The 144,179-nt window shown below is 37.8% G+C and overlaps 1 protein-coding gene across 2 annotated transcripts; it reads right to left on the reverse strand.

Annotated features, from left to right (window-relative positions):
* Positions 1-5,510: 5,510 nt before the first annotated feature.
* TMC1 (transmembrane channel like 1) lies at positions 5,511-102,092 on the reverse strand. Of its 2 annotated transcripts, XM_036893493.2 has the most exons (18): positions 101,882-102,092; positions 96,595-96,723; positions 77,221-77,311; positions 75,395-75,476; positions 61,856-61,962; positions 59,043-59,141; positions 45,722-45,864; positions 40,160-40,304; positions 39,364-39,558; positions 36,770-36,949; positions 36,482-36,643; positions 33,805-33,933; positions 23,288-23,355; positions 18,247-18,486; positions 13,408-13,533; positions 9,917-9,995; positions 9,762-9,813; positions 5,511-7,103 (listed from the first exon to the last, which is right to left on the reverse strand). In XM_036893493.2, the coding sequence occupies exons 1-18, from the start codon at positions 102,004-102,006 to the stop codon at positions 7,081-7,083; spliced, it is 2,175 nt and encodes a 724-aa protein (XP_036749388.2). In that variant the 5' UTR covers positions 102,007-102,092; the 3' UTR covers positions 5,511-7,080. The 2 variants fall into 2 exon arrangements, with proteins under 2 accessions (XP_036749388.2, XP_057354565.1); XM_057498582.1 differs by lacking the exons at positions 39,364-39,558; positions 96,595-96,723; positions 101,882-102,092 and adding an exon at positions 80,637-80,925.
* Positions 102,093-144,179: the final 42,087 nt, after the last annotated feature.

The raw sequence follows: 144,179 nt of genomic DNA on the forward strand, positions 1-144,179 counted from the left end.
TGTAACCTGCTGCTTTTGGGTGTAGAGTTCTGCAGATGTCTGTTAGGTCCATCTATTCTAATGTGTTGTTCAGTGACTCTGTCTCCTTACTCATTTTCTGTCTGGTTGATCTGTCCTTTGGAGTGAGTGTAGTATTGATGTCTCCTAGAATGAATGCATTGCATTCTATTTCCCCTTTTAAATTTATTAGTGTTTGTTTCACATATGTAGGTGCTCCTGTGTTGGAAGTATAGATATTTATAATGGTTATATCTTCTTGTTGGATTGACCCCATTATCATTATGTAATGTCCTTCTTTGTCTCTTGACTTTCTTTATTTTGAAGTCTATTTTCTCTCATACAAGTACTGCAACTCCTGCTTTTTTCTCTCTTTTAGTTGCATGAAATATCATTTTCCATTCCTTCACTTTTAGTGTGTGTATGCCTTTGGGTTTAAAGTGAGACTCTTGTAGGCAGCATAAAGATGGCTCTTGTTTTTTTATCCATTCAGTGACTCTAAGTCTTTTGATTGGTGCATTCAGTCCATTCACATTTAGGGTGATTATCGATAGGTATGTACTTATTGCTATTGCAGACTTTAGATTCCTGGTTACCAAAGGTTCAAGGTTAACTTCTTTACTATCTAAGAGTCTTAACTTAACTCACTTAATATGCTATTACAAACACAATCTAAAGGTTGTTTTCTTTTTCTCCTCCTTTTTCTTTTCTTTATATTTTCTTTTCTTTATATTTTCTGTTAGGTCCATCTGTTCAAATGTGTTGTTCAGTGACTCTGTCTCCTTACTCAAAATATATTTCTATATATTTCTTTTCTTTATATCCTCTTCCATTCCTTATCTTTAGGTATCATATCCTGTACTCTGTCAGTGTACCTTGATTGACTTTGGGGATAGTTATTTTAATTTTCTATTTGCTTAGTAATTAGCTGTTATACTTTCTTTGCTGTGGTTTTCTTACCTCTGGTGACAGCTATTAAATCTTAGGAACACTTGCATCCATAGTAGTCCCTCCAAAATACACTGTAGAGATGGTTTGTGGGAGGTAAATTTTCTCAGCTTTTGCTTATCTAGAAATTGTTTAATCTCTCCTTCACATTTAAATGATAATCTTGCCAGATAAAGTAATCTTGGTTTGAGGCCCTTCTGCTTCATTGCATTAAATACATCATGCTACTCCCTTCTGGCCTGTAAGGTTTCTGCTGAGAAGTCTGATGATAGCCTGATGGGCTTTCCTTTGTATGTGATCTCATATCTGTCTCTGGCTGCTTTTAGTAGTCTGTCCTTATCCTTGATCTTTGCCATTTTAATGTGCAATTTTAACTATATGTCTTGATGTTGTCTTCCTTGTGTCCCTTCTGTTGGGAGACTGTGGATCTCCATGGCCTGAGAGACTATCTCCTTCCCCAGATCAGGGAAGTTTTCAGCAATTACATTCTCAAAGATACTTTCTATCCCTTTTTCCCTCTCTTCTTCTTCTGGTATCCCTATAATGTGAATATTGTTCCGTTTGGATTGGTCACACAGTTCCCTCAATATTCTTTCATTCTTAGAGATCCTTTTTTCTCTCTGTGCCTCAGCTTTTTTAATTCCTCTTCTCTAGTTGCTATTTCATTTATCATCTCCTCCACCCTATCTAATCTGCTTTTAATACCCTCCATTGTGCTCATCAATGATTGGATCTTTGACCAGAATTCATTCTTGAGTTCTTAAATATCTTTTCATACCTCCATGAGCATGTTAGTGATTTTTATTTTGAACTCCCTTTCAGGAAGAGTCATGAGGTCCATGTCATCTTTTTCAGGAGTTACATTAATTTTACTTTGAACCATGTTCCTTCAGTGTTTCATATTTGTATATGGCGCCCTCCAGTGTCCAGAAGCTCTACTCTCTGGAGCTGCTCAGACCCTGAAGCAATGTTGGGGGTGATAGGGGAGTAGTATTCGTGCCTGAGGTGGGGAAAGAGCTGTTTCCTGCTTCCCGGCCTCTATGCCTGTCTCCACTGCCTGAACCAGTGGGCCGGGCATGTATAAGCCTCTATGCTTTGTGTCTGTAGTTGCTGTAGACAGGTCTTCCCTCTGGCTGGTCTCTCAGACTACCCACCTTTCTTCTGTCCCAGAGCAGCTATACATGGATCCCTGTTTTCCACAAGTGGCTGGAATCTCAGTCTTTCCAGGTATTCTACCTGTCTTAATCAACCCCATAATCACAAGAGTATCATGAAAGCACCATGAAATGTAGGTTTGTTCTCCCAGAGCAGATCTCCGGAGTTAGGTGTTCAGCAGTCCCAGGCCTCCACTCCCTCCCTGCTCCATTTCTCTTCCTCCCACCAGTGAGCTGGGGTGGGGGAAGGACTTGGGCCCAGCCAGGCCATGGCTTTGGTACGTTATCCTGTTTCATGAGGTTTAGTCTTTTCTCCAGGTATTTGCAGTTTGGTGCAGCCCTCTTCTCTATTGCTCTTTCAGGATTAGTTGTATTAATTATAATTTCATATTATATGCTGTTTTAGGAGGAAGCCTCTGTCTCACCTCTTACACTGCCATCTTTCCAAAATAAATTATTTTAAATATTTTTCTTAACCGTAAAAGTCCCTAAAAAGAATATTTCCTAAAAAGAGCTTGTATTTAACTACAAGTAAAACAATATCAAGAAAGAAATTTAGCAACATTTAAAGCTAATAGGAAGTACATTTTTATGTATAGAATTATAATTCTATCAGTAAGTTGACCAAAACTGTCTTCAAATATGTATCTGTATGTATACATACATATATATGTAAGTCTATCTAACAAATTAATGCGTTTGCACAAAAATGTGTTTTAATGGGACCCAAATTTAAAGTTAATATTCAACCTTTAAATATTCTAAATGCACATTAGTAAGATAGCTAAACTAGCAATGTTTTATTAATATGAGATAATATTTTATAGTCATTAAAAAATTTCCTGAGTTTTATGACAGGCAAAGTGTTAAATAAGAAAGTAGGGTAAAAATTAAATATATCATATGATCCAAGATATTTTATTAAGTCTATGTGTATGTTCATGAATCTGCAAGAAAAAAAGATGCATCAGAATGTTAACAGAAGTTATTCTGGGAGTGGAGTTACGGGGTTCTTTTATTTTTTTACCCTTTTTAAAAATTTCTAAATTTGCTGCAATGAAAAAGTGCCATTATTATATTTTTTTAAATAACCATAGGATTTATATGAAATCTTCTCAGTGTGTACAAAGATGTTTTATGTAATAGCTAAGTTCCCAGAAGAGATCAAGTATTTCATGCATAAATTTTCCATTACTCATAACTCGTTAGTCATCAAGACATCCTGAGAAAGGCAGCTAGACTCTCCAAGGCCGAGTATCAAGACAATCCATTACAAGGGAACTTCGAGAAAAAGAAATCTCGGATACGGGTTTGAGAACTCTTACCACCATCACAGGATGGCATTTCTTTCTTGCAGGAAGTTGATGCAAAAAAGTAGTCTATGACTATAATTTGTTAAAAAAAAAATACTTAGGTCTCAATGTCTCTTCCAAAAATATTTCCAAAAAAAATCTCAAGACTGAGAACACCTGCCAATCCCATTCTTAAGTCTCCTGTTTTGAGGCCCATTTCTGTATGCTTTGGTATATATTTCTTTACAAATAAACTGTGGAGACCATTTTTACCTTTGTAAACCAAATAAGGCAAAAGAAAGTTATAACCAGATGTTATCCAGGTTCATATTTTTAACTCAAGGAAGCTAAACAAGTCATCAGACTCCCAGTTCATCCTCATCTCATCAGTTTCTCTCTGCTGAAACACTTCCTCGGTTTTCCCCAAAAGAGCTTGATTCTCCATCGCAGACCAAACTCCTTTGTTTACATTCTATTCAGTAAGCATGTGATGCCCATTCTGAGGTCCAGGGTTATTTGTCCATCAAAAAATACTAACTTTGGAGGAGGGCCAGAAAAGGTGAGGATAATGTCTCAATTTTGCTTGACATTGTACTTGGTAGAGAACAAGAGAACAAATCTTTTTTCTAGTTTCTATCTGATAGTGCACTGTAATGTCTGAGCCATTGTGAAGAAAGGGACAGTCTTGCCCTGAGTAAGGAGGTACCATTTGTTCAGTCCTAAAACAGCTTTCAAGTTCTAGTATCATTCTGGAAGATGCTGGAAACCAAGATCAATATGATAGGTGATGTAAAACAGTGGGAGAAAATCTAAAGAGCAAATGCTTGGGATACATAATGTTTGATAAATGTTTGACACATAGTGTTTCATAAATGTTTATCAAATGAATAAAGGTGTACTGGTCTCAGAGTGGCTCCTGGTGCTTATGTACTCAGTATGGTCCCAGTGTTTATTACAAGCCCACCGCCCCGATCTACACATACTCTTTTGGGAAGGAGCTGGTAAAGCAAAGGGAAATACTGCAAGTTCCAGTCAAGTCAACTTGTGGAAGGCAGAGCTCCAGAACACAAGGGACCCTGGAGTACCAGGCATGGAATGTGATGCAATGCATCTACTTATCTCCTTATCCCCTGAAGCGTGAAGGCTGACCGCCCGCTGCAGCTAGGGGCACTGTACCTCAGCACACAGTAATACCTGGGTCACCAGCACATTTCCAGACATGGCCAGGATAGGCTCTGGCGCTGGTACTTGTAGAGATGAATCAGTATAAGAAAACATAGTTCAGATCATATGTTTGTTAATATGAATCTCTTGATACGGTTTCAGCTATGTGCTCCTCTAAGAAGCCAAAGAAGGTAATTCAAAAAAACTATGTTGAAATGCATTTCTTTTTCAGTTTTCAAATAAATAATAAAACTCTTTAGATAGGTTAACTTAGTTATTTTATGTATTTGGCATGTATTCCTCTTAGAATAAAAGATGTAGTCTAGTTTCTAAATTTTTCCTATGGCTTTGATCATTATATGTAGAAATAGAGATATAGAAATAAATCATAGCAATCAGAACCCTTCCAGTGAAAGGCTATTCTCTGAATAGTCGTCAAACTGCTCTGGAAATTATATTCACTGTTTCAGATGGTTGTTCATATAGAAGTGTAGAACTATTTTCAGTAGCTTTCTGGAAACTGAAAGGTTTAAAGTTTCTAAAAAATGCTTAGCTCAAATCAGGTGGGTATTCAGGTGCTATAAAAATCCAAGTTATTTTTTAATTTATAGAAAGACTGAAACATAGTAAATCATGTCTGAATTCTTATACCATGAGCATTTGTTCGAAGAGCACATTGCTTTAAGAGGTACAAACTTCCAATTATAAAATAAATAAGTCATGGGATATAATGTACAGCATAGGGAATATAGTCAATAATACTGTAATAGCTTTGTGTGCTGACAGATGGTAACTAGCAGATAAAGTCCTTGGGGGACAGTTTGTCATTGCTCATCGTCTTCCTTATGGAGGAGATCAAGAGCAAGAGAGTGTCATCCACACCGTAAATTTGGCGACACACATATAAACCAATTCTCTAATCTTATTACTACACAGTACCAAAATGATCCAAGTAGAAGTAAGCACTAGCTTTATTTAGTCATCTGTGTTGTAATCTCATTAGATAATAAACTAAGCATATCAGCAGATAATTCAATTTCTTACATCACAGTAACATTTTTCATACAGATAACAGAAGTTTTTGTTTCATAATGCAACTGCTGTAAGTTAAATTGATTCAATTTAATTAACAAGCATTTATTCAGTGCCTACCTGTGCACAGCACTATACTAGGCATACAAAAGACTTAAAAGATGTGGTCCCTGCTCATAGGGAGCTGACACTCTGGGTAGAAAAGATGATCCATGCATATAAGAAACAATAAAGAGCCATTACACATCACAGGAAAATCTATATAAATAATAGATTCTGAATTAAAGACATTAAGAATCCAAGGAAACCTACTCTAGAGAGTGATACAGTTGGGAGTGGAGGCTAATCTAGAAAACTTGACCAAAGGAAGTAAGTCTGGAATCTGTATGATGGACATGATGAGCCCATGGACCGGCAGAAGATTAGTGAAATCATTCTGTGGCCAAAATAAGGAAAAACTCAAAGACAAGGTAACAAAAATCAGCAAATCAACTGCAGGGAATGGCAGGCAAAATGGCTTAGCTCTGGAAAAAGACACTGATTTAGGAGACGTGACTATAGTTACACAACAAGGCTGGCTGAGGGCATTGACTGTTTACTATTCAAAGTCAATTTAAACTTTAAATAAATAATAATACTTAAACAGATCTATAAACTAAAGCCCCTGTAAAAGTGTGTATTTTCCTAACATTAACAAAAAAAGCAGAGAAAAATTGTAAAATATTAGAATCTAAACTCAGGAGATATCATCCTTAGAGGTCCTGATCAGACTGTGATGGAATAGCAACCACTTATGGTCTTTTTTTTTTTCTTTTAACTGCTAAAGAGTTGGTTGTCTAAGAAACATGTACTTTCACAAGGTGAAAGACCTTCAGCCCCAGGGCTTATCAAACCCCTGATTCACTAAGGATTTGTGTCTTATAAAAAGCCCACTCCCTTTCATACTGAATCTAGCAGCAAATAAAAAGGTCTTGGGTATATAGTTGTGGGGACTATGGATGGGGAGAAAGGAAACAAGACACTTGTTTCAAAAAAGTGAGTTAATGAATGATTATAATACTTTATGGAGATATTTCCGAATTCAAAGGAAAAAAGAAGGTGAAATATTCCTGTTCTCAGGCCAAGAAAACTAAGGCAGAAGAAATGTATAGAAAGAAAGCCTATGTGAGCAAAAAGTTTTTAAATTAACCCGAAGAGTAAACCAGTAACTTTGCTGGTTTGTTACTTAATCACTTCTAAACTCAGTCTGTTAAGGGAAATGTCAGGCAATGATCAGCAGAGAAAGTGACAGTGCAGAAACAAATCCTTAATTTGGAATAAAGTGGAAATCCTTCTTGCCAAACTAGAACTGAAGATGCCTTGATTGAACAGCATGATGCTGATAATCCATCGGGGTTAGAACACGGAACAGCAGCTCCACAGTGTTTGTTCTCTTGGCCTTCACATAAGTCATTGCTTTTAAACAGCAAGGGCCCTTAGCAGTTTTATGAAAGCTACTGGCCACCAGCAGCTGCAGCTATTAAAAAAAAAAAAAAATAGAAGACAAAGAAGAAGGAAATTAAAATTTTTAGTTTTCAGTGTGCTTAATGGTTCTTAACAAGGTGGTCTGAAATCTGTATCTTCCAAATGTGCTCCATGTTGCTATAATATTTAGGATTTTTATATTGAAAATAGTTCTAAGTTTATTATTTTACAAAATCCTCACAAATTCAAAGATGGAAGAATGAAACTCCTGCTCTTTTTATAACATTTATTCATTACTGCTTATGTAGTTAATATAGAAATTTCTTCCTTTCAAATTTTTGTAATAAAAGAATTCCTCACTGTCCAGTAGATACTCAGTAGATATTTACTGAATGACTGCTATGTATAAAATTCTCTATTCAGTCCTGAGAAAACAGCTACAAATAAGAACCAGTCTTTGCCTTCACAAAGTTATATACATTTTTAAGTATAAATTATGGGAAAATATCAGGAAAAGAGCATGCTACAGCATTATACCATTATTTGAAACAATAAAGATAACAAGTCTTCACTAGAATTCAGATCTTAGAAGTTGGAAGTTTTCACTCATCATTCTAAATATTAATTTGATAATGGTAAGTTATTACAGTCACAATCTAGAGCAAAAACAAAAATACTGCCGATATACAAGACATACATGATTCCAACTGCATTATAGCTACAAGAGGCTCACTTCAGCTTTAAGGACACATGGAGACTGAAAGTAGAGGAATGGAAAAAGATATCCCATGTAAATGGAAACCAAAAGCAGGGGTAGCCATATTGATATCAGACAAAACATATTGTAAGCCAAAAACTGTAACAAGAGACAAAGAAGGTCATTATGCAATGACTGAAGAAGACATAAATGGTAAGATACTCCATGTTAATGGATTGGAAGAATTACTATCGTGAAAAGGTTACCCAAAGCCATCTGTAGATTCAATGCAATCCCTATCAAAATTTCAATGGCACTTTTCACAGAAATAGAAAAAAAATCTAAAATTCTATGGAACTGCAAAAGACCTCAAATAGCCAAAGCAATCTTAAGAAAGAACAAAGCTGGAGGCATCACACTACCTGATTTCAAACTAAATTACAAAGCTGTAACAATCAAAACAGTATATAGTATTGGCACAAAAACAAACAAAATGACCAATAGAGAGCCAGAACAGAGAGCCCAGAAATAAACCCACACACATACAGTCAATTAATTTTTGTCAAGTCACCATGAATATACTACACACACACACACACACACACACACACAGAAATATTATTTAGTTTTATAAAGAAGGAAACCTTTGGCAACAGTATAAACCTGGTGGGCATTATACTAAACGAAATAAGCTAGACAGAGAAAGATAAACACTGCGTGGTATTTATGTATGGAATCAAAGGAAAAGAAGAAGTTGAACTCACAGAAAAAAGAGTGTAGAATGAGGGCTGAGGGAAATATGGAGAGCTTGGTAAAAGGTACAAACTTTTAGCTGTAAGATGAATAAGTCCAAGGCCATAATGGATAACATGGTGACTACAGTGGGTAGCACTGTATTGTATAACTGAAATTTGCCAAGAGAGTAGAACTTGAGTGTTCTCACTGAAAAAAAAAAAAAGGGAACTCTGTGAGGAGATGGATGTGTTAATTAACCCAGTGGTGGGAACCCTTTCATAATGCATATGCAGATCAAATCATCCCATGTATGCCTTAAATATAATTTTGTCAATTATATCCCAATAAAACTGAAAAAATTTTTTATATGCAATTAAGAAGGAAATAGTCTAATGACGAAAAAAATCTAAGGCAGATGTACTCTGAGAACATGGCGTCAGAAGTTGCTGCATCCATTCCTGCTGCCATTGAGGAGAGCCAACGTGCAAGGTGGGTCATTTAGAAAGAACCACAGAGAAGGGAGGCTGAGCCCTGATCGCTCCTAAACTTAGGGTAAAATGTGTCCTGAATCCATGCATTCCACTCTCCTACTCATTTGTGTGGACAAATAAATGTCTTTTCTTTCCACCTAAACCAATTTGGATTTATTTATTTTTATTACTTATGGTGGGTGGAGGGAAGCCCCACTAACAGAATGAGTTTTTAAGTTAAAAATGAGGAAAAGTTGGAAAAGATTTTCACTGAAATTCTTAGGCATCACTTTTTCACGTGGAATGTAAAACCAATAAGAGTATGTCTTATTCTAATATTTTAAAAATTAAGGAGGTTGAAAAGAAAGACAGGTTAATGAATTAGAAAAGGCTTTGGGAAATCAATGGTGGTGAGCTCAGAGGATCCCCTTGGTGTCTTCCCAATGTGTTCTATGTACAAAAAAGAACAAAATGGGCAGGCAAGATTCTGTATTTGTATCTGCTATTTGTATATGACAATATGGATGTATTCTTCATCTTCTGTTGATTTGCAAAGTTGCCTTTCTATCATTAGGGCTAAGTTTACATTTCTGAATTTTTCTCTGTTGTTTTCTCCCCCTGGAAAACAACCAAGCTCCCTAGATATGATGCCTGAGAGTGTGTAACAAGGTGGACAGAAACACCTGTGGACTGACTTGCTTACAGTGATAATGCCACTCTGCAACAAATGTCCCATTTGGAGAGAAAAAAAGAGTGAGCATAATCTGTTTGAAGGGGAAAAAATTGCAAACAAAAGTATGTCTCCAACCTGCTCGTGCAGCTGCCATTTTCTTGTTTCGCATTTTGTTCTCCAAAGCTTGCTACACAATTAAGAAAAGGACAGAAGAACATGAGATTTCCTGGTGTTTTCTACTACTCGACATTAGTAAAGACAATACTGTTATGAGATAAATTGTATCCTACCTGTTTCATCTTCTTTATTAGATCCAGATTTGCTGCCTTCTGGCCCTTTGCAGTAGCATTGAGATAATAGATGGCCAAACTACATTTAAAAAATATAATTTATGGTATTTTTCAGGTTCTCAAGATTCTTTTAAAACTTACATTACCTAAATCAGAGGATAAGATAGTTTCTACTTTAAACCTATAATTTTGTAGATAAAAGACAGAGGTACAGAGTGGTGACAAAGCACACTCAGAATTAGCCAGGCCTTGGATATTGGGCTCCACGTTTCCTCCCCCACAGCCCGGAGCTCTGTGATACCTGGCTGCCTCATTTTAGCTTCTTCTTGGAAATGTATTACCATCAGTTTAAAGTATAATGAAAAGTAACATTTTAACCTGATGCCAATGGCATCCAACAGAATAAAAAATCTAGTGACCCCCCCCTCCGGAGGGTGTCAAATAAAAAGGAAACTACTTTTCTGCCTTAAATTCCCTCCTTTTGCTTTTACAACTAAGAATATAATCCTTATAGTCAGAGTTAATAAACATGGATTTTTTTTTTCCATAGGCTGTACTGACTGCATTTTCCCTTTCCTTCAAAAATAACATGTTTTATAAAGGAATGTTCTTGGCTTTTAAGTGACATTTACATTTCTAGAAAAAGCAAGTTCCAGCCAAACATTTGTACAAAAATAAGTATGTTCATCTTCATTTAAAGCACAACAAACAAAGAAAAGTGCAGTAAAAAAAAAGGTAACGGGCATTGCTCTTTGTTGCAAATAACTGGATACTGAACACATTTCCTCTACTCACTACCATGCCAGATTATATCCTTTATGAACCATCTGGTGCTAGCAACACAATTATTGATATAGTTTAGCTGGATTTGTCTATCTCTTATATGAGAGATGGGAGTTTGAATGAAATTACATATATGAAAGCATCTGGTGTAATATCTGTCCTGAAGTACGAGCTCAAATCTGTGTGTGTGTGTGTGTGTGTGTGTGTGTGTGTGTGTGTGTGTGTGTGTGTTATAAGGATGTTCTTAGAAAAATGCCTGGATTTGGAGGATGAACTCAAACACCTCACGAGTCATTTTCAGTTCTGAATTCTCTATTCATTATTTTCTTCTGCCTGAGGGTGCAACTTAAATAAGTCTTCTTCACAAATCATTTTCTAGTCTCCAAAGGAAAGAAACTGCCTGCAGAGAACTGAGCTGAATTTTACCCAGTTACCCAAAAGCCATTCGTGCTGATTTAATATGATCCATTGGGGAAATTTGAAATGCTTGTAGCATGTAACATTCTCTCATTAAAGGCAAAAAAGAGCCAAGCCAATTGTATGGGGCTCATAAAGTGGGGGATGAGAACTCAGGATCTGAAAAATCAAATCAGTAATAAACTGAAATTTGGGTTTTAAATCAGAACCTCAGAACTAAAATCAACCTTATACACCATCTATTTGACCTTACGTCCTGCCAGCTTACCTCTAGATGGTCTATATCAGGGGTTGGCAAACTGTGGTCTCCAGGGCAAGTCTGACTCCCAGCCTGTTTCATATGACTCATGAACTAACAATGGTTTTTGCATTTTTAAACCGTTATGTAAGTATTTGCATAATATCCTCGATTTTGCCTCTTGACCGACAAAGCCTAAAATATCTGCTATATGGCCCTTTAAAGAAAAGTGTGCCTCCTCTGGTGCAGACCATTCCTAACACATGGCTTCTGCCTTCCTGAACATTCCCCTTCATCCTGAACTCAGTGTTTGGTGCCACAAATGAGTGGGGGGAAGAAGAGGTAGAAAATAGGAGACCCAGGTGTGAGTTTACTTATTAAGCCATTTGATTTGGGGCAGATCTTCCAGGTCGTATCAGTAATATGATTAGTGAGGCCAACTTCTTAAAGTTACTGTGGAAATCAAATGAGTTAATATATGGAACAAAGGCAGTGGTGTCTCTTCTTCCACACTCCTGAGACAATTTATTAATCTTTCATTAGTGGCATTAGAACAATGTTGCTCTTTTGCTTAAAAATAAATCTGTCTCTTAACAAGTTAAGGCTATAGTTATAAAATCTGACATTAAGTTTTGTATTTTTATTTTATTTTTTTCAAAACAACATCTCATTTATCCCACTAAGGGCCTTGACTCTGAAAAGCCATAGGATACTTACACTCTCAGAAACAGCTGTATCATGAAAACATGGAGAAGGAAAATCACTTCACGGGCCATCTGGTGAAACCCGCTGTACTCAGCAGGTCATTTTCTAACATATCTGCCCCAGAGATTTACTATCAGATTCTAAGTGCCATTCCAGATCAAGGTTCTGTAATATATAATAGTAATCTGTTTTACTGTTTTATTATCCCTACAGGCTATTAGCTCTCCCTCAAAGATGGTGTCATGGTGTAAAAGAGTAGATACTGGATTTACTGTCGAAGTCCTACTATTTCCATTTTGCTACATTCTCACCAAGGGAAAATCATTTCAGGCCACAAAGTCAGTTTAATTAATAAAATTTAAGAAGATGACACCTGCTTCCCTGATGTGGCTCATGACCATGACCATGGAAAAGATGATGATAAAATTGGCTCACAACCCATCTCATTTACTTAAACCACTGGGCATTCTCTCCCTGAGATTTCCCAGTTTAACCTTTGTTTAAACAAATCAGTTTTATTTCTAAAGTGTCTCTAGGGTGGGTTCATACTTGTCCTCCGTGACTGAGAGCAGTGGTGGTTCTAGAATTTTTATTTAGGAGAGTCTAGGGGGATGAAGGAAGGGTGAGGCTGCTTTCTTAACTCCTCCAAAGCAGGCACATATCTTTCCTTACAATGTAAGTTTTATCTGTGGCGGCTGAGTCAGAAGCCAATGAAAGTGACATGGAACAAAAACTCCCCCCGCCCCAAGTTCCCCGTTGGCTATCACCTCTGGCTTTGAAGAGATAGATCAACTGACCTTTCCAAGACCCTTCTGGTCCTCTGTTTCTGTTATCACAGACACACAGTTATTGATGACCTTCTAGGAACAAGGACAGGGTGATTTTTAAGACCTCTTAAGCCCTCTGCCCTAAAATATAGCCTAGAGGGCCCCCAGGGGGAATATTAACTTCCAGGCTCATCATTTCTGTGTGTTCGCAGCCATCTGCTTTATGGAACAAGAGGTGGGGGCCAGAGAATGGGGAGAGCTCAACGTGCTGATTAGATTTAGCATTTAGCATTTATGTTTCCCTAGTCTTAGATGTTTACTAATAATTATTTTGGTTACTTGGGAACCAATCTTATAATCCTAGGCAGGCAAAGACAGACGCAGATGGCTGCAAATTACAACCAATGGTACCAGAACACGGCTCATGAATTTCAGCCTCTCACTACCATGTAATCAGTGCTGAGTTTGGTTAGGTTACAGCACAACCCCCGGAGAGTGCGAGACAGCTGAAAAGCTGAAACTTAAAAGAAGCCAGGAAGAACATTACAAAGGCTGCTTCTATGAGGAGGAAAAGCACATACACCATCACCAAAATGACAGCGATGACCAGTCCGGGGTTCGAAAGCTGTCTCAAGATCTTTGCCATCCAGCTTGGGAAATCATGCTCCAGGGTTTCTCCAATGACTTCGAACATCCTATTTTTACCACTGCCAAAAAAAAAAAAAAAAACGGGAGAGAAATTTATTTAAAACATATGTAAAAACCACAATTACAGCAGGAAAACTAGAAATCTTTCTCAAACACTGCCTAAGTACTCTTTCAGATCAGGAATCTGATGTTTAGTGACAACTGCTAATACTTTGACCTCATATTGTCAACATATGGATAAGATATGAGAAATGTCATCCTAACATAAACACACAGTTAAAGCAGTTATGAAATTAACCATGGCATTAGGAGATTTTTAAAGCTCTATTTCCAAGATTTTGATTGAAATATATTTTGAAATAGCTCACCAGTCTACCTCTCAGCTAGTTGTCCTTGTAGGAGAACACTCTCTTTGGGCAGAATAAGTAGCGTACTCAATTTTTTAATTAGCCTTGGAAATGAGCATCAAGAATGGTTTAAAATCCACAAATAATCCAATATCTCTTCCCATGCAATAACTTCTATCACATTTCCACTGAATGCTGAGTCCTCTCTCTCTCAGTATGTCTTCTAAAAAGACCCTAATGGAACCAGCTCAGTTCCACTGCTAAGAACAGAAACTGGGAAGATGAGGAAAATATGCCCAAAAAACAAAGGTCCTTAATGAATTTGTCCTCAACCCATTAAGTAAGAATCAACCTCTATAAGGTAGAAAAAGGAGAACAGGAGTGGTCTGAACTTGGTTTATAATATTTAGAATTATAAATATCCATCACATGAAGTTATTTTTTCTGTATATACATATTGATTCCCTATGAACAGATGTAATTTTCAGAAAAGATATTAGGTTGTTTATAACCAAACAGTATGTATCCCCAGAATAAAGGTTGGCATAACACTTAATAAAGTATTTTGGCTTCACTTTTGTTTCTGATCTCTATACATTCTCAAGTACTAAATGAATGTGACCTATATGTTCCAGATTAGGTTTTTTTCCTCCTGGTCTAACTAATAAAATATTTCAGTAGACCTACAGTTTCTCCAAGTATCTTGTCAGGAGTTTCTGGACTACAGAGGTGTAAGTTTTGCTTCACAAATTACAGATCGACACACTAATTAGCAAGACCTATGCTACACGAGGGAGAATGCTTGCAGACTTAAGATTATATCAGGTTATTCCAGTAAGGTTTCTTCTTCCTCACCCATTCTAACTGACTGTGTGTTCCCCCTGCCATATGGAATACAGCTAGAGTGACAAGGTGGGCAAGGGGAACAAGAGAAGATAGGGCAATCCACTTTCCTTTCTCCAGCATCTTGGGCTGTGGCTGATAAATGTGGTTAGAATGGGGCACTGGAATTTTACAAAGTAATCCCTACCCATGGAAGACTTCTACGCAGCCAGTGTGTCCCAAATGCAATCACTGGCATCTCTGGGGATTCTCAGGTGCCTTTCCCAGGTCAGGTCTCATACCAGGAGTCTAGGTTTCTTAATTAAACACAAACGATAGGAGCATCTACAAATCCCTGGCAATCCCTTCTTCTGACATGTTAGCCAAAGCATACTACTTCACAGTATTCCCAGAAGTCCCCTCCAATCTGCTGTGACTATACAGTCAAGTGAAATGGTGCTGCTCTTCTGTGGGAGTAACTCTATCTATCTATCTCCTAGATTAGAGCAGTCTCTGAGCAGGCCTGTCTTCCCAGTGAACTGAAACCAGATCCTATGCCCAATTTAACTCCTCTATCTTCTCTAGTGTTCAGGGCACATATTCATTAATCCAAATTACTGGCCAACACTCTACGGTGTCTGGACTCACAGAGATGAAAATACTCTGCCCACAACCTCTCAAAGTCAGCTACACTATTAAGAATAGCAGACAGATAAAGTATAATTTCAAATGAGTAATATAAGGGCAGTATCACTATATAATACAAAAATGTACATACTGTAGAGTCTCAGTTACTTAGAAAATCTGCATAAAAAGAAAAATAGAATTAAAAATGCCAAAATGTTGAAACTTGTTATTTCAGATCTTTGGAGTTATGGGTATTGTTTATTTTCATGTGAAAATATTTTTTACAATTTCCAGATTTTCTAGGACAAATCCATCTTACCTTTGTAGTAAGATGAAAATACATAAAAATATAATTACAAAAATGTTAGCAGGGAGGTGTGTGAGGACACAGAGAACTATGAATTGTTAAGCATTATTAGTGAGGGGATGGGGAAGAATAATCAACCATCAGGAAATGTGGGGGAAGAAATTACAACAATTTTCTGCATCTGGACATTACAAAAATAGTTATTAAATTGTCCAACTGTTTAAGGTAAATCCACTTAATAGCCTTTTGGAATAATTTTCTGGAAAATTCACCCTCCCTAGCCAGGTCTTAAGAAAACAAAACAAGCTAGAATATCTAATCAAATTGCTTTGTAGAATGGGTCTTCTATGGTATTGTAGCTACTTTATCTGAAAAAATTACCTGCCCATGGGAATGATTGGCCATCGCTATGGTATCTCTGTTAACCTGCCTCAAATGCAATTTGCCAATTTGCTGCTCACTCGAGTGCCAAGTCGAGTCAGACACCTTTCACCATGCAACCTGAGCAAATGACCTCAAGCTCAGGGTCCCTGAGAAGGGCCAGCCCTCAGGCTCCTACTAAAACATGCTCTTTCCTTTCATTTCTAGGGCAGACAACTCTTCTAAACTATTAAGTCCCAACAGATAATAAAGCATACGTGCTTTTGCTTCAAAATGAGGAAACTGACAGGAAAAATAGGATATCTCAATAGGAAAGAGATCTCCCTTTTGTGAAACTCTACTGAAAATATTTAAGTTTCTTGGACCTCAAAATAGTAATATATATTCAGTAATTTTGCCTAAGTTTGCTAATTAGGAAACACTTGGTCACAATCAGATATTATGCCTTAGATACAGACTAATTTTTTTCATTAAAATCATAGTAACTCAGTGTGATATAAGACAGGGGAGTTAGGGCTCAAAAAGTTAAACTTGTGCTGTCAGTGTACACGTCCAGCTCATCGGCATTTTTAATAAGCATGCCCCTGCTTAGCCACCACCTAGCTGCATGCTGACATTGTGGGGTTTCCCTTGTACGAAGCTAAGTTCCTTTGATAGGTTTTTCTGAGAAGGATCAACTTCCAGTTAAAAAGTTAAAAAATCATCTAGAACATGTTCTGGATATTTAGTTGTGCGGGGCGGATTTGCAATTAACTAAAGTCTTCGAAAGGCTCATCTGTTGACCTTTGTGCCCTGAGACACATATTAAGGATTTATTGAGACCAATCTCTCCCTCAAGACTGCAATTTCTTATTTAGTCTCCAGAGGTCACTGTCTGCATTATTTATTTCAGCCCGTGGGAGCAGGAGGAGGGGTGGGTGTGCGTGCTGGAATGGAACTTGTCCACAACAGCTTCCTGAATATGACTGAACTCCAGCTGTTTCTGCCGTTATCAGCTGGCTTGATATTTTCTTTCTTTCTTTCTTTTTCTTTCTTCCTTCCTTTCTTTTCTTTCTTTCTTCCTTTCTTTTTTTCCTTCTTTCTTTCTTCCTTTCTTTCTTTCCTTCTTTCTTTCTTCCTTTCTCTCTCTCTCTCTCTCTCTCTCTCTCTCTCTCTCTCTCTCTCTCTCTCTCTCTCTCTCTCTCCCTCCCTCCCTCCCTCCCTCCCTCCTTCCTTCCTTCCTTCCTTCCTTTCTTTCTTCCCTGGTAAAGCCATAATAATTCATACTATTATTAGAGGGAAAATGTCTCTTTTTTATGTTAGTCTGTGGGCAATGAATCTTTTGACTTTAATAACTTGGGTCCAACAGCATGATGGGGAAATTATATGTGGCCCTGCCTTGTGCTTGTCATTCACATGGCTTTTCACATTCCCATTTCCTTCACTGAAAGGAGAAATAACTCAAATGCATGCTGACCAGTGATTCAACATGTAGAGATGCTGGGAGGATTTGTTTCTACGGCACTTTAGGGGATGCAACCTCAATCCTCCAGGTCCCGAGGACTTTGATTTCCTGGTAATATCATTGAGAGAACTCTGCCACAGAGAGTCATAGAAAAGTATACTTTAACTTGGATCAAAGGACTTCTTAACTCTTTATTACTGACATGAGCGATTTGTCATTGTTATTTGGGGAGAGTATATAAGAGGAACATCATTAATGGTTTTACTAGCATGTAGCATTTTGGATTATAAATTGTGTGACCCTCTTTATATTCATAATTGTCTAATAATGATACCATTTCCTAGGTAGTCTGTGGAATGATCTTTTCCCCGCTCCCTCCTTTCCCTCCTTCCTCCTTCCTTCCTTCCTTCTCAGTGTGGTGGTCCATGTGAGATGAAGCAACAGCTCGCAATGTCTGAATGTGAAGGCCTAGCCTCAGGAAAACTTTCACACCCTGGCTAATGTCACCAAGCCTTGCTCTTGCTATCTCCTTACAGGAAATAGCTCGGACTCATCATCCACATTTTACCCAGGTTATCTGTTTACTTTCTCACTTCAGCTTGTCCTGGCAGAGCCTGGAGTACTTTGCTGTTTTCCCCTTTGCTGATTCCCAAATGAGAAAATAGATGGAACTTGCATAAGACCCTCCACATCACATAATGAGCCTGAACACCCAAAGGATCTCATTTCCACAAACCGAAATGCCACTCTTTGCGGGGTGGGGGAAGCTCCTACAATGAGTGGTCATTCCTATCTCCACACCTGAAGGAACAGTATGTCCAAATGAAATGTCAAAAGCAAGAACCTGAAGGGGCCACAATCAAAAGAAGGTGGGAGGGATACGATCATGTACAGGACGGGCATGGTGGACAGGAAGAGGATGAGCAATAGCATGCCGAGGTAGAAATTATTCGATCTGGAAGCTTTGAAGACCCTGGCCTCGGGAACGTTGCAACACATCACGGCCCAGCACTGGAAGTACATGGAGGTGTGGAGTCGCAGGATGTTGATGCCTGGGAGGCTGGGAGCGAAGAAGGAGCCCATCCTAGAAACAAAAACACCGCTCTCGCTCAATTCGAGTCTTCTTGAAAGTCAGCAGCACCTTTTCATTTCACATCATGCTTATAGACCAAAGACAGAAAATGGATTGCCACTTGCCACCACACAAACCCTTTTTACAGATGTGACTAATCAATTTCCATTTTCTATACACATTTTACCATCTCCCCCATCAGTGCAGGTAATTCTATACCTGATTCTTTCACAGCAATTATGCTTCTCACTAATGTAACTGCTATCATTAGTAAATTTAAACACCAGAGTAAACAATATATTGCTTATTTACATCTCTCTTCTACTTCTAAAATAAACTAAATCATATTAATTTAATCTATCTAAAAATTTAACTTTTTAAAAATAAATGACCCTTAAAACCACTCATTCTATTAAAATAAACCACACAGTTGGACTAATTACTTTCATCATGGCTAATTTATTTTTGCTTAATGAAAGAGAAAAAATTAAAATAAGGTGTTTTTTTTTGATGCTCTTTTCTATTTGTGACTGCTATGGCATTTTAGAGCTCATGGAAATGACATATTGATGCCTAATAATATAATGTGTTTTGTTGATAATCTACAGCAAGCTTTGTATGTTTGAGATGAAAGATCAACACAGACATTTAATTTAGCTCATCTATTTACTTTTTTACTTTGGGTTGTCCTGGAAATCCACTGCTTTGTACATCTGATTTTTTAAAGTATTTTTAAAAGCCACTTTTAAACAGGAAGCACTTAGGTGAGGTCACTTTTACTTTATAGCTCCACTGGTTATCACAACAAAATTAATTTCAATTTTCTCTGATGAGAAAATCCATTAGTACCATACAGCCACATTAATAGCAATTTATTAGTCCAAAACAAAAAGAGGATACATGGACATTTATTTTAGAAGAATAAGCAGTGTCCTATTTTTTAAACTGTCCCAACTATAATAAAGCCCTTAGCATTTCTAGTTGGGGTTAGCATTTTATATTTCCTACATATGTAGAGTAGCTGTTTTAACCAATCCAATATAAACTGGTATATTATGTGGCAGGAAGAGTTGATTTAGATGAAGAAATCAGTTTCTGCTGTAACCGAACTTGTGCAACCCAACATTAAACCATTTCCTTGAAAAGCAGAACTTGGATTGTCTCGATAGGTTCCACATAGCAGACCTGAATCATATTTTAACATTCTGAATAGACCAGAGATTCAGTAGGAAGTTAAACTTTTTTTTCAATGGTATGGACTTCGAGTGATAATAATGTATCCATGCAGGGTTATCTATTGTAACAATATAGCATGTGGTGTGGGATATCGACAGTAAGGAAGGCTGTGCATGTCTAGGGGTAGGGGGTGTGTGAGAGCCCTCTGTACTTGCCACTCAATATTGCTGGGAACCTAAAACTGCTCTAAAATATAAAATTTATTAGTTAAAATTAATAAGAGGACAGACTTGGGAACAACAGTGTATTTTTGTTCCAGGATAGCAAAGAGAGGATCTGGAACCTTAAAAATGTAAGCAAGTGAGTAACAGTTCCAGCTGAGGGTCCAGAATTACAAAGCACTACCTTGTATTCTCAAAGGCCAATATTAGTAATACAATATGCTTGTGGATGATCACACTTGTCCCCTTTTAAAACTCAGGCTTGGGCCATGTGATTTGTTTTGACCAATAAAATAGAAATAAAAATGAGGTGTTTGACTACAGAGTGGGAACTTTAAGAGCCTTGTGTGGGTTTGGTTCTCTTTCACTCTGTGAATCTGACTGGTGATGTTCCAGATGGATTCTATTCTGTCAGTCTAGGATTCCACAGAGAGCGTAACTTACAAGAGCAGACCCTTCTACCAACTTATATTGGACATGCAAACAAGAAATCCTTTTGTAGCCACTAAGATTGGGGGCAGTGTTTCAATCCTGCACAACCTAGTTTACCCTAAGACACAATTTTGTAACTAATTCAAGACCTAGATTTGCCTAAAGCCATATATACCCATGCATATATGTACATCATTTGTCTCTGTGTGTGTGTGTGTGTGTGTGTGTGTGTATATATATGTATGCACACATATATTATAAATGCATGCATCTATCAATAAATAAACTTCAAATCTACACAATATTTATCACACAAGCATTATGAAGAAGTGACTCAAGAATCATAACCTAGAAAAACAGGTCTTGGCAGGTGATATCTGAACCTTAATGTTCACCTTATCTTTGCACCTGACTTACTAATCAGCTTAGCTCACTAAGTCCCTTACCCAGACTTGATTTCATCATCTGTCAGTTTAAGATCATCATAACACCACAGCCTTCTAAAATAGTTTTCTTCCAGGAAGATCAAAGCAAGTGAAATCTTCTTTTCTTTAGCTCTCCTTATTACTCCAGTGACATGGTACATGTCAGGCAAATTATTCACATTTGATCAACTGAGAAAATGAGGCAGCAGGAGGTGGCAAGACCAGAGGGAAGGTGTATGAGACAGTGTTGGAGCAGTGTCCAAACCCCTCTCTCTCTCCCTGGATGTTCTTTTCTGCCTCTGTATCCTGTTATCATGGAGTAGGGCTATGATGTGTGCTCACCATTTAAAATTATGATTACAAAACCTCTGCTGCCTATTTTTAAATTAAGTATGTAATATAAAAGTTTACTGATCATTTCAGCCAATTCATAACAAAATGGATATTATCTATGAATGTTGGCTTTAATAACATCGGCATAAATAATAACCTCCACTATTTAGAAACTCCTAAAGCAGGAATTGAATTTCTCTAGTCACAAACCAATAGAACTGAATACAAAATCCCTGTACTCTTTTGATTGTTTCTGTAGAAAATAGCCAATCAGATCCTCATGCCCCAAAAGATCGTGGATTAACACATGTGAACGCTCTGAACAGGGGAACCCCCTAGACTGCACCTTTCACTCCTCCCCCAGCACACCACAGCCCCACTCCTCCACCGATCTCCTGGGAGTCCAGAAAGACCATTCCCACAAAGCATTGACCTGACGGTGAATAATAGTTCTTTTGCTTCTTAAACTCTGTTAAGTGCATGAATATCTTTGTACACTCAAAAATCACACTTTCTGAAGTCCTCTTCAGATTAACTGGAAGCAAGACTTGACCAATAACTGAAGAATGTAGTAGTCCAATAATAGTGGAGAGATTTTGATACTGGGTCTGCCCTTGAGAGAACTGAGGAGGAATTTCAATATGAACAATAGTGGACTGAATCATTGCAAAATTAAAAGTGAAGACAAACAAAAGGACAGCAATTACAACAGCCTTTCTGATAATGAAAACGAATTTCGAGGCCAATCTGTTGTCTTAACTCTGAAAGAACAAGAAATAGACACACAGCATATGTCTGCCCAAATGGCAGCCCAGGCCCGAGGGATTTATGGCATTCAGTGGAAGAGCCAGGGAGCTTTTAAATTGGTATAGGCAGTGGTTTCTCATTCCTTCAGAGCAATGTTAGCTATTTCCTGACATGAGAGGTGGATCCCCTCTAGGACATGAGACGTACAGAACCCAGAGAAGGGGCTCTCTTTCCTATCTCTGTCAGGAGTGCCATGTTGGGCCATTTTGACTTTCCTCCCTGCTTCAAGAATAAAGAAGGGATGCACTCCACTTCTTAAAAACTCAATGGACACATATACCATAACTTGCAGAATTTAGAGCACAAGACTTACATTTTAAACATACCTGACAATGGAGAATATAATTGTTCTGTAGTCTTTTCTCCAGCCTGATTAGCCTAGTGAGACATAGGAATTTGACAGGCTCCATGGCGGGATGATGGGGCCCTTGACTATGGTCTTTATATTACTGAAGCAAGATAATTTTAGCAGTTGCAGACAGGTCCAGTCTCACAAGGGTTTAATAATTCAGACCAACTATGGTTGAAGGCTTTGAGTAATACGTGCAGCTTGTACAGAAACTGACCCTAGTTACTGGCACTTGTAGGAAGGACAATGCTATGGCCAGTAGCACAGTGTTACATCAGATGTGTCAATAGGATAAAGAAACTTAGTTGTAACTGCTTGTGGGTTGGGAGCTCTTAGTTAAGAGTGGCAGATTTCCAAGACACATGGTCCCCAGATGAATCGCACACTGTGATTCAATTTTTAAACTCAAAAACAGTTTCTACTGTATCAACCCATCTTAATCTGTCAAGGTTTACAATGAGAATGCTTTCATTTAATAATAGATATGACAAGCCTTTGTACATCAAAAGAAATAATCCTGATATGCAAATGGCCCTGTGAAACAAGGTAGAAATTAAAGACCATATTTTTAACTTGACCTTTCTGAAACATGTGGTTCATCTCAATGAACTATTGGATTTGGTAAGATACTATTTTTAAAAGTAGCTGTAAGTTATATATTAAATATATTCAGGAGAGATAACAAAATAAAATCAGTTTCTCAGAAAGGACTTACATTAATTTATTTCATACTTCGCATGTGATAATGAGACCATTAATGGTTCACAGCTAGAACCCAGTGTCATAGGATATAAAAATATAAAAAGTCTTCAAATAATTTATGAACCAGAATATAGACTCCCTGTGTTTGATGAAAGAGTGCTCTGCAACCCAAGGCAGATGTCTTTGAGGACCAAGATTTAAGATATGAAAAAAATATCTGTATAAGCTCTTCATAGCCATACACTTTGCAAAGGCAAACGTTGACTTAGACACAGATCGTGGTCTCCTTTGACACCAGGTTGCAGTATTTTATGCAGTAATGATTGCAGGCTTCTCTACATGTGATAACTGTCCAACGGCAGGCTTACCAGATCATGCCTTGGTTGAAGATCAGAGCGAGGACATTGCCGCTGATGTCAAATTCAGTGTATGAAGGCTGGAGACACAGACAGTCACTGGATTAGCATCTCAAGTGATGCAAACTGAAAGGCAAGGGCCTCATGCTTCTGCACAGGTATGGCTGGGCTCTCACGACTTTCTTAGAGCAGTAATAGCAGAATAATTGATATAATAAATAATTAGCAGTGAGTAAAATAATAAAGCACCGTTTTTGACACAGTAAGACTTGTTTTAAAATCCTGCTATTCCATGCTGTGCTGGTGTGACAAAATAGGCTGTCCTACGCTGCTGGTGAATGTAAAAATCGGAGCAACTTTGTAGAAAAGCATTCAAAAATACATATTAAAAGCATAAAAACCTCATTCTATTTCTAGGAATCTGTCGTGGCAAAGTAATCTTAAATGCTGACAAATTTTAACACAGAGACAAAGCCATCATTCAGCAAGTAAATAGAGTATATCTATACTATAATATACATTGTAGCTAATTACAATCACTTTTGAAAGAATATCTACATCTGCAATAGAAAATTAGGCTCTTAATTTTAAACAAAAATATGTAAAATCATATATTCATTATTTTTATCAACTCAACGTGAAACTATGTGTAAAGAAAAGACTTGAAAATAGTCAGAGAAATTTGTAGTTGTTATATGTGGGTGATGGAATATGGCTTTTAATTTCTTCTTTAAGTCCAGCATATTTTAAAATACTTTACAACAAGAAAAAGTGAATTTCATTTACAGTAAAATGGAAATACAACAAACATTTAAGAAGTTATTCAACTCAATGTCCATTGTTTATCTCCTAGAAAATACCACCCTATCTGGGACAGCACCACCAGGCTATAGATGTAACCCGAAAAGGACCTGAGCAGGGCATCTGCCCTAGGGCAGCCTATCCAAAGGTACCTGGTGGCACATTAGGTGTCCTAAAAGGAAAGCTTCTATTAATGGGAGGAGCTAATTAGCAAAGGCAGGAAAACTGAGCTCCTATTTAAGTTGAGATAGAGAATAAGCAATCAGGATTGATAACAAAAGAAGAAGAGGACAGCAAAAAGTAGGAAGTGAGAGGACAGAGAAAACCATAAAAGACAGACCAACGGTGCGGCAGGTCCCTATCTCTGCCCCGGATGCTCAAGTGAACAGGTGTGACTCGGCCCCCATGTTATCCTCCATAACTCCCTCCCACATGCACGGGCATGCACTGTGCACGCACAGCAAGATGACCTGAGGGTGTCTCTTTGCTTCTCAAGCCCAAGAACCCCAAAACATATTTGTAGGAAAGGTGTCACCAGTCTGTGATTTGGAAGCCCCACAAAACTATCCCAGTTTTCTAATGTTCTGCCTCAAGAATTCTTGAACCCTGGCCTCAACTTCATCACTTTCCCAAAAGGCAGCAGGACTCTCCTCGTCAGTGGGAAGGTATGGGCCATGTGCCTTGTAACAGATTCAGTCAGTAAACAGCAAGAATGGTGTAACAGGGATGGTCCAGTAAGATGAAACATAATGACATAATATATGGCCCTGTTTCATCAGGCAGGACAAAGATGACCTGAGGTCAACATACATTCACTCAAGATGCTGCTAAAGGATACCCAAAATGTCTTATTGGTTTGCGAATTATCTAGAAGCATAACATTCACAAGATGCAAAGAGGTTTGGGTGATAATTTTCATTCTGAAGTCAACAATGAAAAAAAATGTGTTCTTCATAGAGAACAGTGAACTGCTTCTAATCTCAAGAAATGTTAATGTTGAGTCTCTCCCCTCCCATGGGAGCACTGTGCTCTAGTCATCTATTCCTTTTTCCTGGAGCCTCATGAGGTCACAGAACACATCTGACAAATGCTCAGGTGGGAGGCCTGAGCCATCTGTGGTCTGGACCAGCAGTGCTCTGTGTCAATTCAAGCATCAAATCTTCAACTTTGGCCTCTTCAGAAGAGTGTCATGAGTTAGCCCACTAAACTATGGGGAAAAAAAATTCACCCTTTTAGAAATATATTTCCTTTCCTCTCACAAGCACGGAAACCTCTTAAAGGCCATTTGAGATGAGATATTTTTATAACCAGGTAACTTGTAAAGCACAAAGGACACCTTGGGAATCCCTGACCTCATACTGTGTTTACAGCATAAGCAGCTGTAAGGAGGAACAAAACCTTTGAGGCATAAATTGTCCTGATGCAGAGAAAGGGTGCAGGCAGCCCTGTTGTACCAAGTGGTCTTGTGGTTCAGACACTTGCCTGGGTCGCTGACCTGAGTATCTGACTTGGCCCTGCACTTCCCAGCTGGGTGAGCTGCGCTAGTCACTTCTCTCTTTGGGCCTCAGTTTCCTCACAGATAAACTAATGAAATGAGTGAAGTCAGGGGTTGACACACTGTGGCCCATGAGCCAAATCCAGACCACCACCCATTTATGCAAATAAAATTTTATTAGACCACAGCTACATTCCTTTCCATTGTCTATGGCCGTTCGGGACTGGCAAAGGAGAGCTTAGCAGTTGCAACAGAGACCATATGACCTGCTGAAAGGAAAACCCCTTGTTTTCCTCTCCACTCTACTCAAAATTCGTCTGACACAAATGTGTGGGTTTTTCACCCATACCAAGCAATTTCCCAATTTTCTGTGGACATACACTAGATGTCCTACAATTGAACTCAATTCTGACACTAACTGTCTAGAATTAGTGCAGCCCCCACAGGTTAAGGGCTCAGTCCCACAGACTGCCCCACTTCAGATGCCATGGCAAGTTCAGGCTGTCGCTTAAGCTGACTGACTAGCTATTAATCAGTCATTCTCATGACTCCCTTCTCAGGTTTGATAATTTGCTAGGACAGCTCACAGAACTCAGGGAAACAGTTTATTTACTAGGTTACTAGTTTATTATGAAAGGATACAGATCAGGCACAGAAGGAAAAGACAAATGGAAAAGATGCATATGGCACAGGGTGGGGGAGGAGCACGGAGCTTCCATGGCCTCACCTGGTATGTATGCCACCCACCCAGAACCTCAGTGTTCAGCAACCCAGCAGCTCTCCAAATTCCATAGCCCACAGTCTTCATGGAGACTTTATCAGTAGGCATCATCATTAGGAACTCAGTCTTCAGCTCTACTCCCTTCTCCGGAGGATGGAGGGTAGCATTGACAGTTTCAAGTTTCTAATCATGGCTTGGTCTTTTCTGGTGACCAGCCCCCATCCTGAAGCTATCCACAAGTCTACCAGGATTTGCCTCTTTAAGACAAAAAATATTCCTATACCTCAAGAAATTCCAAAAAATTTAGGAGCTCTATTTCAGGAACCAGGGTCAAAGACTAAATATTAGAACAAAATATGTTCTTCCACTGTTTATTTTTTAGGGAATTACAAAGGTTTTAGGAGCTCTGTCCAGGAGCCAGGAATAAAGACCAAAATACACATTTCTTATTATTATCACCATCTCACTTGCAGAAGTGAAAACACTTACTGTCCAGCTCTTCACAGAGAAAGTTTGATGACTTCTGAACTAGAAAATTTCTAAAATCCCTTTCTAATCTAAAATCTGCAATAGGTTGAAAATTAGACCCTGTTACTAAAGAATTACTTCTCTGTAAACACCTTAGAAATGCAATTTAATCCTGTATGCATTAAACTCAGAAATTCCTGCTCTAAAAATGAAACAAATATAAGAAAGCTAATACACACATACATATAAACAGTATAAAATTCAAAGCTCATTCTTTTAGCTGTGGATTAAAAAAGTATATATTAAATTTAAAAAGTTTTTAAAGCAATATTTTAGTAAGTGTAAGCCAATTTATAATATGTTTGTTTAATTGCCACTAAAATAGTAAGATTAAAGGTAAGTGATACTTGGGAAAAACAGCTTTTCTTGCAACCTGAAATAATAAAATTATTCAGATGGGCTAAGTATAATAAAGTCACTAAGGACCACTCATCCTTAATGATATTTTTAGGGTCTGGCAACAGAGAAGCCCATTTGGAGTGAATTGGGTTCATAATAGTCAAGGGATTAGAAATGATTTTTATTTTGGGACCTTTGCTTTTGGTGAGTGAGAGTCAGTCATCTACCAGTCATCTACCCAGAAGCAAGACAGATGGTGCTCTTTGGACTAAAGAGCCTGGGAAAACCCATCTCTGCATGTTTAGTTATTTGGGGCAGATCATTCATCTGTGGATATCGTAAAATGCAATTCAGGGTCTCAGAGACACTTCTGTCATTGCAATGACCGGTCTGACTTTCTTCACACAAATCTCATTTCCCACAGCTGAAATCACTCTGCTCAGAGTTGCAGCCTGGCCTGGCCTGTGGCTCTAGGGCCACGATTCCCAAGTGTGGTCCCCAGAGCAGTAGCACCAGAGACCCTGTTAGCAAAATAAACTCTCAGGATCTGCCCCAGATCCACTGACTCAGAACTGCTGGTTCTCACATGCCTCCAGGAGACTGTGATGTAAGCTCGGACTTGAGAAGCTCATCTGGGACAAATCATAGCCTCACCTACCAGGATGACTCAGCACCTCGGGGCTTCTTACTTCAACCCTAGTTGCCTGCAGACAGATTCAGACCAACATCCAAGCGGAATACCAAACCCAGGCGGTACTACTCCTTTTCCCACGTTCTACCCCTTCGTGACTTCTCATCGACTCTTTATCACGCTGCCTTTCTGAACTGCTGGATAATACCTTATTCCAGCTAAGAATACCAGTTCATCTTCTAATGCTACTTTCCAGACCCTCCTGCTAACTCCATCCCACTGCAAGTGACATCTCTAAACCTGGGTTACAAACATCTTATATCAGGGCATGAATTAGTCGTGATTTGGCAAAATCCTTGAAATCTCTAGAGTTAAGCATTTAACATGATGGAAATCTGGTTGATGGTTTTGAGGTCCAATCGACATGAATTTGAGTCCTATCTCCACCACTCACTAAGCTATGTGTTTTTGAGCAAATTATTAAACATCCTCTAAGCCTCAGTTTACTGTTAAGTAGGAAAAGTAATATCTACCTCACAGCGTTACTGGTATGACCACATGGAATAAAATGTGTAATGTATTTTGTAGACACTGACATATGATAACCACTATCTAAAAACATAATACAATAGAATGTAATCAGGAATCTTCTCTGATGGTCTGACAATTATATGCCATTTCTTTATGAATAATCTTGAGTCCCTTCATTAGATCTCAGGGAAATCTCAAAGATTTTCCATTTATATAAATTTAACAAGGTCCACCTTAAGAATGTAACTTTAAACAAGACACTGAGATTTTAATTTGTTTGAACATGTTCTAATTCCATGTCATGTATTCAGTTCTATTTTTTCTTAGATACGTGTTAACTATTTTATTGATAAATAGCAAAGGTAGTGTCAAAGCAAATTAAACTGAAAGGCACTGCATATTGAACTCTTGCAGGAAACCCACAGTTTACAAGATGCCTCAGGGGAGTGGTGCTAAATCCAGGGGTTAAAATCCCTCCTGGGAGCAAGCCGTTCCACTCCTGAAGAGTCAGTGAACTCTTTAGAAGCACTAAGAACTGCCAGCTATGCTTGGAGAAGTCTTAGGAAAGATGACTATTACTTTACATCACATGGTCTAACAGTATACTCCTAGCCAGTGATTTTCCCAGGTCAGTTCATCTTCATCACTTATACATTTATAACTAGAAAAATAAACAGCATCATTTTTAACCCAGTTTACTCAGATAAAACCAGTATATAATTCAATATATTTAGCATAATGGCTTTTTCCAGAAGGATACTTCATTACCTTTATTTATTCCCTAACAACATAAATTTAGGCTTTTCACTTTAATTCAGACTCTCAATTTTTCATATGCAAAATAAAGGCATTAGGATAGATTATGTCAGTATTCTACCTGACATTAATATTCTTTGGATCTCTGAATCTCATACTAGAGTCTGCAGAGTTTAGCTTTCACAAAGTTTGTTGTAATAAAAGTGAATGGGATTTTAGAGGTACCTTCTCTATGACTTAGCAATTTTACTTCGAGATATTTCTCATAAGGAAATAATTTGTGCATGCCACTATGATTTATCTATGAAGATATTTCTCTATGTGGATATAAATAAATGTAATCACATTTATTATAATAAAGTATTTGGTATAGCTTAACTGACAACAAATTAAAAAACTAATTAACTATGGTATGTTCACAAAGAGAGAATATCACACAGTCATTTAAACCCATGTCAGAGAAGAACAATTACCAACATACAGAAATAGGTAGGTAAAAAAGTAGGTAGTCATTAAATATGTATTTTTATAAAAATATATTGTATATATATTTTAAATGTACATAACATGTGTTTATGAAAATCTATAATACTATGTATAGATACTATATATGTATATATTTTAGCACTTATTTATCTACATATATCTACATTTATCTACATATAAATAAGTATTAGTTCTATACAATTCAAATAACCCAAATAAGTAATGCCATGAGTGGTGGGATTACCTGTGATTTTTTTATTTTCATATTTAATTTATACTGGATTTTCCAGACTTAATGAACTGGTATTATTTTTGTACTTCAGAAAATATCTTTTTAGTGGTGGTGGAAATGGACACATTTTTCTCTTTGATTCCTGAAAGGAATCTCAAAAATATCTTCTCCGTTCATCTCAGGTTCTCCTTCCCTTCATGACAGGTACTTTCTGGACTCATATAGTCAGGAAGTCAGCAGAATATCAGAGAAACATTCCCATCAGCGTCTTCCCTTCAAAACAGTCCCACTTTAGGTTTGTGCATCTCTGCCTGCATTGCCCACATTTTCCAGCTGCTGCCCCTGCCTTACGCTGTCCTTCTACCATCTTCCATCTCCATATCTTGAAATTTCTGATCTTACTTCAAGACTCATCTCAAATGTCTCTTCCTTCAACATGTCTGCATTTCTGATCTCTCCCTCATTCCCTTTCTCTCCGCCCAAACCCCCGCCCTTAAAGTCATGAAGCAACTGGTTTCTCCTATGGTATTTATGGCATTTAGGGCATTTACGTGCTCTGCTTTTTAGTGACAGTGGGCGCTTGCAAGGTTGAAGAGTAGTAAAGAATGTGAGAACTGATGAATGAATATTCCATCTGAAGAGGGCAATGGTTTCTCAGCTCCAGCCACCTTCCTCTTAGAGGGAGTATGTTGTCAGGCTTTGCAATATGTCAAGAAAAGCAAGAAATCTATATTTTTTTAAGTGTAAAACCCCTAGTTTTTAAATAGTAGTAGTTCATTAAACAAATAAAAAACACTCTGCAAAACGAAGGAAAAAACATCTGTGTGCTGAACTTAGCCTTGCAGACCCAAGTCTGCAACCTCTCCTTAGTCTTACATCCTTTCCCTGTCTATCCTTTGTCACCAGCACAGAGGTTTGCTCATAATGGTTTGCACCTAGGAGGCACTGAACTGCGTAAACTATACAGTTGGTGGGCCAGTGGTAATAAGACCACATCAAAGATCCATTATCCAACCTTAATGTTTGAAAACTTATTTTGATGCTGAAGAGACTTTCAAAGGTAACATGGAAGAAAATTCTTTCTCTATGACCTAAAACAGTAACTTGTCTTTTTTCCTGTACTTTGTACTAACCCAAGAGCACTGTCAGCACTCAATAAATAATAAATTATAGTCATTTAATTATAGCTTTTATGCATCCAGGTCATGTTTTATTGACTTCATATTTGAAGCAGAATTTTCTAGCACTTAAGAAGACAGCAGTAAGGGATCCAAGGCAAGCAGACGCCAAGCAATGGTCTAAGAAAGAAATGGTAATTTTTATATCTACCTCAGGAGAGCTGAATCAGGCAAGCAAAATAGAAATGAAATCAAGCCAACTGAATACCTCATAGCAGGGCGTGGGAAAGCAACGCAATAGCATCCTGGATCTATAGCATTACCTCACAGCCGTTGACCAGAGAACATTACCTAACTGCTTTTGGCTCATCTGAGAGGCACTTTCAGTAAGGATGCTAGAGATGACCTAATAAAAGGTACAGTCTCAAAGTCAGATAGCCAGGCAGAGGATTTAGCCTGGAGATTTGAAAACAGTTCTGCATGTAGGCCTTCCTGGAGACTAGAGGACATGAGACAGGATGGAGATCAGAAGTGAAGGATAGCCCCTCCCTAGTGAGGAGAGAAACATTATTGGTTCAAGAATACTAAGATAGACTTGACTCCATGGGCACATCCCTGAAAATAGGCAGAATTCTGTCAAAAGGTGGTATTGCCTTGATGGTACTGGGATGTGGAGGTTCCACACTAAACCAGTCAACACAAAATGCTGCCATGTGACAAATATAGTTCTAAGCAAGAGGTCACAGCCTCTGTTTTCACAGAGCTTTCATTCTAACAGAGACAGAATTAAAATGTGTTCAAAAACAATATGTCAATAAATATTTTTCCAGAAATAACATACAGGTGGCCAACAGACACATGAAAAGATGTTCAACATCATTCATCAAGGAAGTGCAAATCAAAACCACTATGAGATATCACCTCACATCTGTTAGAATGGCTTTTATCAAAAAGACAAGAAAGCACAAGTATTGGTGAGGATGTGCAGAAAAGGGAACCCTCCTAACGCTGCTAGTGGGAATGTCAATTGGTACAGCCACTGTGGAAAGCAGTATGGAGGGTCCTCAAAAAACTAAAACTGGAATGACTATATGACCCAATAATTCCATTTCTAGGTATTTACCTAAAGAAAACAAAAACACTAATTCAAAAAGATACATGCAGCTCAATGTTTTTCACAGTCTTATTTACAATAGCCAAGATTTGGAAGCAACCTAAGCATCCATCAATAGATGAATGGATAAAGAAGAGGTGGTACATATACACAATGGGATACTACTCAGCCATAAAAAAAGAATGACATCTGTCCATTCATGACCATATGGGTGGACCTAGAGGGTATTAACCTAAGTGAAATAAGTCAGACAGAGAAAGGCAAATACCATATGATTTCACATGTAATGTAAAACTTAGAAAATAAAACACATGAACAAACAAACCAAAACTAGACTTGCAAATACAGAGAAAAGAGAACAAACTGGTGGTTCCTTGGGGGAGAAGGGTGAGAGAATGTGTGAAATAGGTAAAGGGGGTTAAGAGATACAAACTTCCAATTATAAACTAAGTCACAAGGACATAAAGTACAGCATAGAAAATATAGACAATAATATTCTAATAATTCTGTATGGTTTCAGATGGTAACTATACTTGTCTTGGTGAGCATTTTAATGTATAAAATCATCAAATCACTATGTTGTACACCTGAAACTAATGTGATATTGTACGTCAACTATTCTTCAATAAAATAATAAAAAAAATTTTTAAGGAAATGGTGAATAATTATGTACAATATGAGGAAAATAAAGCAGTGTGTTAAAACAGAGAATGTGTGGTAGGTATATGAGATTGCACAGCCAGAGAGGTGCTCCAAAGAGGTGACATATTAGCTGAGGCCTGAATGACAAGGGAAGAGCAGACAGCACAGACATAAGGACTGTCTTGTGTTTGAGCCTAAGAAAGAATTCCAATGTTTGAAAACTTTTCAAAGCAAGAGGAGAAGAGGTAAGAGACCAGCTCAGATAGAAAGAAAAGAAACAGACTAGATAGGGTATTGAAAGCCCTAAACAAGAGTTCAGGATTCATTCTAAGTACTTACGAGCCACTGGAGGATTTTAAGCAAATGAGTACTATGAACCCCCCAGCTCATATTTCCAAAGATGACTATTTCATTTGCAGAAGAGGGACAGTGGACGCTTGTCAGTATGTTAGACCATGGAGTGGTATGTGCTTTGCTGCTGCCCTAAGTTTTGTTGGGGGGACCTTTGGTTGATCATAGAGGATGAGCTGATGATGAGTCAATACCTGTGGGGCACAGAGAAACCTGTGCTGTTGTGGGAAAGGCAGTCACGGCCAGAATCCTCTCCACCACCTGCCAGAGCCCCGGGTCTTCCTTGAAACTGCACAGCCCCCTGCTTGTGTTCTGCTCAGCTCTTAAACGACTGTGAGCTTTATGAAGCAAGTCCCATATTCACTGAATCCTTCTATCCCCAGTGAACTGCACAGTGACTGGCACATGCAAGTGTCTGGGACTTTTTCAGTAGAATTCAAAGGAATTAACAGAATGTGCAGTTGATACTACCCACCTTGCCCTGCCAAAAATGCCAGCAAGCTTCACGGGGCAGAGGCGGATGCTGGGTCCAAGATCTTCTGAGTTCACCATTTTAACAGGCAGGTCGAGGGCCACTGCTCTAGTTGTCCTGTGATAATTTTACTGGAATATTGTGAGCCATGATACTCAAGGCTGATGCCCTTGGGAATTAAAACTATATTCATGGGATTTCATGTACTGACATCTAAAAGGTACCTTCTAAATTCATCTTCTGGTGCAGTATGTATAAATGACAAACCACAAAGGAATAATGTGACAAGAGAACAATGAATATCATACTTACATAGCCATATTCCAAATCCCAGCACCAGCAGTAATTGCAAAACCTCACAAAACATGCCCGGAGAAAGTCCCCAATAAGGATTGTGACATAGGTGGTCAGAACATCAGAAACAGTCAGCCGCACAAATTCCTGTCGAGATATTATCTGTATTACAAAGAGCATTTCTCCCTTAAAATGATCCTACCATGGCATTAATATTGCCATGCTTCCCAATAACATTGCTTGAACACTGCAATTCGTGGTAAAGAAACTAGTAGGCATATCTAGCAGGCGAAGAAAGTTTCACCCCTATTTCATTAGCCTAAAAATAATTACAGTTGATCCTTGAACAGCATGGGTTTGAACTGCCTAGGTCCTTATATGTGGCTTTTTAAAAAAAAAAATAGCTTTGGAGATTTGTGACAATTTGAAAATACTTTTCTTCTCTCTAGGTTACTTTACTGTAAGAATATAGTATATAATACATATAGCATACAAAAACATGTGTTAATAAACTGTTTACCAATAAGGTTTCAGGCCAACAGTAGGCATTCCAAAATCACAGTAGCAAAAGCTTCTTTCTTACTGAGGAAGTTTTATAAGCATAACACAAGAATCAAAAATAGGAAAATATTAACCACACAGAAGTTTAAAACTTTAAGCTGGTAAATAGCAATATTTGTAGTGGAAAGAATATCTTGCAAAAAGTATTTGCAGCACACATGGTAAAGGATTAGTTTCTCCAGCACATTTAAAGGCTTACAAATCCATATGACAATAGATGGGCAATCCAATAAAGAAAAAGAATTGACAAACGGCACAAATAAACTCTCAGAAGAAAATACCCAGTTAACTAAAATGCTGGAAATACTTAAATTTTCCTAAGCAGTGTTCTAACTGCCACATAAATAGCAGGAGAGAATTCAGATATTTGATTAAAATGTAAAAATATTTATGCACATACCATAGGAGGAAGTGGTATATAGCTTGAGATATATAACTTACCAAAGAGGTGATATGAGAATTCAAGGAGGTAGTGTTTGGTATATTAGAGGCACTCAAATAATATTAGCCATTTTGGTCATTCTCTTAAGCTGTTGGCTGTTTTCTTTCCTTCCCCAAAATGCAGACCTGAGGCCCCAAGAACAACCTGCTGCCTACCTATCAAATGCCTCTGGCTACATCTTGAGATTTCCTGGAGAGATAAAGGAGCTGCCAAAGTATCTTATATTCAAACTCACAGTTTTGAGTCCTACAGCATCCTTGAGGAAACAAAGTAGAGGGCATCCATGTAAGAGAAGAGGAAACATCTGGAATGTTCTCATAGAACAAAGAGCGAACCTTTGGGATGCACTCCCAACATTACAGGTAAAGCGGCTGCCTTAACTATTTCTCCTGGAGTCACTTATTTTTTTAAGTGGCTAAAAGAAATCTTTCCAGGTGCATGGATACAGATATTGATGTATCTATATATCAGGGTTTTGTGCCCACGGTGTTCTTTCTGTGCCCAAGGATTCCACCTTCCTCATCCACATTCCATGCAGAACCACACCCCTTCCCTCAGGTCAGCTTCTGCAGACCTGCCATAGAGCTGAGCACTCCTTTAGAGAAAGGAAGGTGAAAGAGAAGGGAGGAAGGCAACTACAAATGGCAACAAGGAAAGATGAGGAAGCAAAGAAAAGCCCTACAGACAGGATTTTTTTTTATAAAGGACAAGCCAGGCAGCATGGTCCAGGGGCTCCCAAAGAGAATTAAGGAAGTGACTCTTCCTTTATTTTAAGTCAGCATGCATGGGATTATCACAGAAGCTTCTGTATAATCAGAAACACCAGTGTGTTCCTAGGCTGCACCGGCATTCACATCAAATGAATTGCTTCCTCTTCCCTAGAAGCGGGCTGCCTCAATGGTATTCTTCAGTGTTAGTACTTCTAATCCTACTAATAGAGCTTTGCCTGTTAAAGGGTAGGTTTCTTGGCTCACATGCCATTCTGCTTTCTAGGATATACAAAAGAAAACACTTCAAACTTTGAGTTTGTGAAAACCATGCATCCTAATTTTTCATTTCTTTCAATTTTTTGCAGAAGATTTAGGGAGCACCATGACCTGACGTGGCTTCAAGAAGCTTTGAAACACAGAAACCTATGTACTCCTGTGTATTGACCTCCTATGCCTGCTGTGACAAATTACCACAAACTTAGTGCCTTATAACAATACTAATTTATTTTCTTAGAGTTCTGGAGGTCAGAAGTCCAAAACTTACTTTAAAATCCCTGGTGCAGGCAGCAGGGGGGATTCTGTGTACTTGCTTTTCTCCGTTTCTAGAGGCTGCCTGCATTCCTTAGCTCGTCCTCCTTAGCATATCACTCCAACTCAACTAGGTTCTTCATTTTAACATAAACAGATAGTGAATATCTCCTCACACCATTAAAAAAATATCCTTCCTTTACCCACAACTATAAAAGTAGCATAAAAGTAGTACTTACCTCAACAGATGGACATGGCAATGCATGAGATAATATATATAAAATCCAGAGCCAGTACATGGTAAGCATTAAAAAAATATTAGCTATTTTTTATTAGTAAGAAATTTTTAAAAATAGCCCACACTTACGGGAGAAATATAGCCTCTGCTCTTTCTTAATCCATTAATTAAATTGCTTGTGACATTATGTGTCCCACCTTCTGTTTGTGACATTACCTGTCCCACCATTGTTTCCCAGCAGGGTCCTCGAGGCACATCTGCAGGGTGCACAAAAAAGGGGGGCCCAGTGCTATTTCCAGTGAGTGATGCATTGTAGGCCTTGATCATGTTGGCTTCCCACAGGGTGATATTGGCCTTTACTAGCTTCTCCTCTTCAATCTAGAAAGCAAAGTGATGGAAATAAAAATGAAGATAACACAGATTTTTATAGGCATTTCTAGCACTCTAGAGATTGGGGATGTAAGAACACACCGATTGTAAGAACAATCCAGACACAAGATTTACCTTGTTATTAATTTCATCCATCAAGGCAAGAATAAATACATACAAGTTGCCTAAGAGAAGAGCAAAAATGCGCCCCAGCAGCCATTTCAGAGCAATGAGGGGATGGTAGTCTTCCAATTCAGCAAATAAGTCAAACAAGGTTGGACAGAACATCCCTAAGAGGGACATGACCATGTTCATCTACAAGAAGACACAAGAGATGAACTAAGTTAATAGTGTTTATAAATGATTATTCCTTTCCTCCAGAATTTTGCAAGATTCCAGCTAGCTTCTTTTGATCTTTTACAAGAGAAAAGACTTCATGCATTTTAAAAATTTGATCATAATAAAATAACAAAGACAGTATTCAAGTCACATTTTCAAGGTGTGCTTATGTATGTGCAGGTAATAATAGTCTGTTTCCTGACAGAAGGAGGGATGTAATTTACATCACTCTCTACCAAAAGAAACACAACTGTTCTACATAGTGACTGATTCTTTTTTGGTGGTATACTTCTCAACAGAGCCTCTGAAGGAAATGGAAAATGATCTGCTGGAGGAATGAGGTCCAAACTGGAAAAACCTCTTTGGCAGTTAACAGCATATGTGCTAGTTTAATCAGTCAGAAAGTCTGAGATGGGCGGGCTCAGGACCAAATACTGAATTCTGGGGAATGCACTGTTAGGGGCAAAAAAAAAAAAAAAAAAGCAGGAATGGAATTTTAACAAAGAACTGGTTTATAATGTCAAAGACAAAAGAATTATGAGAAAGAGAGTGGGAACAGAAATAGGAAAAGTAGGGAACATCTCCTGACTGTCTGGCACCCTTACCACTACATTATATTATTAGTCTAAATTAAATCAAAGAGAAGAATCAGGTCCATATACTACTTTTATGATGGAGAATAGATTCATTTATATGAAAAAAGATTTCAAGTAACTCTGACAACTGTCTTTCCTAAATACCTGGCTCAGACAATCACCACTAAACATTTCCTATTTCCCCCAGTGGACTCCATGTTTTAAATGGTTAGAACTACCAGATTATATTTAGAAAATAATTGTCAATAGGTTTTTCCCATTTTTATTAAGAACATTATATAAGCATGACCAACAGGAGCTAAAAATCAGCATGACATAGTATAAAACCAGCATGAATAATTACTCAGCGGAAAGTAAAAAGTTGGCAGATTGTTTGCATTCTTATGTAAGGTAAACTTAAGTCCTTTCATCAAATTTGTAGTTATTTATAAATCTCCATTATTACCTTTGTTTGGCCTCTAGGATTCAGGGGTCCCCTAAAATGGATGTTAAACAGGTACTTACAAGTGACCTTTGTAATGATAATCAACTATCCATCCTTTACTATGGTTTATTTGTACAAAATTAAGATCCACATAAACCATGAACAAAAGTGGCATGATGATTTTGCTTAAAATTACTATCACAACTATAAGAGAGAGAATTTTGACAACAAACTTAGTAAATGTTTTGAGGTTCTCCTGTTTTAAATTTTTAAAAATCATTCTACCTAATGCCTCTCTATAGGATTCTGTGAAATGTCTGTGTTGTTACAGTCTTTTAAATGTATGGTCTCCCATCTCCAGAGCTATCACTTCTGATATTCTTGAATATTTTTGTTTGGAGTCTTCTGTTGTATAAGTAGGCTATACATCATTTTCTGTGCAAGATTTTTCTAGGAAATTTTATGGTTATGAAGACGTCCTTAATTTTTTTGGTCTACATGGCTCTGCAGAACTTTTAGTATGGAAGTCTATACTTCAGACAATCTAAATCTACACATACTTTGAAAATGCCCAAGTTCAGAATGGTGCCACATCATATGCTGGAACATTCTATGAAAGGGAACAGTACAACACATGATCAATTATTTCCTGATTCTAAATATCTACCACTGACCTTCTTTCTCTGACCTGCTAAATAGTCAGATACACTGAGACAAATCACAATCATAATATTTCATTCCTGGCCAATTGCTGGCCTTCCTCATTTAAATAGCATTTGGAGGGGGAGGAAACAAGTCAGGGGAAGAAAAGGTGGAGGCACGCAGTTGGGCTCCTAGTGAAAGACAGACAGACAGAAGCCCAGATTTGCCCAGTGTAGGGGAGGCAATCTGAATGTTTCCAGTGAGGTAAACATAGGAACCAAGGGCCTTATCATCACTGCTTCAAAGAACTCGGGCAACAGTTAGATCTTTGAATGACAGATGCAGGATCTACAGAGAAAGCAATACAGGGTCATGGAAAAAGTGTTGGGGCTGAAATCAAGATTCCTAGGTTTTACCTCACTCTTCTCCATGGTTCTGTGATCATGAACACATCACCTAATGTTCTGAGATTCATTAGCTCCATCTGTAAAATGTACTGGTTGAAATATACATGTTCTAATATCTCTTCCAACTCTAACTTTCCATAATGTCACAAAATGAAAAACAGGCAGTAGACACATTTGGAAATAGGACTGGAACAGAGTGGAAAAACATGCAACAGAGTTGGTTAACTCTCAGGGCCATATTTAATGTTCCATCACAGAAGCATAACCCACAAAATCACAAGTGTCAGATTCTAAGCACATAAAAAGCATGCAGAGACGAACTTCATTTTTTTCCCACCACCCAAGGGTGTCAGGATCTTGCTGCGCAAATTGCTGGGATCGCTTCACAGCCCAAAAGATAAGGTATCCACTCCCGCCAAGTGTTAGAAACACGAAGAAGTTAGCAAGAAATCTCAGGAATCTGATCAAGTGGACGTTTTCTTCTACTTGGGCTGCTCGTTCTTCTATTATAGCTTCCTGTACCCAGGCAAAACAGAAAAAAAAGGGGGGTTATCTGAGCTTCAAAATATATCAGGAATTATTTTTGCAAACATTAGAATGTGAGGAATGAAAAGGTAATCTAAATCTGGGATTCCACAAACCAGGTAAGGATTGCCGGCCAGTGGAACAAGTAAGAGAAAGAAGGAAGAATTCTTACAAACAAACTTTGATTGATCTAATACTCAGATAAGTTTTCATTCTAAATTCTCTTCCAGTAGAGTTTTTTTAAAAACTGTAAAATAATATGGTAGTCATTTCAAATATTGAGCTAACTTATTCCTGTAAATAATCAGTGAGCATTGTTCTATTATTTAAAATATCTGATTCTAATTACTAATGGTTTCCTGTTTCAAGCCAATGGCATTGTTTTATTACCAAATCCAGAGAAGAAATAATGCCGTCATGGGTCATCAGATATTTTCCAGTCATAATCAGAACCCTGCCCAGAACCAATGCAGACATGATGAGTTAATCTGTCTTTTAATTGTCAAGATACTTTGCTAGCTAGACCATATGGAATAGCTCCAATTTTACTCTTAGAAATACAAAGTAAAGGCTCTTGGAGTTGGCATGTTACCTTAAAGTTCATTGTGATAGAATTGAATTTGTTATCTGCTGTTTCAGGATTGCCAATCAGGTAGTCCCAGCTCGTGAACACCTTCCAGCTGAAGTTGAAAGTATTATCGTCACCACCCCCATCATCACCAATATTTTTGGTCATCCTGTAAAACAGGGAGTTTAATTAAGGAACCAGAATACCAAAAGAGGGAGGCAGGGGGAACAGGGAGTGGCAAAACAGCATAATTATAGGTAAACTGGAGAAGCAATATCTGAAAGATGGATGTTTTCAAACAAATGTGTTCTGATAACCAGAAAATCAAAGTTTATTTTTAAACTTTGTTTTTGTTTCAATTTTTTTAACTGTTCATTTCCACACCTTCAAGTTTAAAAGACTTGCAAGCATTGGTGATTTTAATAATTAAACAGGTTATATAAAAATAGATGTTTTTTTTAATCCCTAAGTGTTTCCTTAGTGCCATAGACTTGGTTCTTAACCTTTTGTGGGATAACAATCTCCTTAGAAATCTGGTGAAAACCATGGGGTCCCTCTCCAGGAAAAAAATATGTACAGACTCTTAAACTATTCTACACAATGTTAGCTGGTTTCCAGACCCCCTGAAGCTTAGGGATGAACTAACCCCAGTCCAATCAGGAAATTCCTACATAGATTTCAATCCCACTGAGAATCTCCTCCCAAGTGACCAAATGCATGAAATTTCTCTATACTCTGCAACTCTTGACCAAGTATCAAGATTTTTATCCTACCTCATGCCACATGCTTATATATACCTAATCAGTGGGGGTTTTTTTTGCTTAGAACATTTAAAATCCATTTACCTACAGGTTTATTTCAGTGGTGAGAGAGATCTATATTCTACTCACTCCACTTCCTTTCTTTCCCTATCCCTGTAAATAGCAGAATTAAAATTTCATATGGCACATATTATAAAATGGTCCCATGAGATTTTGGTTTTTTAAATAGTAGAGTGATAGGGACTGAAAAAGAAAGGGGAATAAGAGCATAAAGCTGACACCACAGGCTGGCAGGCATTTAAATCCGCCACTGTTAAGTCCCACTCCTTACAGAGGTTTATGTATTTTAAATGGGCTCGTTACAAAAAATAACCAAAAATAAGTATTCCTTACATCAGTCTACATTTAACCTTTTGCAAAAGGTGTCTATGTGTAGCATCATATTTGTCCTTCCTAAAAGCCTAGAAAAGGTCAAGGTAGTTAACAGTATTCTCCTTTGATAGATGGGGAAGCTAAGGGTTAACATCACAAAGTGATTTGCTGGACACTGTCCAGCAGAAAACTACAGAGGCAAGCAAGGCCTTACGTTTTCTGACTTCGTTCTGGTGTCCAAGCTAAGACACCACGAGATATGTTGAGCAATATAAAAGCCTTTTTGTAGGCTGAAAAGGGTTGAAATCAAACACTTTCAGTGGTTTAACCTGGGGAGAAAATTATTTATTTGATTAATATACCACCACCCATTTTTATGCTGTCACTGAGCAAAGCGCAGGGTCTCAAATAAAAATGCATGCTTGACTGATGAGTTTTGAATGGAATTTTACCACTGGCAAAATGTTGTAGTGATAGACAGTGTCCCAGAGAAGGGAGCTCACGCTGGAAAGCCAACTGGGAAGGTCCAGCATGCGGGAATGGAAAGGAAAAAGGGAATGGAATGTGGAAAGGAGGGGAAGGATATCAGGGACAAACTGCTCACAACACATTTTTGCTGAGAGATGGTCCTGATAGCTATGAAATGCCCCATGGCAGCTCTATCCCTTGCCTAGAGAGGAAAAAATATACATAATTATGAACATTTTTTCCTTCTCAAAGAGGCTAAGCATTGAATTACTGTATCTATGAGTAGCAATCTCAACATATAATTTGCTTTGCTGGGAGGCTGTAGAAAGGAACTGCTGCACTTACCCCTTTGCCTAAGGTTTTATACTGAACTTCTCGCACTGAACTGCAAGGTCCTATCTCCACCTACGCACTGGAGTTACCTGATCATTTTGTGGATGCATATGGGGGTTTTAATAAATCAAATAGATGCCTCCATAAAGCCTAAGCCAGCTGGGTCATTACAATGTAGCCTCTGCTAAAATGAGAGTCAGGAAGAGAAAAAGGGTTAAGAGGGAGATAGGAAGCAATTCTCTAGAAGCTCACAGGATAAGAACACCACATAAGGAAGAAAAATTATAGCAGGGACTATAGTAAACAGCATATACTATCGATTTTCCAGGACTTCCTGTCCTATAGACCAGCCCCCTCATGCTTCCAGAGCCTGCTGTAGAGTCTGAAACCCATCGTTAGAGACTTCAACCTTGTTATCTCCAGCAAAAACATCTCTGAGAAGTAATACATTAAACTGGAACCTATGAGGGGTTGGATTGCTTTTCTCTGAGATAGGTAGCTAAGAGAGATTCCTGTGGTAAAGAAAAATTTAATTAGGAGAAGGAAGGAGAAATAATTTTGAGGCTAAGATCTGTGCAAGAATATCAAAGGACATGGAGGACTTTTATTAAGGGTATAAGAAAAAGAATAGTGTCTGGGTAAGCAGATACAAAATAAATGAAAAGAAGTGGACAGAGCACTGGTAATCTAGGTAAAAGAGAGAAGATGCATTTCACTTATTTAGAAATATTATGTGAGGTTGGTTAGGATTTCAATGTGAATTATCTTATAAGGTAAAGACATAGTTCTGATAAGGTTAATTTCATTTTGTTTTGTTCTGTTTTTACAAAACTTTTGACCACAGGAGTTACATCAAGTCCATATAACTTCAAAGGAATTTGGCAACAGTCAAGGAACACCTTTACTTTGGGCTGCAAAACTTCAAACTGATGAGGATGATGATGTAAGAAGGAGCTGATGGTCTCATGTTATGTAACTTGACATTGTATTGTATGAATTCACTTTTAATACTTATGTAACTATTTACTGTGAAGATCTCTAAGCTTCTGTTGTGGTTGGTAATGTACACTGCCCTGGAAGGAAAAAAGGAAGGAAAGAAAGACAGAGGGAGGGAGGGGAGGCAGGAAAGGAGGGAAGGAAGGAGGGAAGGAAGGCCCTGAAACTAGGATGACCGACCGTCTGGGTTTGCCAGGGACTGAGTTGGTTTCCAGCACTGGAGACCTTTAGTGCTAAAACCAGGGGAGTCCTGGGTAAACAAAGTTAGTCACCCTACCTTCCAATATCCCCATTTGGAGTTAAAAACAGGTGTGTGTCACCACAGAGTGGATGAGGATGCTGGGACAAACAGTATGGGAAAAATGACAAAACCCATCAGTAGCCTAATCGATTTTAGAGCTCAGGCTCCTGCTGCATGATTTGAGTAATGTATCTCCAAAAGCCATTCATGTTTTTTCCAACAATATATTCGATGGGGACAGGGGGAGCAGATTTAAATAATTCTGTATATTTATAGTCCACCAATTCTTTTTCTACTAAGTCTTGTCTAGGAGTGGGGTGAGAGTCCTGGTGTCCATGCCAGGGAGGGACGAAAGCCAGGCTGGTTTGGCTGACATAATGTGGGTGACTTTGGGGGGAATGTAGAGGTGGTGCTCTGTAACTGTACTAAATGGAATCTTTGACCTAATTCAAAAAGTTGGCATTATCTCTATAGCTGCATTAACCAATATGGTCACCACCAGCAACATGTGGTCACTGAGCACTTGGAATGGACTACCATAAAATACATACAAAAATTCAAAGACTTAGTACCAAAAAAAAAAAAAAGAATTGTGGTATCTCAATATTTTATATAAACTTATTATGTATAATAAAGATTTTATCTGTCACAATTTTATTTTGATTATATATTAAAATAATGCTTTTGATACAGTGAGTTAAATAAAACATACTAAAATTGATTTTACCTGCAGATTTAATATGGCTACTAAAATTTTTTAAATTAGACATATGGTTTACCTTGCATTTCTTTGCACAATGTGGCTGTAGATACATAATAAACACACAAGTCTATTAATGTACAACTGCCTGACCATATGTGACTGCCTTTTCATTGGGTTTATTAGGTGACCTCAATTCTTACCAGGCTGGCTTTGTTCGATTCTTCACTAAACCAATGGATTATAATCCTAATAAAATGATTAACATCTGTCAGTCACTTACCACATGCTAGGCATGTTCTAAGTCTTTGTTTGTATTAATTCCTTTAGTCCTCATGACCATCCTAAAACCAACATGTTATTACAACTCCAGTAGAGAGGGAAACAGGAGAACAGAGCACTTGTGCAATTTGCCAGAGATCTTTCAGCACGTGGTAGAGTTGGGATTTGAATCCTTGCAGACCACCAGGGCACACAGCCTCCACAGAGCCTCTGAGAAAAGCCGAGGAACTGGACACGCAGCAGCATGCTTCCCCAGGGACTCTAGAGACAGAAGGACCAACAGGAAGCAATGCCCACGTGGCCTCTGGAATGCAGCTGGCTATTGTGACTTTAGTCTTGCTGAGTCAAAGTGGCTAAAAGACTAGAAATATTGTAGAGTTTGGAACATGGTAGTAATTTATGAAGTAGACAGATACCTTATATTTAGGATCTCTGATTACATTTGGACAAGTAGATCAATATTTTGGATGTGGGATCTCCATTAAGGACTTTTGTCAAGTTCTGAGAGGACTTGAAAACTAAATTTGATAATGTTCTCTGGCCAACCCAGTAAGTTCAGTAGGGGAAGACATAAAACATGCCACAGATGGTTCCTGAGAGCTACTGCTCCGGGTGACGTGGGCCTTCAGGCAGAGGTCCTTCCCTGAAATGAGGCAGAAGGCGACTTCACCTTGCGTATTGCCAAATAAAAGGGGTTAGAACGTTAATTGAGGTGTTGCAACTCCTCTTAAACTAGTTCAGAGAATTGGCTAACAGGTAGATTATTCATAGCGCCAAGTGATTGTGCCAGGTTTCTGAAGTATCTTTAATCAGGTATTACAAATACATTTCAGACAGGGGGAAAAGGAACTGCTGTTTCATCTGTTCCCCAATGAAATTCTTCTCCATGCACTAACAAATGCTTTTCTAAGACAGAACATCATCATACAGTTTATCGTGACAATCTCACTGGGGCCAGTCGTTTTTGCTGTTTTAACAGCTGAAAATTTTTGGATGAGTGACTATTCTGTTGTTCTGTTAAATGAACAGAGAACAACAGATTCTGCCTATTGAGCTGATTCTGCAAGTCACAAACCTCTCTGCATGCAAAAAGAGGGGTCAGTAGCTGTTTCCCTGTCTTGTTTGTAACACTGATTCACACTTCAGTGTACAAGAACGCACATTTTAAAAACAAATGCTTAAATACAGAATAGGCATGCAACTGCCAGGGCCGCCCAGTGAGATGACCCGAAGGCCTGCCCTTGCATTCAGCCCTTCGGTTTGGGGAATGTCATAGTCTGACATGAGTGTCACTATCAAAACTACATTTTATGTCTTATGGACTCTGCAACCTCTAGAAACAGAAAAAATATATATATACATCCAACTCTCAAATTAAATCTATTTGATTCCAGAAATTATTGCTTGCTTCCCAAGAAACAAGTGAAACTTACGCTTTAAGGACAACCAGAAAGCTGTATCCAATGCACATGATCCCCACCAGAAAATAGGAGAGCGGCAGCCTGAAATTCATCCATCCAATTGTTCGTTTATTGTCGTAATAGCCATAAAAGAGGACTGAGTACTGTGCCAAGCCCTAAAATCCAACAACAAAGCCACTTAGCAGATGCTGTGAGGAGCAACTCAAAAAAAAAAATCAACTCTTAAGAGGAATGACAAAATGACATTAATTTTCAGATTTGGGAGATGGCTCTGACATGAGCTCTATTGTTTGGCTTTATGGAGTGAATGTTTCAGCTGCCACATTGATTGGCAGCCTCTCAGTTTACTCGAAATTCAGGGACTTCTAAACAGATCAAATTTTTACCCAAATCCAGGCTTGCTCAGCTGTGCAACCATTACTGTAAAATGCCCATTGACTGAAACATCAAAACACAATTCATTGTGCCATTAAATTTACAATTTTAAGGGCTTGCTTAGCATTGGGCAGAGGATCTGAAATGTGCTTCCTCAAAGTGTTATGGCAGGTTTCTATTTCCAGACACCTGAGCCACAGTGAGATAGGTTCTCCTTAAGCCACAGAGGCCGTGTCTCAGCTGACACTTAGCAAAAGCAAGGAGCATGTTTATTTGTGTAATTAAGCACTTTTTCCTAAAAGTGATCTGCCAGGGTTGGAATCACCATCTTCCAAAGCCGCTTGGGTAATCCTTCTTTATATACTGAACATTGGCATATTCTGCATCCTTTATAACGGTCTTCATTTTTCTCTCTTTCTCCAGCTCACTGTTTTTACTGTCAATTGTGAAGCCTTGTTTCTGTATTATTCACATCCCCAGCTCCTCTCTGACTTCATCTCTCCAGCAATAACTTAAAATAACTATGCTTTGGGAAGGAAGAAGACAGTAACTTGCCAACATGAGGTTTCCACTTGAGATCAGGTGAGTCACTCTTGAACCTTAGAAAATCCAATTGGCTGCCCTTAACATCATTTATACTGAGACAGGGACTTTGAAGCCCACTACTAAAGCAGGCAGGAGAAAAAGTAGGAGGGGGTGAAGGGTGGAAGAGAAACGGGACAAAATACCCTGGATGCTAGTTCCAAGAGGCGGAATTAAGGGAAGTAATTTAGGAAATTGCCTGAAACAAAGATTGTGCCTAGCTCAAATCAGAGGTCAAAAGAGATCTGAAAAAATTACTGCTTTCAAAATTTCAGCAAATTTATGTTCTAATACTGTGCAAGAATTACCAGGAAAAAAGTCTCTCCGGAAAACCCCTGAAGAGCTCACAGACTTAAGCAGGTTCAGGAAGGGATGGGATGGGGAGAGGTAAAAGCCAAAGTGCCTCCCTGTGTCACACCTGCCTGTATCTGTATTTTTTAGCTCAAGAAGAAAAAAAAATCCAACCCACAAGAAAATCAATGTCTAAACAACTAGCAGAAACCTCAAACAGAGGAAGCAAGTGGGATATCTCATGTCCAAGAAAAGAAACCAAGTAGATGGACTGGCCAACTGCCCAAGACCCAGAAATCACCCCAGGAGAATAATCATTGGCAGGATTTCCCTGAACCCAGTTCAATGACATCTTCTTGTTTCACATTCATGCAGTTAAGGTCTCTGCTTCCTCTCAGCTATTTTAAATCCAATCTCCTTCTACCAACCTTCAGACTGGCCTTCCTGTCCTGGCAATAATAATAATAGAACCTGGTAAGTACAGGCCCCTTCTGTGGTTCAAAGATTTCCTGAACTGTTTTTTTCCCCCCACAACAGTTGTCATTCTCCAAACTCCTGTATTTTCCTGCAACCTACCCTTACCTCATGTCTTTGCCACCATCCTGACACTTGGTAATAATAGTTGTAATAAAAATGTCAAACATAAATTTTATTGAGCATTTAGTATTTATGGAACACCTTACTTCCTTTCACAGGATTCTCACAGGAAGTTGATACTGTTGTGACAATTGTTTTCCCTCACTCTTGATGTCACCTTCAATGAGCAAAAGACCCAAAAATGGAACATTCCCAGATGCTATCCACTGCCTCCTCCTGGCCTAGTGGGGAGGAAACTAATCTGACAGTCCAGCATGGATGAAGAAATAGGAACTATGTGGCCACCTCAATTCCTCTTCCTGAGAGAGAACACATTGTGCCCGGCCCCTGCAAGGGGATCCCTGTCCTGGTTTAGGGCTACTGGGTAGAAACATGTGGCTGTGGAGCCCACTTGCCCATAAAAAGATGCCACATTCTTTAATATCATCTTTAACAGCATTAAAGGTAACATGTTGAACTCCATCTGTCCAGCCCTTTGTCTTAGTTCTAGTTATCCAACAACCTGATTAGACAAAGTAGGGGGTATTATTTACCATGATCCCCACCCCAGCCCAATAAAGACTCAGTAGCTATTAGCCCTGTATCTCTTTTACAGATGAAGAAACTGAGCTTTAAAGAGGTAGGTAAGTTGCCCACATTTACATAGCTAGTAAGTGACAAAGTCTGAGCTTAAACTGGGTCTCTCCAATTTAAATCCATATTCTGTGCAGTACTATTTCTTGGATTACTTTCTTTGCCTACCAGGCCTTGTATCATACTAATGCCATACCTTTCTGGTAAAACAAAGAAACCAGGAACCTTGTCAACCCAGCAGGGCCTTTTGACCTACACTGGATTGGTTGTAGGTCATGGATTGGTCCACGGTGGTGCCAGGACCTTTTGGAAAAGACCTGGATACCCCTTTTGAAAAGATTTCAAAAGGGCCTCATCTCCATAGTCATAAACATTACAACGTGTTATCTTTTTCTAATTAGTAATGGCAATGTTGGGATTAAAAGACACCTCCAAAATAACATGAAAGGAGAAAGCAAATCTACAACAAGCACCTGGTGAGCTTGTTAGGTTAGTACAATAGCAACTGGGGCAGCTAGCTCATCTGGTGTACGTGCCACTCAACACATGTTCAATGACTGGCACTGCATAAATATTAGATTATGACCAAAGCAGGTAAGGGTCCTTATTTTGGAATCCTAATTATTTCACAAGGGTTTTTTCAGTATCCCTATCATTCTCTATGCCATCAAGCATGTAAATGAAAGAGGTACTATTGAAGAACATAATTTTAAAAAGCTTTATCCAAATATCTCAGTAGCATATTGAAGGGTGGCTTCAAACACCCCTCCTCTTCCATCCAATGGGCCCACCATACTCCACACATCTTTCCCTTCCCCTTAAAAGTCCAATGGTAGACATCTGGAAGTGACTAAAATAGCAATGACTCCAAGTCTCGCCAAAGTTCTATTTGGTTTCCATGTCAGCATGCACGGCTTTCCCTGTGGGAGCGCTCTCCCACCCCAAAATCTGTGACAGAGGAGCCACAGTCAGAGCCAAGTTTCAAATGAGCACGGAAAATTTCTGTCCAGCTCTGGGCTCCAAGCTCGTGCATTGTCTATTATGACTAATTTCTGTTCAAATGCTGCAGCTGGTCTAGTCCACAGTCACCGATACACTTCCACAAGAAAGAGAATGTTTTACTGATGTTGCTAGGATTCAACATGTGTTATTTAACTTTTACTGAGAACTTACTATTCGCTATATACTATATATAGATAAAGTAGGGGACTGGATTACAGAGACCCCTAAAAAAGTTATGCACACAAAATGTCCCTTTCATAAGTATCTGTCACCTGAAATTATATTAGAACTCCATCCCTTTGGTGTTTCCCATGACTACAAATAAATACTCACCATGAAAGACACATCTATCCCAAGGATGGTAAATGAGTTTCATCACCCTTAGCAACTGTTTAATTTGTAGTAACTGTCAGATCATTATTTTTGGGGGAAAAAATCATGAAGTCAAAACTGGTGGAAAAGGAAGATAAAATTTCTGAACCAGACCTCCTGAAAGTATGTGAAGGGGAAGTGGCACCATACCAGTAAAGGTATATTTCTACTTTTCTCTGAGCTGTTATCAGTCATTTATACCTTAGTGTTAAAGAAAGTTTCAAGTGGGGATGAAAAATAGGCAATGACATCATTTTGTATCTAATAGAGTAGGACACAGGAGAGAAGCAATGTGTGAGAAGTCTAAAAACACCCAAAACAAACCTCAACCAAGTTCACAAGAACAGCAGCCAGTCTGGCACTTATGGGGTAGCTGCTAAGACCCAGCCCAGGGCCGCCCTCCTCTCCAGTCTGGCCAGGCTCCTGCCTAATGCTCTGCTCACTTCTGAGTTTCCTTTCCTTTATCTACAGCCCAGATTTGAGTTAGAAGACTGACACTATATGGCTCTTAGCTAGAAAGCATATAGATTACAAAGAGAAAGCTGGACTGAGCCTTAGCAGTTCTAATTTTCAGTAGTGGGAATGAACTTCTGCCTGTCTATAGGAGCATAAACAGTGAGCTCTGGCCCCCACAGAGCTGTAGTGGACAGTTTCTTTTGATGCCCATCCATGCATCAGTGTCTTTGTGCCTCTGCCTCCTTCCCACACAGTTGGCATACTGGTGTTCCGTGCCCCTTTCTGGCTGCTGGATACCATGCCCTCGTCAGGGTGCCCTCTTCCTGTTTTATTGTCCCTCCAAGAATGGGCATTTTCATGAGTGAAGTACCCAGAGTAGGCATTTAAAGAAACATTTATTAAAGATCTATGATGTGCCAGGCATTGTTCTAACACTTTATGCACACAGTCTCACTTATATTTTTTATTTTACCAGGCTGCTAGGTAGGTATGAATGCTATTTTACACCTGACAATTAAGAGGTTCAGAGTGGTTGTCTAATATCTCACAGGTAGTATGTGGCAGGATTCAAACCCAGGTCTGTCTAAATGCCATTGCTAAGTTCTTTTCATTAGGCTACACTGCATTTTTAACTGTGCTGACTTCTGTAAAAAGCACTTCCATTTGTCTTTTGTATCATGGTCCACAACTGACACTAGGGGTGTGAATTCTAGATCTTACACCCAGTGCCTGTTACACATCTCAGTCCACTTGGACGTCCCACAGGAACCTTGAACTCAGTACATTTAACAAGTTCCCTCAAACCAGCTTTTACCTCTTATCACAAGGAATGACACCACCAACCCACCTTGTCACCCCAGCCAGATTCATTATCTTCCCATTTTCACCCATAAGCCACATGCAGTCTCTTCTTAAGGTCTGTAGTCTCTGCCTTGTCATCACATGTAATACTGGTCCCTTCTCTTGTACACCACTGCCATTTACAGGCCTCTCCACCTCTAGCTCACACTAAATCCAACCAAGCCCATACATATTCACACAGAATCTTCTAAAGAGTAACAGGCCATGTTTCCATCCTGTTTTGAAACTCTTTGCATTGCCTTCAGGATAAAACTTGTATCTTTAGCATAATGAAGGAAACTGTCTTCACTGATTAGGCCCTTTTTGTTTGTTTGGCATACTCATCTTTTACTACTTGGCTCTCTCCCTAAATACCAGCTTTGCTGAGTCTTCATGGGTATTGAGTGCATAGCACCATTTAGTGCCTCCATGTTTGTGTGCATACTGATCCATCTGCTTGGAATTCTGTTTCCAGTTATCCTCCCCATTTGAGAGCCTAGTCTATTCCTACTCTTCCTTTAAAACTAGTGCTAAATAACTCTGTGAAGCTTTTGCGCTGACCCCTAGACTAGAACCAGTTGTTATGGGGAAGCAAATGGTGCTTTCTTCAGGTGTGCAGAACTCCACTGGATGGACTACTTACTCCCCAGCCTCCTCCATCCCTCTACTCACTCCATCTCAGAGGAGGTACAGTGACTTCCTGGATTAGTAAAGCTGGGATGAACTGGGCTTGCCTAGCCCACATATAACTAACTGTCTTCCTTTAGGAAATAAGCTGACCCAGTGTAAGTAGGACTAATTTGGAGCATGCTAGGAAGGCCATTTTACCAAGAATCCCAGATTTGTCCTCTAATTTGGCCTCTATTAGTAATGAATTGGACTTTTGGCACCCAGCTGCCTCTCTTTTCAAAAATTATTCAGAATTCAAATAGAGTGAGTCCAGTAAACTCCAACACTGAACCTCCTCCATCATACCTCCATGCACCTAGGACATGTATCTGTTAGCCTCAGATTCACATTGTATGGCAATTGTTTATTTGTATATCCAATTAGACTATGAGGTCCCTGTGGGCAGGGAATATATATTAGTTATCTTTGTATTTCCAGCATCTCACATTCAATTTATATTTGTGGAATGACTAAACAAAGAGAGAAATTGCTTCTGGTTGTCATTAGCAATCCTCAGTCAGATTAAGCTCCTTCAGACTATCAATCTAAGCCACCCTTTTCTACTTTCTTGCTCTCTACTACCCATTTTAATAAAATAGAGTAAATCATTCAAGACAGTGACATGACAATAACAATCTTATGTTGGGATTTAATGAATCAAAATACCAAGAAAATACCTGAGAGAAACTAAAGCTGTCAAACTTCAATTTTTTCTTCTGTGTAATTGCCAAAAATTCTTTCAAAATGAGGCAATCTCAGTGCTGTAAAATAAACTGCTATGTATGATTTCTTCTCACATTTGAAAAGTGGTCTTTTGTTTCACAAGGTTTAACAACACGATAGTATGGGGTTTTGCTGTTCAATTGACTTCTGGACTTGTAAATCTACCTACTAGTTCCTTAAAGTCATGCAAAATGAAATGCTATAAATTCATACATGAAAAGAGATGTGTGTGGTTATCCAGACCCAGTTTGTACTGGGTATTATCTTAATATCACCTATTTAAAAAAGAGTTTTTGAACAAATAAAAAATTTTTAATAAAATATGGAAACTACTTGGGAAAAATGAATTGAGCTGAGAAAATTTCAGCCCCATATTAGCAGCATATACTTTATTTCAAATATTTAAGATTAATGAGCATAATTAATATCAAGTACAATTTATGAGCAGATAATATCTATTGGACAGATATGATACTGGAACATAGGCTAAAGCGTTTACTGAATTGTTTAAATGTTTGTAAATTTAAGTAATCTGCCACAGTAAATGTATTAAACTCATAATTTGATGCTATTTGTACTACAGAAAATAATTCAATAGGTTATGAGGTTCTAATCTAACTCAGTTGCTCAGCCTTTAATCTATTAGGTTGGCAGCCAATAATTAGACATCAGCAAATCCTACCAGATAAACTGAGCTCTTCCAAACAATCTTAATCTCTCACCTGAACATTTTGATAGACTCTTCCGTGACCTCCTCACAGTCATCTTGGTCTTCTATAATCTGTTGACCTTTATAAAATCCAAGTTCGGTAATACTGGTATTCACTCGCCACTCAAATTACCTTCAATTGCTCTAAGAAACATAAATTATCGGGCCTAGATACTAGGTGGTCCCGCATGTTTTGATGCCATTCTGTGTCTCCATGCCATCTGCCCTGACGCCCCTTCATGCTCTGAGCTCTGGTTCCACTAGCCTTCATTTGGTCCCTTGAGTGAGGCAATCCTGTCCCACCACAGGGCCTTTGCCATGCTCCTCTCACTACCTAGAATGCCTCTCCTTTTCTCCAACTGGGAGCTGTGCTGACTCTTCAGAGCACAATTCTACTGTACTTTCTCAGAAAAACATTTATTATCTACCTCCCTCTCTTAGGCCCTACTCCAGGTCAGGTCCCCTGCCGTATGATCTCTTAATACTGTTTAGCTTTCTTTCATCACACTTGGCATGGTTGCAACTACATGTATATTGTGATTATTTGATTCTGAGGGTGGAGACTTTTTTGTTTCATTTTTTTTTTTAACCTTTGCTTGTGGCCTGCTACACTACCTGGCACCTGGCCAACTGCTCCATACAAGTTTATTGAATTAATGAAAAGAAAACTTGTTTCTGTGATCACATCCCAGAAAGGGAAACTGTTTTCATGTTCTAAGCATGGTAGCAGGATCATAGGCATGCCAAATTTTTGTGTAAAGAAAGCTCATCTTTGGTCCAGCCAGGCGCAGCTTGAGGAAGATACTGAAAACTAGAAGTTGTTGCTGAAGCAAAAAAGCACTGATAGAAATGCAGACCCTGAGGAATCAGTTTCCAAGCTTAGGAGAACAAAAGAATACCTAGAAAGCTAAAAGCAGACCCAGGGTCCTCTCCTGTCACAAGCCATAGATGTGCCGTAAAGAAGTCCAGGAGGGGCAGGTTAAGGAACCTATGAAAAACCAAGAAAAAGAGACCTAAAATAATTCACCCCCTCAAAAGGGCTCCCTGAAAAACCCTTGTGCACTGCTGGTGGGACTGTAAATTGTTGCAGCTGCTATGGAAAACAGTATGGAGGAGTCCCCCCAAAAAGTAAAAATAGAACTATCATATAATCCAGCAATTCCACTTATGGGTATTTATCTGAAGAAAATGAAAACACAAATTTAAAAAGATACATGTACTCCCATGTTCAATGCAGCATTATTTACAATAGCCAAGATATGGAAATAACCTAAGTGTCCATCAATGGAAGAATGGGTAAAGAAATTGCAACAACTTAGATGGGCCCCTTAGGCTGTATGCAAAATGAAATAAGATAGAGAAAGACAAACACCATATGATCTCACTTATATGTGGAATCTGAAATAAAAAAAAACTTATGGATAGAGAGAACAAACATCAGTGGGGGTAGAGGTGCACAAAATAGGGGAAGGGAGTCAAAGTGTACAAACTTCCAGTTACAAAATAAGTAAGTCATGGGATGTAATGTACAGCATGGCGACTATAGTCAATAATTTTGTTTTACATATTTGAAAGTTGCTAAGAGAGCACTTCTTAGAAATTCTCATCACAAGAAAAAGAAATATCTGTAACTATGTATGGTGATCACAATATATACAAATATCAAACCATTATGTTGTACACTTGAAATTAATATAATGTTGTATGTCAATTATAACTCAATTTTTAAAAAAGGCTCCCTAAAAATAAAAATGCATTTTCCTGAAAGAAAAGATGTTTCCCATATGTGAATCACAAAAATATGTCTCCTAAATGTGTCCAGGACAGTAAGAAGTGAAGGGACTTAAGAGAACTGAGAAGTGTCTGAGAGAGACATTTTCACTTTGGATAATCATTACCTAAAAGAACCGTTGATACAGGTAAATAAGGAACTGAGCTATTTGTTAACCTTCAGAATGTCTGTAACAGTCTCCCTTTGACGACAGACCTCAAGGTTGAGATATGGCAAAAGTGGGCAGGGCAGAAGGAATAGGCTTGGGATGATAAGACAGAGTGACACAAATGATTTGACATTAAAGCCAGCCACATTTCAGTGCCTCCTCTAATCATTTGCCCTGTCTTCTAACTAACTAACCAACCTCCAAACTAACTTATTTGAGTCCCAACTCCCTCAACTATAAAAAGATTATTTATCTTCATCCTGAAGGGTTGTTATGAAGATAAACTTCAATGTGTGTGCCTGCGTAACACATAATAGGTGTTAACTCTCCTCTCCTGCCCCTCCTAGGGCTTCCCACACCTCCCACATCCATGATGATCAGCAGAAAAACGGAAGCAGAGTTGACTCACCATTTATCCATATGCAGTGCCTTCAAGCTGGAAAGCTAAATGCATTTCCCTTTATTCACAGCTCAAATCTTTACCCATATGATCTCACCATCTGAAATCAGCTCAAGCTCCTTTCAAACCCCACCTCAGTTCCTCCCTCTCTCCCTTACCAGAGCACCTAAACTGCCCAGGTTCTTCCTCTTCATTCCTACGTCATTCCTGTGTCTCCAGGTACACCAACAAAGATGTCTTCTTACTGACTTAAACTCGTTCTTCTAATTCTACTGCTTCAGATAATATCATTCCTGCCAATTTGATTCATAGCATACCTATTAGACAATCTCCCTATTTCTCCCTATTTGAATAAAATATATTTTCCCCTTGTTCGGTTAAGACCCCTCACTGGATCCTCAATAAAAGGATAAAAAATCTGGTGCTTTTTAAATGGAGACTGAGAAGTCCTAAGACTGGCTGATCTTGCATATATCAAATGGTATTTGTCTACTATGAATTAAAGGATTTTGGATGAGTTATGACACATGCTTGTAAGTGACGGAGCACTGAACCCTAGAGGGATTCTTCCAGGGGATTCAGAAGGAAATTCCAAGGTTCCAACATGAAATTCACAGCTCCTCACAACTTCCCCCACCTCCTCTCAAAGGTTTTCTGACCCTTCCCTCCTATAGACTCCCTACCACCAGAGGTCATGCTTGCATCTCTTTTACAGTGTTCTAAAATTCTTTTCCTGCTTCTTGTCCTTGGCATCTATCTGGAATTGCTTAGCTAAGCAGATACAACAAATTAATCCATGGCCCAATTAGACTGTTCAGACACCAGTCATCTCTGCCCTGGGCCTGAAACATGTCTTTTCCTCCAGGCATCTCTGGGTTCTTTGGAGGTACAGAATTCTGGGTTTTCAGGGATCTGAAGGATATTTGGTCAATGGGTGCCTCTCTGGTACTACCATGATAGAGGCAATACTAGGCTGTCCACAAATGATTTGACATTAAGAGAGCACTTCTTAGAAATTCTCATCACAAGAAAAAGAAATATCTGTAACTATGTATGGTGATCACAATATATACAAATATCAAACCATTATGTTGTACACTTGAAATTAATATAATGTATGTCAATTATAACTCAATTATATATCATCTTATACTACAGAGTGGGCACCTCTATGAAGTACTTATTCAGCAGGTCAGGTGAAGAACTCAGGCTAGAGTAAATACTGAACTTGTCATTATATTTGAGAAGCTAATTTGGGAATTGTACGTTTCTTAGGACAGATGAAGATGGGATCCAACTATTTCAATTCCTTCTCCCTTTGTGAGATAGATAAAACATTAAATGGAGTCAGTCTGTGTTTCAGAAACAGTCAGCAAAGATGCTGTTAGAAATCAGTGCAGAAAATTACTGACAGGATACAGGACATAAGAAGAGCACTAGAGTAGGTGCTACTCATTAGCTGTAAGACCCTGGACATGCTCTGCGACTCCAAGTTTCCCTAACTTTATAATGCAGGACATGAGATGGAAGACCTCTAATGCATTTTTATCTCTAAAAATCTCTTATTTTGTGATACATGTCAAATAATTGATGGTTACAGTATGAGAAATTAAGAAAGCCTGCAAGTGAGTAATATCACTTCAGTAACTTCTTTATTTTTTCTTGACCTTGTAATAGTCTCTAGTTGCCTGGTAATCATTTTTCAGGTAGGCCTAGAATTACAGTGGAAAAGTGTATAACATAGGATACTCTGGTTTCCTTCTGCCTCTATCCACCTATAAATAGTATTTCACCAAACTGGGTATGAGAGAGCTTTCGAGGACAGTAATAAAATCCCGGTGAGCCCACTTGGGGCCCACACCCTCTACCCTAACTTTCTTCTGTATTCACCTCCTAGACCCTCTACCCTACCCCTCAGTAGCTCTCTCAGAGCCACCTTCTTGTCTTCCTCAATTGATGAGTTTCTTTCAAATCTCAAATGGACATTTTTCCCAAAACTTTTTATTTCAGTGAGTTGATGAATGTACAAGTGGTTAAACTTCAAAAATACATGTCTAGAAATCAAAAGATCTTTTGTCCATATCTCTGATATGACTAAAACATCAGAAAATGCCAATGATATTACTAGTTCTTGTTCTTATTAACCAGACTGGAAGTTTATTATCTTGATAATCAGAAGAAGAGAACAATGAATAAAAACAGTTTTGGGGGGTATAGTAATAAATACTTTAAAATTTAAAGATGAGATGGGGTGGAGGGGGAGAGGAAAACAGAAGAAGGTAATAGGAAAGAGAACTAAAATCTAACTCAGAGGCCATCTTCACTATGAAACCCAGCCTTTCCTAAACAGAATTATAACCACTTTCTCAGGCTGCCCAAGATCTTTTTTCTTATTATTTTGCTAACAAAATACACAACATATTGTATACTAGTTGCCTGTGTATCTTTTTTCTACTGTCATGAGTACCTTCAGGTCATGAATCATGTCACATTCATCTTTGTAAGACTAGTGCATGTTTATATTCAATAAACAAATGCTGAACTGAAATGAAAAGTCCAATCAACAAGGATGATTGAAGATTCCAAATGGCCCAAAGGAGGCGCTGCCACCACGCCTTACACATATTCTATAGCTTGCCTTTTTTCTTAGAGACTGGAAATCTTTCTTCAAGTGTACATTTATTGTACTGCTCACATAAATTAATTTCTACAATTCTTGCCTCAGGGGTCTGCAAGTCCTCCCTTTACTCAGGATTACCAGTCAACAAGATTCATCAAGTCTCTGTTGGTTGAATATTATTTTAAACACATCAAAGAAGACGTGGCCTATGTGATCTCCTCTTGAGGAAGCTCACAACTTAGGGGAGTTGAGCATAGAATTCAAAACATCTGTGAAATACACCTATGAACACCATGAACATGAAGACTGTTGATTGGTTTTCTCTCTCTCCTATGGTCTACAAAAAATCTTACTCTCATTTTCTACTCTTTAAAAATTTCCCAACCTCTACCTTGCTACTTTCTCACCCTCTACACTTTTTGAACATCTTTAATCTGGTCATCATTTTAAAAAGAATGTATGGAATTGAATGGTTGTCACAGACTTGAATCACACTCCAAATTGCTTTTTTAGTGGGCAAGAATGAGTCTCTGCCATAACAATAATTCCCACCCAGGGCGGCTCAAAGAGTAAGACATTTTAGTTCCACAATGGAGTAGTACTCATTTGGGTACCACAATGGAGGGATACTCATTTCAGTGTAATTTGAAAGTTAGAATTTAATATTGTTTAGTTTATTTGGTATTAACTATTCAGCAATACTAACTGACTCTTTTTGGAAGTGAAGAAGTTAATATGAAATGTCAAAGCTTGAATTCCCTAAGATTCCAATACATTTCCAAAAAGCACATTTGCAAACTATTCCTTGGCTCTCTTCCAAAGCACAGGTAAGACTATTTGCTTCAAGTCTTTGAACTCTTAGCTCTCCTTCATTCAGTAGTCTATACTCCTATTTAATCATATTATCATATTCCTAAACCCTATTCACTTTTTTCCCTCCTTCCCTCCCTCCCTCCCTTCCCTCCTTCCTTCCTTCTTTCCTTCCTTTTCTTCTTTCCTTCCTTCCTTTCCTCCTTCCCTTTCTCTCTCTCTTTCTCTCTTTCACTTTTTTATTTTTATTTTTTAACAGAGGCAGGGACATCTCTCTTAGACCTTCCTCCAGCCCCAGAAGAGGAAGCCATAGGGTTTCAGAGAATAAGAAAAAATATGTGCTCCTATCGGCACAGCTGTGTGGAGACACTTACGTTGAAGTCGTACAACACACCAAAGTTTGCTGCAGATGCCTCTTCAGCTCTGGGAACTGTTTTCCTAGGTAAACTTCCATATGGCAGACCCCAGAGGTACTATATGAAGAAAGAAAGAAAGCAGTAAACAACTGGAAACAAGGCCTGAGCCACACATGTGATTACAAATGGTTTTGTTTAGAAGCACTTCTGAAACTTTTCATGGATACCCTATGGGTCTCCATGTGGGGTCTCATGTTCTGGGAATTGACAACTAAGTCCACAGCTAAGAACAAAGGAGATGCTAAGGACCCTAAATTCCCAGTTCAGTGGACCACCAGCAGCAGACCAACCACACTGCCCAGAAGGCTTGCTGAGAGGCCCTACCACCCACTACCACCTCCAAACTGGTCTGCTTTACAGGAAGTCTGAAAAGGAGAAAAGTGGCCATTGGGGAGACTATAGGGTTGGAAAAAACCATACTACCCATGTCTACCTATGGGAATACCCCTTAGGCACAGGGTACAGGGAGATTCTATCCCTCGGGTTAAGGAAGAGAGGACTCAGTAGAATCACTCATACGATTCAGGGTATCACCTAGAAGAGAGGATTGCATGCTGGTTATGATATGTGTTTCATCACCACTTCAGGTTTACTGCCCTAACCTAACGCTACCAGACTAGAAGAAGTTATTAAGGGCAGAGCCAGTCAGTGAGTGGGCAAGACTAGTGTATTCCAGGTGCCTTGGTGAGAACTGCAAAAAGTACCCCAGGGCAGGCACATAGCTTGCCAAGCAGATACTGCTTCTCATGTGAGGGGGAATCTTCCCTTCGCTGGGGCTGGCAGGTGGAGGATGAATGTGGATGGCTGTCTGGGTGCAGAACTTAACTGGCAAGAGCCAAAGTCAACCCTTCCTCTCTCCTCCACACAATCTCACAGCTTCCACAGCAGCTTCCTGGCCTCCCAGGACTGAACAGAACAGAGAGTAGGTTCTATCTGTGCTATCTGGCTCCAGAATTGGGGGCCACAAAGGACAGAGGAGATCAGTATCTCAGACTTGCCCAGGGACACAGGAACCTTGGACAAAAGGGCATATGCATCAGAGGAAAGTTGAGTGAGGCTGCTGAAAAATACAGCCTTGTTGCCAGGAGGGGCCCAGCCCTGGCCTCTGGCCTCACACAGGGTGCCCACCCTCTTTTGTTCTTTTACTGGAGTTGGTAATCATTGCCCAGAAAACTGGGTGACCCCAGCAACTAACACAAACCAGTAAAAAAGGTGTCCAAGGCTAATAAGCTTCCTAGTTCTAGGAATACATTCAGTGGAATACATTTTACCTCCCTCCACTACATGCTAGGCTCTGTGATTTCATATAGTGGGAACCTTTCATATAGCTTTCATATAGCTGCAACCTTTCATTTCCATGGAGGCAGCATGGAGCGGGCAGAAGGAGTAAACGCAGCTGATAAAACTCTACGTATACCCTGAGTCTGAAGCTAAGGAGTGTCAGAATAGCCAGTGATGGAGTTTCAGGTTTCCTTAGAGAGATGAGCAAAAGTAAAACAGGGGTTAGTTTGAAACATGAAATACATATCTCTGCTGCATTACCTGAAAATTTTCACTTAGGAGATGGATTATACAGGACTTCCGATCTACATTCACTGTCATCTATGAGCCAGATAGCCATAGAACCCCTGGAATAATTATAAAACTAGTGGATTAGAGTGCAAAATCTTAGAACAAAAGGTAGAATCATGGGTCTGAGTTCCAGATCAGTTTTAACAAAACAAAACTCACTCTGAGATGTTAGCTAAGTCCAATAAACAGTATGTGACTCAGTTTCCCCAATTTTAAAACAGGGGAAGAAATACTTTTCTATAGTCTACCTCATGAATTCATGGTGGGGCTCAGTAAGTAAAAGAAGCAAAACGGCTTTGCACTGTGAAAAGCTAAAATTCTTTATGAATGGAAGGCACTACTCATTCATAAGCTGGTGGGGAGACTTGATACAGAAACTAGCACTGATTCAAAACCAGGAGATAACAAGTCACTCAAACACTTAGTTTTAGCTGTTGCCAATGCTACACTGAACAAACTGGCTTTGAAATACTGGTACCTTGAAAAGACCCTGTGTAGGTTCACAAAAGCCTAAGCCAGCTTTTGGATGGTAAGCAACCAGAAAGGTCAGAGTCATTTACTTATCATGGGTGACAACCCAACCTCTGTCTTGCTTCTCGGCCTTAGTTGATTGACTCTTTTTGACATATCAGCTCAGGGCTTTGCCTTCTTCTTCAATCTGGACTTATTACCTGTTGTATTTGCCTTTCTGACTTTGGTCCTAAGAGATTCCAAGCCACCCAACTCTGTGTGTTGGGGGGGTGTGCAGGGGAAGGAGTTATTTTACTTTACATCTGGAAAAAATTTGTTCACTTTGTGCTTCTTCAGATAGAAACGCTGGATGCCTTGAGTTGTGCTCAGATTAAATAAATACATTCACAAGGTGTCAAAGCCTTCCTGTTGAGCAATTAACATTCGGACGCAGGCATCACCTTGGGAATCTGGTAGAAGCCATGAACTTTTCCACATAAAATGTACATTTAAACATATACACAATATTTTAGATATGATTTCAGGAGACTCACATACCTTCAGAGCAAGGATTAGGACCTTTAGCCCACAGGCACCATTTTACAGATTAATCTGTTACAAAATCTATGACTCTAGAGTGGATGCAGCCAGTCATTCTACTCTTAGAAGAGAAACAAGCTTTTCTAGGAGAGTTAACGCATGAGAAACTTGTTTCTGCATGTTTTATAAACCGAAAGTCAGGCTTGTACCTCTGGCAACATGATGAGGCTGAATGTCAGGATAAAAAGAACCATATTTACTCCATACATCCATCTCAAGAAGAGGAAATATGAGGCCACCGAAGAGCCAAACTGACCTATTAAAAAAATAAAAAGGTTGAAAGGGAGGTCAAAACAAAACCAAGTCTTGGTGCCTCCCAAAAGAAACGTGTTCATCGCAATGCACTGGCTGTTTTCACAGTCACAGTTTCAAGCATTCTCCTTTTTCCAGCCAGGAATCATGGTGGTGTGCGTGGTGCAGATGTCATCGAGGAGGACTGTGACCTACCCCTTTAGAGTCCACCCAAGAGAAAGCTGCCTTTTGCTTAGCACCTAGGATTGCTACTTGAAGAGCCCATTTTATTCCTTGAGTTAATACAGTTCAATGAGCAAATAGATATAAAGTGGTTACTCCAGGGCCTGTTAAACAGTAGTTAGTTATCATAATTATAATTACTTCTTCCTTACAACACTGCTCTTCTCAAAAAAGTTTACCACATCCTTTGTGGATGGTGAACCTACAGACCATCCTTTGCCGTTTTCCTGCATAAGTGATATTTTAGAGGTACAGGATAGAAGCCAAAGTTCATTCCTTCACTCTTAACGTATTTGAAGTATCTTTTGTCAGGAATTATCTTAGATGTGATACACAATGTCACAGACAGGGTTGCTGCCCTAACAGCTTACATTTCAGAGAGGTGAGAAAACAACAAAAATGTAGGAATTTAAAAATAAAAAAGAAATTGAAAAATGTATTTATCATAGTATATTGTATATTCTATATATATATATCATACATTATGATAGTATATGTAATATTACATACCACATATATGTATGTTTGTTATGTTATATAGTATACATGTATATTATATATGTATATGATACAAAATGTTACATATAATTATGTTATTATTAAAATTATATATAAAATAATTGTAGCCAGATAGGTCCTAGAGGGAGGAAGGGAAAACTCTGAGATGGGCTGCTGCAGATGGTTTGTGCAGGAAGGTATAGCAGAGAAGCTAACATTTGAATGGAGATGTTGGAGGAAGCAGCAATGCCAGAGCTTGGGAAGAGCAGCACAAACAGAGGAAAGAGCCAGAACACACTCCTTGAGGGAGACAAGGGAGCTTGGGACAACTGAGCAACAACATAAGACTGTGTGGCTGGAGCACAATGAAGGGGAAGCAATGAAAGACAAGGATGAAAAGAAAAGCCAAACCACACACATAAAGCTTTGTGAGGGAAGGTAAAGAGTGAGGATTTTTTTTTTAATGTGGTAAGTCATCAACAAGTGTTAAGCAGTAGGAGTAGGATGGGAAGTCACAATCTATGAAAAATCCCTCCAATTCTGCAGAAGGAACTGGGAGGGGACAGGCAAGGAAATGCTGTACTCACTCCAGTGAAAAGCCAAGTGAACTGTCCAGTGCTTACTGACTCAGAAAAACAATAAAAGCATTCTCTTAAATAATAGAAGTATCTTTCAATTTTGAAATTTGAAAGCTCAGGTTGAGATTTCATAGATTTACACAAGCCACATTTTTTTGATTATTACATAAGTTTCAAAATGAAATTGCTAGCTTCCCTAGTCTTCCCAATTCTCATTTTCAATTGCCCAAGAAAAAGCAGTGAACACCCTCCACCACCCTTTTTCCTGACTCATTCACCAAAACACATCCAGTGATCAACAGTTTTCTTAGGCTCTCTGGCTCTGAAACATTATAACAGGAGGAGAGAGTTTCATGTGGTGCAAATTTCAACCCCTGCTTGCTAAGATGAGGCTGAGCTCACATGAAAGTCATATTTCTGGAACTTAGTGTTTTCTTTAACAGGGTACCATCTCACTCATTCCCATAACATGGTGGCAGTTTTTACAGAAAGTTAAAAGGAAGTCAATATCTAAACAAGCATTTTGGAAGAAATCAATTATTTTCAAGTCTGAATATTTGTATTCATTTTGCTTTGTAAAGGGATGCAGAGTTCTACAAGATTTCTGAAAGCATGTGGTTTTGACAAACACACCCCCAGGTGCTGTAACCAAATGCACTGGTCCATCTGCAGAAAGTCTTAAGCAGATCTGCCCCTCTGAGGACATCTGATCACCCACCTGATCCCAGTGATTTCATATCATTTCATGGCTGTTATCTATGTTCTCTGGTAACAACTACCCGAGGACTGCCTCAGCCAGTTTCACTCACCATGTTTTATTGAAGACAGTGGACTTCCAGCTCATTAGTTAATATAACTACTTATTAACTGGAGGTGACCCTTCATCTCTAAGTATCTGGGATAAGCTTTTCCCTGGAAACACACATGAGACCCTCTGGTATAGAGCCCCAAGCACAGAATATTGACTCATCCTTCCCTCCCTCCCTCCCTTTTTCCATCTTCCCTTCCTTCCTTTCTTCTTTCCTTCCTTCCTTCTTTCCTGCCTTTTCATACTTTTGCTGTTCTAAATAGCACCACAGCCCATGCTTTCCCAGCAGCGAATTCACAACCACTGGCACATTATTTCTTAAATTGAGTACAGAGCATAAATATCCCTAAAGGCAAAAGAAAAGGAGCAAATTAAAATGTTTCAGTAAGTATCCCCTTCCCCATACATAATCCATATTCACTGTGGATGAAGCATCTTCTAGAATACAAGTCTTCCAAACTCTAATTTTTCAGAACCATGTTATTTGGAGGTAGAGATGTGACAGCTAAGCCTTTTCTTTACAGAATCCTAAGTGTAAAGAAAATGAATTACAGGAAAACACACTTCATTAAAAGTACAGCAATTATAGGAAAGAACCAAACGCAGGTCAAAGAGACCAAGGAATCCAAAAGACAATGTTCCTTCTACATGACACCTACCAATAGTAGAGGGGGAAGACAAAAACAAAGATCATAAAGGAGAAAAAAAAATCAACTGGCTGACATAAAAGCTCCCTAGGGACCTTTCCCTGTCTCAACACAAAAATGAAAAAGATGAAATCTTCCCTCTTCACCTCTATTTACCCTAGCAGTACTATCCTTTCAGGTTAACTGAAACAGGCATTTACATATCTTTTTAGTCTCTTACATAAACTGATTTATTCTTGTAAAGAACAACAATGAGTAATAATAATAATAATAATAATAATAGCTGAAATATCTTGATGGTCAGTTATATATGCTAAATCTTTACGTGCAGCAATTCATTTTACTACCTCCAGAACCTGGTAAGGTTAAGTACTACTAGTCCCACTGTGTGGATAGGTTATCAAAAACTTAAACATAGCAGTTGACTGTACCAGACTTGATTAATAATTGTAAGAGCTAACTTTTATGAATCTTTGTTTCAGACATCTATTTGACCTCTGATACATAATTCATTTAATCATCATCAAATCCCTTCAAGAAGGGAACTATTAACACTCCCACATTTCAGAGACATAGGCCCATAAGTGACAGAACTAACAAATAATGGAGCCGGGGTTACACAAGTAGTTACATAGGTAGTAAATGATGGAGACAGACTTCTACGCTAGGCAGTCCTGATCTAGATGTGTTTAACTCTAAATCTAGATATCTTTTAACTACAGTGCTATATTGTTCCTCAAGTGGAATCATAATTAAATTAATTTGAAAATTTCTGACATACAGAATAAATATGCCAAAAATGTGAGTGTCTGTAAGACTAGACACAGGCAATATCCATCAATCATCTAAGGGTGATCAAATTCACAAATACAGATGGGGCCTATAAATGACCAGTTCTTTTTTCTTTAATCTACCTAATAAATGCTGTTTCCATAATAAAATATTAATATGCTAAAACATAGTCTTTGGCATGTATCAAAGTAAGAACTTAAACTTTATGCAGTGTTTTTATTCCTGTATTTTCTTGTGCTTTTAAATTAGGGTTAAAGTTCCACCTCTCCCTCTGATTATTTATCACTAAGGCAAAGTAATTTATAAGTCTGTCATCATGCATAATTTCCTCTTGAACAGATGGGTAATGAGACAACAGATAAATATAAGCATTTTTAATGGGAAAAGACCAATTAAATCACCTGCTGTGTGAGTATAATATAAATACCATCTAGTTAGGCTAGGATATAAAGCACGGTTTCTTTCAAATTGGTCTAGGAATAGGGAATTGAATGTGCCAGATCTAATTTGTACTTTCTAGAGTTCTTAGGCGAAGAGAGAACTATGAGGCTTAAACTCTGTGCTTAGAGTTGTTTATCTGAGGCTATTTCCAGTCTAAAAAATAGGTCTATCACACCTTAATTGTGGTGCTACAATTTACCTTTAGGAAGAAGTAGGATTTCATTTCTGAGAAAGACTTGTAATCCCAGTTTAAAAGCCATTCAATGATTTAGTCCATCAGTTTAATACAATGCTGGAATCACAATGGGTATAAATTATATTTCACAGGAGTACAAATAGATAGCTTCTTTAGCAAAATATGCAATGAACTGTGGTTAATAAAGAATACCCCTGCAGTAAGCCTGGGGTTTTCAGCATGGCCCCTTTACGAGGCTGGCATGACAGCAAAACTCCACAGCATCCCCCTGTGATGTAGAACTTTTCACCATCCCTTTGCAGCAGGAATTATCCAATCTATTTTCTACATGAAAAAAATTGGGAGTATTCAGGTAAGGACCTGGTCTAGACTAGTCAAGAGATCCAGGTCTTTCTGGAATCAGGATGGAAACAGCATGAGTTTTAGAATCAAAAGGATAAGTCACACCTAGTCTAAAACGTGTATTGTTTTAACATAATTTTTGTAATCATCATCAAATCCCTTCAAGAAGGGGACTATTATACGCCCATTTTCAGAGACATAGGCCCATAGGTGACACCGCTAATAAATGACAGAGCTTAGAAACTCAGTAAAGGGTAGTAATTAGAGATTCCTTTAAAACTACACATTGTTCAGTATTTATTTAGAGATTGAGAGAGAGTCTCAAGGGCAAGGTGGATTAGAAAGTCTGCTGGGAGTGGAGCTCAACTGTTTCTCTTTTGAACATGTCACTTACCAAATCCATAATCATCTTTATTATTTAATTGCTCATATTTTATGATCTGTCTTCCCCACCCACACACACATACCCACGAACGTATTTGGATTAAGATCAACCCTTGCCTGTCTTTGTCAGCATCACATCCCCAGTAACTAGAAACATGCTTGATAAATGGTAGGCACTCAGAAAGTGAGTATTTGCTCAACTAATCAATTGAGTCAAGCTTATTCTGAAGATTACATGAGATATTATATGTCAGATGACTCTGACTTTCAAAAGTAATATAATATTTTTGAAACTTTTGTAAGATCAAATGGTCATTTCTGTAAGAGAAAAGCATTCATATTAATCTTACAAAAATATACATTTTATAAATAGAGTACATATTTAACCTATTTGCATTCTAAAAAAAGAATTTGCAGAAAAGGTAAATTATTTAGGCTTCACTTAATATAAATATGTTTTCCATTTAACCGTTTCAATAATTTATTACTCAAAAGGATAAAAAACATCACATACTTAGATATACATCTAAACCTGATCATAACAGAAATCATAGAATGTTGGGCTGGAAATGGCCTTGCATAGTAACTAGTAAACTCTGAATTTTGTGGAAATTCCAAATGTGGAAACAGAGGGTCAGAGATGTAAAAGATTTCCCAAGCCATAGAACCAGTAAGGAGCAAAAGGACCTCAATTTTTAAAAAGCCAATCCCAGGTCTTATTCTCTCCATCTTCCATTCAACTTAGCTTCAAACACCACCACAGATCTACGCTTTCCCTATCTCTGGTAGGGTACTTTCTATGAGATGGATAGTCCAACTCAGTGACTCTGCTAATACATTCCTAGAAAGGTTTCAGATCTCTTAACTAATACAAAAGCATATGATCTGCTTATGACTAACATTAAAATCTTAGTACTTTAAGAATCTTTATACTATGAAATATTTAATTAAATAAATAACTCATTCAAAAATAAATACATGAGAAAATGAGAAACATTCTCCAAATAGGATAACTATCAAGGAAATGTACAACTACTCATCCTGCCATTGTTTTGGTAGAATTCTCTCTCAGACCTGGTGTAAAAGAAAAGGTTTATAAAATCTTCCTCAAAGTAAAAATCATTAGGCCACATTGGGAAAAGCACGTCTTTGGGCTCAGACAGACTCCACATTATATCTCAGCTCCCCTACTAACTAACATTGAAACAATTATTTAACACAACTCTAAAATAGGAAAGTTAATATGTACCTTGCAGGCACATTAAAGATTAAATGAGATGATATGTGTAAAGTGTCTTACTAGTAGTGGCATTTTATAAATGATGGTTGTGGGGACTGTTCATAGAATGCAAAATAAGGGTTAATTCTAAATTAAATACAGTGAGGAAAAGCACTGTTAAAGGTGAAGAAATCAGGACAACCTAGTCAAATCATATTTGCATATAAAAGGGACAATAATCCACATTTGCATGAATTGTCCAGCTTGACTGTCCCAAATTTTCTGGGGGAAGAAAAAAGGGGGAAGATACATGAGAGTATTATTGAGTAACTCTCAATCTGTCTTTTCCACTGTGACACAAAGGATAAATGGTGCTCATAGGTGTATCTCATTCCTGTGTGCAATTTCTGGCAATAAAATAATTTCATCTGTTTCTATCCCTCTTAAGATAGGCTATTGCAACACAAGTGAGCATGACTTTTTTCTTCAGTTAGACTGGAACCTGTTGTAATGTAACTTAAAAACAAGTAAGTTGCAAATGTTTATATTTTAACTATCATTAGTTATACATTTCTTGGGATACACTTCATAACTGATTAAGATTCAAACCTATCATTTTTGTAAATGAACAGACTGAGGCCCAGAGCGATTAAATGATTGGCTCAGAGTCAATGGCTAATCTGTGGCAGAGCAAGAACCAAATGCAGTTCTTTCCACATAGATTGTATTAGGATCTTAATGCTCCATATGGCCTTCCATTATGAGACCAGGAGCCATGAAGGGGCTTTGTGATGATGGCACAACCCTCATGGCTTGCCTGTGACCCCTGCCACCACCTTAGGCCATCCCGAGAGCCATCTCACCCACAGCAGTTTAGGAAATTAACCCAGAGGCCACTCTCTGTGCAAGGTTAACCAGCAAAGACAGTGGAAATAGGCACAGTGACTGGCAAGCAGGAAGGGACTTTGCCCTCCCAGCTGACACCCATGCCACTCACTGGCAGCCACTCCCATCACTCCAGTACTATGTTCCAGAAGAACCTTGTTCAATCCAAAATCCCTCAAACACCAGAAAGAGGGCTTGGTGAGACTGGAATCACCAATCTTCCTGAGAAAGAATTCCAAATAAAAGTCATAAGCATATTAATGGAGCTACAGAAAAATATTCAAGAGCTAAGGGATGAATTCAGGAGGGACATAACTGAAATAAAACAAACAATGGAGGGATTTAAAAGCAGATTAGGTGAGGTAGAGGCAGTGAATAGAACAGAAATCAGAGAATAGAAATACAGAGAAGCTGAGGCAGAGAGAGATAAAAAAGGATCTCTAGGAATGAAAGAATATTAAGAGACCTGTGTGACCAATCCAAACAGAACAATATTTGCATTAGAGGGGTACCAGAAGAAGAAGAGACAGGAAAAGGGATAGAAAGTGTCTTTGAAGAAATAATTGATGAAAACTTTCCTAATCAGGGAAAGAAAATAGTCTCTCAGGCCATGGAAGTCTACAGATCTCCCAACACAAGGGACCCAAGGAGAACAACACCAAGACATATAAAAATTAAAATAGCAAGATCAAGAACAAGGACAGAGTATTAAAAGCATCCAGAGAGAGAAAAAAGATCACCTACAAAGGAAAGCCCATCAGGCTATTATCAGACTTCTTACAGTCCAAAAGGGAGTGGCATGATATATTCAATGCAATGAAACAGAAGGGCCTCGGATAAAGAATACTCTATCTGGCAAGACTATCATTTAAATTTGAAGGAGGGATTAAGCAATTCCCAGATAAGGAAAAACTGAGAGAATTTACCTCCCACAAACCATCTCTACAGTGTATTTAAAAGGGACTGCTCTAGATGGAAGTGTGCCTAAGACTAAAAAGCTTTTACTAGAGAAAATAAAACCACAACAAAGGAAGCAGACCAACTAAATACTAACCAAATGCAAAATTAAATCAGCTACCTACAAAGTTAGTCAAGGGATACACAAAGAGAACAGAATATGTCACCTAACATATAAAGAATAGAGGAGGAAGAAAAAGGAGGAAAAAATAAAAAGCACCTTTAGGTTGTGTTTGCAATAGCATACTAAGTGAATTAAACTAGAATGTTAGACAGTAAGGTAATACACATGAATCTTTGGTAACCACAAATCTAAAGCCTGCAATGGCAATAAGTACATACCTATCAATAATCACCCTAAATGGAAATGGTCTGAATGCACCAATCAAAAAACATAGAGTCACCAAATGGATAAAAAGACAAGACCCATCTATATGCTGCTTACAAGAGACTCACTTCAAACCCAAAGACATACACAGACTGAAAGTAAAGGATGGAAAAATATATTTCATGCAACTAATAGGGAAGAAAAAGTAGGAGTTACAGTACTTGTACCAGACAAAATAGATTTCAAAACAAATAAAGTCACAAGAGACAAAGAAAGACATTACATAATGATAAAGGGGTCAATCCAACAAGATATAACCATTATAAATATCTATACATGCAACACAAGATCACCTACATATGTGAAACAAATACTAACAGAATAAAAGAGGGAAATAGAATGCAATGCATTCCTTTTAGACCTTTAACACAACACTCACTCCAAAGGACAGAGCAACCAGACAGAAAATAAGTAAGGAGACAGAGGCACTGAACAACATATTAGAACAGAAGGACCTATCAGACATGTATAGAACACTCTACCCAAAAGCAGCAGGATACACATTCTTCTCAAGTACACATGGAACATTCTCCAGAATAGACTACATACTAGGCCATAAATAGAGCCTCAGAAAATTCAAAAAGATTGACATTGCCCCAACCAACTTCTCAGATCACAAAGGTATGAAACTAGAATTAAATTGTACAAAGTAAACAAAAAGGCTCAAAAACACATGGAAGCTTCACAACATGCTCCTAAATAATCAGTGGATCATGACCAAATTAAAACAGTGATCAAGCAATATATGGAGACAAATGAAAACAACAGTGCAATGCTCCTACTTCTGTGGGATGCAGCAAAGGCAATTCTAAGAGGAAAGTATATAGCAATCCAGGCCTATTTAAAGAAAGAAGAACAATCCCAAATGAATAGCCTAAATTTGAAATTATTGAAACTGGAAAAAGAAAAACAAATGAGGCCCAAAGTCAGCAGAAGGAAGGACATAATAAAGATCAGAGAAGAAAGAAATAAAATTGAGAAGAATAAAACAATAAAAAAAATCAATGAAACCAAGAGCTGGTTCTTTGAGAAAATAAACAAAATAGATAAAACCCTAGCCAGACTTACAAGAAAGAAAGAGAATCTACACACATAAACAGAATCAGAAATGAGAAAGGAAAAATCATGACAGACACCACAGAAATACAAAGAATTATTAGAGAATACTATGAAAAATTATATGTTAACAAACTGGATAACCTAGAAGAAATGGACAACTTTCTAGAAAAATACAACTTTCCAAGACTGACCCAGAAAGAAACAGAAAATCTAAACAGACCCATTACCAGCAATGAAATTGAATTGATAATCAAAAAACTACCCAAGAACAAAACCCCTGTACCACATGGATTCACTGCTGAATTTTGTCAGACATTTAGAAAGACCTAATACCCACTCTCCTTAAAGTTTTCCAAAAAAAATAAGAGGAGGGAATACATCCAAACTCATTCTATGAAGACAGCATCACTCTAATACCAAAACCAGGGAAAGATCCCACAAAACAAGAAAACTAAAGACCAATATCCCTGATGAACACAGATGTAAAAGTACTCAACAAAATTCAAAAATACAAGAGAATCATACACCATGATCAAGTGGGGTTCATCCCAGGGATGCACGGATGGAACAACATTCCAAAATCCATCAACATAATCCACTATATCAATAAAAAGAAGGATAAAAATCACTTGATCATCTCCATAGATGCTCAGGAAGCATTTGAAAAAATTCAACATCTATTCATGATAAAAACTCTTAACAAAATGGGTATAGAGGTCAAGTACATCAACATAATAAAGGCCATATATGACAAACCCACAATCAACATCATACTTAACAGTGAAAAGCTGAAAGCTTTTCCTCTAAGATTGGGAACAAGACAAGGACACCCTCTCTCCCCACTCTTATTCAACCTAGGACTGGAGGTCCTAGTCACAGCAATCAGACAACAGAAAGAAATAAAAGGCATCCAGGTTGGTAAGGAAGAAGTTAAACTGTCCCTGTTTGCAGATGACATGTATTATACATAAAATACCCTACAGAATCCACTCCAAACTACTAGAATTAATATCTGAATTCAGCAAAGCTGCAGGGTACAAAATTAGTACACAGAAATCTGTTGCATTCCTATACACTAATGATGAACTTGCAGAAAGTGAAATCAGGAAAGCAATTTCATTAACAATTGAATCAAAAAGAATCAAATACCTAGGAATAAACCTAACCAAGGAAGTGAAAGACCTATACCCTGAAAACTACAAGACACACCTAAGATAAATTAAAGAGGACAGTAATAAATGTAAATTCATCCCATGTTCTTGGGTAGGAAGACTTAATATTGTCAAAATGGCCATCCTGCCTAAAGCAATCAATTTACAGATTTAATGCAATCCCTATCAAAACACCAACAGCATTCTTCAATGAACTAGAACAAATAGTTCTAAAATTCATATGGAACCACAAGAGACCCTGAATAGCCAAAAAAAATCCTGAGAAGGAAAAATAAAGCTGGGGGGAATATGCTCCCCAACTTCAAGCTCTACTACAAAGCCACAGTAATCAAGACAATTTGGTACTGGCACAAGAAAAGACCCACAGACCAATGGAACAGACTTGAGAGCTCAGATATAAACCCAACCATATATGGTCAATTAATATCTGATAAAGAACCATAGATATACAATGGGGTAATGACAGCCTCTTCAACAACTGGTGTTGGCAAAACTGGACAGCTATGTATAGGAGAATGAAACTGGATTACTGTTTAACTCCATACACAAAAGTAATCTCAAAATGTATCAGAGACCTGCATGTAAGTCATGAAATCATAAAACTCTTAGAGGAAAACATAGGCAAAAATCTCTTGGACATAAACATGAACAATTTTTTCATGAACATATTTCCCTGGACAAAGGAAACAAAAGCAAAAATGAACAAGTGGGGCTATATCAAACTAAAAAACCTTCTGTACAGCAAAGGACACCATCAGTGGAATGAAAATATATCTTATATATGGGAGAATATATTCATAAATAACATATCTGATAATGGGTTGACATCCAAAATATTTAAAGAGCTCACACTCCTCAACAACCAAAAATCAAATAACCTCATCAAAAAATGGGGAGAGGATCTGAACAGACACTTTTTCAAAGAAGAAATTCAGATGGTCAACAGGCACATGAAAAGATGCTCCACATTACTAATCATCAGAGAAATGCAAATTAAAATCACAATGAAATATCACGTTACACCAGTTAGGATGGCCAACATCCAAAAGACAAACAACAACAAATGCTGGTGAGGATATGGAGAAAGGGGAACCCTCCTACACTGCTGGTGGGAATGTAAATTAGTTCAACCATTGTGGAAAGCAGTATGGAGGTTCCTCAAAAAACTAAAAATAGAAATACCATTTGACCCAGGAATTCCACTCCTAGGAATTTACCCTAAAAATGCAGGAGCCCAGTTTCAAAAAGACATATGCCCCCTATGTTTATTGCAGCATTATTTACAATAGCCAAGAGTTGGAAGCAACCTAAGTGTCCATCAGTAGATGAATGGATAAAGATGTGGTACATATACACAATGGAATATTATTCAGCCATAAAAAAAAATAAATCCTACCATTTGCAACAACATGGATTGAGCTAGAGGATAGTTTGCTCAGTGAAATAAGCCATGTGGAGAACAAGTACCAAATGATTTCACTCACCTGTGGAGTATAACAACAAAGCAAAAACTGAAGGAACCAAACAGAGCAGACTCACAGAACCCAAGAATGGACTAACAGTTACCAAAGGGAAAGGGACTGGGGAGGGTGGCTGGGAAGGGAGGGATAAGGGGGAAAAAGGGGCATTATGATTAGCACACATAATGTGGGCGAGGGGGCATGGGGAAGGCAGTATAGCACAGCACAGAGAAGACAAGTAGTGACTCTATAGCCTCTTACTATGCTGATGGACCCTGACTGTAATGGGGTATGTGGTGGGGACTTGATAATGGGGGGAATCTAGTAACCATAATGTTGCTCATGTGATTGTATATCAATACCTTAATAAAAAAATTCAATGAAAAATGCAGTATTGTCAAAGTAATACTTATTAAGGAGGAAAATAAAGTAAGACAGGAATGGTACAGGAATATGTGACAGGAAGAACAATTAATAAGCTGATGCTTTTTAATCCATGGCTTTCAATAATGAGAAAAGTGGACTGAGGGATAGTCATTCTGAAAACATGCCCAATCATATCAGTGAAATATCCATCAACTGTGTTATCTCCCTATGGAGCCTCCATTTTAATTATGCAACAGCACATTTAAGCAGCAGGAAAATCTGCCTCATGATCTGTGGTGACATGGAGGAAAATCAGACCTTAGTCAAAACCCTCAGAAGCCAGAATATGGCAAGGTTGTGCTCAGAAATGTTTTAAATATTACCCTCTTTTCTTTATTAATTTTTTAAATTATTTACTATATTTACAATGTTTTAAAATTTCGCTTGCCTTATTCTAAGCCTAAAATACATTGTTCTATATAAACACTGTTCTAAGTTGATGAAGTATATTCTCTTGCCTTCTCTGTAAACAAGGAATACTGTATAAAATGAAGGCACAATAAGATATTCAGATAGCAAATTCCTGAATGATTATTGCATATTCTATTTCAGAGGCTTGATATGAAGATTTCTTCATTCTTTCAGACATTGTTCATTTTGATTATGTTGTAACACTCACAAGAATATGTATTTTCAGTGTCATGTTATTGCCAAAATAAAATCTCTGCCTTCCTAATGATGACTCTCTGTCATTGTGCAAAATACTGACTTCCCTATGTAAGAGAGAAAAAAAGTTCAAAATGAGAATATTTTGTTCTAATGTAGGAAGGGAGTCTCGAGTGCTGTGATAGGTAAATGCTAGCAAATCTTCTCAGTGAGCAGAGGACCTTAAATATGTTTTTGTTTGTTTTCTTGTTTTTCATCTTTCTAATAGTACAGAAACTGAGAAAGGCACCTGATAAGCTTATGAGACATTTATTTAGGACAATTTTCCTATGTAATGAGATCTGACGGGCACTTACTTTCAATTGCCTTGATTTTATTTTCCCATGGGACACAAGCAGCTTTGAAGTTCTCAAAATCACGAAGAAATTTTACCCATTTCTGAAAAGGAAGCCAAATACAACAGTAGAACTCAATCTCTTGTTTGTTATGATGTTTATTCCCCCAGCTCACCATCCCAAAATATCACAGGACAATGAGCTTGGGAAGATCTTTCTGAAGCCACATACTGCTTTTTGTAAAAAGGAAAAGCAGTAGGCTTTACTTGCCTCCCTGTTCCCAACCCACCCCCAGACCAATATAATTCAAAAGTTTTTACAGATCCGCTGTTCTACAGAAAATATGCTGTGAAAGATCTGTGTGTGATACCAGACAATAAAACAGCAGGGACTGTTAGGATGCAATAAGGTGAAAGGAAATGGTATGTGTTTCCTTGGATATTCATTGCATGAAGAAATGAATGAAATGTGAATAAGACACAGCTCCTGCCTTGAAGGGCTTCTGGGTCTTCTAGAGTAGACTGCACATAAACAGGTCATCTGGGTCTACTGGAGTCTATGCTCCATCACCAGAGTAATGTACCAAGAGGATGGTCAGTGCTGTGACAGGGCACTTTTCATTCTGGTAGAGGTAGAGCATCAGCTTAATGGAAAGGCATAGCATTATGGAAAAGGCAGGAAGAAAAATCATCATAAATTGGTTTTTATACAAGTTCTTCCTTCCATTTTACTCCACAGTGTTGGATCATACCTGGTCAGGAGGCCCACTAGGAAGAATGGGGAAAGGGAAGATAACTGTGCATATGTGTACATGAGCTGGACAGGCACACAGAGCCTAAATAACGGTAGGAGACAAGTCTGAAGTTCAAAATATTACCCAACCAGAAACAATCCAAATGTCCATCTACAAAAGAATGGATAAATAGACTGTGGTATCTTCATACAATGGAGTACAATACATACTTACAATGAACTATAACTCCCAAATATGGACATAATATTGCATCAAAACAACCAGAGATAAAAACATTAATACTATATTATTGCATTTTTAAGTTATAAAAACACAAAACCAATCTATTATCTATCTATATACATATCATAAATCCATCAATCTATCATCTATTTTATATTTAAGATATATGAATTTTATTCACAACCTCCATCTTTATGGGAATACATTTAGCTTACACATGGTATAACATTTGTAAAGAAGGGACAAAAATATATATGTACCTACATTGCTGTGAGAATTAAATATAAGTAAATATAATGAATATAATAACTTTATAAAAGGATTCAGTACAGCAATTGGCATACAATAAATACTAAATAAATGCTAGTTTCTTTTCTATCTTTTCTAAAAATCTGTACTTATATTGGTATATCATTTGTTTTGCCTTATTTTCTATCCAATTTATAGTTGATGTTCCTGATACAGGAGAGGCATATGGCACTTACAGACATTTTGAGAAAAAAACTTTGACCCAGGACCCATTAACTACTAAGGAATAAAAATGAAAGGGGTACAATCTTTTACATTTAGGAGTGATAAAATCACACATAAGTAAGTCTTTTGTTATAAGCCAATGCTTGTCAACTGCTTTTTCACTGAAACTCCTATAAAGAGTCTTTTTGAACTTTGCCTTTTTTTCTGAATCACCCCCCACCCCAAATTTTAGTACCATAGACTGTGAATGTACTGTATGTGTATATGTGCTTTGTACATATAAAATATAATATTTTTTTCTCTCTCTCAGAAGCGGACCAATTTTTCCCCTTGGAGTCAGCATGACCTCCATTGGGAATATATGGCATCAATCAAACTGAGTCATGAAAATACTTACCTTGGCCATCATCATCTTAAATGCAAACCACCGTTTTCCTTTTCCTTTCCCAAGAGCTCCCTCATTTTCATTCACAAACTTTTTTGCTTCCCTGAGAAAAGAAAACAAAATAAGGGGTAGATGGGTATTAAGTTGAGATTAATAGACTATAGAGGTAATGGACACTTACTTTTATTAGGTTTGCAGGCTTATTTCTTGCAGACCCTTCTAGACCCTTACCAAGTGAATCTAAGCCACATTTCATAACCTAGGGACTTGTAATGGATGTTTAGGATTTTTAATTTTGGCTAGGAAAAATAAGATATTCTAGTCTCACTTATTAATCAACTGGAGTCATCAAAATGCAAGAAATTCATGCTGAGTGTCAAAATAAAGGACCCTAGTTCTTCTCATTTCTACCACATATAAAACTGAATCTGAAGTTTACTTCAGATTCTGGCAGTCAGAATGTTTATTTTAAAATCTTCCCTTCTTTTTTAAGGATTACTTTTTTAAAAAATAGGGCAGGGAGTTTAGGATAGACTGACATAGAACATATATATTGACCTGGTATTTAATTTCATAAAAATTATAATGACTTAAAATAGAAAAATCATACTGCATAAAGCAAATGGGGTTCAGGGATGAGGGAAAAGAAAACCAAAAAGGAATAGTTTTTGGCCTTGCATCACAAAGGGCTTCAAATGTAAACCTTAACATTATTCCCAAATATTTATACATTTACAGTATAAATATTTATATAGATTGATATCTTTTTCTGTGTGTTAAAAAGCATTAATTCATCAAAATGAATAATATGAACATGTTAAATATACCACAATTTCTGTAACCTTGTTTGGTCACTTCTGCTATTGTTGTTTGGTTGATACATGGAAAGAATTTTAAAAGTAGAGGCATCCCAAGCTTGTCCTGACCTCTCAGGGGTTGTAGAGGGTATAAACCAAGAGATAACCCAAGCCTGGACCACAGTTCTAAGGCACAATGCTGTCAGCAGTTGGATGCCCCCTGGAATGTACAATTTTACAGACAAGATCCTTCAACACATGACTATATTAACACACAAAGTAAATCTTAAAAACGAAAAGCCTGCAAAGGATTTTTTTGTAAGGTGTTCCATAGTATCAGTGCCAAAGTCATTATTTCACAATACGTAGTGATCAAAATACAGCACCTGCTGACTTAACCAATAACTAAACAGTGGGGCTTCACTGCTCACTGGGCATGCGCACTCACACTAAGTCCACCATAAAAATATAAGCAAAATGGAGAAGTATCTCTTCAAGTCATCAAGCAGGTCCCCTAAATCAGTTCCTTGATGGCAGGGATGATATGCTGTCCTTGTGTATCTCCCACAGCATGACCACTACTTTGAATATTGGAGGTATTTAATAAACCTAGACCTTCTGGAAATAGAACTGAATGCCAATACTTAGGGTAGATATAAACAAGGGAACGTCTAATAATTGTATTTCCCACATCAATTCATGCTGAAAAGCAAAGTATTCCTAGATTTTGGGATTATACCCTTCTTCATGAGTCTTCTTAGATACTCAGTAGGGCAGACTCCTGGAAATGGAGAAGAGTTCTTAGACTGGCCCCTTTTTCTCAAATGCCCTGACATTTCACGTGTCTTCTAGGCTGTGAAGATTAATTTAAAAAGAGTTTCTAAAATATTCTACACATTCTAAACTGTTCAATAAAGCCAATATCAAAAAGTATAAACTGAACTCTCATGGCTGGGTTTTTAGATCCATGCAATCTCAAAAACACATTCCATTTAAGCATTAATTATGTATTACAGAGATGGTAAGACAGGAGTGAGCAGAGCACCAAGCAGATATTTATGCAATGCTGAACTGATCTAAACTAAAAACCAGGTAAACTGAGTTCTAACCCAGTCTCTGCGATTTGTCTTTGAGAACTTGCTGCCATTTTTCACACCATCTGTACACGCACTCAGGAGTGTCCTGCTTCTCAGAGGAAAGCACACTTGCCCAGAACTCACACACACCTGAGCAAGTTCCAGCATGGATCTGCTCGGTTACTGTGTGGACTTTACCAGATCAAGATTTCCTAGCAAACAAATGGGCAGGCAGTTGTTTCCCTACTTGCCAGGGTGGCAGCAAGAACAAGATGAGATAATAAATGTAAAAGTGCTGAAGGGATTATGACACAGTCAATTCCCCTATAATACTTGTTTTGAAACTGTAAATTTTTTCTAACATGATTGATAGATCACAGAACAATTTAAGCACAACACAAATTTTGTGTTTGCATATGTGTGATTATATCTTTAAGAAACACTAGGTGACTGCAGCGAACCGCATCCAGCTAAATCTAGCAGTAAGTACCCCAAATGCACACACCTCATCCATCAGGTACCTCACTGCACCACTCAGTGACCAGCCACCTCCACTCACAGCTGGTGTTACAATGATCCCCCTTTCACACACTCGACCATATACACAAATTACAAACCTGCTGAAGGCCCCTCCCACCAGCAAACATGAGGTCTTTTTCAAGATAAGCTGCCATGTTCGTTGTATTATTTACGTATTGCTAAACCATTTAGCATGTATAAAATGTTTATACATTTATACCTATTTTTAATACCTATTATACCCTTTTATACCTATTTTTTTAACATGTCACTGATGATGTTTCTAAACATTGGGCCCCTATTCCCATTTTTCCTGCAAGTCCTGTCGTTTACATTGCCCAATTTTGCATAGTATGGGTTATTTTTAGAAACCCGTACACTGCGTTATAGCAGAACTGGCTATAATTCAGTTACTTGGCATCAAGAATTTTGAATTTCATAAAAACAAATATACATAGGAATTATCACATCACTCTATTATAATAAACTCATATAAATAGAGAATCAAAAATTCTTCTTAGTATGTAAAATCAAAATTTGTTTCTCAAATGTAAAATGCTTACTCTATGGGCATATTCACCGCTCTAGATACTTAGCAGATACTTTCAAAGACACTCAGTTTGGCCTAGTAGAGTTATATCACTTTCTAGATGAGTGACCCCAATTACAACACAGGACTGCTCTAAGCAGTCAAGTATAAAGAAACAGCTATCCTGACAAGACTCAATTTTGTGGGCTGATGAATATGTTTCAGGAATATTACACTAGAAAGCTTTAAGAGAGAAAGAGGCAATTTAGGGTTATAACCAAATTAAAATCACCACAAAATTGATTATGAATTCATTTAACAATACAGAAGCCTATTTACATGGCATTCATATGTTTTTTTGGCAATTATAATAAATGCAATTTTGCTCCAAACAATCTAAACAAGGTTTTATTGTTTGTCTCTTCCATTGTCAAGTTTTTCCCTGACATTATGCATAGTTTCTTATTTCCCTCTCAATTACCACCAACTCCATCTTAACGTACTTACCCTGAGACTTTGGTGTTCAGATAAAGGTCTGGACTTGACTCTCCACCACATAACCTCAGGTGTGAAATTTTTCTCCTCCCTAATGTCCTACCCCTTCTCCATCCTCCAAGAGACTTCCCCCAGGTTTCATGCCAAAGGGATCCCTGAACAGCCATTATAGCTCCTCCTGCTCCTCATGCCCTCCCTGACCAAAATTACTACTAAACTCAATGCCTCAGAAATCTGGGGTGACTTTAAAACAAAGCCAGGGACCACATGACGGGCAGAGACTAACTGTTAAGCAAGAACACGTTCTTGATCCCCCCGACAGGAAGCTCCTGGGTTATCAGAAAGCACCCTTACAGCTGTCAGGCCTCAAAGAAGGGACACTGGACTACAATTGGGACAAGGCTCATGACTCACTGGAAGAACATGCCTTAACACTGTTTTTAGGGCTAACCTTTGTAATGAGCTGGCATAATTTCAGAAGGGAGAAAACTAGTATCACCCAATCCCATCTTCCCTGATAAGAGATTTCTTAACCAGCCAACAACCTCTTTCATTGTGCTATTAGAAACAAGACACAAAAAGAAAATATCCAGTATGGAGATAAACCCTGACTGTTACTCATCACAAAAAGTGCCCATGACAGATATCAGAATGTAAGAATATAAAGAGCAGAGTCTTTGGAATGCAAAAGGCAAAATAACTTTTTTATGTTCTTCCTAGAGTTAATCTATCTCTCTACCCATTTGTATTTATCTGGATAATTTGAAGGGATTTTTCTATGTGGCTAAAATGAAATTGGCTTTGTGGATAAACTTTTAATATCTATTGGCCTCAAACCTTCCAAATATCTGACTGAAAAATGTGTGTCATCCCCTTGAAGTGTATTCAACAAAAGCCACCTGCTAAGACTGTAATCTGGTCTTCACATCTCAGAGCTCAAGCAAGGCCTGGTACAATATGCACAGCTCTCTAAGCTGAAACCCCAGAACCAGGGATAAATAATTGAGTGAGGACTATTTAATGACAATAATACCTGGGCTCATAATTCATTTATCAACCCCTTGTGCTGGTAATTAGAATAATATGGTTTCATGGACTTTCAAGAATGGTTTCACAGTTAGTTGGAGGAGCACACTTTGGCCTAACTTAAAAAATAGATAATTTACCCATAACACATGATACAACGCTGATTACACAGGGGAGTTAGGACATGCTGTGCTGCCTTTGACATATTCTTATCCCAGGAAACATGTTTCCTATTTGGGTTAGGTTAGCTAAGTTTGATAACCTTTGAAAACTTTGCTCTTGTTTTCAGTTTGATAGTATGATTGAGCAACCAATTTATTGCTTAAGTAAATGAAAAACATTTAAATGAAAAACGGCAACTGTAACCAAAATTCATACTCATGAACACTGAACACTTCCCAGTAAAGGGATACAAAGAATGAGAAGTCTTTCCTAATAAGCATTGTTGTTTTAAAAATTCTGACCATTTAAACTGACTAAAACTTAGGGCTCTGACTTTCCCTAAAATATTACTGAGTATTGAAAGAAAGTTGCAGAGGTAAGAAGCCACTCTAATATGCAGAGACTGAAAACAAGGTCTATAAAGCTCCTAAATAACCTAACTCCATAATTAGACTGATAGAATTATTTAAAATCATCCTAACACTGGAAGTGATGACTCAAAACATGCATATTTATAAAGGGGATGCTGGTGGCAGTAGTTGTAATGGTTAAGATGCTCAGTTGCTTCATCTGTAAAAGAGACATGATAGCAAATTTACAGCATGATCACATGCTTTATAGGAAATAATGTATGTAATGTATTAATAATAATGTGCATAATGTGTCCATAGCAAACAGTATAAGTGCCACAAATAGTAACTATTATTAATCACAATAATAGTAATAGGACTGATTCCAATTTTTATACTGAATCTCCAAATTACAAAGTCGGAAAAGGAATAGATACCTCCAGGCAAAACGGCAGAAAGCCAGCCCATTTCCCTCCAGATTATCACCCTAATGAGGTGTGGGAATAGTGGGAATTGTTCTTATGACTAAATGAGGAGAGGATTCAGCCCTGCATTTGAGACCTGAGGAGAGGGTCCTGGGGTTGGGATTCCGAAGCCCCAGTTAGGACCCAGCCCAGGGGATGCAGCCGTGGATTCCAGCCTGAGTCCTGCTCCAGCCATGCTGTGCTGCTGCACAGAGCTCAAGATGCATGGGAAGCTAGGGGTTCTCTGTGAGTAGAGGCAAAAGGGATCTCTCACTTTGAATAGGACTATGTTTTCTTCAATTCTGTGATCAGTGTCTTATAACTGAGGCACTGGTTTGAATCCTGGCTCTGTCACACACTAGTTGTATATTCTTGGGGAGATGTCATTGACCCCAAGCTTTCTCACCTGTAAAATGTGATCAGCAACAGTAACAGCAGTGCAGCTAACATATGCTGAGTACTCACCATATGCTGGGTACTACACTTAAATCCATCACCTCATTTAATCCCCACAAAATCCAGCAAGGTGGAAACTATTACTCTGTGCATCTCAGAGATGAATAAACAGGATTTGATCAATAAAGTAAGTGCCCAAGGTTACCCAAAGAATAAGTGGCACAGTTTGACTGGGATCTGAGCTCAGTGTCTCTAGTTTTACCAGAATAACACCATTGTTTACCTTGTGGGATTGGTATAAGGACATATAAAAGGTGAGATAACATAAGCAAAGTCATACTTGGTGCAACATAGTAAATGGTACTTTTGATTGTTATTCAAAAGTGTTTAATATTTTTCTGAGCAAATGTTGATGATATGCCTGGTAAAACTTCAGAATAAATAACAGTTTGTACACCACCTTTATAATGATGTAAAGATAGTGTGAGTCAATAGCCAAAGATTATGCATTTTTGCAAATGATTATTTCCTCTATGTTCCAAACATAATACTGTCGTACAGCTTGGTTCACAGTAACAAAAATACAGATTTTTGTTTGTTTCAAGGCACTGTGCCATATGAAGAGGGGGAGAAAAGAATGAGGCCTTATGCCTTTCTGCAAGGAATTTACAATCCTATTTGTAAGCCAAGATATAGATCATATTTAAGGCATCATCTAATTACTACCAAATGAGTGTAGTAAAAGTAAGTAGTGTAGACTCAGAGAAGAGAGTGGGATGGTTAGAAGGAAGCTTGAACAAAGGGAGGGTTCACCTACAAGGGAGAGGAAGGACATTTCAGCACAGGGAAATGGTTGAGCAAAGGTGAAGAGATGGACGTGTATCTGGCATCTTTAGGTGGGCAGTGAAGCGTCTAAATGCTTTAGAGAGGCTGACATGCCATAATGCTAGGTTAAACAGTACGGAATTCATTCTGAGGTCTATAAGGACTCGTGAGTAGTTCTGACCTGGGAACTGATTAAGTGCGGTACACTGCTACATGAAAAATGTTGCAATGATACCCAAGATAAATTAGGGGAAAACGGAATGTGAAGCTGGAAGCAACTCGATTTCAAATGCCTGTATCTAGGTTGTTTCTTCTTTCTGGAATGACCTTCCCCTTCTCCACCTGTTTTCTTCCTTCGTTTCATTTGAAAGATCAGGTCAATATGATAGCTTGTCCATAGGCTGCTTCTGATTCTTTCTTTCCAGCATTCCCCTCCAACCCAGGTCAGGGTGATATAACCTCTGTCCTTTATGAAGTAGTCATCCCATGTACTGTTTTCTGCTCCAATTTCACCATTGCCCTGGGATTTCCTGAAGGCAAGGTCCACATCTCTTGTTCTAATTTCCCAATCCTTAATATTGCACCCGACACAGAAGTTTCAACAAATGCTAATTGAATGAATGAACACCTATAAGACTAGAAGACAGTCAAACTGTGGCTCCTAAACTGCCTATACCTCAGAATCACTTGAGGGATATTTAGTCCAAGTCTCCCAGATGCCTTTAAGCCACAATCTCTAGGCATGACCAGGGATGTAAGTATCAGTATTTTTTAAGCTCCCTAAATGATTTCAATATGCAACAAGTTAGAGATCAAATTTGGAACTAAATTAAATTCCATTTGCTGCAATTACTAAATTTAAGTGATCTTTACACTGCTCAAGCAGTTGTTGAAGAGTTGGGCTAAAAAGCTACTATATCATATGTAATTGTTTTGGTGTCCCCTTGAATGGGCAATACTCTATATATTTTGATACTTGCCTTTGGTGAATAATTTTACTTTGCATATCCCTAGCTCACTCTTTATTTTACACCCTGAAAGGGGAACTGAATTCAGAAACAATCTGAAAACAAGCAATAAATAAACAACGAGCAAAAATTTGCCTGTGCATTCACATAACCACTTAGCCTGTATGTTTGTTTTATTTTGGTGTGCTTCCTTTTAGATAGCACCACTTCATAGATTTAAAATATATATTGAAAGATAGGTTACCAAGACCTCTAAAATTTTTATTTGCAATAAAAAGTAGAGAAATCTATGCACAAAGAGTTCTTAAGGTGATTTTTTTCACTGGTTTTGATGACACTCACGGAGATGTTTCAAAGCCAACTGTTGGTTTGGTGAATAACTAAAGCAAAGCTTGGGTACGTCGAATTTATATTAAGCTCAAAGTCACTACCCATAGAAATTCTTCAGACTTTCCAGGATTATTTGCCTGCTCTCTGGGGTTATAAAACAATGCTGATTTTCATGGCTGGCTTAAATGTCAAGTAAAGACTCAAACACATTTTAGTCGTACCTTAGAGGTCAGTCAAGCAGCTCAGAGTAATTTTAGACGAATTAAGGGGAAAATGATGTATCTGGGATTTATGGTTTAATAAAAAAAAAAGTATAGTAGATCCTCTTTCTACTCACTGATTAAATCTTTAATCTTTATTTACCTAATCTACTCTATACCTGGTTAATTTAAGATTCAATTTATGGTTGAAAAAATATTTCTTTGTATTATGATAGCAGGGACAAGGCACAGTTTTAGATATTAATCATAGCATAAACTGGTTTTCTGCCCTAGAAAAAGATCAGAAAATTCTAATACTGTAACATTATCAGCAGAGACAATGTACAACTAAGTTGCTCTAAAGAATTGTTTTGCAGTCTAAAGCAGGGTATACTAGTAACTTTTTAAATATACCTCCAGATATTTTTATTAAGCTCTATATCAAAGATTTTTTGTTTTACTTTATTTTTGTCTTGTGTTTTAATGAATCAATTGAGTATGACATTTATAAAACCAATACCCAAAAGTAGAGATGATGCTATGTGGGCTGTAGAGTTATGGGCAATATCCATAACACATCTAAGTATATCCTAGACTACTAACATTGCTTTGGTTTTTCAGAAGAAATGAGATTTGGAGAGCAAGTATCCTAAAGCCACAAATGAATCTTAAGACCAGGAGCCCTCCCCACCCCCCAAAAAAGCTAAATCCAAAATCTTACTTCAACTATTTACAATACCAAAGATTGGCAAAATGGTGATGATTCTTCTCCCCATTTTTACAGTGGGAAAATTATTCTCAGAAGTATGTAGAAATAGCACTGAAAATACAGATTACTGTACATAGGGGCAAGAAGGACCTATGTAAAATTCATATCAATAAGCAGATTAATTTTATTTCTATCATTCATTCTCCCTCTTACTTGGCTGTTTTTCTAAGTGTTGACTGTGTTTATGTTCTTAGTAATGCGTTAAGGGCTTTGGAAGAAATAAAAGAAACATGTAGGCTCCTTTCTGAAGCTAAAACTCTACTAGGAAAAATGAGACATAGGCTCATAAAATTGTTATATAACAGTGCTATTCTGCCTTAAAGTGGAAAGGGGGAAGACAGCGGAGGCTTGAGAGCTTGTCAAAGATGTTGTAGAAGGGATAAGAATTAAACTAGACATTAAAGGGCTGATAGAATTTGAGTAGGCAGAGAAAGACATTCGAGGCATCAGTTTGTAGGAATTTCCCTAACAAAGGAGGTATTTCCACCATGAATCACATATACAAACTCATATTCTTAGATATACTAACATTCAGCTCTTCACAAGGTCATTTACAGGGCTCAGTAAACACACTGCTCATTTTGCTGGGTTCGTGTGTGTTCTAAAAACACGTCTGATGAATTCTGAATACTGTGAAACAGAAGGATTCACAGGGCGCTGCCTCTGAGAGAGAGGAGCCATTCTGCTTTCAAAGTTGAAGTAAAATGTTTCTGCACAATACTGGTGTGTACCTGTTTATACCATATGGTAAACATTTGAAAGTATTATGAGATATTCTTTCAAAATATTGTATGGTGGTATTTACGAGTGCCTTTGTTTTCTGTTGGAACAGTGTGTTCTGCCTTTTGATCCATGAGTGGGCAAGAAATTTTAAATGATGGCAATCTGGTGAGCTCTGCAAATAATCAAGACTACCTGGTAAGTTTTGATTGCTTGCCACATGATAAGCTTAGATCCGGACATCTCTCCTAAGCACTTGGCCGTACAACACAGGTGAGGTCGCCCACAAAGTGGGCTGTGTTCCTGTATGGACTAGTCTTTCTGTTGAGAAGACTTGGAATCTTAATATTTCATGGTTTCTTTCCTTCACCTCCCTTCTAAGCTTTCCTAATCCTTAAGACCAAGTGCACTGGTCAAGAAACATGATAATACTGGAATGCCTAAAGTATAATAATTAATTCATCCAAAAAACAAGTATCTTTATGTAGATATCTAAGTGTGGATGTATACGTATAATAGTACATGTGTGTGTATCTATATATATATAAAACAGTGTGTGCGTATATATATATACAGATAAACTAGATGTCAACATATATCTATATATACAGATATATAGATACAGATATATATATATATATATGCAGACTCATGGATATATATTAGAAAAGCATGAGTAACATGACTATTTGAAAGAAGTGATTTATATTATTTACAAATTTCTAATTCTTAGGTTTGAAGAAGGAACTCTTAGACACAGTATATTGGATATATAGAAATATTCTCCTTTCTTCATCTAATTTAATTTGTTAGATATTCTAATATATTGTTCTTCAAACATTTCTTTCAGTATAGGCATTTTAATAAGGCTCACCAATTTTTATTCTATAGCAATACACTTATTTAAATCCCTCAAAGTAGTGTTTCACTTGCCATTCTTTAGTAGGAATATACATAATAACGTCCTTAAAAATGCTTTAATTAAATAAAGGAAATATGTTATAGCAAAATGAACACAAAATAGCATAATAAAGTTCTTCCTTTGCTGTCTGCTCTCAGTTGCTCCGGAGTAAGGTCCCTCTAACATAAGCATTATTAGATCCCACAGTGAGGTGCTGGAGCTGACTTAGCAGCTGATTGTTAAGTTTTCAGGAATTTTGTGAGCTGGTTCTTAAATTGTTGGTAGGTTAAAATAGATTATAGTGGGAGTATTTACACTATGGGAATTGGCAACTCTACCATTCAAGGTTTTTTACCATCACGTTCCTGCCTTTTACTCACGTATCATCTAGGCCCTTAAAGGCCCCTGTCATGTTAATGATTCTCTTGACCTGGGATGGAGTGTCCAAGAAAAAAAGAAATCACCATTAACACTGTCAACCACACAGGAAAGACTAAGTGAATGCTTATGATGTACAGAGCACTAAGTGAGGCCCTGAAGAAATAAAGAGCTGGGAGACCCCTTTCACATCCTGAGGGGTCAAAAGCTATTCTGAAGGAAAGGGGATTTACATACAACTTTTGAAATACAATACAATGCAGCATAACAACAGAACCAAATGAGTAACAGAGAGAGTTTGTTTGAGTCGTATTTCTATAGCTGGCAGAGAAAGGACCTCAGAGAGATATAATAATCTGTGAAGGAGATTGAACTCAGGCCTGGAAGAAGCAGAGGAACAAACTTAGCAGAAAAGTGGAGATGAGAGTGAAGTGAGAGAACGTTACTAGATGTCAAGAGAAGACTAAATTCATTCCACTGGAAAACATGGTTCACATGAGAAGTAGTGTGACACAGTAGGAAAAACATGAGGTTTTGGAAATAGAGAAACCTGAATTTGAGTCTTCACCTTGACTCAAGGAGTATTCATTGTGTGAGATAACTTTATATTTATCAATCTTAGTTTTCTCATCTGTAAAATGGGGATAACTTCCCACTTTTAAGGTTCTCATGTGCATTAAATACATTACTGTGTGCAACATCTCCTTGCACAGACTCTGATACACATCAGACACTCAGAAAAATTTGGAGATGGTTTTGTCCATCTCCAAACCCTCTTGGTCATTATCATCAATAACTAATGATTTAGAAAAGGGGCTGGAATTCAGAGTGTGAATTCAAGTTGTGGAGCTCACTGGTAATTTATAACTTTGTTGTTAATTAATGGAGTGACATTGAAAGCGTTAAACATAGAGATGACATGTTCAAAGTGGTGTTTTTAAAAAACAGCCTGGCTGTCATGCATGAACACTATCTTTGGAGTCACATAGACCTGAGTTCTGTGATGTGGGATTGCTCAGTTACCTGAGACCATTGGATTATGCTATTGCATTGAATGGAACTCATAAAAAGCATTGAGAATAGATAATAAGAAAGCTCTTGGCTGATAATATTTGAGTGAAACTCAAATCAGGGTCAAATTCTATGCCTGTGACTATCTAATCACACACAGCCCCATACTCACAAGAGCCCAGTGCTTACTTTAATGCCATTGGCATCTTGAAAGTCTTTTTTCTTTTTTAATTAAGGTATCATTGAAATACAATCTTGTGACGATTTCACATGAGCAACATTGTGGTTTCAACATTCACTCATATTATCAAGTCCCCTCCACCCCACTGCAATCACTGCCTGTCAGCGTAGTAAGATGGTATAGAGTCATTACTTGTCGTCTCGGTGCTATACTGCCTTCCCTGTGACCTACTTATATTGTGTGTGCTAATTATAATGCCCCTTAATCCCCTTCTCCCTCCCTCCCCACCCACTGTCCCCAAACCCCTTCCCTTTGGTAACCACTAGCCCCTTCTTAGAGTCTGTGAGTCTGCTGCTGTTTTATTCCTTCAGTTTTGCTTTGTTGTTATACTCCACAAAGGAGTGAAATCATTTGGTACTTGTCTTTCTCCACCTGGCTTATTTCACTGAGCATAATACCCTCTAGCTCCATCCACATTGTTGCAAATGGTTGGATTTGTTGTCTTCTTATGGCTGAATACTATTCCATTGTGTATGTGTACCACATCTTCTTTATCCATTCATCTACTGATGGACACTTAGGTTGCTTCCATTTCTTGGCTATTGGAAAAAGGGCTGTGATAAACACAGGGGTGCATATGTCTTTTTGAAACTGGGATCCTGCATTCTTTGGGTAAATTCCTAGGAGTGGAATTTCTGGGTCAAATGGTATTTCTATTTTTAGTTTTTTGAGGAAACTTTGAAATTTTTAATAACTGAAATTCTTAATTCTTTTTTTAACAAGGGGCCTTGCCCTTCCATTTTGCACCAGGGTCCTATAAATTATGTTGCTGGTTCTGTACATAAGCTGTGTTAAGTATACCTAATGATTAAACTTGACACATGTGATGCATGGGCATAATCGATGGGTTCCAGTACAGACAGTAAGTTAGTGTCCTCTAATACTGCCAAAGAAATACAGAAAATAAATGGAAAATATAAGGAACAAATAAAAATATTATTGTTATAAAGGAATGGAAAGACCAAGTTACTTTGGGACTGATATCTGTCACCACTAAATTGACCACCCATCAGTGTCATCCAATATAGTTATGTGCCCTTCACGTGTTCTTCTCAAGAAAAGCAGCTACAACTCATGGCATTTCAACAGGCTAATTGGCAACATACTGCTATGGTCAGGAATACTTGCCCTGTGCCGTTTCAATAAAGCAAATGGCCTGTCCTTGGGCCAAGTCATCTTCATTCCATGGTCCTGGCCCTCAGTCCTCTTAACCACATTATCAGTAGGACAAGAGAGACAGGGTGTATGAACACTGTAAATCCAGGACCCAAGAAGTATGAACTTGGGGCCTACTATACCACTGTATTCCCCCTCTTTCCCAGCATGTGAATTTATCCCATCCCTTTGCCCTCGGTTTTCATTGTGCTTTAAATTGACTTGATTAAGCATGTGATTTGAACATTTAATTTGGTCTGTTAACCTTTCAGTCCCATGACCTACAGAGAGCTTGCCTGGTGGTATACTTAAAGACCTCCATCACATCAAGGTAATTTTCTACACAAGTTAACATCATGGCTCTGTTGTGCTGAATATAAACAATTACTTATCCCCTTGGAACTTTGGTTTCCTTATATGCAAAGGCAAAATAACTGCTATGTTAAAGGATGGTTAAGAGTGATAAATGAAACTATGATGATGAAATAGTAAATAGTTAACATGCATAAATGATTATAATGTGCCATGCACCATTCTAAATGCTTTAAGTCTATTAACTGATTTAATCTTCCCAATAACTCTGTAAAGTAGCAGTACTTTTATCCCATTATAGATGAGAAAACTCAAGGACACAGAAGTTAAGAAACTTACCCTAGGTCACAGCATAATGCTTGATACCTAGTAGGCATGTATTATTAAAAGTAGAAAAATTGGATGTCAGTGTCATCATTTAGATGAACAAAATTCAGATGTACTGATTGCCTACAGGGCTTCCACTTTTTGAATGAGAAAATCAATATGCCCAAGGTACCCGTAATGTACAAGAACTGAAGGCCTATGTTTTGGTTTAGTTATGGGTTTAAAAGAATCCCAACTGGTCAAAATGTGTGTTAGTATGTCCACATGCTCTTAAGTCTCTTGTGGAATCCCTCATTCCTTCATGATGGCAGATAAAGGAAAGGCCTTTGTGAGCTAACATAGAAATCAGGATTCTTACCTATGAAAATCTTAAGCTCCAAGTAAACTTAAGAGAAAGAGGTGAGGATGGGAGTCAAAGGGATAGTTTTCCCAGATGGCTCTTGCAGAGGATATTAACTATGGTCTATTCTCATTTTTCTAGAAATATATTAGTTCCCACAAACAAACAAACAAAAAACAGAAATGTGGGAGGAGGAAGGAAGAATGAGTATGAAAGAATATCACCTTAATGGCTAACTGACAGATTCAAGCATCTGTTTAAATGTCAATGAAATCCTAAGAGCAACTTTCTTGGCATTACTGGGTGTTTCATTAAGAAATCACTAAGCCTAGTCAGCCAATGGACAAACTCCTGGAAACATGGGGTAGAGTGCTACAAAGCTCAGAAATTAAAACAGTCAGTATAATAGCTAAATAAACATTTTTGTTATCAAAATAAATCATTTAAAAATGGCTTCTACCCAAGAGCCATTTGCATGTAAAATATATTGGAATACTCCCATACACTAATTTATAGACTCATGAAATGTTAGAACTGCTCCCTTTCCAAAGTAAGCTTCTTTATAAATATGCAGTGAAGTAGGTTTTTAAAAATATTTCTTATGTTAATAGGCACAGAATCATTTTTCATCAAATGAATACTTTATATGAACGCACCTCATACAGAAGACTGCAACTATACAGTCAAGGTCTCTGCTTGAAGCTGACTTTGTAATTGAGTAGCTGTTGTTCTTACCTCTGCCTCCCTAGGCCTGAAGGGATTTCACCAAACCATGTGCACTCTAAGGGCAGTAGTTAGAAAACCATGGGCCACACATCTTGCTATACTGGTGGACAGTGACTGCAGTGGGGTGTGGGGGGGACCTGATAATAAGGGTGAATGTAGTAGCCACATTGTTTTTCTTGTGAAACCTTCATAAGATTGTGTATCAATGATACCTTAACATAAATAAATAAATAAATGAATGAATGAATGAATGAATAAATAGAGTTTAAACAAATAAAAAAAAAAGAAAACCATGGGCCACAATCCAATCCCTTCATTTTATAAACAAACAAGGTTTGAACAAGTGAAGTTAGAAGCAGAGCTTAGACCAGAGTCCATGTCTCTTAATTTTTAATCCAAACCTACCTTACTATGACAAAATGAAGTGGTTGCTTACTTAGAGTTAGTCAGGTTTCAGGTTTCAGGATGAGTAATAAAGTTGACCCATTCTTCTCCATCCAGGTGCTTTATTTCACCTGTGGTGACTACTACCAGGTTAGTGCAGACACCTCTTATAGGTAGGGAAGATCTAGTCATTAGCTGCTGAGTTAAACCTGTTAGCAACCTAAAAATAGATATGCTTAAATGCCCACTGTCGGATATTTTTTTTGTTAGGTAACTAATGAAAAAAAGGAATTGACTTTCAAATACTTGGAAAATTCACCATATTTTCCTTTCCCTTCCCCCACATATACACATTCTCACCCATTCATTAAATAAGTAACAGTCCACATAGTAGAACGTCCTGCTTAATTAAGCTTTCTGTTTCTCAGAGTTGAAAACAGTAGCTCCCAATCCTGACTGTATATCAATAGCTTTTAGCATGAAAAATAAAAACATATCTTAGGGTTAGGGCCAGATACATCTGCCCTTCAACCCAGAGATTCTTATTCAATAGGTTTAAGGCTACATGAACATGTGAAACTGTATTAATACCCAATAAAGTATACACTGAAAAACAATGTTCCATGGCGATGGTGGAAAGGATGCGGCTTCCCTTTAGATCTAAAGATCTAATTCTGCTGCTTTGAAAATGCTGAGCTCCAATTTCTAAGCCAAATTTGAGAGTCCACATGGATTTACAACCCATTCTTAGCATTTCTTGTCTTCATATTAACTGCTTATTATAACCATCTTTGACCTTAACCTCTGAGGATGCTCATGTTCCTAGTGGTAGATATTCTTTCAAAATGTGGGAACCATCCCTGAGTCTCCCACAGCATCCTCAGACCCATAAGCCACCATTCCTGAGGCTGTACTCTAAAACACATCTTGAAACTCTAACCCTCTCTAAAATCTGTTCTGGAAGTTCCACACATTTTTCAGAGTCTGGAGCCAAATGGGGAGCCTTGGAACCCTAGCACAGGTCTAAAGCTGTGATCCAAGTATCTGCTCCAGGCATATGCAGCCTAGCACCTTGGAGTTCACAGACTTAGCCATGAGCGAAGATTTGAGGCTAGTTCAGGGGATAACATAATCTTTAGAAACACTCTCTTAGAGTTAGATGTCTTTGAAAGAAATAAACAGTTGGAAGAAAACTACCTGACTCCCATGTTACAGTAACATTGGGGTAGAAAAACCTTTACCTCCATATACTATGAAGCATGGATCATTTGCTCTAATAATATGATTGGCATCCATGGGGGAGAAGCTCAATACAGTATTTGAAAACCTACAAAGAGAGTCAGGTCCAGGTTGAGCACTGTAGTATAACAACTCTATCACACAGACTGAAACTGAGGAGATCGGTTGACCATGGCCATTGGCACCAGCTGTGCAGAGAACTACAAAAGCTAACAAGCATTTCTGCCCATGGGGAATTATCTCAAGACACTCAGAATCACTGACAGGTGAAAAGCCATAGTGGTTTTTCCTATGGGTCTATGTATGCTTTCCATTTTACAAGCTGACTTTGTCTTTGACATTCTGAATGTTATTGTCTTGGTAACATGCCTAACTTGCTCCCCAGCTGCCTGGGTGGAAAGCAATAAGCTGGCGTGCTCACAAGTTCCTGCCAAGTAGCATGAACAAATGGTGTGGTGTGTTTGAGAACTGTGTGCACCGAAAAGAGAGTGCCCTGTCAGCTGGGGGTAGCCACCGCTTAGCACCAGCTATAATTTTCATGTAGGAATCTGGGGATGAGATCTTCCACTTGTCCAGGAGAAGCTGGACATATTAATTTTTTTAAATGTGAAATCACTGTCTTTTAAAAGTTTGACAACAGAGAAACAATGTTATTATTAAAAATATACCCTACAATGGTTAACATGATCAACTGGTTATGTATAGTTAGCCACAATAAAAGAAAAGAAAAAGAAACAAAAAGCATATAAGCCAAATAAAACCCACCTATAGTCTAGATTCAGCTGCAGACTCCCCAACTTTCAACCTCTGTCCTAGTCACAGAGCCTGGTCTTGCCCTTCCTTCCACTCCAATCCCTAAAAACATAAAACAGCCCAATCCCTGGATTCTGCCAAACCCCAGGCCTGAAATCTGCCACAAGACCACCCCAAGGGTACATTGCGGATGACCCAAGACTGATCTAACCCTGGATTCTGCCAAATTTTAAGGTACCATTTTCTTTGTTGGAGTGTCAAAATCAGTTGTCCCCCGAGACTGCTACCAATGTGTCATCATCCCATGATTCCAGGGGTGCCTGTGGCTAATCTGCTCCCATCTAGTCTGCCAGGTCCCCCTCTCCATTTCTCCAAACACACGGCAGGGAATCAGGCAACACTGAGTCCATCCTAAGATGAAATAATGATTCCAACTTGTGCTTTGCAGCTATGTTCTATGTTCTGGCACCATGCTAAGTGTTTTATATTAATCATTTCACTTTATGACTCCAATAACTCTGGCAGTTCGTATATTTTCATAAGGAACCTGAGGTCAGTAGACTGTGTAATTCATTCAAGTTTGCACAGCTATTAAGTGCAAAATCTGAGCATCAAACTCAAGTCTGAAGCCCAGTCCTACTCCATTGTCCTACATGGGAGAGTGGGTGGTTTTTCTACATCTCCATTCAAGTGGAAAGGGAAGATGTACTTCTTGGTATTCTCACTCAATGCCACACCATGCTTTGAAAGTTCACAATATTATCACTTTCCAATTTTACAACTTTGTACACACAATCACCTGTGGTTCCCGGTCTGGAGATTTCATGGCCAGTACTATTTCGGAATATATTTGGGGAGCCAAGATAAAGTTGCCTAATATCTATTTTGCCAAGTGAGGATATTTTTTAAACCTATTAAGTAGTACCATTATCACACAGACTGAATGAAAACTATTTTCACAGATGTGCACACACACATAGGTACACCTGTCAGCAGTCCCGTAGAACCAGGGATGCTGCTTGCCTTTGCTTCCATCCAGGGCTGGTGTGCACAAGCTAACATGCTTCCTTTGAAGTGAACCATCCCGATAGCCTCTTTAGTTCTTTCCTTCATCACCAGAGATGGTAATACTAGACCATAATTTTAACGTTATTATATATACATGATAATATTTAACATTATTAGTTAAAGAGGTTTGTGGAGGGATTGCTTTGAAAATTAGCCAATATTTATAAAATCAGTCCTGTGAAAAAATGCAATCTGTAGCCCAATGGAGAGGTGCCAACATGGCTGTTGCCGCAGACGTGTTCCCTTTTATTCATGCCCCACCTCCCGATCCAGCAAGGCAAGGAAATACAGTGTGGTTCTCAGAAATGAATCTGCTTCTATCCCCCAGGAAAGAATAATCATTGGACTTTTTCTAACAGGAGTTTATAAATCTGTGTGCCTCTGAGTGTGCTTGCAACCTCCTCAACACTCCACGTCAGTGAAATTGTGTCACAGACCTGTTATCACAGAATAGCTATTAGCATGACCCTTGATTGGAATCCTATTTACTGTTCTGTTGGCTTAGCACCCTTCCTGTGCTTTAAGGAGAGCTGTTGCAGGGATATATTGTTTGAGACTGGGAGCCTACAGAGAAACAAGAATGTGCAAAAAACACAAACTTGTAAAATTCAAATACATTATTTCTTGCAGAGTGATAGTAACGACCGTATTCAACTAAGGAAATTCTCAGTTCAAGGAACACATGATTAAAGGTGACCAGTGGTTATAAGATTCCAAACAATGAATTTGTATGTATGTACATATATATGATGTGTCAAAAAACATATGTTATGTACATACATAGGACTATGAGCACTATCTCTGAGTATTACATATATATGGTATATTATATATAGTATTATCTCTAAACTACAGTTAATACTCAGAAGATTTAGGGGATCAATATCAGGGAAAGTGTTTCTACTTATGAAAAATGGTATCATACTTGAGAACTTCAATTTTCTTCTCCATTTTCCAGGGCTTGCATTTGACTGTAGCAATTATTTGCCTTTTCTCATCTAACTCTGCCTTCAGTCTCTCCAATTCCTCTTCATCAATTTCTTCTTCCTCTTCCCTTTAAAAGGAAAAAGAAAAAGAAAAAACCCTTAATAAAGTTAAACTTTGCTTGACTTCCAAACTTAAAAAAGAATGCTATCAGATACTCAGTTGATATATATCAATGTGGCTGTACCTAGTGGATGCTGAGATCCATAAGCATAGAGCTTGTACTTGAATACTGATGCAGGATTTCTGGAATTACTATAACTTTAAACAGTTGTGTTTATATTATGAAGTCCTGAAACTGTTTTATGTCCACAGCCTCAAACTTGCAGAATGGAAAAATCTATGGAAAGAATAGATACAGTACATCCAAATATTGTCTTCTCTTCTCTGTTCTCTTGCACACTTTCCCCCACTAATTCTACATTTTTTCAAAAAACTGTATTTTTCAGTCAGGAGAGTAAATTAGAATAGAAGATGTCTTTGAAGTGGCCTTAAAAAATTGTTAGACTTGTCTCAAGAGAAAGAAAAAAATGGGAAAAATAAAAAATCTATTTCTCAAAGGCAACTTAATTGTTAATTAAACTCAAAACTTCAATTGATAAAACAACTTGAACTATATTTTATGAGAGTGAATCCTTTGAAGAGTGCTTCAAAGGAATTTTAGCTTCACATTGAGCAAATGAGATGTGTCTTTTGTATATTGCTAGTATTGCGAAAATACTATAGTCCAGACTCAAAAAATCAAAATCTAAACATGAGCAACATAAATTTAAGTTGAGGAATGTAATGCCATATTACAGAGATCAATTTTTGGGGTAACAGACTGTTCAGTTAGTAAGCTATCGTAGCTGAACTTCAATCTCACCCTTCACTACTTAATATTGCGAAGCTGGAGCTGACCCTCTGTAAGGGCACATTTCTGATTCGTCATCTGGCTCAACATTAGGCTGCCAATGGTGGATCCTAAGCAGGGATTTGGTCTTTCCTTGGGTCTCCCGTTTGCTTCCGGGGTGGCACTTTCTCCTTAGGGCCTCTTCACCCCAGCACTCTCCAACAGCTGGGCATCCCCAACATCTGCAGGTGAATCTGGTTGGCCAGTTTTTCCAACACTAGCAGAACTACCTTCATCGTGTCCCCCTGGTACCAGCACTCGAGCACATCCCTCCACAGAGGTCTGGGTCTCAGCTCCATGGCCCTCTCCTCTATGCTTCTAACTTTTCGTTTCAACCTCTTTCTATTGCTCCTCCACCCTTGGGATGGTGGCTGCTTCCCATAGTTGCTGTCATCCTGATACCTTCAAGCTCTCTTCCATCTAGTTAGCAATTCTTTATACCTGCTGAACAGTTCTCTTATCAAATGCTCTCTGTTCAATTAACTGTTGAAGTTTCTGCTAACTAAACCCTGACTGACAAAGACTCAGTGATAGCCAGAAACACGTTGTTACTAAACTCATGACTCCACACAGTAGGATTATGGCAAAAACTGTTTTTGAAAGTTCCAGCTGAGAAGCAGGAGGATGTAGCCTTAGTTTTACAGCCTACGCAACAAAATGACTTTGCAATTTCCTTTCTTTCACACCAATCCATACTTTTTAATCATGTCATGACACTGGAAAAAAAACAACTCATATTAACCTCCAGATAAGTTTGGTTTTTCTGACCAATTCAGATATTTTGCTTAGAATAGAAATCCTGATTCAAGAAACTATAGAAGTACGTCCTACTAGCATAAAATTTTGATTGTCATTAGGTTGTTTCTGTTTCTATTATTTGATGTTTATTACATAAATTCCAATATGCTATACAATCACATTAATAACTGAGGATTTTTTTTAACTACATCTATATTCATGGCTTGTTTGCTTTTTTAAATTTGCCAATTAGATTAGCAATTACATGTGAGTTGGTTTGTCTTAGGAGAGAGAAGACTGTGTTTTAGTAAAAATTATTGTTTTACTAAAAATTCCTCAAAATTGTTTTGTATAGATGTAGACCAAATCTAAATTATGTAAATAATTGTTTAACTGAAATCTTTATGGAAACTACAAAAAGAAAAGAAAGTACATCAAAAAACTATCAAGAATGAATTCAATTAGAAAACAATAACAAAAAAGATTTAAGATTAATAATTCAATTGCTTTATAACTTGTCATCCTTCCAAAATGACTCACATGTATTTATATATATCTTAAAGCTTTACATTACTGAATTTCCATTAGGAAATATATATTCATATATGAAGTGGTATCTCATTTAATCCAGAATCATCAAAGAATAAAAGAATGACCTCTTCAATATGTGCATTTACCATGTAACTAAAGCTTATTTCTCTACATGCCAATTTCTAGAAACCACTTAAAGGGAGGCTTCCTGACTTTAATTACATGCGTTCCTGGTATCTTAAGCCTAGATACTTTACATTTTTACCCTATCTAAACTTTATGATTCCTTCAAAAATCATGAAGTGTCTTCCATAACCTCTTTTTCTGACGATTCATATGAGAATAGTTTTCTCTCCTCTAAGACTCCAAACCACTTTGTACTTCTGCTCCAGTATATTTATATTGTCTTATTTCATAATAGTGGCCTCCAAGTGGCCTCTCTTTTACTATATTATGAACTTCTAGAGAATGCAGTCGATTGCATATTCATATCCACATCTTTCAAACAAATTAGCAAATCATCTTCCACAAAAGTAGCACTGGATAAATATTTACTGAGTAAATGTTTATGTACAAAATGTTTCTTGATGGCAGCTATCATCATGAATCCAGTGCTCAAAAACACTAAAATATAACAATGTCTTCTGAGATTAGTATGGCATAGAAAGACATTTATTCCTACACTAAAGGATCCCAGACTGTGCATTTTTTAAGTCTTTGGGGTTAACTGTTGATTGTTCCAGGAGGATCATGCTGTGCCACAAGGTACAATTCTTGTCAGAAAGGTTATCTCCAAATATGCAGGTAATTAAAATATTACTTTCACCAGCATTACAGGGAAGCTGCTTTTCTAGGAACCACTCAAAGAAAGAGCTAATCATATGAAAAGTATATGGCACAGGCATGCTTCATGCTTCTAAAATTTAGGGCTAATCTGTGCAAGAATGGCTTTCTATCTTCAGTTTGATTTATTTAAACAACAGTTGTTAGGAAAAAGGAGGCATAATGTGCTGAATTTCTCAGTGCTATGAACATATTTCTTATGCACTTAAAACTGGGTCAGGAAAAGCCTGTAATATTATTAGAAACACTTCAAAATGTCTAACAAGGCAGTGTTTTTTAACTGTCTCCAAAGATAGTTAGCATTACAACCTTGGTTTTAGTTGATTTCAAATGTTTTGTCAGGGCAAAGGAAATTCCCTAAGGCATTTCACATGAACATTTTAATGTAAAAAGACCATGAATTAATTAACCTAAATAAATGTGCTCTGATTGGCCTAATCTTTCTCAAAATATATTTGCTAATACATTTTCTCAAAAAAAAATACTTATCTTCTAAATGAACAAGAGAAATGAACCCTAAAGATCAGATCTATCAATCATCACAAATAATTTATGATACTATCTAGATTATTTGAACAAATTATGGCAATTTTTATATAGCATTTATTATATGGTAATAATATAATTTGCAAGACCTATGAAGAAAAATTTCATGTTAGCTAAGTTTGGCTCTGTGGAGGAATGGGGAGGTAGAGAGAGAGGGGTGCTTGTGGGCTTCTCAAAATCTGGATGAAAGTGGGACTAGCTAAGGACAGACACTGCCACAGGGACAAGATTCAGGGACGAAGACCCAGCTGATTCTGACGATCCTGTTCCTAGTGGCTGAGTAGTTGACATGAAATCCTTAAGCAGGCCAGGAGAGCAGAGGAATTCCCACCCAACTCACCTTTTCAAAGGGACTTCCCTGAAGCACAAGTAGGGAGAAAAAGCAAATTTTGGAACACTAGCTGTACCATGCACACATCTATTGATGACACCGTCAGAAAGCCTAAATTCTGCTAACAGGAAATAGTGCTCATATTAACGGTAATAGCAATCTCAAGAAGACATAGAACTTAAAAGTGTGTTTTATTTTGTTTTTGAAAGGAACAAAGCATAAAGATACTTGAAGATAGAGATAAAAAATACCAGAGTCAAAAGGTAAAACAATAAAGAACAAAAGAACAAAAAGTTTGTTTTATTTTAAAGGGAACCTTTGTCAGTTAAAGTGGAGCTTCTTTACCTGACAAAATTTTCATACACTTGTATTTAATTATAATTATTGATGAGGAGGAAAATATAGCTAGTTATTGAATACTGGAATGTGTCACCTCAGGAGGACATTTCTCATCATTTAAAGTCCTAGGCGTGTTTTGAAGGAGGTCTCATCACCACGTGGTGATTCCCATGGCCCTGCTCTGTGGGAGTGGCAGAGTAGCTGCTCTCAAGCCCTTTCCAAGCAGTCTAGATTTTCTATTATTCGATGTGCTTTACACGCACACTTTTCCTATCCATCTGCCATTGCATATTTCCGGAAAGCAAAGACTTGAAAAGTATTTGCTTGGATTTTCCCTGAACAGCATTTAATATATTATTATTCTACACAAAGTCAGAGCTCAGTAAAATGTTGGTCTCTTGGAACCAAAAGATGAACGGCTGTATTAAAAAGGAAATGACTACTCCAATCCTCTGTAATAGGAGCCAATATACTTTTTTACTTTTTAAGGGATAGATAGTTAATATTTTAGGCTTTGTGTGCTACATACAGCTCAGTCACATATCTTTGTTTTTTTTATTAGTAACCCTTTAAAATCGTAAGAACCATTCTTAGCTCTTGGGCTGGAATTAACCATAGTTTGTCAACTTCTGCTCTGTAAGATTGAGTGATTTGGGCTTAATGTTAAGGTTTTCCACTTAACTTTGATAACAATGTATGCACTTAATGGGGTAATTTTAAAATATTTAAATTAACCATGATATGTTAATGACCTATCTCAATTTGTATCTCTCTTAGGGAGTTTCTCTTAGTCCACTCTAAATATATATTCATTTCTAAATTCTGTTTTAATATTAAGACCATTTAACTAAGTGGAGTAAAATGGCAGCATTTCATTAAGCCTGTCCTTCTAAAAGGAGTTTTAATTACCAATCTTAAGGCCAAAGAGTGCTTAAAGGGAGTGATCTTCCAGCATCAGGCACTTTTAAACGAGTCACAATTTCAGTTTACAGATCAGAACTAACTCACGCTCCTCTCCGCATCCTCCTCCTTCTCTCTTTTTCTCTGGCTTTCCTTGTTTCTTCATCCTCTGGTTCAGGTTCTGGATCATCCTCATTGATAACGTCTCTGGTCCGTTTCCTCTTTGGTCTCATGCTTTCCCTTCGAGGTAGTTTATCTTCCTCCTCTTCTTCATCTAAATACAGCAGTGAATGCTTCAGTGAGTAATAGCAGAAAGTGCTCTCTCCCACTACCAAGTGTAGTCTTACTTTTTAATTACCATTGTCACACATATGAGACTACAATCCAGCAATTCTCCACATCATGACAAGATGCACTATGCCATATGTATTTCAGAGCCTGCCATTTCTTTTGTGGCTCATCTACTCAAATATGTGAATGTGGATCCTCAGATTGTAATAACCCTTAGAATTCCAGTCTTTGTTTACTTGGGAAATCAAATGGCTTGGAGTTTAATATCATAACATGACTTCTAAGACCAAGTTTAGAAGTTCCTGACGCAACATACAAGGGTTGAGTGATTAATGACTATGTGTTCACTGCTATTTCTATCTTAGAACAAAGGCCCAGAATGACAAGGAAATGTTACAAACAAGAATAATGTTGAAGAAATTAATTCAGCCCTTGAGATTCCTCCTAATTCAGATTATCCTCATTTATGATTCCAAATATTTCTTTCCTTTCTTTCCCTTTCTTAAATGAAACTAATAGTAAATACATTTGTTTAAGCATTCTATTCTTATGAAAAGAAATGGATAACTTACAAATTTAATGTAAAACTGAGGGAAATTACGTTATTATTTTATTCATCAACTAACAATTAATGCTCCCTATGTCCATGACATCTTAGGAAGATTCCAGGTACAGAGTGGAGGGAGAATTCAGTTCCTTCCTTCACAGTTTATAACATACAGGTCCATTTCAATTTCTTTTCTGTTGTTTCTTAACTTCTTCTGGTATTTAGAATCAACTATTATAAAACAAAACATTACTTATACTTATCATTATCCTCTTAAATAGAAGCTACTGGAGGGAAAAATTTGTACTTCAATGGACTACTATGAAATGCCTGCCGCACACCCTTCTATGTTGTCTGGTTCTAATTCTATGGGAGCTAATTTTACTCTGTAAGTTACAGGAAACTGAAGAGCAATACAAAATAATTATTCACTGTAGACATGTACATGAACTCTTATCTATGGAGAGACAATCTTTCCCTATCAAAAAAATGAAACAAAACAAAAAAAACCCCAAAACAATTATGCCTCCATTGGCACAATCATTTCAATATTCCTGATCTATGAACATATCTGTTCTTTGGTTTTTCTTTTGAACTGGTATAACACCTCACCAGAGTCCTCATTAATTAGTTAAATATGTTAATTTTTTCCCATATATGTATGTCAGCACTTTATCTTTTCTTAAGGAATTATCCTCTAACATTACTTATCAAAACATTTGCATTAATATTTCAAATCTAAGATCTAAATATTACCTATTATTAAAGTTTGGCTAGCAAAGAGAATAAGGGGGATTACTTTTCTTACTAGGTTTTAAAAACTATAGACTTCATCAAAACCAAGAGTTGCCACTTGTTAAATATTGTGGCAAATACCGAGTGTTATTTGAACTCCATTCTGGCATTCTGAAAATTTACCAGCCATTATTAGTCACTAATTATAGACAGGACAAGACCTGGAGAGGGATGGAGAGACAATTTCACCCATAAATAACTCAAGAACTCAAGCTGTCTCTTAGTACTCTGCATTTTAGTATATTTTGTATGAGGACTAAATTATTAAACTTGCAGAGTTTTACCATGGGTGAAAGTATATCATTAGATGTATCTTTTACCACCTGGGAACAAAAAGGCAGTCTTTAGTGCTTTAACTAGTTTCCAAATTTAAAAAAATGAACATTTCACAGTTGCTTACTAAATGCAGATTTACAAACAATGTTACCTTTTGGAAGAGCCTAAGCTCAATACAGTATTAAAGGGCAGCAGAATATGCTACCTCAAAATATAACTGTAGGAGTTCAGAATATACCACCCCAAAATGTGCCACTTTGGTATGTTGATTATTTTGAGCTGTAGGCACATGAAAAACTGCAAATGCAGGGAGAGGCTTTCTCTGAATTGCCCTTATCTGCCTGAAGACAGATTCTCCAGAACTCAGTTATCATAAATGCCCTCCCCCAAGAGTTTCATCCCCAGGGAAGACTGACTCTTTCCACAAGGGAAGAGCCTAGAAGTCCATACATCAGACAAACTTTGTCACAAACTATCCCACCTATTTTTCTGAGGGCCCATTCATTTTCTCTAAAATCATTTATTTTCTGCTTAAGAGGCCTACATCCTCCTCCCTTTTCCCTATTAAGATGGAATTTAAATCTAAATTCTAAGTTACCTAAGAGAGTTGCTCAATTTTTCTGGGATCTGCCATGTGTAACACAGTATATGTGTTAATTAACTTGTCTTTGTTTTTCTTTTGTTAAACTTTTTTATATTCCATGGGTCTCAGCTAAGAACTCAGAAGGGTAGAAGGAAAATTATTTTTCCTCCCCAGTATTCAAGCCATGGGGTCCAGGATCTGTGTGAGACTCCAGGCTATTTTCACAGAGAATGCACTGAATTAGTGAATACACTGGCCCCGTGAACATTCACTGGCTGCCATGCTGTGCTCAGGTTATTAAAATGATGGTTTTAATGAATGGTCTAAGTAAACTATCTGAGATGCTACTTTTTCTGTCAGTTTTGGTAAATCCAAGGCTTTTGCTCATATAATGATCATTCTTATATTCCAGCATATTGAGTAGTCTGCATACCCAGAAAGGGCTCTTGATCTGAACCTACACCAAGTAAAAACAACAAAGCAATCTGGCCAAAATACCCAGAAATTCAGTACAAGAGAACATGTTTACTCATTTTAAATTGAACCACCTGATCATTCAGTCAAAATGGCCAATCTGTTCTATCATAATAGATTCAGCCTTAGAGAAAAGCTTTTAGGACAAAGACTTTAACAGAGAAAACAGTAGAGAAATAAAAAAGCCAGTTTTTCTGGACAATCATCCACTTGATACTGAGTAACTTGTAAGTTGGGCAGAATGTGAGTCTGCCTGCTGAATGGAACTGAGAGTGGATTCTATTTGCTGGACTTGATCTCTTTTTGTGAGACAATCAAAAGTCATCCACACACCCTTCTGTGCTTACTTGCAGAATCCCACAAGATAAGAGGATGAATCCCCTAAATTCACCATTATTCCACAGGAAACATATCCCAAGTGGGTCCATCCCACTTACTTGAACTTTCCTCAGTGTCATCTTCTTTTTCCTCCACTTGAATCTGTACTGTTTAACAAAGAAAAAATACAGCAATTCTTTAATGATGGTACAATTGTTACTAACTGGTTTTTGCTGTTATTATTTTCATCACAAAGTTTTTTGTACAGTCAAAAATAACATTTTTCAGTAAACTTGTCAAAAATGAGCATTGTTGATTAAAGATATAAAGCTAAAGCATCTTGTACAGTGTTGTGCAAAGACCTCTCTGCCTCAATGCCTTCAAGGATGTGCAAAACATATCAATTAGAAGACTGTCAGCTCCATTCAAAACAACTGCAACCAAAATAAATTCTGTATCACAATAAGAAAACTTGGGGGGTTTTTTTTGGTACATTTCATTCTATGATAAACTGAATTAAATTGTTAGTAAAGCAAATCCACGTGTACAATTTGGGTATTATAATCAAATTCACTTATTAAAATAGAGAATATTTCATTCTAACCAACTACTCAGGGCCAAAAAACCTTTCAGAAACATGCTAATAGGCTGATATTTCCTATTTCAATCATTTCTATAGGTACTATATGAATATAGCCGACATTTTTCTGATATATGATTTATCTTGACAATGTGGAGACAGGTGATTTTATAGTTCTTTCCAAGACAAAGAACATATCTTCTGTTTATTCCTCACCCCACACTTGGCAGCATCTTGTTCTTAGTTTTTCTCCATTTTTATAAAGACATGTAAAGATTTTATAAAATTTTAAGGGTACAGTACTATGGGAAAATAGATTAATTGGCAGATTTTCCCTTTATCAAGGACTATCCATTCATCACAGGTCAGTCAGTCAGAAACAATGCCCTGCAACTCGGCATGGTAAAAACTAGAGTAGACTATTTCTTTAAAACCACAGTCTAGCAGCTTGCTCACACAGTATTAATTTTATCATATTTTTACTTAAGGTGGATGGGCATGAGTCCAAAAAAGTGATGACAGATAACGTTGCTATGAACAGAAGAAACAATCTCTGGTTTTGTTTCTGCTCATAAGTGCTCTCAAAGGTTATCAGTCAGAACTTAAAAGGCATATTTAAAAGACTATAGATGCCAAGAGTTTAAACTCCATTCACAAAGAAAATTATTGTAAAAGCACTTTTTGCCTTTAAACAGCATCTGCATAAAAATTTTTAGGATATGCAAAAATCACTCAACATCAGCCATGGAATGTGAAAATAAGTGTTCTTTTGTTTGGAGTGGACATATGCCTTCTGTCACTGGTCCATAACTGGATCAGCACAGGACAAAGATCTTTATGTGACTAGTGAGAGTTCCCAATAGTGAAGGCAGACACTTCTAAGAAGATATCTACATTCAACAAAAGGCCATGGTCTTTTATTTGTAATTAATGCCAACACTAAGCTTCTTCAGTCAAAGAAGAACTCCCTATGAAGGCATTTTAATGATATAAGATTAGTCTTGGAGCAGAGTCTGATCGGTGTGTATAATATCGAAAGGGCTGAGGACAAATAGCAAGGGCTGACATAGAGCCTAATCTGCAACATGCAGAGCCAAAGCAAAAATTCACACAAAATATTATGCTGATTTGTAATAATCATCTCACTAGAGATGTTCATACATTAAATAAAAGCAGTGGAAGAAAGTGTCCCAAGCCAAGGAGATGAACAACAGATCAATTTCCTCTGATGACCAGGGATAGAAAATCAGCGCTGGAGTCATGGATCAGCTTCGCAGGGACAGGAAAGATAGTCATAAACGACCACTAACTAAAACCTGAAAATCATAACAGGAGACTTCCCTGCGGTTGCAAATTAAGAACTAAAAAAAAGGAGAGATGGTTTCTAAGCGATGTAATAGGTGCCTTCTTTGCTCAACAGCATTCCTGAGGAGCCATGGAGCAGTCATTCTTACAGTTATTGTGATAATTTTTGGTTTGTTCTTGATTCAAACCCTAAGCAAAGGCATCATTAGCAGCTGCACTATGACCAGGAGATTTAAGACTCCATCAAGAGCCTCAAAACAAGCTTTCTTTTAATGGATTACTTGGCCTGAAAAGTAACTGTCAATGCTGGTCTGTACTGCCTGCAACTCAAAGCAATGCTAATGGAACAAGCTAAGAAACCCTTCCAAGACAAAAGCCTGTGCAAAAGAATAACTCAGGACACTTAAATGGAGGCTACACACTGTCTTTTCCTTCTCAGACAATTGTTGGCAAGGCCTGTTGCCATCCCTTCTCTCAGCAACCCCTAGTAACTTATTCCCAATCATATGACCCCCTCCTGCTTTGGCAGCTTCCCAAAGCCTATTGATCATGTATTCAAAAATAACCTCTCTCCTGCGGAGTGACGGGAGGACAGTGAAAGGAGAGGAGGGGTAGGTCCCGTCAAAATGTTGTAGGCAGCAAGCAAAACTGCATGAAGTATGCTTATTTAAGAGAGGAATGTGCGATAGGAGCAGATGAACTCCTAGGCAACACAGATCCTCATTTCATGCAAATAGACCCAGTAATTAAAAACAGTAAAAGGAAACAACAGCAAAATGTCACATTTTAGAGGCACTGGAATAGTTCAGAGAAATAGATGCTGTTTCAGACTTTCCTTTTTAATCTATAGCACAGAAAGTAGTTTATGGTTCTTCGGGATTAGAATGGCCAAGTGGCTGGAAGAGTTCAGTAGTATAGCCTGCTCCTCTGACCCACATTTAGCTCTTGAAAGGATGCACATAGCACCAAGTTATTACACTGGAAACTGAAAGTTTATTTATTCTATTAGCATTTATTATAGACTCAACAGGGTGTACAGAGAAAAATGCACTGGGTGGGAGTTTGTAGACTATAGAAGAAAATACCACTGTCTTTAAGGAGTCTTGCTATGTTATTAAGAATGACTTTATAACAATGAGATCCAAGATTAGGTATGACTATCTTTTCTAGTTTATTTGGTTTAGAGCAGCAACGTATTACTTATGTTTATCAAGTTTTTGGTTTGTTTCTTTGCAGGGCTATTTTTGTGTGTGAGGAAATAACAATGGCCCCTCGCATACTGGGCCACTTACTAATACACACCTTACTTTTATACAGTATCCACTGGATAGCAGCTCAAATGTATGGGACTAAAGGATGGGGTAAGTAAATATAATATATATAAAACAAAAAAACTGCATTTTATCTTTGCTACATGTTACAAATAAATATATTTGTACATTTATGTTTATGTAAATAAATATTATAAACTCTAAATTCACATATTAATAATATTCTATATTTTAGGAACAACTCAAGTTAACAAAACTAGACCATATTCAACTATTTCTCCTGTCAATACATGTCTTTAACAAGAATTTAAAGGTTAAGAAGTTAGAAAATGGGAACAAAATTATGGTATCTTTTTTTCTCAAGATAGTGTATTCCAAAGTAAAATGTGCCTTGTTCTGTAAGGAGAATTATGAGCCCTTTAACAAAAAATGTGGAACTTCTCTCCTCGGGGAAAGAAAAAAGGAAAGAGAAGACAGATAAATGAAACTATAAAAAATATGCTGTGATTTAAAAAAATTTCTTACATGTAGCATTCCTTATGAATAGGTCCTATAAATTTTATGCTCTAAAAATTCTAGGTCTAATGTCATCCAGTAGCTGCTCAAACTGCTAGTTTTTGACTATGTCAATGATAATGATGGTGATGCAGATTACAATACGGAAAAAACTTATACATATATATATGTTTATTATGTTTATGTTTATGTGTTATATATTATTTATTTATTTATAGCTATATATAATCTACAGCCAAGAATAACATTTAGATACTATGCTTTTCTAAATCCAAACAGAATATAAACCAGTCCAAATTTCAAAAGGAATGAGTAAAGTTAGGCATAAAGAATAATTTCCCAACAGTGAGTCACTTGGATGCTAGAAAAAGTAAACAAATCATATTGAGGTATCATCTCCTGTGTAGAGAATGCCCAATGTTCTGCTTTCATTCACTTACGACGACACTATTACTGGAGGTTGTGAAACGGGGAACAGAAACCACTGTCTGCGAAACAACAAAAGTGACGTCGTGTGATTTTTCTTCCTCGATATTAGAAAAAGCATAAAACTTAAGTGTGATTTATTCCCACTAGGAGGTTTAAACTTTTAACAGTAAGGTATTAACAAAGAGCAGTGGAAAATATGCCAGGAAGCTGCTCAGGCTGAGAGTGGAGGTGGTGGTGGGATTGGTAAGGGCCTCGCTATACCTGTTTGAGTTTTTTAAAACCTACCAATGAAATTAAGAGAAATGTAAGAGAAGGTCCAATGTGGATATAATTGGCTTAGGCAACATCTGGGAAAGAATGTGAACCCTGTATACTCAGCCAATGAAGAACCAGAGGAGGGACTAGCGTACAGGGAATAAATTACTCGGCACCTATGGCCTCAGCTGTGCCTGCCCACCAGATACCTGATCTTGCAAGACCGTCATTAAAGCCTCGCTCTGCTGTTTTCTTTGTCTCCGTGTCCACTTAGTGAGTTTGGACCAGTGAGTGTGTTTCTCACAATTGGGGGCTTATATGGAATCTTCATGCCTGTGTGAGGTGGGGGCCCAAGCAGAGTGGGAAGATGCGTCCTGCCCGGCTTTGGGTGGCCCGCTCTGTCTGGGTGTTTCACCTTAGCAGGGAAGCCAAGGGGAGACCCAAGACTATTGTGAGGAGACAGTGTGACCGACGCAGGGGAGAAAACGCAGGCACCGCTGCAACCAGGCAACCTCGTGCATGAGCCAAGGTAGAAAAATTGGGCTGTAAGTACTGCCTTGGTGGCTGGGCATTTTTTGGAAGTCAAGTGTGTGTGGCTGAGACGTGTCCTAGATACAAAGCAGGTGTGGAATCCAGATCTGTGGTTCTGTTCTCCAAGGACAATGGCCGGAGATGGATGAAGTGAATCTCTGGGTGTGTGAAAGAATCCTCCATTACAGGGGGCTGGGCACACAGGGAACTCAGACACAGGGACCTCTTGAAAGATAGGAAATATAAATTCTAGGCCTAGGGAAACAGGGAAAGGGGACCATATGAGCTTCCTTGAAATTCTCCCAGATAGCCTGATGGGGTGAAGGTTAAGTACTGGGGGGATGCCTCCTGTACCAGGGTTAAGGACAAACATAAGATAATCAAATGTTGCTGTTTTGTCTGGATAAAAGTTGAATCAGATGAAAACTGCCTTTGCCAGGTTTAAGTTATTTTTGAGAGTAATAAAGCCTCCAGTTCACCTAAGGAAAGGGTCTACACCCTCTGTTGGTTACCAAGGGTGCTTCCCATATTTCCCCTCAACACCAGAGAAGGTTACACTAAGGAGGAGGAACTACAAGAGACTTTCCAGGACAAGTCCAGGTGTTAGGGGTGTGTTGTGTATTTTCCTCAGTCCTAGTCCCTGCCACAGGAGAGAGTTGAGGGGCACGGACACAGTTGTGAGGAGGAGTGAAAGTTTTGTTTGGAGTTACTCAGGGAGAGAGAAAGTGCAGGCCGCCTCAGCAGGGAGGGGCGCCCTGGGAGGTTGGAGAGAGAAAGTTTGAAGTTAAAAGGTTGTGGACTTTGAGGGTGAGGGCAGCCTTGGAGAGACGAACGCCCCAGGGGTTGGGGGTTCCCCTTTTTAAGGATTCTTTAGGAGTGTGGCTGGGGACTGAGGGGGTAGACTTGTTAGACCATCACAAGTATCTTTGATGAGACATTAAATTTCTTATCAGTCCTCTAGGTAATTCTGCAAAATTAGCTGAACACAAGAAATGTACTGCTTTGGACCCCTCCCAGGATAGCAGTTTCCTGGTTTGGGAGCATATCAGGACTGTGTGCCCTTCCTCCAAGGTGGGCAGAGTTATTATATGTTTGCTAATGAGTAAATTGAGAATCTTGCTTCTTGACTTCCTGGGTATTAAAATGCAATCTTTGGGATGGAATCCTTCCTGCCTTTTGCTATGTTGTTTATGGCTGGGCCTGCATGCTAAATTGATTGCCTGGGTTGCAGAATACTTGATTGGGGCCAGAGGCAGAAAAAAAAAACAGCATATAGATAAAGTAAAAAAAAAAAAAAAAGCTGCATCTGTATGATTAACATAATAAAAACATAGACTATGCTGAGGTACCCTCCTTTATCTGGGAAATATGCAAGCATTCTAAGCCAAGTTGCTCCTGCCTTTTTTTTTTTTAACTTTTTATTAAGGTATGACTGATATACATTCTTATGAAGGTTTCACATGAAAAAACAATGTGGTTGCTACATTTACCCATATTACCAAGTCCCCACCCATACCCCAATGCAGTCACTGTCCATCAGTGCAGCAAGATGTCACAGATCCACTATGTCCCTTCTCTGTGCTACACTGTTCTCCCCGTGATCCCCCACACCATGTGTACTAAACATAATAACTCTCAATCCCCTTCTCCCTCCCTCCCCACCCGCCCTCCCACACCCCTCCCCTTTGGTAACCATTAGTTCATTCTTGGAGTCTCTGAGTCTGCTGACATTTTGTTCCTTCAGTTTTGTTTCATTGTATACTCCACAAATGAGGGAAATCATTTGGCATTTGTCTTTCTCTGCCTGGCTTATTTCACTGAGCATAATGTCCTCCGCTCCATCCATGTTGTTGCAAATGGTAGGATTTGTTTCTTTCTTATGGCCAAATAGTATTCCATTGTATATATGTACCATATCTTCTTTATCCATTCATCTACAGATGGACACTTATGTTGTTTCCATATCTTGGCTACTGTAAAAAGTGCTGTGATAAACATAGGGGTGCATATGTCTTTTTGAATCTGAGAAGTTGTATTCTTTGGGTATATTCCAAGGAGTGGAATTCCCAGGTCAAATGGTATTTCTATTTTTAGTGTATTGAGGAACCTCCATATTGCCTTCCACAATGCTTGAACTAACTTACATTCCCACCAGTGTAGGAGGGTTCCCCTTTCTCCACATCCTCGCCAGCATTTGTTTTTCTTAGTCTTTTCGATGCTGGCCATCCTTACTGGCATGAGGTGATATCTCATTGTGGTTTTAATTTGCATTTCCCTGATGATTAGTGATGTGGAGCATCTCCTCATGTGTCTGTTGGCCAACTGAATTTCTTCTTTGGAGAACTGTCTCTTCATTTCCTCTGCCCATTTGTTAATTGGGTTATTTGCTTTATGAGTGTTGAGGTGTGTAAGTTCTTTATATATTTTGGATGTTAACCCCTTGTCAGATATGTTATTTACAAATATGTTCTCCCATACTGTAGGATGCCTTTTTGTTTTGTTGATGATGTCCTTTGTGTACAAAAGCTTTTTAGTTTGATGTAGTCCTATGTGTTCATTTTTGCTTTTTTTCCCTTTCTCGAGGAGATGGGTTCAGAAAGAAGTTGCTCATGCTTATATTCAGGAGATGTTTGCCTATGTTGTCTTCTAAGAGTTTTATGGTTTCATGACTTACATTCAACTCTTTAATCCATTTCGAATTTACTTTTGTGTATGGGGTTAAGCAATAATCCAGTTTCATTCTCTTGCATATAGCTGTCCAGTTTTTTGAAGAGGCTGTCATTTCCCCATTGTATGTTCATGGCTCCTTTATCATATATTAATTGACCATATATGGGTTTATATCAGAGCTCTCTAGTCTGTTCCATTGGTCTATGGGTCTGCTCTTGTGCCAGTACCAAGTTGTCTTGATTACTGCAGCTTTGTAGTAGTGCTTGAAATTGGGGAGCATAATTCCTCCTGTTTTATTCTTCCTTCTCAGGATTGCTTTGGCTATTCGAGGTCTTTTGTGTTTCCATATGAATTTTAGGATGATTTTCTCTAGTTTGTTGAAGAATGCTGTTGGTATTTTGATAGGAATTGCATTGAATCTATAGATTGCTTTAGGCAGGATGGGCATTTTGACAATACTAATTCTTCCTATCCATGAGCACGGGATGTGTTTCCATTTATTGGTATCTTCTTTAATTTCTCTCATGAGTGTCTTGTAGTATTCAGAGTATAGGTCTTTCACTTCCTTGGTTAGGTTTACTCCTAGGTATTTTATTCTTTTTGATGCAATTGTGAATGGAATTGTTTTTCTGATTTCTCTCTCTGCTAGTTCATTGTTAGTGTATAGGAATGCAACAGATTTCTGTGTATTAATTTTGTATCCTGCAACTTTGCTGAATTCATATATTAGATCTAGTAGTTTAGGAGTGGATTCTTTAGGGTTTTTTATGTATCATGTCATCTGCAAATAGGGACAGTTTAAGTTCTTCCTTGCCAATCTGGATGCCTTTTATTTCTTTGTATTTTCTGATTGCCATGGCTAGGACCTCCAGTACTATGTTGAATAGAAGTGGAGAAAGTGGGTATCCTTGTCTTATTCCTGATCTTAAAGGAAAAGTTTTCACCTTCTCACTGTTAGTATGATGTTGGCTGTGGGTTTGTCATATACGGCCCTTATTATGTTGAGGTACTTGCCCTCTATTCCCATTTTGTTGAGAGTTTTTATCATGAATCAGTGTTGAATTTTGTCAAGTGCTTTTCCATCATCTATGGAGATGATCTTATGGTTTTTGTCCTTCTTTTTGTTGATGTGGTGGATGATGTTGATTGATTTTCGAATGTTGTACCATCCTTGCATCCCTGGAATAAATCCTACTTGATCATGATGGATGATCTTTTCGATGTATTTTTGAATTCAGTTTGCTAATATTTTGTTGAGTATTTTTGTATCCATGTTCATCAGGGATATTGGTCTGTAATTTTTTTGTGTGGTGTCTTTGCCTAGTTTTGGTATCGGAGTAATGCTGGCCTGATAGAATGAGTTTGTAAGTATTCCCTCTTCTTCTACTCTTTGGAAAACTTTAAGGAGGATGGGTATTAGGTCTTCACTAAATGTCTGATAAAATTCAGCAGTGAAGCCAGGCATTTTGTTCTTAGGTAGTTTTTTTATTACCAGTTTGATTTCATTGCTGGTAATTGGTCTGTTCAGATTATCTGTTTCTTGCTGGGTCAGCCTTGGAAGGTTGTATTTTTCTAGAAAGTTGTCCATTTCTTCTAGGTTATCCAGTTTCTTAGCATATAATTTTTCATAGTATTCTCTAGTAATTCTTTGTTTTTCTGTTGTGTCCTTAGTGATTTTTCCTTTCTCATTTCTGATTCTGTTTATGCATGTAGACTCTCTTTTTTTCTTGATAAGTCTGGCTAAGGGTTTATCTATTTTGTTTATTTTCTCAAAGAACCAGCTCCTGCTTTCATGGATTCTTTCTATTGTTTTATTCTTCTCAATTTTATTTATCTCTGCTCTAATGTTTATTATGTCCATCCTTCTACTAACTTTGGGCCTCATTTGTTCTTCTTTTTCTTGTTTCATTAATTGTGAATTTAGACTGCTTATATCAGATTGTTCTTCTTTCTTGAGGTAGGCCTCTATTGCAATGTACTTTCTTCTTAGCATGGCCTTGGCTGTGTCCCACAGATTTTGCAGTGTTGAATTATTGTTGTCATTTGTCTCCATATATTGCTTGATCTCTGTTTTTATTCGGTCATTTATCCATTGGTTATTTAGGAGCATGTTGTGAAGCCTTCATGTGTTTGTGGGATTTTTCTTTTTCTTTGCTAATTTATTTCTAGTTTCATACCTTTGTGGTCTGAGAAACTGGTTGCTACAATTTCAGTCTTTTTGAATTTACTGAGGCTCTTTTTGTGACCTCGTATATGACCTATTCTTGAAAATGTTCAATGTGCACTTGAGAAGAATGTGTATTCTGCTGCTTTTGGGTATAGAGTTCTGTAGACGTCTTTTAGATCCATCTATAGAACTGTAATGCTAGAGTCCATCCATTCTAATGTGTTGTTCAGTGCCTCTGTGGCCTTACTTATTTTCTGTCTGGGTGATCTGACATTCAGAGTGAGTGCAGTGTTGATGTCTCCTAGAATGAATGCATTGCATTCTATTTCCCCTTTTAATTCAGTTAGTATTTGTTTCACATATGTAGGTGCTCCTGTGTTGGGAGCATAGATATTTATAATGGTTATATCTTCTCTTTGGATTGACCCCTTTATCACTATGTAATGATCTTCTTTGTCTCTTGTGGCTTTCTTTGTTTTGAAATCTATTTTGTGTGATACAAGTACTTCAACTCCTGCTTTTTTCTATTAGTTGCATGAAATATCTTTTTCCATCCCTTCACTTTTAGTCTGTGTATGTCTTTGGGTTTAAAGTGAGTCTCTTATAGGCAGCGTATAGATGGCTCTTGTTTTTTTATCCATTCAGTGACTCTATGTCTTTTGATTGGTGTATTCAGTCCATTTACATTAAGGTGATTATCAATTGGTATGTACTTATTGCCATTGCAGACTTTGGATTCGTGGTTACCAAAGGTTCAAGATTAACTTCCTTACTGTCTAAGAGTCTAACTTAACTCACTTAATATGCTATTACAAACACAATCTAAAGGTTCTTTTATTTTTCTCATCCTTTTTCTTCCTCCTCCATTCTTTATATATTAGGTATCCTATTCTGTACTCTTTGTCTATCCCTTGATTGGCTTTGGGGATAGTTAATTTAATTTTGCATTTACTTAGTAATTATCTGTATTACTTTCTTTACTGTGGTTTTATTACCTCTGGTGACAGCTATTCAACCTTAGGGACACTTCCATCTATAGCAGTCCCTCCACAATAGACTGTAGAGATGGTTTGTGGGAGGTAAATTCTCTTAGCTTTTGCTTATCTGGAAATTGTTTAAACCCTCATTCACATTTAAATGATAATCTTGCCAGATAAAGTAATCTTGGTTCGAGGCCCTTCTGCTTCATGGCATTAAATACATCATGCCACTCCCTTCTGGCCTGTAAGGTTTCTGCTGAGAAGTTTGATGTTAGCCTGATGGGCTTTCCTTTGTATGTGATCTTATTTCTGCCTCTGGCTGCTTTTAACAGTCTGTCCTTTTCCTTGATCTTTCCCATTTTAATTACTATGTGTCTTGGTGTTGTCTTCCTTGGGTCCCTTGTGTTGGGATATCTGTGCACCTCCATGGCCTGAGAGACTATCTCCTTCCCCAGACTGGGGAAGTTTTCAGCAACTACTTCCTCAAAGACACTTTTTATCCCTTTCTCTCTCTCTTCTCCTTCTGGTACCCCTATAATGTGAATATTGTTCTGTTTGGATTGGTCACACAGTTCTCTCAATAGTCTTTCATTCTTAGAGATCCTTTTTTCTCTCTGTGCCTCAGCTTCTTTGTATTCCTCTTCTCTAGTTTCTATTTCATTTATCATCTCCTCCACCGTATCCAACCTGCTTTTAATATCCTCCATTGTGCTCTTCAATGATTGGATCTCCAACTGGAATTCATTCCTAAATTCTTGAATATCTTTCTGTAACTCCATTAGCATGTTAATGATTTTTATTTTGAACTCCCTTTCAGGAAGAGTCATGAGGTCCATGTCATCTTTCTCAGGGGTTATATTAATTTTACTCTGTACCAGGTTCCTTTGGCCTTTCTTATTTGTGTATAGTGCCCTCTAGTGTCCATAAGATCTACTCTCTGGAGCTGCTCAGCCCCTGAAGCAATGTCGGGGGTTTCAGGGAAGTGGAATTTGTGCCTGGGGAGAGGAAAGAGCTGTTTCCTGCTTTCAGACTGCTATGCCTGTCTCCCCTGCCTGAACCAGTGGGCTGAGCACACAGGTATAAGCTTTTGTCCCAGAGCAGTCAGATATGGATCCCTGCTTTCCACAAGTGGCTGGAATCTGTCTCTCCAGGAATTCTGCCTGTCTTTGCTTTCCAACCCCATAATCACGAGAGTATCATGAAAGCACCATGAAGTGTAGGTTTGTCCTCCCAGAGCAGATCTCTGGAATTAGGTATTCAGCAGTCTCAGGCCTCCACCCCTTCCCTGCTCCATTTCTCCTCCTCCCGCTAGTGAGCTGGGGTGGGGGAAGGGCTTGGGTCCCACCAGGCCACATCTTTGGTACATTACCCTGTTCTGTGAGGTCTGCTCTTTTCTCCAGGTGTATGCAGTCTGGTGCAGTCCTCTTTCCTGTTGCTCTCTCAGGATTAGTTGTATTAATTATATTTTCGTATTATATGCAGTTTTAGGAGGAAGCCTCTGTCTCATTTCTCACACCGCCATCTTTTGCTCCTGTCTTTTTGAGCTTTAATTAATTAACTCTGGGTCTTTTTAGTGGACTTTCCTGGCCTTTTCATCTTTCCACCCCACTCATATCTATTTAACATTGGGACCTGATTTCTTTTTTCCCTCCCCCTTATAGTCCACAGCTAGGACTCCAGGGAAACAAAGCCAGGAAGATCAAGTAAAAGACTCAGGTTCATCTGAGACCCAGGAACCTTTAGCCCCTACTAGGTCTTCTACAACCCCTATTCTAACCTTAGAAAGGAATTAGAACAATGTAAGAAGGATTTAGAGAGTTTCCCCCTTCCTTCTGAGGAGTCCACCAGAAACCCCAAGATGTTTCCATTGAGAGAGGTCCCAGTAGGACAAGGGGAAATTGGGTTTGTTAATGCTCCCCTCACTGGTACTGAGGTGAGAAATTTTAAGCATTGCTAGAAGATCCCCTTGGCCTAGTGGACCAACTAGATCAATTCCTGGGACCTAATATATATACTTAGATTGAGCTGATGTCCATCTGCCTGGTGAGGAGAGGGGGGTGATCAGAAGAGCTGCTTGTCATTTGGGAATGAGAACACCCACTGGGCCAAGGTGTCCTGCCAGTGGAACAAAAGTTCCCAAATGTAGATCCAAGATGGGATAATAATAATCTAGGGGACAGAATAAAAATGCAGGATCTTCAAGGGCTAATTATAAGGAGAATTAGGGAATTGGGCCCAAGATCTCAAAATGTTACTAAGGCATTTAAAGTCCAACAGGAAAAGGAAGGGACCCCAACTTCATTTTCACAGAGACTCAGGAACCAGATGAGAAAGTATTCAGGACTTGACCCAGGAGCTCAGATAGGACAGGGTCTTTTAAAAGTCAATTTTGTAACCAAAAGTTGGCCAGATATTGCTAAGAAATTAAAGAATTTAGATGGATGGAATGAGAAACCTATAGAGAAATTACTGAGAGAAGCTCAAAAAGCTTAAAAGAGAGGCTAGACGCTTGTATTTCAAATTGTTAGAGGGAGAGCCAGACCCTCACCAATGGACCCCAGGGGAACTGCAAATTCTAGAGGAATTGAAAGCAATCCTTAGTCACCACCCCAGTCCTAGCTCTCCCATCTTTAGAGAAGCCATTTCACTAGTTTGTTACTATGGAACAAGGTTCTGCTGTAGGGTTTTTGACCCAAGCCTGGGGAGGAAAGAAACAACTGGTGGCCTTTATGTCTAAACTATTGGACCCTGTCTCTCAAGGATAGACTGAATGCATTCAGGCCATCGTAGCCACAGCCTTACTGGTAGAAGAGAGCAGGAAATTAACTTTTGGAGGAATCCTCATGGTCAGTACTCCTCACCAGGTTTGGGCTGGGTGCTGCCTAATAGTTTCTCAAAATTTAAAATATGAAACAATTTTACTTGAAAAAGATGACCTGATCTTAACCACAGACACCTGTCTCGATTCAACCAGCTTCCTATGTGCTGTAGGCCAATCAGAATTGAGCCATAGTTACATAGACCTCATAGAATATCAGACTCAGAGTAGTCCATACCTTTGGAAAAATGTGAACAGAAAGAGGCCTCATAAACAGTAAAGGAAAGAAAATAATTCATGGGGAATTAATCAAGGAGGTTCTGGAAAATCTTTTGCTTCTAGATGAAATATCTATAATGCATGTGAATGGTCACCAGAAAGGAAATTCTTATGAAGCAACAGGTAATAGAATTGCTGATGCAGCCACTAAAGAGGCTGCATCTGAAGATGAAGTTAGACTTTTAAATCTCACTCCTAATATCTGTAAAGTTTCCTTTATCCCAAAGTTTTCTAAAAAAAAAAAAAAAAAGGAAATTAAGAAGCTACAGGTGGGGGCATCTCGAAATGAGAAAGGGTGGTGGACTTTACCATTTACCAGATGGGAGAGGAATGATCAGTCAACCTATTATGAGAGAGCTGATGAATGTGTTACACAGAGGGAGCCATTGGGATCCCCAGGCGATGTGTGATGCTTTGCTAAAGGTTTATGAGTGTAGAGTGTGCTAGTATTTACACCATTGCTAAACAGGTTTGTATGAGTTGCATAACGTGCCAAAGAATTAAGAAGTGTATGAAAAAGCCAGTACCTGGAGGGAGAGCCCCCAGGAATAAGACCATTCCAAAGTATTCAGATTGACTTTACTGAAATGCCAAAAGTGAGAAAACTTAAATATTTAGTAGTGATTGTTGACCATCTCACTGGATGGGTGGAGGCCCACCCATCAACAACTGCAACGGCAGGATCAGTGATAAAGGTTCTTTTAGAGCAAGTAATTCCTAAGTTTGGGTTAATAGAAAATGTTGATTCAGATAACAGGAGTCATTTTACTTCAAAAGTACTACAGGGGATAATGATGGCACTCCAGGTACAGTGGGATTTCCACACTCCTTGGCATCCACCATCCTCTGGAAGGGTAGAAAGAATGAATCAGACTCTTAAGAAGCATTTAACCAAATTAATGCTAGAAACCAAGTTGCCTTGGAGTAAATATCTTCCTATAGCACTCTTAAGGATTAGAACTGCTGCTCCCCAAAAGGATTTAGGACTTTCTCCTTATGAATTATTACATGGGCTGCCACAGCTAGGAAGGGCAACAGACTTGTCCACTATGGAAACAAAAAAATCAATTTCTAAGGGAATATGTGCTGGCCGTGTCTTCTAACTTATCTTCTCTCTGGCTGAAAGGACTCCTCACCCAGACTCCCCCACTTGAGTTCTTTGCTCACTGCTTCCAGCCTAGAGACCTGGTGTTAGTAAAATCCTGGAAAGAAGATCGACTTCAGCCAGCTGGGGAGGCCCCAACCAAGTGCTCCTGATCACGGAGACTGCAGTGAGGACGGCTGAAAAGGGTTGGTCTCATTACACCAGAGTAAAAAAACTGACTGAGGGATCTGGGGACAAAACAGAATTGGCAGGTGTCCCAGGTGGCTAACCAACCCTTCAGGCTAAAACTAAAGAGGACCTAAGAATGTTAACTTTTATCCTTCTAACTCTGTATTTCACAGACAAGTCTCAGGGAGCCCTAGAATGGGAAGGAACTCCTGGTTATCCTGTTAAACTGGTAATCAATATTACTAAAACATCAAGCCCCCAAACCATTAGGTTTAATGCTTGTCAGGTTCTCTCTTGTGGTGACCTAAATGACCAAAGACAGCTTTCTAGAGATAATTAGTATCTCTGTCCTGAATGGACAAATATTAATGGAATAAAAAAAGCAAATGGGCCCCCATGTCTAGGGAGGAGCAGTGTTTAGTGGACTACCCAGTTTCGAGGGTGGACAGCCCCTCATGCAGCAGGAAAACCTTCAAAAGGAAAGCTCCAGTTAGCTAAAGGTATTCCTCCTGATAATTGCCAGGACAGACAGTATAACCCACTCTTAAAAACTATATACATAATCCTCAAGACAGACTCAGACCCTGTGATTGCTCCTCATGTTTACGGACTTGGTGCAGATGTTACTGGAGTAGATCCCGTGGGAAGATTTGGTCTTAATTTAATCAAAGACAAGACTTCACCCATAGTGACCACCCCCAATCCTGAGGGAGATAATGAGCCAGAGCTTCCCTGTAATGACCCTAAACTAGTTACTGGAACAGAGGTAAAGGATCTGTAAAAGACTCTTGAAATCGAGACAGGTTATGGAGATACCAATGCCCGGGTAAAATGGGTCAAATTTTCAATACTAGCTTTGAACAAAAGTAATGGTTATGCATGTGTTCCTGGAAGGCCACAGGCACAGTTGGTCCTGTTCCCTCTCAGCTGGGACACAGACACCATTGGGATGAGCTGCACATTGGCCTTATGTCAGGACAAGGACGCTTGGGGAAATGAGACTTGCAAAAAGCTTGTCTATACTCTTTCCTGCACTAAAAAAGTCAGACCCGAGGGCAATCCCCACTTTTTCCATAGGGAAAATGAATCACTCCTCATGCCTCTCTAGGCAAAGGGAAGGTTTCACAACTCCTATGGGGAACTTACTGACTTGTGCCCACATCCTAAATGTATCTAAATTGGGCAATTTCTCAAAATTACGCATCCCCTGAGCTGATGTTCGGTAGTACTGTGAAAAGAAAAACCTGCACAACTCATTGCCATCCAGCTGGACTGGAACTTGTGCTTTAGTACAATTGGCTATTCCATTTACCCTGTCATTTCTCTTCACACCCAATGAAAAAGAAATTTTTCATAGAAATCCCAGATCATTACAAGGATCCTTTGATTTGAATGTATACATTGACTCAATAGGAGTCCCTAGGGGAGTCCGTAATGAATTTAAAAGCTAGAAACCAAATAGCTGTAGGGTTTAAATCAGCACTATTTTGGTGGTCCACCATCAACAAAAATGTAAATTGGGTCAGTTATATTTACTATCATCAACAAAGGTTTATTATTAACTATGCCAGGCATGCTCTTCAAGGAGTCTTTAGCCAATTAGATGCTACCAGCAGGATGAACAGAGAAAATACGATAGCATTAGATGTGATGTTAGCAGGAAAAAAAGGAGGAATCTCTGTATGTCAAGAGGAAAATGTTGTACTTTTATCCCAAATAATACTGCCCCTGATGGGTACTATTACTAAAGCCCTATAAGGACTCACCTTTTTAACTAATGAATTAGCTGCAAACTCTGGCATCAATGACCCTTTTACAAACTGGTTAGAAGGGTGGTTTGGAAAATGGAAAAGTATGTTTGCCTCTGTTTTAACATCCCTTATTATAGCTGCAGAAGTTGTAACTGCTGTAAGATGCTGTATAATCCCTTGTGTAAGAGGCCTGACTCAGAGACTTATAGAGGCAGCCCTAAACCAATACCTATGACATACACCCAAAATAATCTTCTGTTATTAGAAGGTAAATTTGATTATGAAGAAGAGAGTAAAAATCTATTAGAGAAATTCGAAAAAGAACCAAGAGTGAGTTGAAATACATTACTGGGAATAAAATCAGAAATTCTTAAATAAGAAGAGGGAGAACTGTTAGAAAAAGCAAAAAACCTAAATGTCATTTATTCCCACTAGGAGGTTTAAACATTTTAAAAGTAAGGTATTAACAAAGGGCCACATGGTGGAAAATACGCCAGGAAGCTGCTCAGGCTGAGAGTGGGGGTGTGGGAGAAATTGGTAAGGGCCTGGCTATACTTGTTTGAGTTTTTTTAAACCTACCAATGAAATTAAGACAAATGTAAGAGAAGGCCCAGTGTGGATATAATTGGCTTAGGTGACGTCCAGGAAAGAATGTGAACCCTGTATACTCAGCCAATGAGGAACCAGGGGACAGACTCACGTACTAGGGAGTGAATTACTCAGTGCCAATGGCCTCAGGTGTGCCTGCCCACCAGACACCTGATCTTGCAAGATGATCATTAAAGCCTTGCTCCACTGTTCTCTTTGTCTCTGTGTCCACTTATTGAGTTTGGACCAGTGAGTGTGTTTCTCACTCTTGAGAATAGTATCTACCCAAGACATTAAATCTGATTCAGTTTAGCAGCTCCTTTTTTGCTACTTTTAGGTAAGGACAAGAAGATGTGTTTATGCCATGTGTTTATAATAGTCCCAAATCCTTCAAGTGATGGAGTTAAGCCTGATTTTTTGGAAGTCATTGAGTAAAGAGAATTATTTAGTTCTTACATCAACCAAATACCTTGATAAACCTGTAAACTGTAAGACATTTAAAAAATCCTCAGGAGTGGAAAAACAGAAAGAGATCATTACACTTAAGTATCATCAAGGTATATGGGAAAAACACTTACTTTGACAAATCTAGGCTGATATTCATTCTGCATGTGTCAACATCTTTCTTATCTTTCTTAAGACCACTGAGAAAACCAGCCATTGGGGCACATACATTCAAAATTACCCTAATAGACATTTATATAATAAATGCCAAAAGGCTGGTCACATTTTCAAACATTATAATATCTTGGTGATACTAAATATTTGTTTTAATTGCTATAGTTACAGAATTACAAAAATAATAATTCTAGCTTTTGGTAAGACTCCCACCCAAAAGGGGAGAAATATGCAAGAAATATAATTGCTGTAAGTAGCTGTCATCCTCCAGTGTTGTTCTTTCTAGATTATATTTATTTTTTGAGGCTCTGGGGCCCTTAAGATGCACAGAATAAATAGTTGCTGATGCCTGCTTTATTAAAATATATATCTATAAAAATTATTGCAATTGCCAAATGGAACAGCATGATGAATTCTGTGTGTAAAAACACATTTTAGTGCAAGATCCCACAGAGAGAATGGCAACCCTGAGAAGAACAGAGGAAAAAAAAGAGGATCTATCCAAAATAAAGATCCCGCTTCTAACCTTTTACAATGAAAATAAATCTTCTTTATATACAAAATAAGGGGAAGAGGATGAACACCAATTCTTTCTGCATTTTTTTCCTTCTGTTTATATTGTAGGCGAAATTAAAATTAAACACAGGCTAAGTGAAGTGAGTAGCAACTATATTCCCAAATCCTGTCCCCCTGAGCTGGAAGAGCAAATGTAATGCTGAAGCCTAGTTTTTCAAACAGGGAATTATATGCCAAAGCATTTGAGGAACTGCAATTAGATATTTCATGACACCACCGGTCTACAGAAAGAACAAAACAGCTCTTATTCTATGTGGTTTGGAGCGCTGGCTTTTTTTTTTTTTAACTATACATATTCAGTAAATAAATAGCTATTCACAAAGGCATTTGGAGCTCTCTGTAGCTACAAAAAGCTGAGTGATGAGTCTTGCTTTTTCTTTTCATTTATTGTGGGGGAGAGACATTTCTTATTTAACCATGCTGTCGTAATATATATTCAGAGTGTGTGCTCTCCCACTGCAATTATCAGCATAAAGGGCAACTACTGTAAATAAGTGTGCTGAAATGAAAATACATTCTCTTGTGTGAGTTTTTGTGGCTAAAATCTTTATTATAGTAATAGGATACCAAAATAACAACCAGATGAAAATAATAATGAAAATCAAAAACCCTTGGCAGCTATGCTTATATCCTTAGATTACTTAGAACAAATAGAAATCTTTCTGTCCTCCAAAGCATTTCTGCAATTTTCAAAGTTATGAAGAAGAAAGTTTGTCAGAATTCATGGATAAATAAATATGAAACAAAACAAAAACACTAAAGAATTGTGGAACAACTGAAAGCAGACGATTGTTCCTAGAGCATAAAAGAAGCATGAACCAAGGCTGGCTGAACTCTGTACAGTCTTTACCCTTCCTTCTTAGCAACTGCTTTTGCTCCCATAGAAGATGCTGATTACTGCATTAGCATATATTAGCAAATGTTAACGAGTGTCTGCTAAAGAACAAGAGGCAATGTAGGGCAAGGTAGAGTTCTCAAGACTGAGCAGTGAGGAGGATTATGACAGAAGACAGAGGCTGAGAAAAAGAACTGGAGATGGTTTAGAACTTGAATTTATAGTTTCCTGAAATTTGGAAGACCTGTCTTCCTGACAAAATAGTAATAACGCCAAGAAGGATGAAATGATTTAGTTCATTAGTTTCTGAAAAAAAGAAGAGGAAAGAAAAGTCATTAACTCAAATGAATCATTCCTTTTCCTTCTCTTTTGCTGTTTGGAAAATATCATCCTTTGTAAGATTTGCTACCTAACTAGGGATATTAATTAACATCATCATCAGTTAATGGAAAAGAATTCTGAGTTCTAGGTGTCCTCATCAGTTTGTAAGTATTGTGACCTCCCATCCACTCATTCCAAGGTTTTTTCCCTACACGCTCAACTTGTAGTATTAAATAAGAATAAACCTGTAAGTAATTTGTATATGGTTTATAATTTTATTAAAATAGTTCCCATAGAATGTGGTATATTTGTTAATCTATGTACTAAAGAGCTGAAAAAATATATGTATACTATAATTCCTTATAATAAATAATAAGATAACTTATTTTTAAAACAAGAAATGTAAAATATGTAATAACTATGAAATGATAAATAAATACATAAAAATCCTCAGAATAAATCTCTCCATAGACAGATGATAGATTTAGAGAGGTGGCAATAGAGATATAAATAGTCTATTGTTCTGTTTCTTTGGAGAACCCTAATACAGAGCCCACCTTCAAGATTACCTAGATGGAATCATGCAAATACTGGAAACAATAGATATAATTTGATAAGTTCCATCAAAGAAACACAAGCAAAAGATCTGCCAGAGTTGACGAGAGAGCATGAGATCATGTTCATTAGAGAGTTTGAGATTGGCCTTCTGTTAAATCTCTTCAAATATTTCTGGAAATGGGCAGAAGACTGAGCAATATAAATAAATGCACCCTTCACTTCGTTTCCTTTAGAGTAATCCCAATTCCTTCGAGACCACAACCACTAAGAACAAAGTTCATTTACTAGCCTAGCACTAAGAAATAAGAAGGAAGAGCTTCTGTGGTTCTGGGTCCCTAACACTACTTCATTCATGTAATGGGACCGGAAAAGACAATTCAGAGCTTTCAAGTTGGCACCTGGCTCAGTAGAAAGACCTTGAGTTTTTGAGTCAGACAGACTCATATTTGAGTTTTGGCTCTACCACTATTTTATGCCATCTTATACCTTTGAATAATTTATGTAAATTCTCTATACCTAGTGAAAGGAAGGAGCAATAATCATCACACAGGGTTTCTTTGAGAATAAATGTAATAATAAATGCATGCAATATATATAACATAGTGCCTAACACACAGCAAATGTTATAATAATAATCTACAAGGGCTGTTCAAATGCTTTAACACATACCTGCACACAAAATTTTGACATCTTTAAAGGAGCAACAGGTTTAGAGATGCTCATCATATTTTTCCCCATTATCTCTTCCTTTCCTTTCCATAAGAGGGAATGACTTTGGTTACTGGGACAAGCCACATCTGAATTCCAGAAAGTAGGACCAAACTACATTAGACCCAGTGCCCTAATACAATATAGTATTTTTTCAAAGAACTGAAGGTAGGACTGAAATTCTGATGGTAGCATCAGAAGCTATTCAGCCTCCCTACTGTAATCAATGATTCCCTAAAAAACAAATTCCTAGATAATATTTAGCTAGAATAGGCTTTCAGCTCTGGCTCTTCAAAGTGATCTTACCACTCAGACATTCATCAAACTGGTCAGTTCCACATCCTTCTCATGTATCATGAAACCTTACTGTGAATGCATGTGTGCATATGCATATATATATATATATATATATTTGTGTGTGTGTGTGTGTGTGTGACAGAGAGAGAGAGAGAGAGAGAGAGAGAGAGAGAGAGAGAGAGAGAGAGAAACAGAAAGAGAGAATTTTAAAAGACTTAAGGAAATATTCCAGAATCTTGGATTTCTCCTCACAGACTCCAATTCTTCTCAACCATCTACTTACAGTAAGTTAGTTCCAAACATTTTATCAATTTCCTGGGCTTAGTAAAGCTATTTGCTCACCTTGAAGTTCAATTACCATCAATAGACTGATGGCTAGAAATGAGATGAGCTTATTTTTTATTCATCATCTCAGCCTTGCAGCACTTAGAGTATATTTGAATGGATTCCATGGTCAAAGAACATCAGTTTTCTTCTTCATTCTGTAACACTGAACTATGCTATTGTCTCCAAATCTCTTGCCTGTCACCCAAATCCTGGAGGATTTCTAGCAGGACAATGCCTAGCCACTGCCTCTTAAACTTTAAGGTGCATCAGAATGACCCAGAGAGCTTGGAAAACACTGATCCCTGGCCTCATCCACAAAGATTCTGTATTAGAAGGTCTGGAGGTGTGCCAATAATTGGCTTTTCTAAAAAGTTTCCAGGTGATATTAATGCTACTGTTCTGTAAATCATGTTTTGGAAAACACTACAAAAAGCCATCCTGAAGACGTAGAGAAAGCTAATAAGTATCTGTCACTTTCTTTTAGAAACCATAGCCTAAGTTTATCATGACCTAGAAATTAGAAATTGTCTTTGATTGTCTATCGCTATGCCGATCTCACTGCGCCTTGCTTACTGTAGCTTCATAATGAGCCTTGAAGGCAAGTGTGTATCTTCCAACTTTGTTCTTCCTTTTCAAAGATGCTTAGCTTTTCCTAGGTCCTTTGCATTTCCATATAAAGTTTAGGATCAGCTTGTCCATTTAAGTAAAAAGATTTTAAAGCCTACTGAGATATTGATTGGAATTGTGTTGAATCTCTAAAGCAATTTGGAGAGAACTGATATTTTAACAGTATTGAATCTTTCAATCCACACATGAGTATAGCCATTTATTTAGGCCCTCTTTAATTTCTTTCTGCAATATTTTGCAGTTTTTGGTATTCAGGACTATATGACTTTGTCAGATTTGTTTCTAAGTGCTTTGTGATTTTTTTCCCTGATATTGTAAATGATATTTTTTAAGTGTCAGTTTCTGGTTGTTGTTTTATACATTGGTCTATGGTTTTATTTTCTTGAAATATCTTTACCTGATTTTGGTATTAGAGTAATGCTGATCTTAGAGAAAGTTGGGAAATATTCTTTTCTCTTCATTTTTCTAGAAAAGATTGTGCAGAATCAGAATTACTTCTTCCTAGACTATTTGGTAGAATTATCCAGGGAAAGAATTAGATCTTGACATATTCCTTTTGGGACAGTTCATAACTATAAATCCAATTTCTTTAGTATATGTAAGGCTACTAAGGCTATCTATTTCTTCTTGAGTATGCTTTAGTAGGTTGTCATGAAAGTAATTTGTATAACTTATCTAAGTTGCCAAATGTATTGTCATGAGTTGTTCATAATGCCTTGTTATTTATCGTTTTAGTACCTGTAGAATTTGTAGTGATGTCACCTGCCTCGTTTGTCTTAAAATTATTTCCTCTTGATAAATTCCTTGTCAGTCTGGCCAGTAATTTGTCAAGTTTATTGATCTTATGAAAGATCAAGTTTTAGTGCAATTTTCTCTATTGTTTTTCTGTTTTCTAACGATTTCAGTTCTGGCCTTTACTGCCTCCTTTCTTCTGCTTATTTTGGATTTTATTTACTCTTCTTTTTTAGTTTCCTAGGGTAGAAACTGAGATCACCTTTCTTTTCTTCTAATATAGGTGTATAATACTATAAATTTTCCTCTCAATATTGTTTTAGCTGCATCTCAAAATTTTGAAAGTTGTGTGCTTTAGTTAAAATTCAGTTCAAAACACTTTCTAATTTTTCTTTTGATTTCCTATTTGGCACATGAGTTATTTAGAAATGTGAGAGTCAGTTTCCAAATACTTTGGGATTTTCCAGATATCTTTTTCTTTTGATTTCTAATTTAATTCCATTGTAGTTAGAGAATATACTTTATATAATTTGAGTCCTTTCAAATTTATTGAGAATTGGTGTCATCTTTCTAAATGTTCTATGTATACTTCAAGAGAATGTGTATTCTGCTGTTCTTAGATGGAATTAAATAAATGCCAATTAGTTCAAGATATTTGATAGTGTTGTGGAAGTCTTCTATTGCTTACTAGTTTTTTTTTTTGGTTGTTCTATCAATTATTGTAAAAAAGGTGCTGAAATCTGACTATAATAGTGGATTTGATCATTTTTCCTTGAATTTCTACCAGTATTTGCTTTATGTATTTTGAAGTTCTGTTATTAGTGTATACATGTTTAAATTTGTTATTTCCTTCTGATAAATTTACCTCCAGCATTACAAAATGACATTCTTTATTCCTGATTATATTCTTTGCTCTGAAATCAAACTTCTTCAATATTAATATAGCCACTCCAGCCTACTTTCAATTAGTTTAATATAGTATGTCTTTTTCTATCCTTTTACCTTTAACCTATTTATATCTTTATACCAAAAGTGAATTTGTTATAAGCAACATGTAGCTGGATCCTGATTTTTCAAATATAATCTGACAATTTCTAACTTTTAATTTGATATTTATTCCATTCACATTTAAGGTGTTTCTCTACATGGTTGGGTTGAATGCTAGCTTCTTGCTGTTTATTTTTTATTTGTCCCATCTCTTCTTTTTATCTGTTTTCCTCTTTTTCAGCCTTCTTTTGGCTGAACCAATTTTTCCAATGACTCTATTGTATCATCTTTTATGGCTTATTATCTGTAACTTTTTCTGGCACTATGTTAAGTGGTTGGTTTAGGGTAAAGTAGTATAACTAGTCATAGTCTACCTTGAAGTGGTATTATACCATTTCACTCATAAAACTGCACCAGTATGTTTTCATTTCTTCCCCTCTAGACTTTGTACTATTGTCACACGTTTTCAAGATTCTTTTCTTTTGCAATATTTAATCTGATGTTACTCCCATACAGCATATGCTTCATTTCAGACATTGTATTTTTTAAACTGTTGAAGTTCATTTTGTCTTTTAAATCTCTTATGTCCCTACCAGATTTTCCATTAGTCTCTTGAATATGTGTAATGCAGTATTAAAAACTGTTTGTCTACTAATTATATCTTCTGTGACATTATGGACCACTTATATTTAATTGACTTTTCTTCTAGTTATGGGTATTTTCATGCTTCTGGGTATTCACAGTAATATTTGATTGTATGATAGGCATTATGAATTTTTCCTTATGAGTGCTGGGTATTTTTATATTCATATATATATATATATATATATATATATTCTTCAGTTTTGTTCTGGTATGCATTTATATTACCTGGGATCAGTTTTATTCTTTACATTCTCACTTTTAAGCATTGTTAAGTGTAATCAGAGACACATTTAGTCTAGGGCTAATTTTTTTTCCTACTGCTGAGGCAAAACTCTCCTAAGTAGTCTACCTGGAGTCCCATGAACTATGAGGCTTTATACTCCTGCTGATGGAAAGAGGAACTCTTCCCAGATCTGTGTGAGCTCTAGAGATTTTTGCTGCTAATCCTACTGGATGACTCTCTCCCAGACACATGCATTCACTGGTCATTATTCAACTGAAGCATCAGCAGGTATATTCTGCAGATCTCCAGACTCTCTCTATTCAGCTTTTTCCCCTCAGGGAGTCTACCCTGCGAATTCTACCTGCCTAAGTCTACCCAGACTTTTAACTCTGTCTCCTCAAGTCAGAATACTTATTCGTCTCTGTCTACAGCCCCCCTACCTGAACCGTGGCCTGAAGACCCTAGATGGTCAGCTGGGACAATTGCGGAGTTCACCTCATTTGTTTTCCATCTCTGGGAGGTCACTATCCTTTATTGTCTGAAATACAATATCTTGAAACTGTTGTTTCATGTATTTTGTCTGTTTTGTTTCAAATAGAAAAATAAACTCAGTATCTGTATTCCATCTTGATGAAATGAGACATCTATTCATGCCAAATGTTCTAGAAGTCTCTAAGTTGAGTTGGTTTTTTTCTAGTCACATGGGGAAAAACATGAATTAAGAGCTCTGTCTCCCATCTTTTTTTTGTTTGCTTCACATCCAATCATCTCCAAGTAATCCCACATGGACTACCAATTTTAAGAGAATGGTTACATCAATTAACTATGTATCCATTAAATAGAAATAGAGCTTATAAATATTTCAATGACATTCAGAAATGTTTATGATACATATCATACAAAAATTATAAAAAATCTGTATGTTATATAGTAAGATATCTGAAATAAATGCCTTATAAAAAATAAAAGAGTAGGGGACACTGAGATGAAATATGCCAAAATGTTATTTCTGGATAACTTTGTACGGATGATGAGATTTGTAAGTTATTTTCTTCTTCTTTAGATGTTTTTTCTCTTTTCCAAATTATTATAGTAGATGTATATTATGTTTAAAAAGGCAAAGTTGTGTTTTGTTTTTATGTTTAACAATAAGACTTAAGGGGATAAAAATTGAGGGGAAAATTTAAGGAAAAGTCACAAAAAGTCATAGGTTACTCCTTATTTATATCTCCTACAGTCTCATGTAAACTCTTCTTTGCTTGACCTTGTGGCTATAAACATACCCCTGTGTCCCTATGAAGAAGATCTGGATTATAAAATATTGTGAAAAAATAGGAATACAGCAGCCAAAATTTAGCGAACAACACTTTATTCCCACAATGTTAGGAAGACCTAACTAATAAAATGTTAATAATGCTTTCTTCAGTAGTGACTAAAATGTTCCACCTTGTAACAGAGCTCAGGAAAATGTTTCTGGAACATCTCAGAATTTTAAAGAGAAGTGATGAGAGAGGATTTTAGTTAATTTACTCTACTTTCTCTTGGCTGCAAAATTAAGAGACCTCAGTGGACTACTTGATTCTTAGGTCAGGTTCCTGCCATGATCCTCATTTTACAAAGAGAAGAATAAGTAGTGAAAGGAGGTCCAGATAATTCATCCATTAATCCACTCAATCAACAAGAATATACTTAATGTCTATGGAAACAAAGCACAAAGTAGGGCAGTACAGCTTAGCTGAAGAAGCACTGCTTTATTCTTAGAATCAGACAGACCTGAATTCAAAACCTGGCTCTGCCACCTCAAAAAGTGTGACCACGTGCAACTCTTTAACCTCTCTGAGCACCAGCTTCCAGTTCAACAAATCATGAAAACAATCTCTTAGGAGTGTTGTGATAATTAAATAAGTACAACATATGTGGCAGTATCTAGCATATAGAAGGCACTCAAATCTATATTAACCTAATGAAATCTGGACAGCCATAATCCAGGAGGTCTCCATCTAGCTAGAAGATAAGACATGAACCAAGAAAACAGTTGGTGTAAGGTGAAATATAATTCAGAATCCTAATATTTAATGTCAAGGAAAGGAGCTGAGAAAGAGGAGACATCCTAGGGAGCTGAAATGACCAGAGGAAGCTGCGTGAAAGAGGTAGACTTAAACTGGGTCTCTTGATGTAAGAGCTTTTTCCTATTTTTAAATATATGCACAGTTTTATATAAAATGCATCATCACACCATGTGGGGCATTCACTCTTATCTTGCACATCCAGATCTGTTTAAAATACTTCTTAAGGCTACAAAACAGAACATAAAAGATAAGCAGGAATATATTTAATACTTACACAAAATGATATGATAAAGAATAAAAGGTACTGTTTTCTTTTCAACACTTCAAGAGATAAGTATATGTAGTTTTCTTTTACATCACAAATTTTACTCAGTGTAAGGCTATTACCATTCTTTCATACATAAATTTTTTCGAGCTCTGTAACAATGCAATTTGTAATCCATTCAATTTGTCACTCCCAACCTAACAACAAGAAAGAAGTCAAACAAACTGAAAATCAACAACTCTTCATAGAGGTAACAGAATTGAAATCACAGGGCAAGAGTTGCCCCTCAAATTGGAGAGACAGACAGCAGCTACAGAGATCACAATTAAAAGATCACAATTAACCGGTAAGCAGAACCTCTGCAGAAACTGTTACCAGGTAAGAAAACCTAACCTGTAATTGACAAATTGTTGAAGGCTGCATGTGGACAACTCTGAGTTACATTGCATGTCTAAAAAGAAATAGAATTAGTAGAGAGGAATGACCGCCCCATTGGGGAAAACTGGGCGGGGGTGGGGGGGTGGGGGATGGAGGTGAAATTTATAACAATAGGTGTTTGTACCTGACCATGTTACTGATAAACAATTAAAGAACTGCAAGAATTAAAAATTTAGGAAATTGAGTAATAACTGTGTTATCTCAATTTGGGATAGATTAAGTGCATAGAACCATTTTAACATAACAGGTATATATGTGTTTGTCTGCAGTATTTCCCGAGATCCAACTACACATGGAAGTGAAGGGATTTTAGAACGTATAAACCCACAAGACAGAAGGGAAGAAGGAACATCAGCAGAGGAGAAATTTCTGTAACATTGTGAAAGTGAGAAAACAGAGAAGAGGTTTCTAGTTTATCCAGGCAAAGGAATGTAGTGAGGTGGCAGCCAAGAGGAAAGAAGCTGGCTGGCCCTGCACAACCTAGGGGTCAGCTCTTAGGAGCTGGAGGGAGAGGGTAAGGGTGAGAGATGTGGGCAGAAAGCTGCCCAAACTGAAAGTCAACACTGCAAGTTCCCTTTGCCAGTCGGCCTCACTAAGGATGCACCAGCAGCCAGACAGGTGGAGGAACCACAAGCTGCCACCGTTCCCTAGTTCTGCCCTGCTTTAGTTTGCTTCATAATATGGTCACCACCTGACATTATGTTATCTAGTTGTTAATTGACCCACTGTATATTTTCCCCACAAGCAAATAAACTGCAGGAACCCAGGACCTTTACTGATCGTCTTCAACTATTTGTCCTTAGCATTTGGCAAATAGTAAGCTCTCAGTAAATATCTGTGGCATGATGAATGAGTGAGTGAATGAATGCACAGGCCAATCCATCAATGAACAATAGGGACATTACACAGTAACTTCCTTCCCGTCTCAGACTTTTCACATTTTCCCAAGTCTTGGGGCCTTTGGATTAGTATAGGAAACTCTTCCAAGAGGAAGGAAGATCACAAGCAAAGTCAGATGGAAGAAGGACGCACAGGTCACGGAGGGAGTAGAGACTTACCTGACCAGAGCAGGGGTAGCTTCCTCAGGGCCCTTCCCTAATTTCCTTAGAGAAGGTCCTACATTTTCCTTAACTGCATCTCTCAAATCTCTCCATATCAAAGCACTTTTTAATGTAGCCATTGTAAGTCTTTCCTCCTGAATTTCTGATACTTTAATTTCCCACATTCTCACAACAGCATCCATACAGTCTGGCAGCTCTGCCCCTCACATAATCCATCAGAGGAGGTGCAACCACAGAGGAATAGAAAAGAACCGTGGCAGGGAACCACTGGCTGTGTTCCCCACTTCCAGACATCGTTATGCAGATCACTGGTCCTCAGAGAGAAAACGGATGTCACTCCCTCAGGAGCGGGAGAGGTTTCCTGCCTAGGAGCGGGGCTGAGAGCTCACAAGCATGTGGCACCTTCACCTACATCTAGACACAGAGGAGAAATTTAGAGGGGAACAAAAAACAAAACATTTCTTTTAATGAAGCAAACTATTGAAGGTTTGTTAGTTAGGTTAATCTCCAAGTCATAAACTAAGGTGGCATCATGGTGCCAGACATAACACCAGTCCCCCTGACCCACAGCCTGAGTCACCAGCTGACAGACTTGTGGATTCCAAAGAAGAGCTTAGTGTGCTTTATTTCCGTTTACAGATGCCTTCAGACACCCCATCCCAGGCCACTTGCATGCAGTGTCAAAACAACCTGGACGTGACATTCTACCTGTGAACTATCTTCGCACCACTTTCTACAGCAACCTATCTGAATAAGTCACCAAGTCTAAAAATAGACCTACTTCCTTAAATTCAGCCTCAGATCCCACATAACCCCAGAAGGAAAATAGAACCAGATGCCAACCTCCTTTTCTAACATCTCTTGCAAGCAGGACCTAAGAGCACCCAGTGAGGCTCCAGACTAGTGTCCTCTCCTTACACCCACATGAAAGCAGGGCTCAGGAGGTGTCTTATAAAACCTGGGTTCACTCATTACCACTCTGCCTGTTCATACAGTTAACCATTCGCTCAATGAATATTTACTAAGTCTTAACTGTTCTTGTGACAGTTGGGGATATATGACATTAAAAGTTAGCCATGTCCCTGCTTCTCCAAATCTTCCAGTGTAATTAGTGATAAAATAATATATCCTGAAATTTCTGGAAAATCTGAAAATCAGAATACATCCTGATTAAAAATATTTTGCTAGCAGTAACACACTCTTGCAGAATATTTTATTTTTATTTATTAAAAAGGCAACAAATTATTGAGCATATAATTTATTTAGTGAGCCCACTTTCTCTCCTCATTAAAAAACAACACAAAACTTCTGAGTGCTATTAAACATCAAAACATAAGAGATGGATCTGACACATGCAAAGCCTTCCTAAAGAGACAGAATGTCTCCCAGAGCGGAATAAGTAACCAAAATGATAGTACTGATACACTTGAAAAACAATGGTGTCAAGAGGAAGGAAGTGTTCAGAAAAAGAGGCATAAAAAATGGGTTGCTGAAGAAGAACTGATATTAGTGTTTATTTAATATTATCCAATTAAAGATATCCAGATTCTGAAGAAGCCAAGCCATTCCAGTGTTTTTTCTGTTTCCATCAGACTTGGCTGAAATATCCCTCAAATCTATCAAACCATCTTGGCTGTGATCACAGGCTCTCCAAGCAACATTTGCATTATAATCTGGTCCCCCATGTAGATTTTTTCTAAGGCAGTAGTGTGTTAGCCAGCAGACACAAAACATTAGTGAGTTTAGCACTAACCAATTGACCACAACCACCTCATCATGTCCTGGACTTTTTCAAGCTCACAACCTAACAAAATATAAATTTATTTCATAAGTTTGTTTAAAATATAGATAAAGAAACTCACAAATAGGAAAAAAACATATCCATGTGTGTCAGTATTTGGTTTGGAAATAGTGGTCACTAGCCAGATAAGAAACCAAATAACATCTCTACTTCAAAGCACTTGGAAATGATGTGTAAGTGATGTAAATGATGCATACTTAATGCTACAGGAAATACAAAGAGGAAGAAATATCTTACTGAGGAAATCCAGGAGAGCATCCCAGAGGAGGTGGTAATCAATGGAGCCCTGAAGGACAGATGGAATGAGGATAAGTAGAGATTGAGAAGGGGTTAAGGTAATTATTTCAATAAAATAAAGAAATTGGAAAATATGCTGGGTATACAGGGAATGGAGAGTAGATCAGATTAGATATGAACTGGAAGTAGGACTGAGTTCAAATGGCAGCAGACCATGTGGTACCAAACTGGGGAGTCTAAACATCACATGGCAGCAGTGCAAAACCATCTCAGCTTTCTGATGAATGAGGAAACTTAATGGAATGATACTCCAGGAATTGTGCAAGGACTGAAAAATTATGAGCCATGGCTGAAAACTGGAAAGCACCCTTTTAACTACCAATAATTTCATTCTAGTGTAAAAATAATGTATTGATGTTTCCCACCCAGATCTCTGCAGGAAAGCAAGCCAAATGAAAAGTAAAAACAGATAGCTTTAGAGTACCGGATCCTAGGTCACAACGGTATGGTTTTAATTTGGAAAAACCACCTGAAAACATAAATCTGGGCTCCTTCACAATTTTGACTAGAACGTGCAAGCATCTCTAGCAGGGTTCAGGAGATATTTTGATAAGAGAAGCCTTGCCATGCAGTTATTAAAAACAAGGATACATTTATTGTTTAAGTAGTCAGTGGGAAGTTAGTATTGCCAATATGTATTTATATACAAAATCGTCTGTGTGGAGTTAGAGAAACTCTGGAACTCTGAAAAACTGTTTGTGTCTGGGGAATTGGAGAAAAAGTAGAAATGCAAGAAAACTTTACTTCTTTGAGTCAAAAATATATATTTAAGGTAGACAGAATTGGGAGAATAGATGCTAGTGTATTGGTCATTGCTTCTCCAAACCAGATGTTTAAGAACTGGATAATTGACCTGAATGTAATTCAGCAAGTCCAATAAAGAAGAAATATGTTTGAAGTAGAGAATTCCATTTCACAGAATCACCATATGTGAAGGCTTGGGCTAGCTGCAAATTGAACTTGCACACAATATTAGCCATGGAGTGAGAAAACAAAACAAAACAAAACCAACTACAATCAGTGGGAAGGCTGTTTAATTATTTATTACTCGGAAAATGTCATGGTGCTGCATAAATAAGGGACCCATTTTCAGTTTTAACTTTAAGCAGAAGACAGTATTGACATTAAGGACGTAGGAAGGCCTTTTCAATCTACACAGTGTGCAGACAACTCTCCCCTTCAAGGAGAAAGAACAGACGAGAAATAAGACAGACCATTAACCTTCCGGAGTAGAAAAAGACTTGTAGCATCATGAAGTCATTCTTGGAGCTAGAAAGCAAAGATTGTGAACTCTCAGTCATGGATAATTAAGGAGGAATCACAAATAGCGATCCCAGCTAAGATCAGACCAGAAGCAATATAGAGCGCACAGAATGGTGGATGAACCATGGCACTCCATAAGAAATTCCTGAGCTGTCTTGCTTAAAGATTCAGTTAATTCTCTTAAGAGAAAGAACTAGATACTTATATCAAGATCTACTATGTGCCCTCCTAACTATAACTGTAGATCATGTCAATAAATGTAGATCATTAATTTAACGGATAAACAAATGCTACCTTCTATCAGAGCCCAATGGATTTCTCATGCCTAGCACTGGATAATATCTCAGGAATATTTTACAGTTTTATGGTCATTTATATTTATATGAACCAGCTTGCTTTGATAGTTCATACTCATTTTCTGGTTATTAATGTATCAAAATATCCAGTCCAGTCTAAATTAAAACCACAGTCTCACATCTTATTCAAAGCTTCTCCCCACTCCTCACTCATGCCAACACCTCATGGAAAGCTAAGTGGGGAAGGAAGTGGAGGCACGCCTCTGATCATTTCTCCTGGCTTATGGCTCCTTCTCCACTCACTATGTGGCTTCTGATTCTCACATAGCTTGGAAGAGTAGAATGAGTATTAGAAGGGCAAAACATTCAGCATCTTTGCTCACACTGGGTGGCCACCATGCATCGCTGCGGCCTCTCTGTGACTACGGCAGGGGAAAGTTTGTGAGATCTTCAGAACCATCCCTTTAGCTCTGAAGGAACCCTCACATTATAGTTTCTTGACTTGGTCAATGCATTCTCCTGAGAGCCTTTGAAACACATCCATGGGCAATGCCCCAGGAGCCCACCCTATGGGCAGCCTCTGTATCTACACAGCAAAAAACCTTCTTGGGTGAAGAATCCTCAAAATCACTCAATGCCTGTTATTTTCCACCTCATCTACTTGGCCCAGGAGGAATATATGAATCCTTGCCTTGATAATTATGAAAATTTAAGTTATTTTATCAAGACATATTCCTATTTGTAAGCAACACTTATTATATACTGTTAGCAGAAAGCTGTCTAGGACAGAGAGTGAAAGATGGCTGGAAAGGGTGTAAGGGAGAAGAGAGTTACTATTTATGGAAGGCCTCCTATATATAAGGAAGTTGGACTGAAAGAAATGAAATGATTAGTTCTAGTGAACAGTCATCATTTTATTATCCCAGTTACTCTGCTTTTATGGGAACTTTTCCACCACCTCCCCAATATTTTCTGTGAACTGTACTCTGACATAAATGTACACACATGTATTCACCCACGTAGCTGAGAAAAGGAAAGCTTTGGGCACTCATAGCCTCGACCCTATCTGTTATGTCCACTGTAAAAGAGAGAAAACCATACAAAGCCAGAAAGAAGAATGCTGAAGACTGGCAGAGTCAGCAGGCAGAGAGGATTTCCTGGGTTTGCTGCAGTGCTTCACCCTCTGGTTCCAGCTGAGCCTGGGGCGCAACTTCACTGTGGCCTTTGGGTTCCATGAGTCACCTCCTGCTGTCTTTTAGGTTAGATGAGCTTAGCTGCAATATGCTTTTTTCAACCAAACTGCCCTTCACTAATATACCCACTCATGATCTAAAACCTGCAAAAAATGAAGCAAGGATTCAAACCTGTCTGTGAGACTCCAGCATTTGTCCCAGGACTCCCACTGCCAGGTGATAATGGTCTGGTGTGGCGATAAGAGCAAGTGCAGGCTGGGATGCACGAGCAGAGCTGTGGCAGCCAGAACTTTGAGATAATCATCCAGACATTGTCAGAACTGATCAAATTCATATCTGGCTGAATGTTTCGGCTCCGCAGCTTAGGGATGATTGGGTAAATTCAAGAATGTTCAGTAGAGAGCCATAAAAGAAGATTAAAAGTTGGAAATGAGGAAAAGTGCATAGTATATATTACCTCTACAATTCAACTGACATTCATATCCTGCATCCAAACATCTTTCTCATTATGGTTTTATATTGCTTTTGAATATTTTCTGTGTCTTTGTTTCATCTCCCCAAATAGGTAATGAGTTTCTTGAAGTCAAGGAGTTATACTTTTTGTTGTATTCAATAATCAGTAAATATTGTCTTAAATTAATTAAAATTAAAGGCACAGCTTCTTCAAACACAAGGGATCATGAGGACAGTTTAATAATACTGCTGGTAAATAGGAATCTCTGCACTGATGGGAACTGACTTTTCTCCATATCACAACCAGAAGAGGGTGGATTCTCACTTACTAATACTAGATATTTAAATTAGTATTAGGGGTAAATTGTCAAATTGAAGCAGCTATAGAATGTGTCATGGGAGGGAAAGCCTTAGAGATTCAGCTTCTTCTTCAGAGGAATATTTTTCATTGTCTGAGATAATTTGAGTTTGGATCCTCTTCATGTTTTGCTTAATAAAGAGTTACAGACTTCACGACCCTTCTTCAAGTCCCTCCAAGATCTATGAAAACAGCAGGCAAGAGTGGAATTTCATCCTCATTTCCCCCTTATAACATGCCAGATGAATGTACCTGATATTTATGAATATTGGCATGTGGAACTCAGACACTAAAACTTTATACCATTGGTTAAAAACCAGGCCTGTGAGAACTATCTCAAAGTAGAAAAATATGTTTTGAAGATTTTCTCATTCAACTGCTTATATCAACTAAAAATTTTAATACCTAAAGGGAATATCTGTGAAGAATTAAGCTAAAGCACTCTATAAACACAGTATTGGGATTTTTGCTTTCATTTACAGTGAAATAACTAGGAATGCTTTATCCCTCTTAGCTTAAGCAACTAGAAAGCCAGGCAAAATGTATGAAATACCTCCTTTCAGACACTGATCAACAGACAGCTCAAGACGGTGGCCCTTGAAAGAAGGGGAGCATATGAGATGAGCCTTAACACCTCCTGACCATTTTGCCTGAGGAGGGCTTCCAGGCCGCCACACACAGAGGGGGAAACCCAGAGGTCCATGGTCTCACTGAGTTATGGTGACATTGTGCTGCTCTCAGGGAGTCAAAGCAGCTAGAATTTGTGCAATGAAACACCAGAAAGAAAACAGCACAGACAGAGTGGTCTGGAGATCAGCAGACAAATCCATTCAAACTTTGGCTGAGTTTTGAGGTGTGCCAATATGTGTTAACTACCAAGGCTGGGGAAAGAAGGTCAGAAAGGAGTGGACAGGATAATTTCCAGAACTCACAAGAGCCAGGAATAGTTCAGGTCTCTTCACCAGTGAGAGAGAGGAGAGACTGCTGATTCATGGAGCACTGGTTACCGTCTTCGGAAAATTATTGCCAACACCAAGTTAATCGTGCTCTGAACTCACCTGGACAGTTTAAAAGCAAGTCTCAAAAGCATCCAGCTAATTTGAAGTAACTTAACTGCATCCCCCAAAATAATCCAACAACATTTGAAAAAATACAGAAAAATCCAGGACCACAAAATGTAAAATTCACCATTTTTAACAGTGAATAAAATAACTACCCAGTAAACACAGAAGTTGGGAAGATAATGTCTCCCAACTCAGACAGCAATCAAATGAATCGATAGAAACAGATCCAGAGATGCCGCTGATGTCAGAATTAGCAGGCAATAACCATAGAAACAGCTATTATAAATATAGTATATATCTTTAAGAACATGATAAGAAAAAGAAAATTTTTAGAATACAAAACAAACTCTATAGATGAAAATAGAATTTTTGAAATGGAAAATACACCAGATCGGATAAACAGTGAATTGGACATTGATGAAGAAAAGATGCCAAACATGAAGACATAGATTTTATGCAAAATGAAACATAGATGGCAAATAAGATTTTAAAAATGCAAAGAGCATTTCTGGCCTGTGGGATGATTTATGAAAGAGTCTTTTATATATTATATTGTATACTAATAATATTTATTATTGGAGTCCCAAAATGAGGAATAAGAAAGAAGAAACAATGACCAAAAATGTTCTAAATTTGATAGCAACTTTAAACCAAAGATCTGGAAAAGCTCAGCAAATTCTAAAGAGAAAAAGAGATGCATAAAATTTTACCAAGATGCAGCGTGAACAAATTGCTAAAATGAACAGTAGTAATGAGAACATCTTAAAAGCAGCCATGGAAAAGTGACAAAGATAAGAAGAATCATAGACTTCTCATTAGAAACTCTGAGATAAATCTTTAAAGCACCAAAAGAAAAAAGCAGCTATCAACCTAAAATTCTATTTCCATTAAAAAAATTATCTTTTAAAAAGTAAGGTAGGGACTCTTTCAGACATACAAAATTTGAGAGAATTGATTGCCAACAGACCTGTACTATGAGAAATAATCAGGCAGAAGGCAATTATTCAGACGGAAGAAAAATGATATCACATGGAAATCTGCATCTGAAATACAGAAGGAAAAAAACACTGGAAATGGTAAATAAATGGGAAAATATGAAATAATTTGTTCTTATATTTCAAATTTTCTTTTTATAGGTTATTGAATACTTAAAGCAAAAATAATGATAGATTCTGGAGTTTATAATACATGTCGAAGTAAAATGTACAAAAACAATAACACAAAATACAGGAGGGGGAAATGAAATTATACTATAGTGAGGTTCTTCAGGTATGTGCGACATGGTGTACCACCATTTGAAGGTAGACTGTAATGTTAAAGTTGTATATTGTAAACCCACTAAAATAGAATGACAATGAAAGATACAGCTAATATACCATAGTGGGAATAGAACGGAATCAGAACACTTTATCTAAAAGAAGGTAAAAAAAGACAACAAAGATCAAAGATGAGATGGTACAAAAGAAAGAAAATAGCATAGAAACATGCTAAACATCATTAGTCATTAGGGAAATGCAAATTAACACCATAATGAAGTACTACAACATACTTTCTCAAAAGCCTAAAATTTAAAAGCTTTCCTTGCATAATCAACTTTTTCTGACAACATGGATCAATAGAACGTTCATATACTGTTGGTGAAAAGATAAAATTATACAGCCACTTGAGAAAGTAATTTGGCAGCATTCTTGTATCATTAGTCACACACTTGCTATACAACCCAGCAATTCCAATCTATTTATTCACATACAGACTTTTACTCAAGTGTTCACAGTAGCTTTGTTCACAGTAGCCCCAAATTGGAAACAACTAAAAAGTTTATCAATGGGTGAATGAAAAAACAAACTGGTATACCCATCCAATGGACTATTACACAGCAAGAAAAAGAAACCAACTACTGACATATCTAATAATGGGGATGAAACTCAAAAGTATTATGCTAAATATAAGAACCCAGACACAAAAAAGTACTTACTGTAGGTTTCCATTTACATGAAATTCTAGAAATGCAAACTAATATATGACAAAAAAGCAAATTAGGGGTTGCTTGGCTCCAGGGGTGGAGTATATGGGGTTGGGGATGAAATGTATGGATTTATACCAAAGGGGTACATGGAACATTTGGGAGCAGTGAAAGTCTTGATTGTAGTAGTCACTTATTGCATATATTTATTTGTCAAAACTTGTTAAATTGTACATTTTAAATGTGTGCAGTATACCTCAATAAGGCTGTTTTTTAAAGTAGAATGAAAGAAAGTTGAAATAAAACAGTGTCAATGTTTTATCAGCCAGAGGAACATCATCCCTTAGATATCACTGATGGGCATTTCAAACCTAAGAGGTGCTGTTCACCTCAGAGAAATCCTGAAACCCCAGGCCAAATTAGAGAGAAATGCATTAATATGCCTAATTTTTAAAGGCCCTCTCTACCTTGTAGAGCAACATTTTGATTCTGGGTTTTGGTAATTGTGAGGTACTGCCCCAAACATATTAATCTATATATTCTTTGAGAAGGACCCTGTCACATTGTGTTTTTCCCAGAGCACATAAAAAGAATAAAATGAATTGTCTATTGAATGAGCTAGTGACTAAATTAATATATGAACAGAATAAATTTCTATGATAATTCATAATCCCAACACATGTCTATATATTATTTATCTCTTGTTGGAAACACTACCTCTTCATCTTTAAATATAGTAAAACATCATTCATATAAGCACCACAAATTTGGAATTTTGAAGAATTTATGCAAGCAGGACTGAGGTTTACCTTTGCATTGTTAAAAAACAAATCAGATGGCCAAGCATAGTATAGAAACATGGCAATGGTCGCCACCTTCCCTTTGTATCTCATTTCAGAGTTTACAAGTGGCTCTCACAGCATTTACTCATTTAAGCCATTTAGGAATGCTACTTTACCAATAAGCAGTTTCTATCTATAAATGACAGAATCTCTCGACACATTGAGGGAAAACTTCTAAGGGCTTTTCCAGTTAACACTTTGTCAATCTGTTTCAAACAATAATGAGAGAGAGAAAGAGACCTCAGCATGATTACATTTTAAATTACAGCCCAGAATTATTTTTTACAAATGGCTAGTCTGCATTGCAAAGGATTTCTTTGCAATATACTGATGTTCTTAGCTGACTATCAGCCCTTTTTCTTTTGGAAATTCTCTATCCCTTAACTTCTGTGACTCTCTTCTCTCCAGGATCTCCTCTTACCCCTCGACCCATCCTTCCTGTTTTCCCCGTGGGCTTGCCCTCCTCTACTTACCCCTAAATGTGGAAGTTGTCCAGGGTGCCATTACTGGTCCTCTTCTCTTGCCATTCTATATACTCTTCCCAGGAAGCCACACGATTCTAGTAACTTCCACTCCTAGATGATGCCAAAATCTCTGTCACTAACACCCACCCCTTCCCTAAGCTCCAGAAAATGTCGTGCAGAATATCAAGCCATTCCCCAGCCAAACCTTTTTTTTTCCTGCAGTCTTTTATTTATTGGAATTTCCTTTTACTCAGTTGACAAAGACAAAAACTTGGGAGTCAGTTTTGACACCTTCTTTTCCCTTATCTTCCTGCATTTAATCACACCAAGTACTAGTATTTCTACATCCCATATATTTTTGAAGTCCTTCCTTTCTTTATCAGACACAAAAACTCATGTACATCATTCATTTCCTTCCAATGCCCTCT

Source organism: Manis pentadactyla, chromosome 3 (assembly GCF_030020395.1).
Source record: "Manis pentadactyla isolate mManPen7 chromosome 3, mManPen7.hap1, whole genome shotgun sequence".
NCBI classification, from domain to species: domain Eukaryota; kingdom Metazoa; phylum Chordata; class Mammalia; order Pholidota; family Manidae; genus Manis; species Manis pentadactyla.

What these genes read in the sequence shown, in the direction of transcription:
- TMC1 (XM_036893493.2), bottom strand. Translation starts at nt 102,006, where the DNA reads ATGAGACCAAAGAGGAAACGGACCAGAGACGTTATCAATGAGGATGAT. An exon ending in TTCAACCAAGGCATGATCTG is followed by an intron (nt 18,487 to 23,287) that starts GTAAGCCTGCCG and finishes TTTTGTTTCTAG; the next exon opens with GATGGGCTCCTTCTTCGCTC. An exon ending in GCTGTCATTTTGGTGATGGT is followed by an intron (nt 9,996 to 13,407) that starts GTATGTGCTTTT and finishes TTTTAAATGTAG; the next exon opens with TTTGGCCATCTATTATCTCA.